General features: G+C 37.8%; 1 protein-coding gene across 5 annotated transcripts; it reads left to right on the top strand.

Annotated features, from left to right (window-relative positions):
• Positions 1 to 2,318: 2,318 nt before the first annotated feature.
• Positions 2,319 to 69,913, top strand: EYA4 (EYA transcriptional coactivator and phosphatase 4). 5 transcript variants are annotated; one of them, XM_044248572.1, is made up of 17 exons: positions 2,319 to 2,445; positions 3,828 to 3,896; positions 12,394 to 12,486; positions 16,926 to 16,992; positions 18,110 to 18,252; positions 18,399 to 18,542; positions 20,582 to 20,661; positions 24,489 to 24,654; positions 33,425 to 33,561; positions 35,041 to 35,124; positions 50,008 to 50,097; positions 56,041 to 56,099; positions 56,207 to 56,367; positions 59,172 to 59,286; positions 63,154 to 63,275; positions 65,284 to 65,384; positions 68,951 to 69,913. In XM_044248572.1, exons 1-17 carry the CDS (start codon positions 2,325 to 2,327, stop codon positions 69,029 to 69,031), a joined length of 1,833 nt encoding a protein of 610 aa, XP_044104507.1. In that variant the 5' UTR covers positions 2,319 to 2,324; the 3' UTR covers positions 69,032 to 69,913. The 5 variants fall into 5 exon arrangements, with proteins under 5 accessions (XP_044104507.1, XP_044104516.1, XP_044104497.1 ...); XM_044248581.1 differs by lacking the exon at positions 65,284 to 65,384 and adding an exon at positions 65,145 to 65,245; XM_044248562.1 differs by having other exon boundaries at positions 24,489 to 24,672.
• The last annotated feature ends 51,983 nt before the right edge of the window (positions 69,914 to 121,896 follow it).

Here is a 121,896-nt window from a genome sequence, read left to right as displayed (position 1 = left end):
TGTCCTTGCTTTCTAATTTAATTAATTATGGCCAGATACTATACTCTGTAGGTTTAATTTAAAATAAAATGATACTTACTTTATCCCCTACCTTACAGTCATCCTGGTAGACATTCCATGTACACTTGAAAATAATGTGTAATCTATAATTATTTGGTGTTAGTATACTCTGTCAACTACAGCATGTTGATCATAGTGTCTCCTTTTGCAATTGGTTATTGTGTAAGGAATGTTATAAAATCTCCAAATATGACCATGGACTGCTTGTCAGTTTTTTCCTTTAATTCTGCTTAGTTTTTCCTTTATATATTTTTAAGCTCAGTTAGTAAGTACATGCACATCTAAGGTTGTGAAGAATTTATTATTTCTTTCATTTTCTTAATTAATCTCTTTGTATCTGGTAATATTCTTCATTTTGAGGACCATTTTGTGATATTATAATAGCCCAGATATTTATCTAACATTTATTATTTACATGTCATATTGTTTTCCATGCTTTACTCTGAACCTAGTTGTGCCTTATCACTGCTCAAGTTCCCAGAAAGCAAACTCTAACATAGGGATTTATGTGCCAGGAGTTTATTGGGTTGTGCTTCCAGTGGTAATATTTTGTGGGGAATGATGGAAGCATGATTAGACTGAGAGATTTTGATCTTCAGTGCAATTGCAACAAAGGTCCTAGCTGATATTATGGTGGCTCTAGGCTCAAGTGACATTCTGGGTGAGGGTAATACATTTATACCCCTTCATGGTCAGTCAGTATGTGAGGGTACGTCCAGAAAGGGTGTGATTTAGGGCAAAATGACTCTCTTTAGTTGAGACATTTCTTGGAAAGGAATTTAGTTGAGAACTGCTAGTTGGTAACACTACCAGCAGCTATAGGAATGAATTTTTCTGAGCAGTATGCCATAGTATCACAGTGTGTCTGTATTTAAAATACTCCTCTTGTAGATCCGTAATAGTTGGGCTGTGTTTTTTAATATAATCTGGCAATCTCTGTCTCTTTATTGAAGTGTTTAGTCCATTGATATTTAGTGTAAACATTGATATGGTTAGGTTTGAGTGTGCTATCTTGCTACATGTTTTCTGTTTTTCACATATGTTCTTCCTTACTTTCTCTATTCCTGGTTTTTGGGGTTAATCAATCCTTTTAAATGTTTTATTTTAATTTTTCTATTGACTTTTTATTATATCTAGTCAATATTTTTTCTTATTAATATTTAAAGTTAGTTATTACTTGAAGAATCCTAAATGTCTTCTCCAAGCATAACATAACATCACATGCCAAATGAAAGAACATTAAAAGAATATAATTTTGTCCCACTATCTTTGTGATATTGATATATATTTTGCTCCTGTGCTATATTATAAATCACATAATGCAGTGTTGTGGGATTTTTGTTTGTTTGCTTGCTTTTTTTTTTTTTTCTTCATTTGGCAGTCTTTCATGAAGAAAAAAAAAGAGAGAGGTAATCTTTGTATTTACCTATATATTTACATTTCTGTCACTCTTCATTCCTCCCCCTAGTTCTGAGTTTTTATCTGGTAACCTTACTTTTAACAGAAGGTCTTCTTTCAGTATTATTTTTATAGGATAGCTTATTGGTGATAAGTTCTCTCTATTTTTATTTATTTCATGTGTTTTCCTCCTTTCATTGAAGCATGTATGGCTTCTTTGGACTACTGTAAAATTCTGCTTTTTTTAGTTTCTGTTTCCAAAGAGGGTCAATCTTTCAAGAGTCTCAGTTTTATTTAGGGTCTCAATTCCAGCACATTCCCTTATGTCAAACTGTCTATTCCTAAGTAGATATTAAAGGTGTAACAACTCTAGCCCTCAGTCCTTAAAGTCAGTTTTCAGCCCTGGATCCACAAGGTCAGCTGGAAGTTTCTGTTCTGACTTTGTTTGTACTTTACTTCTAGCTATTGATTTCTTTGTCACTGGTGGCTGAGGACATCATATTATAGGGGTTAAATATTTTCAGCATTTCTACATGTTTATAATAGAGATGGTCAATGTAGGAGGGAGGGTATCCCTGTCAACTTAAACAGCTAAGATGACAGAATATTTCTTCTGTACTTTATTATACAGAATAGTTATAGGATTACAAATAAATTATGAAGCTCAACTACCATGGAAGCTGTATTTATTTATTAATCTTTAATGGACTGTCGTGTTCATCTAGCTAATGAAGAAGTCTTAGCTTTTGGTCTCCATTCTTATTGTGAGATCACATGTGTGCTCAGTAAAAAAATATATGTCGTTTTTTAAGAAATCATTGCTGAGATTTCAGCTTTTGCTCTGCTATTCCTGCTCTAACAGGTCTATGGAAATGCAGGACCTTGCAAGTCCTCATCCTCTTGTTGGAAGTGGTGATACTCCTGGTAGCTCCAAACTGGAGAAGGCTAATCTCAGCAGCACATCTGTCACCACAAATGGAACAGGAGGTAAGTGTACCACCCCAGAGGCACCCAGAATCACATTTCAATGTTTTCTATAATTTCATATGTTAGGAATCTACTAATAAATAAATCCTTATCAGCAATAACATAATCAGCATTATGTCTGGGGACGATATGGCTAATAGACTGTTATTCTGCTGATTTTCTTGAGACTTTTGCACCTCCTTTGTAGCTGGAAAAAATCAGAAAAAGTAGATATCCCTGAACAATATTTTAAAGACTTTTAGCAAAGCTTCCTTTTTGTATTTGCCCTAAGAAATATTTCAAAACAAAAATGTAGAAAATGTGGCCAAAATGATTTATACTCTGATCTTGTGTGTATGTCTGAGAGAGAGAGAGAGAGAGAGGTTATGCTAGTTTTGGTTTTATTTTGAATTGCAGGAGAAAGGCTACCCCAAATTTTTCTTAAAAACCTTTTTTCTTAAGAGGTTTGAGAATAGAAAAATATTTATGTCTGCTGCACTCTCTTTTCAAGGAGATTAATACCTGATGTATTTAAGGTGGGAATTAAAGTTTTTTCAGATACTTTCTCATTTGATTAGCCTATAATCATGCCATAGCATATGGTAACAACAGTTATTTCAAATATTCTGCCCTACTGATTTTATAATATGTATTCAGCCATCAAAAGATATGGTCTGATTTTTGCATCAGAATATATATATGCATCACATATCTATATATATGATATATATACACACGTGTAAACTACTTTTTAAATTATTCATCATTTTGAAGTTTTATCTATTTTAGTCATTAGAGAAAAAGTATATGCATTTGTTTTAATTTATAAACTAATAATATTACTAGATAACAGCATTTTGCCACATCATATTTTCTTTTAAAATTTCAATAAGTATTTATGAAATTGACACACCTCTTCCCATTTATTTTAAAATAACTGTGCAGTCTAAACTTTTTTCTGTAAAATTGTATGCATTGCAATTTGCCTGTATTTAATAATGTTTTACACCAAACCCTCTGTAGATTAACATTTCCTTGTTTATGATGTTTATTTGTCTCTAAACATGCATCTATAATTTTAGCTGTTTAATTATGGGAGTGCAAATTTGTAAGATTGTTTAGTGATGATTTCTGGTGCAAGGACATTTAGATTTAAACTTTAACTTAGATACATATAATACGATTTTTAAAACCTTTGGAATCAAACCTTGGAGTTTCACTAATCATCATGTATATGTATTTAACAGAACTAAAACAGACCTGATAAAATAAAGGGTAAAAAATCATACAGTGCAGTTATGATTTTAACTAAAAGGTCAGGCACCAGTGCAGGCATTGAAGACTACTCCTGCACACTGAGCAGGCATTCGGACAATGAACCCTTATACTGTTCCTGTTCTCAGGGGACAACATGACTGTTTTAAACACTGCAGACTGGTTGCTGAGTTGCAACACCCCCTCTTCCGCAACAAGTATGAGAGATGATGGTACACTGCATGTGTTTGGGTGTGTTGGTATTGCCCTTCTGGTTTGCTTTCTGTGGCTCTTTCTGTTTGCATTTCCTTTTCTGTGTAAAGTACTTGTAACAAAAAAGGAGAAATAAACATGACTTTTTGCTGCTTATAGATAATAGTTGACTATGTTTTTTTCCTTACCAACTAGCATTCTAATCTTAGATTCCTTAAATCAATGGTATTTTTTCTTACATTGGTTTATAATGTTGCGCCAACAAATGCATCTTTTGTTTTTCTAACTACATATCATCTAAGTGCCTAATAGAGCATAGCAGGCCTGTCTCTAAGATCGGGTGAACCAGATTGCACAGACATACAAACTTGGTCATCCCTGTGACTACAGACTGTCTTTATTGAAATTCTTAACATGGCAAAAAGATACCTGTGGTTTTAAGGACGTCAATAAATAATCCAGTTAAAGTGCCTAAAGTAACATAAACATTTAAAATTTCATCATTTAAAGAATTATCTGTGTGAAAGCTACACATTTAAAATTATAAATCAGTATTAACCCTTAAAATACTTTAACTATAATTACTGCATTCATATACATAAAATATATAGAAGTGTAAACAAACTTTCTTTTTTTTTTTTAAGATTTTTATTTATTTGACAGAGAGAGAGATCACAAGTAGGCAGAGAGGCAGGCACAGAGAGAGAAAGGGAAGCAGGCTCCCCACTGAGCAGAGAGCCAGACGTGGGGCTCAATCACAGGATCCTGAGATCATGACCTGAGCCGAAGGCAGAGGCTTTAACCCACCGAGCCACTCAGGTGACCCCAAACTTTCTTTTTTTAAAAGAGCTATGTATTTATTAGAAAGAGAGTGTGGGGAGGGGCAGGAGAGGGAAAGAGAGATTCTTCAAGAAGACTCCTTGTTAAGCACAGAGCCTGACATGAGGCTCAATCCCAGGACCCTGAAATCAGGACCTGAGCTGAAACCAAGAGGCACTCACTCAATGAATGAGCCACCCAGGTAGCCCATAACATTTTTCTTTTTCTAAATCAAAAGCTAATATACTACCAAAATCAAAAAATAAGAACAAGACTATAACACTAACATGGAATCACCCAATAGTAAAATTAAAAAGAAGACCTCCCTGCCTGTTGGAAATGTGCATTACAATAGAGTAGTTAGGATAGGCAGTTTGGCCAGATCTCGCTGTATCTGAGTAAATTAAAATATATGACCAGTGAGTGAAAAATAATTCCATTATATCCATTATTTTTTTTTTTAAAATAATTTTAACTTGAAATGTTTTCCAGTTCCACCTTGAAATACACATTTTATACTTAAAAATCTGTTGCAAGAATTTAGTTTCTCTTAATTCTAACTCAGGGGTCTTTTTCTATAAAGAGCTGGATAGTAAGTGTTTTAGTCTTTATAGAACATACCATTTCTGTCTCATCTACTCCACCCTGCCACCCTAACTCAAAAGCAGCCATAGTCAATGCATAAATGAATGAGATTCATCAGGTTCCAATAAAACCCAGTATTTAAATTTCATAGTTATCACAACACGAAATATTCTAGCTTTGATCTTTTTTAAAAAAAATATTTCATTTGTGAAAAACATTCTTACCTCACTGGCTATTGTTCTGTTTTCAGATATTCATGTAACATGGGCAGCTTTGCCATAATGAATATGTACAGTGTTTAGTAATTTAGATGAATCTCAACCAGATATATTTTTCTAAGTGTTAAGTATCAGATTTTCCTAGTTCTTAGTGTTAATGTTAAGAGTCGTGTGGCCATGTGGGAGGAACTAAGAATTGTCTGTCAGGAGGAGCACACTTACTAGCTGTGTTACCTTGGACAAGTCACTTAACCTCTCTGAGCGTTAATCTCTTTCTATAAAAGGAGAAAAATAATATTTCCCTGCCAAAGCTTTTGTGTTAAATTGTATACTAGTGTATACAAATTGCTTGCCAGTAAAAACCAGTATGTTTCTCTTTCTTTCTTATTGAATTTACAATTCAGTAATGGCTAGGCAATAGTTTTAAAAGAAAACGAAAACATACATTTCTTATAAAAGAAAATGAAAACAATTTTAACATTGTTAAAAGGTTTTCTAACATTTGGTCATAAAATATATTTTTCTGCATTTAAAATGCATAAACTGGCCAAAGAAGGCAAGCTTTTAGTAATAAAATGGTAGGTATACATTGATTGTTAACGATGTAGTCTTGGTGGCTTACTGACATGAAATTCATGAATTTATGAATTTTAGTGACTTTGGAGAGTTTATTGTATGAGTGTATGTTGGGTATTATATAGCACAAACAAGGATTTGGTGCATATCTCTCCCATTGACAATAAACTGTTTTATCTTTAATCTTGGCTTTTATTGTGGGAATTGGATCCCTTTATAAAATTATTATAATAAAAGAAAAAAAGCAAAAGCTAATTTAGTGGCTTTTGAAAACCTTTCCTTTAACTTTGAGATTTTTAAAAAGGACTTGAATTATATAGTTTTTACTAATATGAATAAGTTGATAGTGTCCCCTTAATATCTTACCATATTACATTGGTACTCTTAAATATATTACATTATTCTTTGAAGTGATTTAAACTGTTTCAACACCTTAGAGCTAATTATATAATTATACCTGCAGATTTATATTGGAAACTAATTTTTCTTTCAAATTTTTATTGCTTGTAAAATTGTTAAAATGTAGAACTGTCAATAAAAGTAGAATATATTCAATCATACCCAAGCATATAGATCAGTGGTTAACAAATTTTTTTCTGCAAAGAGTGAGATAATAAATATTTTAGGCTTTGCAGATTATAAGGTCTCTGTTTTAGGTATTCAGCTCTGCTGTTGTTCCACAAAAGCAACAATAGACAATGAGCTTGGCTGTGTTCAAATAAAACTGGATTTGTGAACACTGAAATTTGAAATTAACAGAATTTTCACATGTCACAAATATCCTTCTTTAGATATTCTTCAACTGTTGAAAAATTTAAAAGTCATTCATAGCTCACAGGCTATCCAGAAACAGGCCATGGGGAAGATTTGGCTTGTGGGATGTAATTTGCTCATATAGATGAGCTATATGTGTGCTTTGTATCCTTCATGTATATGCATACTTACGCATATAAATGCATGCCAATCATATGAAAAGTTGCAGAAATACATAAGCTTTTTATTTGCTTAATGGTGTCAAGATTCACGATTAGCTGTACTTTACAGAAAGACATCTGTTGGAATTGCTTAGGATAGGATCTAAAAGTGGATTTTCACTTTCTCAATTAAAATGTATCAAGTTCCTGTTATATGCCAGGCTCTGTGCTAGGAAATGGGAACCCAGTGACCTATAGAATATGATACTGGCCATCAAGGGACCAAAAGTCTAGCAGAGGGAAACAGACAAGAAAGTAATGAGTGCATAATGTGTTCAAGGTGAGTGCATAGCAGAGGGAGGGAATATTTGATTCTACATGGAGATTAAGAAAATGCTTTAGAGAGAAGGTTTGGGGGAACCTAAATCAGACATTCTGATCAGATTTACAACATCTTCTATATTTAAACTCTATATATCATAGAAAAGAGTCTTCCAGAATTTTTATTATGTTTATTATACACATGATTTTTCTTATGCAAGGGGTTTATTTCTGAATGTTACATGTTCATGAAGTAGAACCATCTACTCTCATGCCTCTATTCTTTTTAGATTCTTTTTTTTTTTTAGATGAAAGCCATAGCTGCTTTATTAAATTATTTTACAAAAATTATTTTATTTCTGGATATTTAGGAGTGAAAGACTCTTGGTGCTCATAGATAGAGTGAACATATTGATTCAGAGAAACTAAATCATAGGCTATACTAATTATTAAAAAGCGGTAGGCCATACTACGTGCTCCCCTGCAGTGTTATAAATTGTGTCCTTCCTGATCTAACTCCTCCTGAAATGCTTTGCAACACCTGTGCTGTCAGAAGGAACTACGGGTGATTTTGTGGTTCAGAAAGAAGTATATTTAGAATTAGCATATGTATGTCTTTTAAGTGTATACCAGTTTAATCACAGATTTTGGAGGATGAAATGTAAAATGGAAATTACTTGGGTCACCTTCTCTTTCAAGGATTAACTCTGCTAGTGCAACTAATGAACATGAACTTTGAATTATTACAATAAACAGACTTTCTTCACAAATCATTAATATCCATTAACTTTGTACTTGAGTTCCAAAGATAATCTGAACAGACAAGATTAAATTTGCTCTGAAAATATGTGTAGGAGGGTATGGATGAAGGTTGAGGCACAGCTGACCCCGGACAATAATCCTGTACAATTTTGATTTAGCCCATAGGTATCAATTATTTTTAAAGGTAAAAAAAAATCCAATTATACCAATATATTATAATCAATATATAAAAAATATTTTTACTTCTTTTTTTATCTTTCTCTGTGAAAAACATCCAAATTACAACTATATAACAAGAATTGCTTATATTTCTTAAATAGTAAGTTCTGTACAAAGTGCTATATATAGTTTCTCTTCTCACTTTTAGAGAAACCCTGAATTACTGAATTAATCCTGAACTCTGAATTACTTATTTTGAATATATAGAGGAGTAAAACCACAATACTCTTTGAATTTTAAAATATGATTGTTACTTTTGAAATCCAAACATTTGCCTGTAAGTTTCATTTTGTTGAAAAATACGATGTTTCTCTTTTATAGAAGATTGTCTTTTCCATTTTATAGCATGTAATGATTCTGGACACTGTCCTAATAGGTTAAAAACCCTGTTGAACCTGTGTTAATTTAAGAAAAGTGAGAAAAAAATACATTTGAATGTGACCATGAATATACACTGATAATCATTTGGAATGAGGATTTTTATAAGTTTTAGAAAATAGTAAGATGTTTCATTGGCAAATATCTTTCCAGCAATGCCCTGCACATATTTAACTAAAAACAAAGTTGCCTGCCACTAGAAAAGTATATGGCATATTTAATTTAAAGTACAGAAGCAAAACCAAGACAAAAGAAATCAGAATACATTTCAAATATATGTGGACCTTTATTGAAAATGACTTAACATTTTTCAAAACTTTATAATTAAAATAGTATTTCCTTTGTCCTAGTAACCTGTTTTATAAATATTAAGATACTCATTTGTATTCTGTCTTTGTAATCAACTAATCATATATGGAATGTCCATTTCACTTCTCTTGGTTTTCTGCCCCTGGAGGATCAAATTATTTACTATTACCTAATGTTATTTTTGTTGTTGTTCACAAAATCAAACCAAATTATTTTGCATTTTACTTGGAGCTCAAGAGATGTTTCTTGATGTTGACCTAATGTGAGAATAATTTACTTTCTGTAGCAATATAATCAAATTTCTCTCTTTTCCTTTTTGTTCTTACCTGCATGTGAAAAATAAATTAGCATTAATGTGCAGTTTTTCCCCAAATCCATTTGTTGAATTACTTTAAAATCCATGCATGTTAGTACACTGAACGCTTCTCGACATCTATGATTCTCTTCATATGCTTTTTACAGATGCTTCTTCTTGGTAAAATGAAACTTCTTTTTCTGTCGTTGACTGAATTCAGACCTTTAAAATTTTAATGAGCAACGTTTCCAGTATAGTGACTGCAACTACAAACTCTTTGTCTCCCTTTTCTTCCTCCTCCTTTTGACCACCTGAAACATGAAAATTGAGGAGATTATAATTAACATCAATACAAAGTTGGGATCCAAAGTAACAAAACTAATCCTCATGTCTGGCTTCTAGACTAGTTTTTTAGACCCAGCTCACATTCTGATCCTTCCTCTTCAATTCACAAGCAAAATATGGAATTTTTTTACAACGATTTTACAAGTATTGTTTATAGATTTAGGCCCATGTACATAAGAATTTAGCCAGCATTAGAATTTGGAAGTTTCAAGAGACTGTACACTGTATTAGTGTTCCCGAAGGTTTTGGGCTGTGCTTTTTTGTCGGAAGTCGAACGTGGACATTATATCAGAGAGAGAGCTTTACATCCGTCCTGGCCACACTGTGGATCATCTTCATATAGATGAAAGGAATTCTTGAATAATTCGTGCTTCCTGAGAGGCATTGTGGTTTAGAATTTGGATTCTGAACCATACCACCTGGTCTCAAATTCTAGTTCTTCCTCGCTATGTGACTACAGGCAAGTTATTTAGCTACTTTGTGCTTCAGCTTAGTCATTTGAAAAGTAAGATGATAATATTATCTACCTCATAAGATCGTCATGAGGAGGAAATGAGTTCATATCTGGAAAGCACAGCAGCAGCCCCTGGCACATATTAAATATCTTTTAAGTGTGTGTTGTTATTATTTGCTTTCACACTTGCTCCTTACTGCCTTTTAAGAAATTTCATGAGAAGACATGGAAAATGTACTGTAGTAACCTGTTCTCATATTTGCAGTTTTCATTTCTGACTTTTTTTTTTTCTTAAATACACTCTCTGGAGGATAAGGCCATTCTTATCCATCTCTGAGCCTTTGTGAGGAGTCCCTGTGGTGAACATAGCCATTTTTATACCCAAAGGCAGGCTATTATGATGGAGAGATTGTGGATGGAGAGCTAAAGACCTGAGTTCTGATCATAGTTTCTTCATCTCCTGCAAAGGAATGAATGCAAACTCCTTAGCCCACCCTTCAGCTTTCTGTTATATAAAATGGAGACAGTGGTTCCTATCCATCAGAGTTGTTTTAACGATCAGTTCCATGTCAGTGGTCTAAGTAAGCTCCTGATAAATAGTTTTGTAGTAGTTAATAATTTTGTAGTGGGAAACGTAATTAGCAGTCAGGTATAACTATAAATGTATCACTATGTAATAGACTATTATATAAATTACTACCGTAAAGTTTTCACCACCAAGTCATTATTTATCATTATACAATAACTAGACCCTATGCCTCAGAGTATTGTTATTGAAAAATAGGGCAAGCTCAAACTTCCCTTTTGCTAGGCTAAGTAATCCAAATTTCTTCACTACTGCTTTCCAACATTTACAGTACTCCTCTGAATCTTTGGGCAAATCTTCACGACATTCTTTTTTTTTTTTAAGATTTTATTTATCTATTTGACAGAAACAGAGATCACAAGTAGGCAGAGAGGCAGGCAGAGAGAGAGGGGAAGCAGGCTCCCTGCTTAGCAGAGAGCCTGATGCGGGGCTTCATCCCAGGACCCTGAGATCATGACCTGAGCCAAAGGCAGAGGCTTAACCCACTGAGCCACCCAGGTGCCCCTCTTCAGGACATTCTTAAGTCATGAATGCTAACTTAACTCTAGGGCTCACTGCGGGGGAGGAGGAGGGTGGGGGGGGAGGTTCTGGTCAATTCTGTTTGTGTGGAAAGAGAGCATAATCATTACTGCATGGTTCTCTATCAGCTAGTTAATTGCCTTTCTAACAGAGTAACATTGCTGACTTGCTTGGTTGATGGGGACACTCTGACCGCATGATTCTTTTTGCCATGTTTGCTCATGGTTGGCTAGTCTTCAGCTTCCTTCTTCATAGTTTTCTGCTTGCTTCTAAGTTATTTAACTGTATCATTCCATTCATAACCAGGAAACACAAGAGGTGTTCAGTAGAAAATAATTTAGTTAATCCCCTTGCTGCTGTGATGTATGTAGCAGAGTTTTGCCCACAAAGGGAAAATATGGTGTGACAAAAACAGGTCGAGGCTTTTCCACGGCCCCCTTCCCCCACTCACTGCATCTAATAATGACAATAATGATGTGTGCCTGCTGACATCATTCCCAAGTGAGAATTTTGGCAAAATATAGAACTTCAGAGTAGAAATAACCTTTTAAAGAGTTTACAGAACTGCTGTAGAAATGATCTTTCTCTCTGCTTATCTCTATAAAGCATTAAAAATTGTTATATCATTAAATACATTAAAATAAATATTTTAAATATACTGTTTAGTATATTTAAAAACAGAAATTTATTGTGTGCCTCATTGTCCATCCATCTCAGGAACAGGCCCATGGTTTCTGTATTTGCATATGCTTCCATTGTACTTTTATGCAATCTATCATGTGTTTTTTAAAAATTGTCTCCTTGGGAAGAATAAAATATAAACTAGTAAATCTCTTTGTTATGATTTGGATTAAATGGGCTAAGGACCAACTGTGATTCCTTTTTTCTGTCTTTTGACTCTAATGTCAGAGGGTGCTTAGGTGAGTTACAAATGCAAACATGTGTACTGCTCTTTCCCTTATAAGGTTGACTGCCTTTAAAACCAGATCTGAGAGAACTAGCTTAGTCAGAGGATTTTTATATTAAATCCTCTAGAAGTGCATGTCCATTTTTTAGAAGCTCAATTAACACAACTTTCCTCATCGATTTCTCACGTGTTCTCTTGCATGCCCATGGTAGTTGGAAAAGCCACTAGTGGAACAGTCAGCATCTTTGATAAACATTTAGAAATAAAACTCACATGTCCTTATTCTTCTACATAGTGTCTCTCCTTGCAGTCAAAACAGAGCCTTTGAACAGCAGTGAAGCGGCAACCACCACTGGAGATGGAGCCCTTGACACTTTTACTGGGTCAGGTAAAGCCTCAAGCTCATGCGTTGCTACCTACGTATCGGGGGACACATCATCTTCCTGACGAATAAGCAGCATAAATACCAAAACGAAGTTTCGAGAATGCGGGTTTTTATCACTTTAGTGTCTGATGTGGGTTTTTTTTTTTTTTTTTTTTTTTGAGAACTAATGGTGACAGAAGAGGATATTTTTAAAAAATTATATTTGGAATCATTTTTACTGGGTTTGCAGTTGACAGCAAAACTGTCCTCTGACCTCCTTGTTAGAAAGAAGTGGGGCTGGCTTCCTTTGTAATGATTTTATACAGTGTTTAATTTAATCATTAGGTCGTAATCGTTGGCTTTGTTCCCTTAACTTGTCCATTTAAATGGCATAAAAAACTCCCTTCTCTCCCAACATTCGAGATGTAAAACTATCCATTTGATTCCTTCTAAATAACCTTGTTTCCTCTCTGGGTTTAAAAAAATCCTCCTGTGTAAGCAGCTGAGTGACAAGTATTAAAGGTTAATGGGCTGCTGGAGGACACATGCTGGTTGCATTAGGACCCAGCCTGAGAGCACTACTTCTACCTAGTGCTTCAAAGAGAACAATAGCGTATCTTTAAACAGCAATCCTTTTAAATATAAGTACCAGATAACTCCCAGGTGGGCACAAAGGACACGCATTAAGTTGACTTCATTAAAGATTTTAAGCTACAATATTTAGTTTATTATCTGGTGAAAGGATTTTTTTTTTTTTTTTTAACCCGAGAAGGAATTTGAATAGCACAAAGATGAACAGTAAACCTAGAGAAATTTTTGTGGTAATTTACATTGTAGTTCTGTTGGTCTACTACGATATTTCTTACGTTTCATCCATATTCTCACACACAAAGGTTTTACGTGTGTATGCCTCCGGTATAAAGAGCGGAAGTGCGTCCTTGAATATAATATTGAAGCATACATTGCATTTTCATAGAGATAGATGATCCCCTCTCGTTAATTCACACTGATTGGGAGCAGTTGTTGTATATTCACATAAATATTGGTATTTCAGACAGAAAGAGGTAATAATTCATACACTCTGCCTTGAAGCTCACATGAGCTAATTCATATCCTTTCTAGCAATTCACTTGCCTCCCGTGAGATAAATAGGTACCAACTTATTCTAGCAGTCTTTACTGCTCGTCTACCATAACTCTTGTAAAGCTTTCTGCAGAGTAAATGCTTAGGGAACACATTTTTAGGGAAAGAAGTAGAAATACTAAGTAATTGCTGGCATACTTAAATACCATACCACAAGTTCACTGAAAACTAAATGACAGCATTGTAGAACGTTAGTCCCACAAGGAATTTCAGTGGTCTCTGATCTGATTTATAGGCAGGAGCACAGAGGTGCAGATAAGTTAAAGGTGGTGAAGGCCAGACGGTCCAGGTCTCACAGCTGGTCACTGGTATGAATGAGTACAGAGTAGTGTTCTGATAAGTCTGGCAGTCTCTCCTATAATAGTCCATTGGAAAATACAAAATTGGAAAAAGAAATAGTTGTGAGCAGTCATCCTCTCTAAAATTCATGCATATTATCTTTATCTTTATAAATAGTTACCCAGTTTTCTTTTACGAATTATCTAAGGCTGTGCTGTCCCATAGTCACTAGACATATGTGGCTATTTAAGTCTAAATTATTTAAAATTGGGTAAAAGTAAAAATGTTGTCTCTCATCACAGCAGTCACATTTCAAGTGTTTAAGAGCTGCCTGTGGTCTTTTTGTGACTATGGTGTTGAACAGCTCAGATATAGAACATTTCTAGTACCATGGACCAGGTTCCTTTAGACAAAGTGTTCAAAGTCAGGAATTCCCAACAGTAGCACTATTAAAAATTTGGCTAACTTTTTTTCTTTTTTTGTTTGTAGTGGAGTATCTGTCTTCTGCATTGGAAGGGGTTTAGCAGCATCCCTATTGTCTATCCTAGCAGGACAGTAATACTCCCCAGTCATGATAACCCAAAATGCCTCCAGACATTTTAAGTGTCCCCATGTAGGTAAAAATCCTACCTACCCAGCTCCCTCACTTCCCATCTCCTGCCCCACTGAGAATCCTTGATCTAAGGTGTCACAGTAATTAGACTAAAACCGCAAAATCGTTTGCATCACCCTCTGAGAATCTTGTAATACTATATAGACATTTGCTTTAATTAACTTTCAGGACATTTTGAAAACAAGCAGTTTGTTTACTTTTATTTGCAGAGATGATGGAATATAATGAGTTGAGCGTGTTGGGTAATAACTCTTGTTTACTGAAATGACAATGGGGAATGAGAGGAACGTCTCTGAAATCTGTACACAGTAGTCCAGAAACCATACCGGAGATTAGGCTGCCCTGTGTAGAAACAGACTTTACTCTGGTCGGCGGAATCTCAACCCACCTTAGTGAAATTTTGTTGTTTCCTCTTACCTAAAGACTCATGAGTTAGAATAAATACATACATTTTAGTGTAGAAGCAAGTTTTGTATGAACATCCTAGTTTTCTGAGCTAGAGGTTTTGCATTCTATTTAGCAAGTGAACATTCAGACATTAATAGAAATTTTAAATGTTGAGCCTTGGTACTGTTATGGGTACATTATTTTAATATTGTCTAGATTCATTCATTAGCGGGAGGAAAATCCTGCATTCAGATTTCCATTCAGGTATATGGGGCTTTTTCTCTGAAGTAATTTTGCTCTTTGGCTTTTTTTTTTTTCTTAAATGAAAGTTGCTCTGGTGAATGGTTCTTTTCATTTTCTGATATCATTTTGGAACAGTTTTGTGATTTGCAATCTTGAGAAGAATTGATTACTATAAAATGACATTTTATAAATAAGTGACAACACATAGAGTTATGCCTCATTTAACTATATTTTTGCTCACTATTGTGAGTTAATGAAACAGACTGAATTTCCTGGGGAATAACACTATTGCTGTTACGTAATATACGCTTAGCGTCTGTGGTGTGGTAGGAAAAGCATATTCTCGTTAAAGTGATTTGAAAGTTTTAAACATTAAGCTTTTAATAAATTAGTAGAAAACTAATGGTTCATTGGTCAATTGATTTGCAAATTTAAATAGCAATTTCACTTCAATTTTGTTTAGTTAAAACATTTAGAACCTGACACCTCTGGTCATATTCAGTGATTCTCAAAACTGATTCATAATATCCTTGAAAACATACTTTCTGCACTATTGCTATGAAAAACCATAATATACTTTCCATACTCAGAGCTTACAGGCCAAATAACATTTTAAATACACTAAATTCTATGTGTTTACAAAATGACAGATCACAAGGGTACTTAATAGCATTTGGATGTAGGAATATATCATGTTTCATAAAATAGTTAGCAACCTAAACCTATTTGTCACTTTTACAATTCTCAAAGTTTAGCTCAAGAATTATTATGAACAACTTAGGAAGGACACAGTACTTTGAAGTATAACTATGATTGATTAGACTAAACTAATTCCAGCACTGCATTGTGTACTACTTTAATCTTTTTGAAAAGTGAATGAACAGCAGATGGCCTAATAAAGACACGCTGTGTGCTTGCCCAGTATGGATTGGCTCTGAAGGGACTGCCTCAACACTATGGAGTCCATGTACTTGCAATACATCTGTCTTAGTCAAGGCAGTTGGTTAAGAGAAACTTCCAGACTTCTGAATGTAGTCCAGTTTGGGGCTGCATGTTAGGACAAAATGTTAACAGGACCTGACTTTCACCTTTGAGTTCTCCTCAAGAAAGCGCTGTCTCTGATAGTTCAGAATATATTTATAAATATGATCGCTGGGGCATTATGCAATGGTGTTTCATAAGACATGGTGTGTTACCACTCCTGCTTTCTATGTATACTCCACTTAGTACTCAGATATCTTGGACTCTGCATTTTTAACTGCTCATCTGATTGGTAAAATTAGAGGCCATAAAGGATAGCATTTTACAATTTCAAAGAGCAGTTGGAAACTCGCATTTTTCTTGATAGTTTATTGTATTTTTAGTAGAATAGATACGGAGGAAGAGCAGTATGTTGCTGTCCTAGTTGGAATTTAAAACATAAAACCTAAAGTCTGAAAATGTTTAAAAATTTACTTTGTCATGAAATCATAATGGTCTGGAATCAAGGATATTTATTCCTACTTAATTGTACGTCAGAATATGCTACTGATGTGAGAACGCGAAAGAACGACAGAGAGAAAGGATTGTGAGGAGATTTCATTTTATGCTCTTAGGCCAAACTTGATGCAGTTCCATTAAAAGAAAATATTTAAGCATCTGTTTCTGTTTAGAAAATGATTTTTTTTCTGTTCAGAAAATGAGTGAATTTGTAGAAACATCTCTTGAATATGATAATTTCTTCAAACTGGCTTTGTCATTCTAGTGAAACATATTCACGAAGCAACTTTTTGTGCACTGGTTTTTTTGTGTCTTACAGTAATAACAAGTAGTGGCTACAGCCCCAGATCAGCACATCAATATTCCCCACAGCTATATCCTTCCAAGTAAGTGCTCCTTAGATTCCTTTGTGTATGTAAGTGTGTCATAGATAGTTGAATAGATGGATGCTTGCACAGAGCGGTTGGGTGGGTTAGATGTATGGACAAATACCCTATACAAATCCAGGAACAGAGATAGACTCCTGTTTGTCCAGACTGTCCCTTTAATTCTGGATCTTTGTATACCTCGAGGAAGGCGTCAAGCTCAAACCAGAAAACACTGATTTCTGAATGGAAATTCAAAAATGCTGACTAGCTTAAGGAAAATCTGAAAAGATTACATCTTATTCAAATGTTAACCCTTCATAATTTGTTCCATATAACATCATTTTCATGGGATTTCAAGTTCTCAGGCACATATTTTAGAATAATGTGCTCCATTGTTTTTATAACAAACAAAGTCAACTTATTAAAGGCAGAGGTAGAAATTTCAAATTTAACAATATTAGGTATATATCTGAATTTGGTTACAAGCAGCCAGATGTGTTAAATGATCCACACACATTTAAATGTTATTCTCTGGAGCAGCTACAGTCTCTGCCCTTAAGTACAGATGGGTTTGGATATCCGTTCGGGAACATTCTGTAAAATGTGGCACAATAAAAGGGGTGGCATTCCATTTCTTTTCAGGAAGCAGCTGCCTACCTTTTTCCTTTCTTTACTTTTTTTTAAATGTCCTGTTCTTGGCAGAGAATTGGTAGGACTTTTCATGACTTGTGTATCTGTGGTATAGCAGCAGGGGAGACTGTAGGTAGAAACTGTAGGTAAGCTCATGATTATGCTAACTGGCCTGGGCTCCACTTCCCTGGTCTGCACATTAATTGCGATACTATGTCAGAGGCCAACAAGTACTGTAGACAGAAGACTTTCTGATCCAGATGTCTCATGATATAGGTGAGATGTAAGTCTTTAAGGAGTTTAAACCATTTGTCCCAAGTTGCTATACTGACTGGTAGCAGAGCCCGGGACGTTTGGACTCTTGTCCTTTCCCTGTTGTTAGAATTGTATTGTGGATGAAGAAGAGGGTTACTTCCTGGCTATGATAAGGTTTCACTGAATCTAAGCTGTCTGAAGTAATGTGCAGTCTTTGTTGCCACAGTAATGCTATTTTTCTGATATTTAGGCCCTATCCACACATTCTTTCTACACCAGCAGCTCAAACGATGTCTGCCTACGCAGGCCAGACTCAGTATTCGGGAATGCAGCAGCCAGCGGTCTACACAGCCTACTCACAGACAGGACAGCCCTACAGCCTGCCCACTTACGGTATTGCTTTTCTTTTTTTCTCTGCTTCTTTGCTTATGAGCGGGTAATCCTGATGCCTAGTGCTTAGATATTCTAGCATAAGTGACAATTCAGGAGCAAGGTCATTCTACTAATGCGAGAGTCTGCGCTCTGCATTTCCCAAACAGATCTGGGCGTGATGTTGCCGGGCATCAAGACGGAGAGTGGACTTTCACAGACCCCATCCCCGTTACAGAGCGGGTGCCTCAGTTACAGCCCAGGGTTTTCCACCCCACAGCCGGGCCAGACGCCGTATTCTTACCAGATGCCAGGTAAGCCACCGCACAGGAAGCATGTTACGCGAGGAGGAATTCTCTGGATGAGACTCTTTGGCTTCAGAATAGGGATATGCCTTCGCGAAAATGGTTTTAATTGTTACTGCTGTTTGCATCTGGAAAGACAAATAGCTAGAGAAGAGGAAAAACAAAAACAAAAACAGAAAAAAACATGGTGGAAAGAATTGAATATACATCAGGAAACGTGACCTATACCAAATTTCAGTACTTAAGTTGAAGTTGTATGAAATTGGCAGGACACTAAGTCCAAGCAGAGTAACCTCCGAGCCATGTCAGTCATACACAGGCATCTGTTTAAGTGAGGTTCAAAGATTCATGTGCGTTTTCTTGTCCATATTCCTTAAGTGTGTAATGCTGCTTTGATATATTTAAAATTAAGTTAATACCTTTCTAAGTCCTGTTTACCATTTAACTATTTTGGATTTTCTGTTCATTCCTCAAATACCTCTCCTCTATTAATACTTTATTTCTTACTAGAAATACTTATATAATTACTAATAAAATTCTATATATTCATATATTCATTATATAATCAATTCAATATATAATTCTAATATATAATTAAAAATATAAATATTTCTAATACTAGAAATATTTATATAATTTGTACTCCCCCCCGCACAACAATCCTCTGCATCTGAGTATTTAATTTTGCTTCTACATTAGGTAGTAGTGGCAGAAAGAATTTTAGTGACATAGTAAATGCATTAAAAGCTTTCTGTCATTGTGTCTGTTCTGTCATACATTTGGGGTTATGTAAATCATACTTCTTTAATCAACCCAGTGTTGAAATTTTAGTCCATCAACTAAAGTGAAATAATTACCTAGACCTTTTTGGCTGAAAGGTCAGGTCTCTTTTTATCTAAACTGTAGATATATAGGGGCACCGGTGTGGCTCAGTGGGTTAAAGCCTCTGCCTTCGGCTCCGGTGGTGATTTCAGGGTCCTGGGATCGAGCCCCACATCGGGCTCTCTGCTCAGCAGGGAGTCTGCTTCCTCTCTCTCTCTCTGCCTGCCTCTCAGCATACTTGTGATCTCTACCTGTCAAGTAAATAAATAAAATCTTTAAAAAAAATAAATAAACTGTAGATATATAATAGTATATATAGAAATATAGTTACATAAATGTTAAAGTCACAGTGGGCCACACATCATCAGTTAGGAGTATGAAAGCAACCATGAGTACATTTTCCTTGATTCCCCCCCAATACATCATGTTGGATATTCTGGGCCAGATCAGTTTGTGTTAACTATATAATATTATTGCAATTCTAAACACATTGATAAAACAAGTAATCAGCTGTGTCAGTAGTCTTTCATTTTACTTCTTCATAAGTCCATTCCATGGAACATATGTTTAAAAATGATCTTTACATTGATATCTCACTTGTTTTTAATTGAAAAAATAATTTAAAAACCGATTAAATTTCTAACTTTGTAGTCAGATCTTTGAAGGCTCTCAAGCCCTAGGTGACCGTACTATACTTAGTCTGAGTCCCACTTCACATCTTTTTTGGCTCCAAGGAAAGGACAGAGGAGGAAAGAAAAGACAGGGTGCTGCAAGCATCAGTTCTAAGTTGGTTCTATGTTTCCTAAGCTAACCCCATCCACGTGTTTAGCTCAAATGGTTTCTGTGTGCATATGCAGCTTGTATGACCATTTGAAAGTTCCAGTAGCTTCCTAGGAGTACTCTGTCTGCATAACATTTTATTCTTTGAGAACCCCTCCTCTTCTAAGAAGGCATTTAACCTTCAAAGGTTAACTGCTGTCCTTAAGACTGTTCCCAAGTGCTCCTGTTTAGTCCAACAGACATCTACAGCAAAGACTTTATCTGTTGTCATAAGAAGGATAGAGCTAAGCACTCATTTCCTTATAAATCTCTCAACTTCAAATTTCATGTTTTGTTGCCTTAACAAAATTAAAAATATACTTCTCTCATTGGATTCTGCAAAGTGAAATGTTTTTATAATTTTTCAAAGAAATACTTTTTAAGTGCAATTTTTTCTTTATTTCTAGGTTCTAGTTTTGCACCATCATCTACTATTTATGCAAATAATTCAGTCTCCAATTCAACAAATTTTAGCGGTTCACAACAGGTATAGTAGCTTTTTTGTATTTAGGCTTTTTGTGTCTATTTCAGATCTTTGAAGAATAGTTTCGGGTTATCATGTAAGCGTATACTCTCCTAGAAAAAGGTTTTTTCAAGGTGGTAAAAAATTAGCTTTCCACAATTCTTGGGATCTGTGTTATTCTGGGCATTTTAGGTTTTTTGGTTGTTTGTCCTTTAAACATTTAAGCCATGATTTTTATTTTAATCATTTGGCACAGAACTACAAAATATATTGTGTACTTTCATATTATTTTAAACTCTTTACTAGATATAATTTCATTTTTGACAAGTTATTATGAAAATTAATTAAGAAATTGAACTACAACCAATAAGTAGGTTATGACATTGATAGTACAGAATATTTGCTACTAAACCAAATGCCTCCTGGATTTTTTTTTTCTTTTAGTTCTGTGGTTCATTTTAATAAATGTTTGATTCCTACTTTCCTGATAGCTGTAATTTTTGCTTTTGTCAGGGTGCTTGCCTCTAGTAGTCCTTAGTCCTCCTCTTAATTATGCTTTCTTACTATTTTTGTGAGTTCTAAAATCTAGTTTGTTAGAATTGTGTGTGGAGCGAGAATGAACATTTGCGATGGGTGAATATACTAACACTTCAGGATCTTTTTTGCTTATTTCCAAGTTCTGTCAAGTTCAGAGTCGTTGAGATAGAAGGGTAGTTGATTTCCTTGCTGGACAATACACTATTTTACTTTAACATAGTTGTTAGACTTTTATATGTTCTAAAATCTAAGTTATTGCACAAGTACGCTCTTTGGATTTATTGAAGGGATTATATTAATTGTCTTCTTTTAATGTTTATTAATGTAACAAAAGGCAAAAAAGAAATTGTGATTATTAGTGTGGAAAAATACCATTTTTCATAGAATTAAATCGTGTAATTTGGTATTAGTTAGAAAAAATGGTTTCTTAAAACATTAAACATCAAAGCTAGTATGTCTATTTTGTATTGAAAAATACTGAGAATTTTTGATAATCTAGGTAGCTTCATTTTACTTACTTTTTTGTTGATACAGGAAACATTTATTGAGCACTTATTATTCATTAGACTTTTGACCAGGCATTGAAATTCAAAAATAATGTCATTATTTTCTGCTATCTGGGAGGAAGCAATTCTAACGAAACAGATGGGAAAATATTATGATCAGAGGGTAGGATATAATGAATATGATAGTAGAAATACACACTAGGCAGAGTGGTGTATAGCATAAAAGAAAGACTACTCTGTTCTATTTGGGAGGATTTATAAAAGATTCATAAAGGAGAAGAAAGATTTATAGCATAAAACAGATCTAATACTATCTAAACATTTAAATACAGTGGCTCCAATATGACTCACAACCTATATCTTGGACCATGGTTGGAATGCCAGTCTATTAGTTTAGCTAACACTTATTGAGTAGTTATTATGTCTTAGGACCTGGTCTGTATGCTGGGGACATGTAAGTGAGGACCGGAGTGGATAGGACCTGGTTCTGGCCTCCTGGATATCACCAACTGCCGAGAGAAGCAGACAATAAATCAGTAAATGCATGAATAAATATAGAATTGGAAAGCATGAAGAGTCAGAACGGAGTCTATTAAAAATATTAATAGACATCTAATTTTGAGTAGGGAAGATTTTGTGGAAGGCTTGTCTGTAGAAGTGACATTTGGGACGTCTCCTAAGACTGGTGAAGAAGGAGGGCCAGGGTGTTTCGGGCATAGAAAGTAGCAGGTACCAAACCTCTGAGAGGTGAAACCGTTGGTGTGCCAGTGAATTCCAAGAAGGGGAGGGGTTAGTTTTTGCAGGAGGCCAGAGGGGGAAGCATATTTATAAAGATAGGCATGGCTCTGTATGTGTATCCCTCTGTGAGGGTCACACAAGCCCAGTGGGAAGCTATTAGGGGATTCCAAGCAGGAGCATGGTATCATACAGTCTCTGTTTTGAAAATATCACTCTGGCTTTAGGCACTTTGGAGAAAACTAAACCTGGAAATGAGACAAATTGGAAAACTGGGCCACTGGTTCCAACAGGAAGTAAAGGTAGCTTGGACTAGGGTGAAAGTAGTGGGAGGAAATGAAGGGGGGGATCTCTGAGATATGTTTGAGTACAAAAAGATGTTTTAGTCACCAGTAGCTAGTAGTGTGGACCTTTCCTCTAAGTCACTTCATCTTCCCGTAAGGACGTTAGTAGCCTCAGGGAGAGCTTCAGCACACAGACATCGGAGTCAGCCTCTCTGGGGACCAGTTCCAGCCTGAAACTTGCTAGCTGTCTGACCTCGAGCACACAGATCACTTCACCACACTGTGCCTTCGTCCCCGTCAGTGAAAAATGGGGTAACAATAGCACATAGGCGGGTGTGAGGATTAAATGGGTGAATCCACTTAACACCTTCGAACACTGCCTGTGTAAGTGTCTTACTCTGACAAAGACAGGTTGCTTGGAGCTTTGTCCAAGTATTGTTGAGAGGTGTTTTCCTTAGCTTACAGGTGATGATGGGGAATATCAGATCTTGAAATTAGCAGACAAACAGAATTTTCATTTCCTGCCATACTAGAGTTGAACTAGACAAGGGGGTTGTCCCATGCAGTCATAATGCCATGTGTAACCTTCGACTCTTCTAAAAGTTAACTGAAATAGCCCACTGTTGACAGGGAGCCTTACTGATGACTTAAACAGCCAATTAACACATACTTTATATGTTATAGGTTTTATATATTGTATTCTTACAATAAAGTTAGCTAGAAAAAAATGTTATTAAGAAAATCATGGGCGCCTGGGTGGCTCAGTGGGTTAAGCCGCTGCCTTCGGCTCAGGTCATGATCTCAGGGTCCTGGGATCGAGTCCCGCATCGGGCTCTCTGCTCAGCAGGGAGCCTGCTTCCTCCTCTCTCTCTCTCTCTCTGCCTGCTTGTGATCTCTCTCTGTCAAATAAATAAATAAAATCTTTAAAAAAAAAAAGAAAATCATAAGGAAAAGAAAATACATTTACCGTACTATATTCTATATTTATTGAAAAAATCTGCATATCAGTGGACCCATGCAATTCAAACCCATGTTAGTCAAGGGTCATCTCTACGTAATCCTTTCTGATAATACACATATTTGCTTATACAGATATTTACTTACATAAAGATTTTCCTTTTTTTGAAAACCACATCAAATGTGTGTCTTTGTTCCCTTAGGAACATGTGTCGGGGAATCTTAATCCTGACCAAGGTTTTATCATCACTGATAACAATTTGGGCTAAAACATGCTAGATACATTAAGCACAAATTATTACAACAAATTCTTATTTGTTATCTTAATATGTAGAGGATTTTGAAGGATTACTTAGATTACTTTAAGGTTCTTAGAATTTTTTAATAAAAGGCAGGACAGAAGAGTTGACTCAATGCTTTCTTCTTTCTCTAGCAAATGAGGCAAACTCAATATTTAAAAACCTCACTAGGCACTTTAAGGCAAGACCTTAGATGACACATAGCCTATTAAAGTGTGGGTAAAAAACTCTATTATTCTATTTTCTTTTATTTACTCTCTCGCCTAAGACCTTAGGACGTACATCCCCAGATAAGTAATTGTGGTTATGTGAGGCATGTGCAGCCTTTAGGCAGTTGGAGAGTTATGTGCTGGACCTGGTTGGTGAAGCCAGCAGGGTAGTTCATAATTGTGCGAACTCGCTAGGATCACCTCAAAACGGAGGACTCTAAAACAAATGGAACCAAATACTAACCTTTCAGTTACCATAGTGATTTCTTTGGACCAGAAGTAATTTCTCCTGCAAGGACACATACGTCTCAATTCTTCTTTCAGGATTACCCATCCTACACAGCCTTTGGCCAAAACCAGTATGCACAGTATTACTCAGCCTCCACATACGGGGCATATATGACATCAAATAACACGGCTGATGGCACATCGTCGTCGACCTCAACTTATCAGTTGCAGGAATCTCTCCCAGGACTGACCAGCCAACCAGGTACAGATCTTCATCCAGGTGAAATACTTTGATGTTTTGCTGGGTCTACTATATGGGGGAAAAGATATTTTGGAGACCAGGCTCAAAGTTCTCATCTAATGATGCTGATATTTCATCTGGGCCAATACCGCTATGTAAGATGAGGCTTTTCTTCCAGCATTTCAAAAAACCCTTCTTTTAGATGTGGATGGTTAAGAGATTTTAATTTCAAGTGATCATATATATATATATATATATATATATATATGCATGCATATGGGTATAAAAAGGTCAGTGGAACTTTTGCCTGACTGATCCTTTCTTTTGTAAAGATCATGACAATATGGAAAGGCTGTAGTAATATTATTTTCTTTGGGTATAACTGATAGTATTTTCTTTAAGCTTGAGAGCCTGTGTAGCTCTTTCATCTTTGTGAATCCTCAGGAGCTCTGGGCAGTGAACATTTCCTACATTCCTAGGATGTGTAGGATCATTGGTAGGCAGTTTAATATCTTTTCTCTGATTAGCACTTACTTAAGATCCGTTGTATTCTTCGTCGTCAGAAGCTTATCTGCAGTGCCACTGGACTTGAATTTGCTGACAAAGCTGAAGTATTTCAAGCTAAAGGCAAATTTAATAAAGATTAATTGTAATCTTATTCAAAATTCCAGCAGGACTTCTTGGAGAAGTCATTAAGATGATTCTAAAATTAAAAGGAGAGGCAAAGGAACTAGATTAGCTGAAATAATTTTGAAAAATAAGAAAAAAGTTTGGTGACTGACATTGCCTGATTTCAAGAGTTATTATGAAGTACAGTTATCAAAAATGTGTGGTATTGACAAAAGGATAGATACATAGAACAATGGAGTAGAATAGAAAGTCCAGAAATAGGGCGCCTGGGTGGCTCAGTGGGTTAAGCCGCTGCCTTCGGCTCAGGTCATGATCTCAGGGTCCTCGGATCGAGTCCCGCATTGGGCTCTCTGCTCGGCAGGGAGCCTGCTTCCCTCTCTCTCTCTCTGCCTGCCTCTCCATCTACTTGTGATTTCTCTCTGTCAAATAAATAAATAAAATCTTTAAAAAAAAAAAAAAAAGAAAGTCCAGAAATAGACCTGTAAGCATACACTCAAAAATGGAACTTTGACAAAGGTGTGAAATCGTTGGAGAATAAAGGGTTTTTTGTTTGTTTGTTTTTTTAATGGTACTGGAACAATTAGACATGCATATGCAAAAATAACAACAATAATAGCACAAACAAAAAACAAATCCTGAGACAGAATCTTGACTTGTAACTCACACCATATACCATATGAATAAAAACTAAAACTATAAACCTTCTAGAAGAAAACATGGTGGAAATTTTTGCAGCTGTGGTTACATAAAGATTTCATAGTATGACATTAAAAACACAGTCTCTAAAAGAAAGGAAATAAGCCTTCATAAAATCAAGAACTTCTGTTCCTTGAAGGACACTGTCACAAGAATAAAAACACAAGCCACAGATTTGGAGGAAATAGTTGGAAAACATATATCTGATAAAGGGTTTGCATCTAGAATATATAAAGTATTACCAAGATTCAATAAGAAAAACGAAGTTAAGAATTTTCATAGTCACCATTAGTATGTTCAAGCTCTTTTTTTTCTGACTTCAGTTATTTGCAAGACCCAAACTTATCTTTTTTTGTCCAGTTGGAAGGACAAGAAGATGAAGAAACATGGTAACAACACTATAAATTCTTTCTAAGTGGACCAGTGATTCCAAGAAGATTTAAGGCCATTTAACAATTATTTATGAGTACCTAATAGGTCACAGCTACTGCCAATATTCCAGTAGTGAATGAGATCTCTGCATACCTTTAGCTTCCATTTGACAAACAAGACGAATCTCAAGCAAATAATTAAAACTGTATGATTGTTGGAAAGGGAAAATGCTAGATAATACAAGAATGTTAGCAAGAAACTAATTTGAACCTAAAGAAGTAAAATGAAGCTAACACTTCAAGTAATAGCCAAAATATGCTCAGATCATGAATTGATGAAATAATGGTATTTCTTTTTGGTTCCCTCTTCAGAATATGGTTTCTAATTGTGGCTCCAAGGAAAAACTGTCTAGTATTCTACTAGACTTTGTCTTTGGTGGTCCTACATTTCAGTTTCTTTCTCCTTATCTTCCCTTTAGAGCCTCCCTTCTGTGACCACACAGACCTCTTGAATTTCCGGTCCTTGTCCCCTTAAGGCTCCTGTTTAGTCTTTTCATCTAGCCCCATCCTCTCTGAGTGCTTGTATCGTATGCAGGGCTGGGACTAAGTAAGGCCAGGGAAGGACAGGGTATAAAATTGAGGGAGGCATTCATTCTCAAGGCCCTTAAATTTCACACCCTTTGTACCTCACTTGCCTTAACCTCATTTCAGCTTAAATCACATGTGGTAAATCTGTCCTGATCCTCTTTGAGCCAGTAGTTACATTTCATCAAAAATATTATCTTAAGTGAAAGAATGTATGGGGTGCCTAGGTGGCTCAGTTGATTAGGGGTCAGGCTCTTGGTTTTGGCTCAAATTATGATCTCAGGGTCATGGGATCAAGCCCCATATTGGTCTCCTAGCTCAGCAGGAAGTCTGCTGTAGATTTTCTCCCTCTCCTGCTGCCGCTCCCCACAACATGCACATGCATGTGTGCAACCCTGTACATGAATCTAGAAGGAGGCAAGGATGGGAGGGAAAGGAAGGAAGGAAAGGAAAGAAGGAGGAGGGAGGGAGAGAGGGGGAGGGAAGGGAAAGAAGGGAAGGAAAGGGGGAAGAGAAGGAAAGGAAAGGAAGGAAGGGAAAGAGAGAAAGAAAGAGAGAAAGAGGTGAGAAAGAAAGAAAGATGAAAGAAGAAAATATGATTTTAGAATACTTGCTTAATGGATACTAGAGATACTTTAGATAAGGGGATGTCTTATCACACTGTGAAAGATTTTTCTCCGTAGTAAATGCAAAGGGAAACAGGGTAGGATGACTGTATTAAAAACAAAATCACACAAGTATTTGATCACCAAGGTACTGGAGACTGAGTAACAGGACCAGGACCAGCAGATAGTATTTGAGTGCACTAGAATAGAACTACCATGAGTGAAAACCACTTGGTTTTCAAATGTAATATTTGTTGGATAACACTTCGAATTTGCTGTTGTGTATTTTGCTCTAATTTCAGTGTGATCACAAAAGTTTCTCTGCAGGAAAGACACAGATGGGCACTTTCTATTAATTAAAGAATAATAAATATTCAGAATAGCTATTTTGCTTACATTAAAAATACTAAATGCAGGCACATAGGTATTCTGAATGTATGACTTTGGATGTGACACATCCATGTGTAACATCCTCATAGTACTATTAGAATGCAATTTCTTTAGCTTTCCATTGATTCCTAATGCCAACAAATAGAGTTTTATAAAATTTTCAGGTCTTATCAGACTTTCTGTTGAATTTTAAAGAAGAAATCATTTTTATTTGTAACTGTTATATATTACTTATAACTGTTATATATTATAACAGTAACATATCTGGATTTTTAGGGAATTCTGTGACCCCAGCGCCTCAGGCAAGGTAGTTTTAAGTTTGATTTTGTTTTTCTAGATCTGGCATGTATCTAAACCAACCAGTTTATAACTGTGGGATTTTTCGTTATTGATGAATTTTGAGGTACTTAGTTCAAGGGTATGAAAAGTATTTCCCATTGACCAGCTCTGCCTTTTGGACTGAACACAGAGACCTAACAATTAAATTCATAGTTCTTCATAAATCATTAACTGTTCATAGCTCTCATTTTTAAAATAGAAACATACTTTATGTTCTATAAGAGACAGCTGGTGGTTCTTCTGACTTAGACTTGGAAATTAAGTTGCATCTAAATAGCCAAAGCTTAGAAGGTATACTTATTCATTACTTGTACTAATTAAAGGAGAATTATTCAATCACGTATAATGTTGGCCCAAGAAAAGCCTAGGGCAAGTGGTAATGACTGATGTTATTTGGAAATTGCAAATAGCATTCAGTTCTTAACTTTACCTTATTAGGCAGTTCGACAGTGTATTTAAAGAAACATTAGCATACTGATTAAGAACAGATATTTGAGTTTATATTACCTTTATAAAGATCTCTTTTTGCCTTTAACAAAGATTATCTCAGGCATATTATATTTTTGATTTGCATTGAAAAAGTTTGATGAACATTACCAATTTTTGTAGCTCCCACTCTTTCAGTATTTTAAACATCTTGAAAATGAAAAATAATCAGTAATTTGTAACAGTATCATCCTCTACTCTGAGACCTTGGCAAGCATTACAATACATTAGCTAATTAAACTTTACAGGTACTTCAGAAATGTAAAGGATATAATAAGATCACTTCACTCTTTGAAAAGAAACCGGTTTCTTCGGCAGAACTCAGTAGAATTTCCGTAGCTTCATGGCATTTCACACAAGGACAGGAAGGCAGGCAAGTGCTCCTTCATTTAAGTGAAGCTAATAAGGGGATTTAGATAGAAAGGACTGACCACATTTAACTTCTCTGCCAATTTACTTTCCTCCTACCTGCAGCATTAATGTCCCCTAGTGAAATTTGGCAGAGACACTGGAATTAACAGCTTTTTCTTAAAAAAAAAAAAAAAAAAAGTCAACAAATATTTAATGACCAGCTGAGTTCAAGTTCCTTGTTTTGCCATTTATCAGAAGAAAGGATAGCACCATCCAAAGATACAGAGGTCAGAGCTGTTCCCCTGGGTGGATGCTCTGGGGACCCAGATGCCACGCGTGCATTCATCAGGACCTACTCTTGTACTGTGGAGATCTTTTGAGAATTCATTGGCCCTCACAAAATTATAAGAGGTCTGTATACTCTTTTGATGGGTAGAAACAGATTTAAGTTTGACCTCTTTGTAACCTGGAAACCTGGAGGATCTATCACTGTTTGGGAGAGAAAGGATAACCTAGTGGTTAAAGCAGGAATTTTGGAATCATACCAGCATTCTGCATACAAGCTATTTCGTCTTGGTAAGTTAATTTAAAATCTCATGTGTCTCTGGTTCTCCCATTATTAAAAGAGGAGAATGAAGGACCAAATTCACTGGGTTAAAGTTTAAGTCAGACATTTATATGTAAAGAATGTTTTACAATAAAGAGCTCTGACAAATCAATAAGAAAAAGATAACGATTTTTTTTTTTTTTTTTTGAGAGAAGAGAGAGAGAGGAGGATTGAGAGAACCAGTGGGAGGAGGGGCAGAGGATGAAGCAAGGAGACAAGCAAGGAGTCTGATGCAGGACTTTTATCCCAGAATCCTGGGATTTTACCTGAGATGGAGGCAGAAGCTTAACCAACTGAGCCACCTAGGGACCAGACCATTTTGTTTTTAATGGGCAAAAGATTTAAACAGTTATGTCATAAAGACACCAAATGGACAAAAAAAGAAAAAAAGTGTTTTACATCATTATTCAACAAGAAGATGCTAATTAAAACTACATAGCCCCACAGTAGCTCATAAAAGGCTAGCAAAGCCAAGTATTGGCAAGGATGCGGAGCAACTAGAAATCTCATTGCTAGTCAGAGAGTGAATTAATACAATCACACTAGAAAAAGGTGGTCAGTGTCTACTGAAGATGAATATACATCTTCCTCTGACCCAGCAGTCCCACTGCTAAAAATCTACCCTGGTGGAATAGGAGCTCATGTCCACAAGAGCTGAACAAGCATGTTTATAGCAGCTTTATTTGTAATTGCCTAAAACTGCAAATAACCTAATGTTCATTCACAAAAGTCAAATAAAGCATCGTATACATATTTAAGGAAGTTCTAGCCACATGAAGGAAAAAGCACGCAACTGCTCCAGGTTACAAAATGCAAGAATCTCACAGATATGAGGAGACTCAGAATGAATGAATGGAGCCAAACACGTATTTCAGTACACTTTTTAAGAAAGAAGGCAGCGCGTAACACATACTAAGGATAAAGTGGAGCTACTCTTCTTCTTTTTCTTAAAAGGATATGCCTTTACTTTCCTCAAAATATGTGGGTCCATTTTTGTCCAGATTCTTAGAGCCCTTTTAAGATCCTTCTGGAACTTGGCAAGAATCAGTGATATCAAATCCTACTTTTACTGAAATGCGGACATTGCCCATGACCAGCCTTTTCCCTTCTTCCTCCTCCCGCGCTTCAGCAGCCGGCTCTCCAGCTCATTTAATAGCTGAGTTGTTCTGCCAAACTCCTTCTTTCTGGATCCAGTTGATAATCAGCCACCCATAACTGATCACAATGACTTTGCAATTTTGCAAGTTTTCAACCTTTCAGCTCTTGCATTTTTGCAAGAGCAAAGGTGTCTCATGATAGTTAACAGCTGAAAATCGATCTATCATGAGTAGAAAGACAAGTTTTTGAGGAAGGTCATCCAAAAAATTATAAGCTTACTTAATAAATGGGGCTTAATTTGAATCAGCATTTTATCAGAATGAGAACATTTGGCTTGGAGGGCATAGTAACCTTATGAAAATTCTGTTTTAAAAAATTACTAAAAATAGAGAATTTTTGCGATTTTTTTTAAGTTGGCATGCATTTAAATACCTAAAGCTCTCATTTAATACTTGTGCAAGCTGAAACATGATTTACTCTAAGATGGGATAATCAATATTCAACTGAAAACTATGGAGCCTTGATTACACTGTCCTCTCTGACACAGTCGCTAGCAGAGACCTATCATAGGAACAACGCTAACAATGTTTTAAGAGCAAATAATAGTTGAAGAACAGACACGTGGTTTCTTTTGATGCTGTCCTGACATGCACAGTGTTTCCCAAAGAAAATGTTATAACCATTGGAAATAATTACAAGTGAGGTATGTAAAAATGACTGTTTATTTAGAACATCTCGGAAGAAATATGACCTAGATACTGTCTAGCCTGTTCAGATTTGTTTATTTAGATTAATAACTACTTGGCTGTCCTCATAATTATTTTTCCTTAATTTTATGACAAAGCATAATTGTTATAATTTATTTATATTTAAATATAAATGTAGTAATTTAAATTTAATTTTAAATGTAGTTTACCCTCAGACTCTCCTAGAAATGTTTACATATATAATTCACATCAAATTAAACATAAATCATTTTTACCTCAGTAATTCAGAAAGCAGCTGTTCTTGCCTGTGCTTTAATATACAAAGGAAGAGATTGAGAGAGATTGAGTGAAATGCTTCAAGTCCTACAGTGCGTCTGACCCTTGTTACTTGTGAGGACCTCACTGTCATTTTGGTTTGTGCAAACCCACTCCCACAGATTTGCCACAGCTCAGTACACTTTCCTTATAAATTACCCCACCCCCAGCTGTAGACACGTCAGGCATTCAGGTACCTAGGGAACATGCAGAGGTCAGTTAGATACAAAGTCTGAAACTTCTGTAGGATGCGGCCTCATTGGAAGTATGGGTTTACGTATGGCTCATCTCAGAGAAGGTGATTAACCCATGAGAGGGTTAGATCATCCAGATGGTGTGGAATAAGGAAGACAGTGATGGAAGGTTGGAACTCTTAAATACTAGCATACAAGGAGTGGGAGGAGGAAAAGGAGTGCGTGTCTTCTAGACAGAGAAGGCCTGGTGAGAGAACTTCCAGAGCTAGGAGACCACAAGCCAAATAATGGCTCTAAGCATGTGGTGTTTAAGAGGATCAAACACAGCTCAGGCATCTAGGATAAGGATAAGGACTGCGTCTGTTTATTACATCTGTTGGTTAGGTGGTTAACAGTAAAAACTACTCTGAGTAAGAGTAGTTTTATTAGGATTTTGGTGAAGCAATCATGACTAATCAGATGTCTGGAAGTGGAGACACATGGGCTGTCCACTGCTGTCCTTGGAGACACATGGGCTGTCCACTGCTGTCGTCATTGGCCACGAGTGGCCGTCGAGCACCTGTAGCAGGGCTAGTACAGTTGGAGGTCTGCTGTAAGTGTAAAATACACATAGGAGTTCAAAGACTTAGAAAGAAAAGGAGATGAAAACATGTTGTTGACAATTTTCACGTTGGTTACATGCTGAAATGATAATATTGTGTTTATATTGGATCAATTAGTATATACACGTAAAATTAATTCTACATGTTTCTTTACATTTTTTTATTGTGGCTTCTAGAAAATTTTAAATTATATATGTGGTTATATTTGTGGCTCACATCATGTTTCTTTTGGACAACGCTGTCATGTAATGTACTACTCTTTTAAGGAATATCCCTTAAAAAAGAGAAGATAGCAAGCAGATAACTTCTAAGTGAAAATGCAAGGTCAAGGGAAGGACATTTAAACTTGTTTGTGGCCCACAGAAAAGCAAGAGGTGGGAAGAAAGTTAAGAAAGGGTTTAAGTAATGGAGCACGATTCCCTTAGAGGGTGAGGTTGGGAGTCAAGTTTATAGGTGGAGGGATGGGATTGATCCAGAAGAAGACATCCCCTCCTTTGAGCTCTGACATAAAAAGAGGGGAACAGAGCTAAATCTGGATAGATATATAGTGGACAGTACAGACAAGGAAGGTGAAGACACATAGAGTATAAAATACATTCAGGTTTAATAGATCACATAGATTGAAACTATGGGGGATTTGTGTGACCTGCAAAATTTTTAATTGAATGGGGATTTTGTGTATTTGGGATGATAAATCTTTTTTGTCAGGAGGAGCTTTCTATTGTATAAAGATTCGTTAAAATAATTCACAACAAAGACTCATACCTGATCGAAAAATGAAGAGCTTTTCTTGACACACGTCATGTTGTTTCTAGGAGAGTTTGATACCGTGCAGAGCCCTTCCACACCTATCAAAGATCTTGATGAGAGAACGTGCAGGAGTTCTGGGTCAAAATCCCGAGGAAGAGGCCGGAAAAATAATCCCTCCCCGCCTCCTGACAGTGACCTGGAGGTATGCTGACTTATCCTTAAGGAGTGGATTCTGATGTTTTATTTTACTGAATGATATTCTACACCTTATGGTTCCATAAGGTTTCAACCTTAAAAAAAAAAGAAGGAAGTATCATGAAATGAGTGGATCTCATCATGTAGGGATTTCGTAACTCTAAAATTTGAGATTTCATCCATTGTAATGGCAAAATTAAAAACTTAAAAACGATGGAACTTTATAAATTCCAGGCCTGGGATAATTGCATCTTTTGGTCCTAATTGACACAAACAGAAATTTACAAAATAAAGTCACTGTTAGTGGGATAATCTTCTGAAAGACACTCTGTTTGGTAGTATTAAGGTAATGAAGAATGTTTATATGGGTGAATAAAATTTGGGGGAGTCAATAAAATTTGAAAAAAAGGTGAAATTAATCTATATGGAAAAGAAAAGTTGTCTTCTGAAAATGGGAAAAATTCCGATCATTTGATAACATGGTAACATTTTCATCTGTATAAAAAGTTCTGTGCATCCCATTCCTCTGGTTGAAAGCTCTTTTGAGATATGTTCATGCCAAGCAGGTTGATTTTTATTCTAAAATATCAGGGAAACTATCTTAACCATACTATGTTACTTCTTACACAACTGCATCCTTCAATTAAGAAAAATACCCAAATTTCCAGACTTGATAAAATCAAATGATCAAATGATCAAATCAAATGATGTGCCTCTTTGTAAAACATCACTCCTTTTACCTGAAGGACAGCAGCACATTCCAGCGCCTTCAGGAACCCAGAAGGTGACAGAAATGAGTGAACAGGGCCAGGGAGCCAGCAGCAGAATGTGGGGAGCAGGAAGGATTGGCCCAGTTGAAGAGGGCCCACAAATCACTGCCACGTGGAATGTCAGTCAGCATTGTTATATTTTCCTGTTTCCCTTCTGTGCTCAGAACCCTGATGTTTGTGTGAAATCTTCTAATCCTGAAATGTTGATCAATAATTTGAAATCTTTCTAAACACTGTGCAAACTAAACAACCCCTCTGAAAACCTAATCTAACCCAAAGTTCTACAGTTTGCAATTTCTGTCTAGGGATTGCTCAATGATTTTTTAAAAATATTTTTAAAAATATTTTTACACAAATTGCAAAACCTCATGAATCCATGAGGTGAGAGATTTTAAAATAAGCTTTTAAGCACACTTATATCCTAAGTTCAGATGTGTCTTTTGGGGTATTAACTGTAAGTAAATATTTAGATGAATTCATTCAAATTAGGACATCTGATATTTAAGCTTATTATGACTTTATTTTTTAATCACTCTTCCCCCTCTGGTTTTATCACAGTGACATCTGGCAAACTTGGAAAAAAATTAATGGAGTAGAGTAGTTTTCTATAAAATGGTATTGAGATTATGCCCAACGACAAAGTCAGATGTTTTCAACTAAGAAATTTCTGTTTCCTTAGAACTTGATAATTCTTTGATACTTGCATTTTTCTTCAGCGTGTGTTTGTCTGGGACTTGGATGAAACCATCATTGTTTTCCACTCACTGCTCACAGGGTCTTATGCCCAGAAGTATGGCAAGGTAAGAAGATCAAGACATTTTACCGCAAGGCACCTTGTTGGAATTTTATTTTGTTCAAAAATCCAGAGCAATTTCAAGTCATGATCCCAGGGTCAAGAGATTGAGCCCTGTGTTGGGCTCTGCGCTCAGCAGGGAGTCTGCTTGAAATTCTCTCTATCCTGCTGCCCCTCCCCCAGCTCACACTCTCATGTGCTCACTCGCTCTCTCTCTTTCAAATAAATAAATCTTTTTTAAAAAATCCAGAGCAATTTAAATACATTTAAGTGTTTTTATTGTAGGCTGTCAATTGTTCGTAATTAATTTTCAGTGGCTCATTGTTCTTTAATGAGAACCAGCAAATTTTACAAAAATAATTTGACATTGAATTCTTTTTTCAGAATGCCTTTGAATTTTCTGTCTCAAAAGCAAGCTTATTACTATGACATAATCACTTTAGAAAAAATTATTTGGTAAATCAAAATGGACTTGCAACATTATAAAATCATATGTTATCCTCTAATAAGGAAATTTTAAGAAATTGTTTGAAATCACTTATTGCATCAAGTGTTGCTATTGAATGCCAGTTGAAATAAGGAGATAATCTTTTTTCTGAGAGATCCTTTGGATTTATGAAACTAAGTATTTTTTTTTATTTTTTTATATAACTTCGAATAAGAATTTGAGCACCAAGTAGGGATAACACCCCCACACACACACACACACAAATTCAGAGACCGATGGTCTGGTGACTCCTCTTCCTTTCTTTCTTCCCATCTTTTTTGTGGTTAGCTAGCTTCTTATGACTGTGTTGGTGTACAGTGTGTAAGTGCCAAACTCCCTGTCAGGGAAAGCAGTTGTCAGGTCCACAGTGTTTAGGCCATTCCTGTCTGAATCTTTGACTCTGTAGGATTCATAATCTGACTAGAGTCAACTCAGAATATGTTTGGTCTGCCTTCAATTACCGTATTCACAGTTACATCTGACTTGGCTCCTTTACATATTACACTGATAGAAGTGCCTTCCCTGTGTTTTTATAGTGTTTCATTATTTACGAGGGTCTCATGACAGCCCAGCATGCCGTGTTTAGCGGTTTTGTTAAGTTTTGTCTTCTAGACCAGAAATGATGAGTTGTGCTCAAGTATTTCCTCCTTGAAATATTCATGGGATGTGCTTTTGGTGAATTTGCCCTGTATTTGACTTTTGGTTTAAGTAATATATGTAACTAAAGAAATATGGAAGGTAACAGATTTGGTTAACAGCCATTTTGGTGTGCCTGGGTGGCTCGGTGGGTTAAAGCCTCTCTGCCTTCAGCTCAGGTCATGATTCCCAGAGTCCTAGGATGGAGCCCCGTATCAGGCTCTCTGCTTAGCAGGGAGCCTGCTTCCCCCCTCTCTCTCTGCCTACTGTTCTGCCTACTTGTGATCTCTGTCTGTTAAATAAATAAATACAATCTTTAAAAAAAAAAAAAGCATAAAAAACAGCTATTTAGAAAAAATGGGCCTTAGCCCCTTTATCACAGTCATTGTCATTTAAGACCACAGTCTCCAAAGTAGGATATATGAATATGTGCAGATATACAAGATGCTCCACAGAGATAAGGAAAAAAGATAATGTGTGTACACACTTGTGCACATACACACATATACACACACATTTTGTCCTACAATTTGTATTTTTTATGTTTTATAATGCACTTACTTTACAAATGCATGCATATTATTATAATTTAAAGAATATGCATATAACATATAAATTAAGTAACCATACATAAATTTGGAGTGCACATTCAAAATTCAATGACTGGTGGAGTATACAGTCTAAAAAGTTTCCAGATAACGATCTAAAGCATTTCTTCTGGAATAGTTTTGGCTGATGAGGAATACACAATAAATCCTGCTTGAGCTGACCGCAGTATTTTTATACAGCTAAGTTTCATATTACTTCACTATTTAAGATAATATAACTTGAACATATGAATTGAAATGAAGTTCCCTTCAAAATAGCCTCCATCAGACGCTATACCTAAATATCCATGTGGTTTCCATTGTGTCAGATCAGTGGTGGAAGTCATCTTTTGGAATTACCTTTAGATTTTTGGAGTGTTTCCTCACTTCAGAACTTCCTCCTTTTGTGGTGGTTTTAATTGTTAGAAATAGTAAGATCATTTGAACCCAAGGTGATAAATAAGGAGCATGGTTGTCATATATATATATATATATATATATATATATATATATATTTTCTTTTTGACAAAAATACCATAAAGTTGCACCCTTCCCAGAACTGAGCATAGACTTTCTTTTGTGATAACAAGGGGCAACAGTAAAGAGTTAAGGAGTCAGGGGGCGTGGGTGGTGAGCTATAAAAAAAACCTGAATAACAAGTCACCTTTCTTGAGTGACTCAGACTAGTTCCAAGAGTGATTTAATAGCAAAGTTCTCATGCTTCCCTCAGCAGTGATGTATCATCCAAAGGGACCTGTCACCTCCCCAGATGGCCACCTGGACATGCAGCATTCATTTCACGGACAAGTCCCATTCTCTTAAAGTACTGTCAGAAAGCTTTTTTGGAATACAAAAGAGCCATTGTCAATGCCTAAAACAGGAGAGCTTATCAAAAGAGTGGGGCAAAGTGAGGGGAAGGAGGGAACTAATGTTGCTGAGTGCCCGCAGCATGCCAGGCGTGAAGTGTCGCAACGGTTGTAAGACAGGATTTTCTCCCCATCTCTAGCGGAGGAAACATACTCAGGGAATAAAATGTGTGCAGAGTCATCAGGCTAGTCCATGGCAGAGATGAGTCATGGGGCCTTGGACTCTTTGACCACAGAGACTGTTTCGTCTCTGCTACAGCTCATCACACAGCATAGACCTTCAATGCGCCATGAGCACAGTATGGGACCTAGCCTAGAAAGAGTAAAGACAGGCAGTGAGGAACTGTGTAGGCCATTATGGCAGTCCTCAGTGGGCTGAAAGGATTTGAATGATCTCTCAGAAGACTGGAACACTTTTCCATCAAGAGATAAACCTTGTGAAATGGATTGTGGCAGACAGATGTCACTGCCTCATGGCGGTCTAGCACGGGAAGAGAACCAGGGGCACCGTTGATAGTCTGGGGAAGGTAAACTGACATCTGTAGAACACCAGCTGGGGGGGCAGATGGAGGTGGTGTTTGGCTTTTCACAAGCAGTAGGGATGATGATTAAGGACAAGAAGCTTTCAGTTAGAAAAACTTCACTTTGAAAACCCAGCCGCTGAGCCAGTGTTTGCTGCTCTGTGACCTCGGGCAAAGTCCTTAATCTCTGGGCTTCAATTTCTGTAAAATGGAAATAATAGTACCTGTAGTGAATAAGAATGAAAGGGATAACATGTTTAAAGGGCTTTTCAGAGGAGTTGGCATGAATTAACATTCAAAAAACTTTCACAAATGTCATCCCCCTTAATTCTCTTAATTACTCTGCTGTAACTTCTTGTGATCCAAGTTCGGTGGATGCAGAAACCCAGGGTTATTATGAGAAGCTGAGAAACGTGACCAAGGTCACAAAAATGCTAAATCCTGGTACATTTGGCCCATCTCATAACAATTCCTTGTACTTGATACGATTCTAACAGGAGGGAAGCCTGTTGGAATTCACCATATTGAATAATGTTTTACTTGGGGCAGTTTAAGGAAATTAAAGTAAAAAGTTGTTTAGGCTCCTTTTTTTCCTAATCAGAATGAAAACACCCTTCTTGAAATCCATGAAAATCAACTAAGATGACAATTTATTGAATTATTACTTACATTTTTCTAAAAGTCATTTGATTCTTGACAAGTTTCTTAATATCCAAAAGGAAGTTGGCATAGTCTTCTCTCCAGTAAGACATTACTATTTGGCATATTGGGAAAGAGCTAAATAAAGGATGTTATGTCCCCATCTTTTGAAGCTGGAGACCACATGCAGCTCAGAGGTCATTCAGTGGGGCCAAGAGGGCGTCGGGCAGCTTTCACTTGACCACAAACCACAAGTGAAAATGGTGAAACAGAGCTCTGTAGACAGACTATATTCATCTAGCAACTATGTTTTAATGCAAGACCCGTTTCCTGCTCTCATGGAGCTTACAAGCAAACAAAATCAGAGCAGATAGTCGTAACCCCTGTGAAGACAGTGAAAGTGCATCCTATAGAGCGTCACAGGGGACTGAGCGTGGAGGTGACATTGATACAGAGACCTGGATTACAGAAGGAGCTACCCGTGCTGATGTGGGGGGAAGGGGAGAGCATGGAGGACTGTTCTGGGCCGAGGGCACAGGAGGGCCCTGGAACAGGAACAGCCTTCCAGTGTTCCAGGAATATAAAGGAGTAGTGTCTCTGGAAGCTTGTAAACAAGGGAGAGAATAATTCAGGGTAAGAATGGAGTGGTGAGTGGGGGGCCACATCCACTAGGGTATCTCCCATAAGGCACTTGGGGTTTATTCAAGCTGCAGTGTGTTGTAGGGGTTTTGGCTAAGTGGGGTCATGATGGTTTATAATCGGGTGCTCTGTGGAGACTCGCAGGCTGCTATGCAGTAAGGAAGAAGCGATAGCAGTTTAGACTGGAACAGTGTTTCTCGAACTCCCACGTGAGTCACCATAAACTGCAGGGCTTATTAAACACAGATGCTGCGTCCCAACTTCAGAGTTTCAGATTCTGTAGGTCTGGGTGGGGCCTGAGATTTTGTATTTGGAATAAACCCCAATAAAGCTGATGAACCATGCTTTAAGAACCACTAGAATAGAGTAGTTCCCCAATGTTTTCTTCTTGAAAAAAGTGAGTTCTGGAACATGTTATTTGATAGTTTTTGTGGAAAGGCTCATGGCCAAAGAGACTTAGAGACTACTTATATTTTATGGCCATTCAGTGCACATTATCATGTTAGAGGTCTTGAGAGGTTTTAACAGCTGAGAATCCTTTGTAACCATGTTTAATTACTCAGTTCCTTAGTGTCTTCAGTAATGACCTTGAGGACTGCTTGAAGTGAGGTGATTCTGGTGTCCAGCTGACAAATTAGAAGGACTTTACTAATAACAAAAGTGACCAGGGCCATTCTATCCAGAGGAAAAGACAACCCTTATGCTACTTAAAGTTCACCTCAGTGTGTAATTGTTAATGTCTTTAGTCGTTTTCATTTGTTCAGTGAGTCTTGGTTGCACCACATGCGTTTTTAAAGCCTAACATTTTTGTGTAACATAGTGATTTTTTCAGTTCTTTCCTTCTAGCCCGAGAACGCTTGTGCACATTTACTCTGTCACGCTGAGGCTCTTTATGTAAAACATCCGAGCGCGGAGGTACTCTGGGTGAAATGGAGATGCTAAGGGACTAGAGATAACACACTTCCCTCCCTCATGTAGCCGATCTCTTCCCACAGTTCTTGGTCACCCTAAGAGGGTTTCTTGAGTCCTGGGTGCTGCTCAGAGCACCGTTTTTAAAAGCAGTTACCCAGCTGAAGGAGCACCGAGCTAGAAGGTAGAGCGAAATCCTGTGCCTGGATGTGCCTCAGGCAACTCTTAATCTCTGAGCCTGTCTCATCTCAAAATGGGTATAATCAGTTTCCTACATGGGGTTACTGGATGGATTAAATGAGGTAATGTAGATGTATAAAAAATAGCACTCTGCTCTGAAAACTATCATCCACATCCCAGGCCAGAGAGATTTACAAAAATACACATTATTTCCCCTAAATGAGAAATGGCTAATGGCAGTCATTTCTGGACCCATAGAAGGTCAGTGTTTGTATGAAGTGGTATCATAGTGGCCTGATATTTAATGAGCTGGGAGACAGAAATATAAGCGCCAGAGATACAAAGTCATGTCCTGACAGAACCATGCCCACTTACCTCTCTATTTATCTTCCTTTCTCTCACTGAGAAAAAATAAGCACCATTTGGAGTTCTTGCTATGGGCCTGACATTTTGCCCAGTGTCCTGTTCAAGGCATTATCTCCATAACTTTCATCACCGCCCTGTGTGGTTGGAAGTCTCTCACACAGCTCGTAAGTGCTATGGTCAGTCAGAACCCACATTTCTTTGACATGTTCTTAATCTCTGCATTCTTTTGGTCTCATGGTTTCTATAAAAATAAAATGCATGGAACATAATAATTTAGGGATGCCACATCAGTCATAAATAGCCCTGTGTAACAAACTTTTTCATTTCATTTATTTATTTATTTATTTATTTGAGAGAGAGACAGTGAGAGAGAGCATGAGAAGGGAGAAGATCAGAGGGAGAAGCAGACTCCCCACAGAGCAGGGAGCCTGATGCGGGACTCGATCCCAGGACTCTGGGATCATGACCTGAGCTGAAGGCAGTCGCTCTACCAACTGAGCCACCCAGGTGCCCAACTTTTTCATTTTAATTTAGAAAAGAAACTTCTGGAAAACCCTAGCTCCACTTACAAGTAAATGATACTGTGAATATTCCAAGAATCTTCCTATAAGCTTAAAACTCTTGCACTCAGTTCTATTGTCCACACAACATGCTCTTTTCCAAGCAGAACAGTTTCTGAATGTTTACCATAATGGCAAGTGAGCTCTGTGGGTGTTTGAGCCTTGAGGCTTATGAAGCTGATGATGGGCTTTACAGCAGAGCTCCTGTGGGCACGTATAGTTTTCAGCCATGTAGAACTCCAGAATAGGAGTTTGTAAATTGGGCAGGACATAGATGAGGAATCACCTCAACCATCATCAGTAAGAGTTTGTAAAGACTCTTCCTATCCCCTGATTATGTATATGTATTATTTTATTTGATAAGTTGTAGTAATTCCTCTTTTTTGAAGGAGGGATAAAAGGAACTAAATAAATTGTGCTTTAGGGATTTGATCCATTTGGGAGCATTAATATGCCATGTGCTGTGAAGCCGTGATTCTCTAAAGTTATTCCATAGTATGGGTGAGGAAGCTAAGGAGATAGCCCGAGTCAGGGAAAAGATTGAAGGAAAAGTGAACAGCAGGTTAGTTACTTTGTACTGAGAAATTGAACTTCAAGCTCCCCAAACTACTTGCTCATTGTAGACAAGATCTTCTGTTAAGAGCGGCGTTGGAGAAATAGATGTCCATCAGCATAAGCCCATTGATTACTTTTATATTAAAACTGTATACACACTTACACAGAAAGATTTCTGAAATGGCACCAGCTAGATTTTAAGTTTTTGGGTTAGTTATGAAGATAAGTACTGACTTAGGGGCTGGCCAACTAAGGAAAAGCAATATGGTTTAAAAGGAAGTGATTAGAATTAATAAAGGGTTAGAACCATGGTTAGGCCACCCCAGTGGCAACGTTAACACCAGTGCAGGTCACCTCCCCTCTAAGCATAATGAATAAGGCATTCTGGCATTGAAGGGAAAATAGACCTGAGTTTAAATTCTAGCTCTACCTCTGACCTCGGTAGTGTATTTAAACTTTGTGAGCCTCAGTTACCTTCTGTATAAAAAAAAGGAGGGATGATAAACTTAATCACATGATTAGGAGGGTTAAATGAGCTAAGGCATTAAAATTCGACACATTACCTACCACAGAATAAACATTCAGTAAGTTTAACATACTTTATGTGGTTTCCGGGAAATCTGAATGTTGGGAAACTGAATTTTGGGAACACCGAATGTTTCCTAAAGAAATGTGCATCTGTTTATATCTGCTGTTTTATCTCAGATGTCAGATACTCGGCTCACTGTTGTAGGGAATTAGAGGGTGACAAGACAGTGTGTGGTCCATACAAACGAGTGAGAGCAGAATTTGTAGGCTTCACAAATGTTGTGGTGTTAATTGTTGTTCATAATATATGTGTTTGTGTGCACATATGTGTACGTGAATGGTGTGTACATAATTACAGTGCGTAGGTATGTATGAGTAAAGCTAAGTCAAAGACAGTAACATTTTTCAAACTCTGTCATAGGGACTCCTCTTGCAGAGCTCTGTGTTCCTTTTCTGTTGAGTATCTGTTCCTTTCAGAGATTGAGTGGCTCTAGGTGATACCATAAATAGCCAAACATCATGCTCACTTTTATTGAAGCCCAGCCTTACCAAATTATTGCTGGGAGTAAATGAGAAAAGGGAAAGATCTTGAAGGGATCTCAACATTTATTAGCTTGAAGCTAATATACCACAAAGGTGAGTGGTAATCCATTTCTTAAAAACATGAACTTCTAGAGGAGACCTCTATAACCTCCCTTGAAATTTCAGTCCCTGTTTATGATCTCAGTTTATAAACTTGTTCCATCTCCCATCTTGAGCAGGCAGACAGGACAGATTTGATTATCAATGTCCCTTAAATTTCCTTAAATCATCAACTGTCCATTTTCTAGGTAATGTCTCACCTCTCTTTTCCACAGCCTTCCTCTCATGTACCACTCATCTCATGCTCCCCCCCTCCACCAAGTCCCATGGCCAACCCAGCTGGTGTGTTCAGTGGTCTCTGCTCCGTCTCTCCTCTCTCAGTCTTGGGCTTTCCAGCTCATTAGTCCATGACTGTTCTCCCCAAACTGTCCTTCACACCCAGTTGCAAAGCTATAGTATAAACATAATGTTATTTTGTTTTTTAAGTTTAAAAATATATATGGCATATGATAGGTTAAAAGGGCCAAAAAATAATAAAAATTGAACAAGTCTCATGGATCTGGAGTCTCCACACTAGCAGTGGTACAGCATAGCAACTGTAGGTCTAGCTTATTACTACTACTGTAATTTTCCTTGAATTATATATGTTCTGTCCTTAGTTTAATAAATTTGGACGAGTTGTATTCATTGGACTCTCTTCTGATTGAAACAGAAGTTGGTGTGGTAAGTTGTATGATGCCTCCATCAGGGTTTCTGATTACTTAATACTGACTACTATTTAATTGCAAATATGTTGCTTACACTGAACACTTAGATTTGGGATGAATGCTCTTAATCCTGAGCAAAAATTAGCTCGTTTTCCACCTTTGCCATCTCTCCAGCAGGTATCTGTGTGGGTCATTTGGTCACTGAAGTTAAGTCCACAGGTAGTCTTTATGGAGGTGAAGATGGGGCAGTGCACGCTTACTCACAACTTTAAACTATTAGTAGGGAATCCTAGTTCCTAAGAAATTCTACTGAACTAGCATTCTGCTCAGTGATCAGATGGATCAAGTCTTAGAGTCCTTCGGAAGCAACCTAGAGGCTTACCTCTTGGGAAACCAGAAGAATACCAGCTCCGCTGTTCCCTACTGTCCCAGAACTTCATGAGAGCTCTTCACTAGTACTTTGCAAATACCAACATGCCTATGAATCACGTGATGATCTTATTAACCTGCATATTCTGCTTGGGTAGATCTGGGGTAGGGTCTGCCATTCCGTCTTTCTTACAAGCTCCCAGGTGATGTCAAGGCTGCTGGTCTGTGAACCAGACTTTGAGTAGCAAGGCACTGATCTGTCGATTTTGTCTTACTTATACATTGGAATCACTGGAGAGCTTTGAAATTACTGATGCATAGCTCCCACCTTAGAAAATCTGAGATCACTGGTGTGGGGTGGGGGGTAAGCAGTGGGATTTTTAAACACTCTCCAGGTGTTTCTCATGTGTGGTCAAGTTTGACGGGCTCTGCATTAGACATCATCCCTGAAGCCCCGGATGTCCCTGCAGCCCCACTTTCCCATAAAGCCTCACTGTCCTTATCCTGCTCTTTGGGCATCAGACTCATGTTGCAGAAAACCCCACCTGACTCTCTACCTGTTTCTCAACAGCTGATTGGGCCCAGTGAGTACAGCATGTTTGAGTTCATTCATTCTTCAGCTGACTATTTCAAACCTTCTGTCCCCTCAGACCTTCATAGCCCCTTCTCAATTTTGCACAAAACTCCTCTTCACTAGAAGAAAAAACAAACACAAACAAACAAAAACCCAAACTGAAAAACTGAAGAAAATCCTTTATCTTCACAACATAACCATGTTCTCTGCCTTCACTTTGCACCTCCATCCATGTCCTGGATCTAGGCCCTTGTACTTACCCAATAAACTGACTCTGGAAATGACCTTTTTCTTGCCTACATCCCTGGCTCCCCACTCTCCTGGATTATTCTTTATGCCATATTTCATGTTATAATGGTCCAATCACCAGAAAAGCCTCTGGAGCCCGTTTTCCCGTTGTAGCTCTCATTCTCTGCCTGTGCCTTCAAGTCTGAGGAATGACCTGCTTGCCAAATGCCTGCCTTATTTTGCTGGGGCCTCTCACGTGTGTCTGAATCAGCTGTGCACTCCATCTTTCTCTAAGTTCTTTCTCCGCTCCCCTTCTCTGACGGGGGTCATGCGTGCCTCAAACCAGTCCACACACATGGACTCCCTCTTGCCTCTACACGTGCTCTCTGCCCCCTCTTCTCTGCATGGCTAGGTCCTTACCCTGTTCAGGCTCTTCGCTCAACTGTCACCTCCTGAGAAAGGCCTTCTCTGAACTTTGTTTAAATGAGCCATCACCACCTATTCCCATGGTCTTCTGTATCTGTCAACTCTGATTTTTTTTCTCTCCCTGACATATTATATATTTACATGGATTTTTGTCCACTTATGTATCAGGTATCTCATCTGGTAATAATATTAACCCCATAGGGGAAAGGACTTTGCTTATTGGATTCTCTGCTCTCTGCCTAGAATCTGAACATGTCTAACACATCATAGATACTCACTGATGACACACTAATGGAATGGGTATTCCTGAGACCTTCTCCAGTTCCCCCAAGAAGCCTGAAGCCCTTTGCCTGTCCATCACAAAGAAACACATCAGTTGTAAAATTGCCCCTCTGATTCCTGACTGAGTTTCGCTTCACCCCCCATCACTGATGAGAACAGTTCATGTACTCTCACAAACCCGCTAGCTCTTCCTACCCGAGTTCATAATGCTGTTGTCTTCCTCCTTCTGTAATAAATTTGCACATCTTCTGACTCTGTGCCCGCAAGTCAACAAATGTGCTTCCGGTCCCAAAGGAGTAACTGTTCCAAGAGAGTTAGTTCTTTTTCTGTGGAAAAAAAAAAGTTCCTTCTTTCTTTTAAAATCTGTAACTGCTGCCTCTCCTGAGATATTTTTACATTGTGTCTCTAGAGGAGGAATTCCAGCTGATGGCCCAGTGCAGGCCAGAGGCCCATAGACAGACAGTCTGGCTCCAATTTATGTTCTGTGCTAACATGGCTAATAGGCGTTAGTATTTTGATATAGAGAAGTGCCGTACTTGATTCTGACTTGGTTAAAAACTGGTAACATCTGGCTTAGAATCACACATTTAATGGCCAAGACTTATTCATTTTCTTCATCCTCCCTCTCTCTCTCCCTCGCTCTCTCTCTCTCCTTTCCCTTCTCTCTCTCTCTCCCCCTCCCTCCCTTAAAATGTCTTGGGAATAGTTGAAGTATTTTAATAGAGCGGTACACAGAGCAAATTGGCAGAAGTTCAGTTTGCGCCATGTTAAACTCTGCTGTAGACACTTGGAACCTACTGGTACTGTTATATATGTATAATATGTATCAGAGCTTCCACAAAACCCTGCTGGTGCCCTTAGTATCCCACTCCCCTCCATCCAAGATTTCACTGTCACTTCATTTCAGACCCTAAACTCAACACGCACTACAGTTAAACTTAAAAGGGGCAGTTACTCTTGATTCATAAGGTGCCCATAATTCTACAAACATCTCATGAAAATGAGCAAACATCTCTGTATAAAACTTGGGTTCAATCCAGAAGTATGTTTAACTCTCGGATGCCTGATAAAACCATGGGGTTGCTGGCTCTGGTAGCTCCTTCGTAGGAGTCTGGCCAAGCAAGGGTACCCACCATTACAGATCCTCACAAAGGCCACCTCCACCAATTTGCTGGTCACCTTTCTTGGAGTCTTAACATCTGTGGGTTCTTCAGCTAGAAAAATGTGGTATCATAACCCGCTTAGATTTAGCTGTCCCAGTGACTTAGTAAGCTGCTGGGGGAGAAGGGGGAACTCAGTATTTGAAAGTAAGCCCTCACTAAACATTCTCTTAGAAACAGGATCACCACTTCTTACAGACATGGTTTTCCTTGGCTTGGACATGACTATCCCTAGCCCATCTGTGCCAAGCCTTTGGCATGGCTGATGCAACCCCTCCCTTTCAACAGGCCTTGTTCTCTGGAAACCTCAGTAAAATACAGCTAGTTCACACTCTGACAAACCTCAAACCTAAACTTTCCCGGTTAACAAATGATATTTTGCCAGAATGCTTACTAAGTCCTGGCTCTGAGGAGAGGGTGATGTGGAATCGCCATTGCCTGAAAAACCAACAAATGACCCCTTCTAGTGCCATGGGTTTGCATTCCTGTGGAGCACTTGAATACAGTTTTCATCATACCATACGTTGTACTTACTTGTTAGAGAATTCATGTTAAAAAAATACATTTTTTTAAATTGTATTTGCATGCTTATCAGATACACAAAATGCATTCTTCATGGATTTGCCTATCATGGTTGGCATAGAGAGTTATGGACTTCAGAAGCGTGGAATCAATGAAAGTAACAATCAAAGAGGAACAGTATGTTTTCTCCCAGCCTCGTAAATCTGATCTATAAATGCAAAGAATGTGAGACATGAATATAAGAGATTCAGTAATTTTATTTAAAACTTAAAAAAGAAAATTTGGCACATTATAGGAGAATTCAACCAACTGAGTCTCCAGAAGGAAAACCTTTTAAATAGGACGTTTCTGAATCCCCATCTGAAATATATATCTTTAGGGCAGTAATCATCAGAAACATAACGGAGTAGTGTAGAGCTCGGTTTTATTGTCTTGCATCAGTGAACATTCCTCAAAAGCAGAGAGCGTCACTAATGGAATTATATGTTTTCATGCTATAATTACATTTGATTTTTCCTGATATTTCTATAGACTTTTTGTTCATGGCCCCATGACTAGACAGAATATTTACAAGTTTTCCATCCTCAGCCTCAGCACCCCACCCCAAAAAAGAGAGACAGAGACTAGAAATAGGAATTCCTGAACAGAAAAAGACAAATGTAGAGTTTGAGACAAAATTATTCAGCCTTCAGGGATTTTCTTTCAACAGCAATGAAAACATGAACAACAACAAAAGAAGTAAGGAAAAAGAATTTCATACTTGAAGGTAACAGCATGAGATCCCTCTGAGACACAAATGAGACACTCCCTGTCTCTGTTTGGTTCTTGAATATTTGTTGGAGAAAATGGAATTTATGTGGTCTTTGCGTGTGTTGCTCCAAGTGATTCTGTCAGTGCAAGACAAATGAATCCAGCAGATATGTCTGAGCGACTGCAGGACAGGATACCAGGATGCCATCAAGTATGTGAACAGTGGACATCTGTTTTTGGAAAGAGAGTCTCTGACTATGAAATCCACAGAAATCTCTAAGGAAGTGATGCAAACAATTAGAAAACCGTGTCGACATCCAGCGTGTTGTTACTGCCCTGTCTTCATCTTCTCCCACATCAAGTCTTCACTTGGCTCAGCACACCTCAGTGACCTCTTTCTTTCTTAGCACTCAATTCCTACTCTCTAGGTTTTAATCACTATGGACTATGAAACTGACACTCACTGCAAATATGTTTACTCTAGGGTTTCCTCCTTAAAGCATTATGGAAGGGAGTATAGGCAGAAAATCCGTTGTTGCTGTGTAGGAATGAGAAAAGGAAGGGCTTCTCCTGCTAAGTGGAATGAGGTCAGGGTTATATACTGACATAGATTGGCCTGTTGGGTTGCATATCCTTATCATAAACTGAAGTAAAATTAACATTAATTTCTCCAAGTTTAAATACATTTTTTTGAAATGCCATTTATTAGAACATTGAAAACACAAGTTTGGTTCTCTCTCCTCAAATCCCTACAGTCTGGCTCCTGGCCCAGCCACTCAACCCAAATCACCCTCTAAAGTCTTCCAAAATAACTTCTCAGCCAAAACCAACAGTATCCTTCTAGACTTGTCAGCTTTATTCAAAACCATATTCTTCTCCCTGCTAATACCCATTCTGGTCTCAAATTATGAGGCTTTGTCCCTTCCAGGTTTTCTAGTTTCTGTATCTCCAGAGGTATACCTATTGCAATTCTTCTTTCAAGATCATTTCAATCTCCCATCATTTCAAGCACAATATTTGTGCCTGAATTACTTCCCCAGCCCTATCCCTAAACTCTCCCTACTTGTCAAAGTCTTACACCTCTGTTGTCAGGTTTTCAGCTCTGGTTAATCATGGTCAAGTACCAGCTTTGGTCTTGGTTCTCAGCTCATTGCTGCTAGATAATATCTTGGTTTCTGTAGACAAGAATCAATCACTTGCCTCCTCACTAATTCCCTTACATTCATTAAACTTCAAACGTATATATTTTCTACTCAGATTACTTTTACTGAACTAATGTTCCTTTAGTTATCCTCAACCCTACCCTCTCTAGTCAAAGCTCTAGTCAAACGCAGGTTAGACCAACTTATATGCATATTCAAATAAATGCTCCCTGTTGATCAAAATGCAATTAATAATTGAGTGGTGGTTTTACTGTGTTCCGTCATCTCTTAAGTCTGCTCCATTCTTCAGTAGCCTAACCAAATATATTTCTCCAAAGGACTTTCCATGGCGTATGTATAAACGGGGTTCTGTGAACTAGCTTGTTTCCTTCTTCCTCCTCACGAGCATACAGATGTATGTGGAAATGTGTTCTAAGTTGTCTTGATGTGTGTATAAATTCCCATACATTCAAAGATGTAGCTCTATATTTAGTATGGTTTAGATTACTTTTTGGAAAGGCAGCTTTTTAGATGATTGGGAAATCTTTTGGATCCTAGGTAAAAATCCATACAGTCTACCCACCCCCACTGCCCATAACAATAGGCACTTAAAATATTCTTAATAATAAGTGGTTACTGAAATTTTACCTCATTCCTTGTATATTTTCATTTCAGGATCCCCCCATGGCTGTAACCCTGGGACTCCGAATGGAAGAAATGATTTTTAATCTTGCTGATACACATTTATTTTTTAATGATTTAGAGGTAAGAATTGAAAAAGAAAGGAATAGTTGTATCCCAACTATTACAATGTTTAGATGGTTTCTAACTAGACAGATAGCCTCAAGAATCTGAAAAATATTTTGCTCAAGAGGATAGGAAAGTTTCTGTCAAGGGGAAAAGTGTGTATGCAAATACAAACAAAAGCTAACTTGAGATAATAAAGTCTGCCTATGTACAGGCACCTGTTTGAAACAAAAGTATCTCAGAAGAGGAGAAGGTCTGCTTTGCTCTCCCATACTGATTAACCCCTTTGGCACCTTTGGAATCAACATTAGCTTTTCCAGGTTACTAACCAGGGTATTATTTAGGTTAAATCACTGGGTACTATTCATGGTGCTGGCATGGTTCCTTAAGGTTTGTAAATAATCTGAAGCCTCATTTTAAACAACATTATCATTCCTTATTTCCTCTGCATCTGGGTAAAACCTTGTTAGAGCCATTTACATAGCACATCTGACTGGTTGCATTGCATTTATTTTCTTTTGTTCTCATTTATCATTTCATTTCTAACCTCAAAGGGAAAGTTAAAAACAGTAACAAAATGAAAGAACTCCCCCTCCCCCAATAGTCTCAAGACCGCTGAATAAATACTGTAATAAGGTATATATGATCTGGCTTCTAATGATCTGGGTGATCAGGCATTCAGATGGTAAAGTTTGAGGTAATTGAGTAGCTAGGCACTGAGCCATCGTACTTCTCAATCCAGTGCCGCTGCAGTGAAATACTTCTTAAGTGATACGTTTACATTTATCTTTTACCCAGTGGTTTCACAATGAAATAAAAGTGTTTGTCTGTAATCATATTATAAATGGAGAGGGAGATTATTATTGCAGAAATCCCACCTTGTGCAGAACATTTTATATTGGATTTCCCATTAATTGAATAATAACCTTTGAAATAAATTTATTTATCACATTATTTTTGTAGAGGAGAAACTGTAGAGTCCACAAGCATAAAAATCGTGTCTAAGGTTACCTGGTAGCTAAGTGGCAACACTGGGATTTGAAACTCTGGAGTCTCTCTGGCTCCAGAGCTCATACTTCGCCCCCAGACCATGCTGAAATTAACAGAAAGGTGTGAGAAAGAAAAGCCAAATTAGTCAGTGTCTTGAATAAGTTTTAAAAATTGGCAAGGTCTTAAAACCAGTTTCAGCTGCACTTGAGACATGAGTAAAAATTCTGTTTTTTAGTATATCCCATAAATGTATGTGCTGGAAATCTGGGTAATGTCTTTTTTTTTCTTTTTTCTTTCTTTCTTTTTTTTTTTTTGGTGGTGGTGTTTTCTCTGCAGTGAGTCACAGTTTTTACTGGATAATAAAATTACTGTCTGTTTAAAGAGGTTTTATTTGTTTTCTTTAATGGCCAATATGAAAGATCAGTATTCCTCAGCAAGTTTTCCAGTTTCAGATAATAAGAAAAAATAATCACCTCTCTAAAACCCGATTTAAATTAATCCTGCTACTTATTAGTAGTATAGCATACAGAATGACTTTGTATATACATTATAATAGAAAACACATTTTAATCTTTTTTGGAACTTGAATTTTTATATATGGCAATAACTTTTAGGTTGGTTTTTCTGTTGGTTAAAATGGATGAGTCTCATTTTTCTAAAGAAAATAATAAGATCACTCATCCTTTTAAACCTGTAAAGGACCAAAAAAAAAAAAATTATGTGGTTTTATTTAGATTTTAGAGGTTTTATTTCATTTCATTAATTATTTTTTACTAGAAATAAATGGAATAAATGAACTTTTATCTTTATAGTGGCACATTAGAAGCCAGATGGAATAAATTTACCACCCAACTTTTTACAGAATAGTAAAGTGAGGAAGCGAAAGTAGCGTATGGTGAATTTGCAAATACATTTAGCAAGTTTGGCATGAATATTGGCATATCAGAAGCACGTGGTCAGTTATGAGGCTTTAAGAATTTTTATTTTGGATTATGTACTATATAAAATATATTTTTTAAATGCCCGACAGGGCCTCTGGTAAAAATAGTAACTGAGAAAATACTGGTATTGACTTTCTCTTCTGATTATAGCTTTTTAGTTATGTTTTAAAATGTGATTAAAAATTCCATTTGAGGGGCGCCTGGGTGGCTCAGTGGGTTAAAGCCTCTGCCTTCGGCTCAGGTCATGATCCCAGGGTTCTGGGATCGAGCCCCGCGTCGGACTCTCTGCTCCGCAGGGAACCTACTTTCTCCCCTCTCTCTCTCTGCCTGCCTCTCTGCCTACTTGTGATTTCTCTCTGTCAAATAAATAAAAATCTTAAAAAAAAAAAATTCCATTTGACTCAAGCACTACAACTTAGTATCCAACAGTATCTTATCAATGAAATGATTGAGTATCTGCTTATAAATTGACTGAATGCTCGTCTGTGCGGCACACGCATGCGCACGTTAAGTCCATAGGCGTTAAGACATAGGCGCACGTTAAGTCCAGATGAAGTGCTCAAGGAAACTCAAAGTCTTATTATTGCCTTCAGTGAGATAAACAGGCATGAAAATAAAATCTAAATAGTAGCTTCCAGGGTCATTCAGTGCTGTTACGTATATATCCACGATCCTGCTACATCTGATTTTGAAAGTCAACTTGACTTTCTCCCCATTTTTTATTTCAGTAAACCTCTGGTAAGCAGATTTTCATGGGCTGCAGAACTGGTATTGAGCTATTTCTGCTTCTGCAAACAAAGAGGCAAATTCCTCAAGAGAGAAACTCCAGCGTTAGCCCATTACTATTTTTTTCTTCTGTATTTAATCACTCAGGGTTCCTTTTCTTAACCCAGAAATCTAATTTGAGACTCAAATCCTTCAATAGATACTGTAACATATGTAGTAGCAGCTGCTCTCACATAATTCCTTAAAAGATACAAATTTAAATCCTAATAGACACTTCCCCGCATCCTGCCCAACTGCAGAGAAAGCAAATGCTGACACTACTCCTCTGAAGAAGAGAATGCTCTCTGTTGAAATAAAATGTTGTTTCAGTTAGAATAACTTCCAGAAAAGGAGGCACTGGGGAGAGCAGGTTCACGAAAGTGAGAGAAGACTGCTGTGTGGATTATAACTGATAAAGATCAGTGACAACTTTATGGTCACCTTGCAAGACAAAATTAAAGAATTTAAGATTAGTAACAGAATTAGTCCAAATATCTGAGTCCTTATACTGAAATTTGTTGAAGCCAAGCATCGCACTGTTTTTAGTAGTTCAGGTTTTGGTCAAAAATAATACTTGCAGAATTCCTCTGAGTGAAAACTAATTGAAGAACAATTATTTTGAATCTTCTAAAAATGTAAGTGATTGAAGTTCAGGTTTCTTTCACTGGACTGTAATCCTCAGGCCAGAGTCCAGAGTCAACAAGCATAGTTAACTAGGCATAAATTTAAAGAGAAGTTCCATTTGGAAAAATCTCAAACATAACTTCAAATATGGAGCTCATGCTCCAGTAAGTTTGATATACTGATGTCCTCAGGAGTAAAAAATAAATTTAGGGGCAAAACGTACAAATTAATCATGTGAGTTAATACTTGAACTGTCAGAGGAATTTCTCTACAAATTAGAATGAGAAGGTATGAAATCTAGAAATAACTTCTAATTACCAGAGTCGTTCGTAGGAATTTCCCCCCACTTTTTTTTTGGATATTTCTTTATTTATTGTAGCTTATAATGAAAGAGAGAGATGGAAACTATTTATATAATGAAAGATTTCAGAACTTCAGTGGAATAAACAACTTCACATGATGCCATTTTTTTTTCCTTTATTATTTGAGAGAGAGAAAGAGAGAGTGAGAGCATGTGAGGAGAGAAGTCAGCAGGAGAAGCGGACTCACTGACAAGCAGGGAGCGGATGTGGGATTCGATCCCAGTACTCCAGGATCATGACCTGAGCTGAAGGCAGACACTTAATGACTGAGCCACCCAGGTGCCCCCACATGATGCCATTTTGATAGTGATTTACTTCCATCTTCATGCTTACCGAGAAGGTCACCATCTCTAAATAAGATATAAGTCTTTTTGTCTAGAACCCCTTTGCTGCCTCCCTATTCTGGGAGAAGTTTATTTCCAGTTTTCATGCTAATGATTAAATCTCTCCACCCTTTCCTTTAGAGCCCAATCCAGTAGCCACTACCGTTGCTTGCCATACTTTTCCCTGAGATTTTTCTGGAAGCCTAGTGCCTCCTTTGGTTAAAGTTTGGGCTGGACTCCATTCTACCCATGCTTAGTCAAAAATGGGGTAAACCCTTTCCAAATGCATGCCCCGCCCGGACTCCTGTAGCCTTGGCCAATACCCCATTCTCCCCCAACTCCCCTCCACTCTTGATGAAAATAACTTCTTACGGTCCTTACCATGTAGAGTACTATTTTTAATATAATTGCAACTTTTATTAGAAAATTTAAATGATTGTGGTAATTTTGTTGAGAACTGTCGTTTGTCTAGATAGCTGCCATTTAGTCAACAAAGAATTGATGAGAGATTACCATGTGCCAGACTGTGCCTTGGCTGGGAGTGGGGAGGTAATATGGAGGTGGCCCAAACACCCCCCTCAGGGAGCTTTCAGTCAAATTAACTTTTTGGAGCCCTTCCTTACCTATGAGTATTGGTAGACATTATGTTAAAGTCACTAATTTATGTGTAATTTATGTAAATCATTTGAACCTTTAATTTACTTGGATTTTCAAGTTTCAAAATTATATTGATTGGGCTACTTTTTTATTTTACATTTTGAAAGAAGCCCAAGTCAGCTAGTTCACCCTCAGACTATTAGAGGGTGTAATATACTCGATGCAGAAAGCTGGAGATGAGATATGAAATACTTCACCACCAGATACTTTCCAGGTCCTATAATGAATATAAACAGTAGCTGAAGAGCCCTTGTTTAGTAAGGCACCTTCTTGTCAAAGTTAATAATTTTTTAAAAAGTGATTTTGAAGAGTAAGCATTATGTTACACAGTCAGGATCTGTGAGTATCTGAAATAATTTGAGGAGAGAAAACGAGGCCCAAAAGGCTAAAACATACTTATCCTGAAGTTATTAAGTACTAGGTATTTTAAATGCCCTAGCCAAATTCCCGCTTCAGATCACATATGATTTCCTAGAACTTTACAGATTATTTGAAGATGTAACAAGATCCTTAGAACAACAAAGAAGAGTTTACTTTTTATCTAGAAAAGTGACCATTTGAGAACACTGTGACTTCCCTCAGGGCAAGTGTATGCGTATATGTACCTAAAGTTTGTTCTTCTCTGAGTTTGTAGCACATTGGAGACAGTAAACCTTCATTATTTCCCTTTTATTCATAAGTATCATTCCCAGCGTCAGGATTCCAAAACTTGAACAAAAGGAATAAAAGATACCAACTCCCATGGTTATCTAGCTTTTTTCTCTGTTAAAAGAACAGGACTTTTAGAATAACATCAGCATGGTCTTTTCATGGTACCCCTGGCCCAGCAAAATGCAGGAAGTCCAGAGATCTCAAGGGACACCATAATCATCGGGCCCATCCATAGTTGCTCAACAAATAGCAAATAATAGTAATCACCTGAGGTTCAACCACACAGTTCTGTATGTCTTCAGATTAGCTTTGTTTCCATACTGTATACACAACAGAAAGGGCTGAAAGTGAACACCAGTCATTATTATAAAAATTCAGAAAATCATTTATTATTATCCGTCATTTTCAGAATAAACAATTTTAAGCTGCTCTAAAGAAATCCACATGCCGTATGTTTTCAGACCCCTTTTTATGGTACTCTCCTGGATTTAAAACAGAAATGCTGTTTTGTCCCCCGCTTGGCAATAGGATAGATGGGCAAATGCTGCCACCTTCTGGCCAGGACCTGATCAGATTGAAAGACGGAAAACCCAAACACCACACAGGCATCATTTGAAACACAAATAACTTTTCCAATGTTTTTAACAGGAATGTGATCAAGTTCATATAGATGATGTTTCGTCTGATGATAATGGGCAGGACTTAAGGTAAGCCAGGCCTTTCGGTATGCTCTTTCCTACAGAAATTCAGCTATGGAGTTTTGCACCTGTAATTATTTCTTTTATTTCTTTTTAATGTATTTTGGGTGTTGCAGTACCTACAGTTTTGCAACTGATGGCTTCCATGCAGCTGCAAGTAGTGCAAACCTTTGTTTGCCAACAGGTGTAAGAGGAGGGGTTGACTGGATGAGGAAGCTGGCTTTTCGTTACAGAAGAGTGAAAGAATTATATAACACCTACAAGAACAATGTTGGAGGTATGTGTGGCTCGTTAAATCTAATAGAGATACTGCAGAGAGAGGCAGACACGGAACTGTAGTTCCGTGTTCCAGGTTAGAGACTACTCTACTAGAAGAGAAATTAGCAAGAGCCCCTGCTGAACTACACTGAGTCAGAATTTTAAGTGTCTTCGTTGGTGGGGGGGAAAACACGTAATCGCAAAATAAAACAGGTGGCTCTGGCCAAAGGAGTTGGGAGTTTTTTGTACCCAAATGTTTGGTCAAGATTCACAGCAGGACATGGAAATTGTACCCCTCTTGTACAGACACTATTCCTGTAAACCCGACAGGGGAACTCCTTGAGGCAGCGGGGAAACCTGTCTGAAAGCAAAGATCCCAGTCATTAAAGCGAAGTGGTTAGTCCTCATTACCTTTCTGGAATACTTTCCAAAATAAACATAAGCATTGATTTATGTTATTTCAATGACTTAAGTCTATTTTATTTTTTTAAAAATTGCAGGTTATCTGGCAATATGTCTTTGCCATGTAGAGTATTAACTGTGATTATCATGGTTTTCAAATGTTTGGATACTCTCTAGGTTTTATCTAAGCTGTTTTACCTTCATCCATTTGTTACAGGTGGTATCATAACCTGTGACATCAAAACTAAAATCCTGGATACGTTTCTTGATAAAATAAACCTTGGCTGTTTCTATTATTAGGATCAGGTTTAGGTCAGCAAGATCCTAAAATTAGCTATGAAGTCACATAACATTTTTCTCTCAGGGTTTTCTGTTTGTTTCTCTCTCTCTCTTTTTAAAGGAGGAATGAGGAGCTTAAAATCAGAATCTAAAATTGAATAATAAGTTAAATATACTTATGCATACAATATATATGTACATAAATATACATAGAACATAGTATAGTAAGTAATTTTTCATCTATGGTATATATATTACATATGGGGGGTGCTGTGTGTCTGTTCATCTTGTATTCTCAGTGTCTAATAACCCTTAAGGTACATCAAAGATACTCAGTAGACACTCTGTAGCTCAAAAGAACAAAAAACATAAAGGGGTGCATGGGTGGCTCAGTCAGTTAAGTGTCTGCCTTCCGCTCAGGTCATGATCCCAGGGTCCTGGGATCAAGCCCCGAGATGCACTCACTGCTCAGTGGGAAGTCTCCTTCTTCTTCTCCCTCTTCTTGTGTGCGCACTCTCTCTCTCTCTCTCAAATGAATAAATAAAATCGTTGAAAAAGGGACGCCTGGGTGGCTCAGTTGGTTAAGCAGCTGCCTTCGGCTCAGGTCATGATCCTAGCATCCTGGGATCGAGTCCCACATGGGGCTCCTTGCTCGGCAGGGAGCCTGCTTCTCCCTCTGCCTCTTCCTGCCTCTCTGTCTGCCTGTGCTCGCTCTCTCTCCCTCTCTCTCTGGCAAATAAATAAATAAAATCTTTAAAAAAAAAAAAAGAAGAGTATGCTTTAAAAAAAAAAAAATCGTTGAAAAAAATGTAGAACCATAAGCAATAGCGATGTTATTACTATGGTTGTTAGAACCAAAAAGGGATCTGAGAAATCTTCATTTCCAAAGGAGATCTTCATTTCAAAGGAGAAATAGGCTCCTGCAGGACAGACAACTCCAGTTTCCAAATACACTCTAGTGCTGTAGATGAGACATTCACAAAATCAGACAAACAGATATTCTGTTTAAATTCCATTGTGGGTAACATGTTTAATTTTACAATAAATGTGCCCTTGAGAAATCTGAAGTCATTTTTATTTAGATAGGCATTGTTTCCCTCATGAAGGGTATTAAAGTTATGTAAAAACTAAGATTACTAATAAATAATATTATAGCTTTAAAAGTTTAAGTACTGACCTGCAAGTCCATTTTCTATGCTCTGTTAGCATCCCTTTTTTGAAGTAAAGACAAATGAGAGTTGCCAGAAATTATACATTATGATAAATCATCCATCTGTATATGTGCTCCTAATTTTCTAAAATACGACTTAAATCAGAAACTTCTTTTTAGCAGATTTGCATGATCTTGTTCTATCATAAAACAAGGGTTATTTATTTATTTACTTATTATTCACTAAGCTCCATGTCAAGTGTGGAGCCTGACATGGGGTTCAATCTCACAACCCTGAGATAAGGATCTGAGCTGGGTTCAAGAGTCGGACGCTCAACCGACTAAGCCACCCAGACGCACCATAAGCAAGGGCTTTTAAAATAAAACAATTAGTATGCCTTCTTGTTTTCTTAGCCCAACATCAGTGCAGTTTTAACCATTGTTTATAACTTGTATCAAATGCTTCAGAATTTTAAACACAATTCTTTTTCAAACCCACAGTATTAGTGATAGCTTTGGTGCTCGTAGCTACATATGATAACGTCCGTGGAAAGTGGTAACAATCGTGGTTGTTAAGAAGTAAAACAGCCAGAGTGTTTGAGGTTCTTATCCCTCGGCAGGTCGACCCCAGTTTCCTCCCCAGACCTATCTATATCCCATCTTTTGGGGTGGGACCCCGGCACAGGTGTGGTCGAAGCCCCTCAGGTGATCGTGTCCACGGTGCCACATTCTGGGTTCAGTGAGAGCAGAGGCTGGGACCCATTCTTTCATTGTTACATCCCCACTGTTTGGCCCAGGACCTGAAATCTAGAAGCTGTTCAGTGAATGTTTGAATGAATGAATGGATCACCAGTTCCTAAGTGAAAGATCACTATTGATATGAATCAGTCTCTCCCTGTTTCTGATATGATCTCTACTAGACAGAAGGGGGACCAAACTAGGTATTCCTGAAATTTTTCATCTCTTGATTCTGCCTTGGTTTTCGGTTGCAGGACTCCTTGGCCCTGCCAAGAGAGATGCATGGTTACAGTTAAGGGCAGAGATCGAAGGTCTCACAGACTCCTGGCTAACAAACGCACTTAAATCTTTATCAATTATTAGTACTAGGTAAGTGGTATTATTTCAGTTTCTGTATTTATTGTATTGAAGATGTGGTTGTAATAGTACAACACATATACAGATTCATTAATTGCTAGAGTATTCTGGAATTTCTAGGGACCTAACAATTCACTGAAGCAAGTGATTTTCAATGTGTGTCGGGGGAGGTGTTTGGGGGCAGAAGATGGGAGTTGCTGCTTCCCAGAATAACCAGGAGATCCCTTGTCTTTCCCTCCTTTCTACATAACTACTGATAATCTCCACAGGAAGGTCATGGGACTAGTAATAAAAAAAAGAAAAGAAAAACAACAAAAAAGACAGCACCCTGTTGGTGGCAAAGTACAGGAGATGATGAAAAAAAAAAAAATAAAACAGTAGTTTACACACAGACTGCATGTTTAAAGTGTTTGGGCCCACTATAGATAATATGCATAATTTAAATGCAAAAAAGTTGCTAGCGGAGGCTCTTTGAAAAAGTTGTAATCTTTGCACCATTTGAACTAAATAGTGAAATACTGCCTTAGTAGCATAGATAATAGAACTGAATAGACTTATAATTAGTTGAACGCCATGTGCCATAAATGCTAGTTCATGAAGTAATATAAATCCGGAAAGCGACCGCTAGTTAGGGCAGATAAAGCATGCATAGCCAAGCTGTGGTAGCACAAATTCAGAAGAAGAGGTCATATTTGGACTGATTGAACTGGGCTACAGAAATCTTGGCGGGGTAAAAGGAGAATCCAGGAATAGAATACGGAAGTTAGCATGTATATGTCCCATCCTGCATGTGACGTCCAGCTGCCACATGACCAGCAACTACACTGATGTCAAAAACTATGAGTGGGTGGATGGAGGTGGGTAGGAAGTGGCAGGTTTCCTGGGTCAGGATGGGGAAGCCAGACCAGAATACTTGGCTTGTTCTGGGCACCACATTCCAATAGGGGCTGTGGCATATTTGACACATCTTTTGTCCAATAAAGTGGCCAGAAGGGTTTCAGGCTGAGGATACCACATTAAGGGGGCAGTTGGAGGGAGGAACCAAGGAGTTTCATCTGAAGGAGTGTCCCATGTGGGACAAGATGATCAATTTCAGTTGTTTGAGATGTTAGGCTGAAAATAAATTACATTTCCCTCTGATCTGTAAAGGAGAAAATTAGGATGGATGAGTGGGAAGCCTAGGAAGGAATGTTCTGCTCTATGGGAGGAAGAACTGTCTCACAACTGAAGCTGTTTTAAAATGGGACTTGCTGGCTTGTGATCTGTAACTAGGGATATGGAGACAAAAGGTCAAGGAAGCTAGGATGAGGGGACTCCTGAGTGTCTGAAATTGTGCATAAAATGTAGTAGAATGTGCATTTCTCTGAGGAGGAAGTCAGCAGCTTTCACTCTTTTTAAAAGAGTTCTCTTAGATGCTTAAAAACCAAAGGTTCTTACAGTGTTATGTAGATCATATATGTGTTACCCATAATAGAAAGAGATTATTATTATTATACACATGGCTTTAAAGCAACTACATGGGTATGTGACTTTTAAGAAATAAAAATATAACAAAGAGAAGAAGGGGAAAAATAAGTCATTACACATTAGAGACTTAAGTGCTGTGAAATTTGCTAAGTCATCCACATGTAGGACCCTACTGGTCCTTATAAAATGTCCAAGATGTCAGGAGAACGGAAGCTTATACAAAACATGGCTGAATTACATTTCTGAGCCTTTAGCTAAGTTTGCACCTTCCAGCTCTAATTCTTCTCCTGTGAATATAGTCAAAGGTCATAACCAAATGTGTAGGAAATTTTTCTATGTAAGACATTATTTATATAATGTTTAGAAACCAAACCATCTTAAGTGAGCTAACTTTTAAAAAAAATGACCCCGCAACCACAAGTGGTTTTCACACATTATATTTTGTTGGGAAAGGAGGACTAATAGAGAGTATGACATAAATAAATAGGCTCATGATACAAACAAGCAAAAAATGTAGAAGAAATTATATATATATATATATATAGTATGGTACTAATGAGAAAATCTATATGCAAACAAATCCTGAAAGTAAACACACAAAATGGTGAGAGCAGTTACCCTCTGCTCTCTGGATAGCTAAATAATTGATGCTTTTCATGTTCTTGATGTTTTCCCATATTTCACAAATGTATATACATGCAACCTATAAGTATATGCAATGTTTGTAATTAAAAGTTACAATTGCATTATAAATTGAATAGTAGATAAATGCAATGTTTGCAATTTTAAATTCTATAATTTACAAGTCTATATGAGGTTTGTAACTTAGAAAAGAAATGGTATAACTCCAAATATCACTGTCTCAGTGGCAAAGCTAGATTCCAAAACATTACTTCAGTACAGTTATGTGTTTATGTATTATGCTAAATAATCTGCCATTATTTGGAGAGTTTCTGTCCGATAACAGGCAAATCACTTTCTAGGTCTCTAATGCCTTATCGGCAGCATTAAAGTTTCCATTGGTGATACTTATTAAACTTCTACCTCTAGAAGGCTTTGTTTCTTCATCCCATATAAGTAAGCACCTCATCACATGTTTCTAGAAGTCAGAGCTCCCATTATAAAATCAGGTTATCTATGGAAATAATTTAGAAATGAAAATGTTTTAAAAACCTGTAATTATACAGGTTTTATAATTGTTCTTGGGACAAATTGCAGTTTTTCTTTACACAGGATATGTCTAAAGAATATAAACATAATATTAAGTGTATTGGGGAATAAGCATATACATACCATGAAAAGTTGGCACCCAACTTGGTCTTCTATCTTCTAAATTCTAACCAAGCTTCTGAAAATCAATCTAGAGACTTCTCGAGAATATTTTGGGGGCTCTCACTAATCTGTATTAAAGACTTGTGCTACAAAATACCAGTAGAGAAAGCCCCATCCCTGTATGCCTCCGGAGTCCCAATTTGATGTGTGTGGTTTGAGCCCCTCAAGACAGGAAGGCTCAGTTTCTACATAATCCAGAAGGAAGGACCACAATCCATTCTTTCCAGATCTCTGCCTCACAGTTCCTACTCTCTTAGTGTTTCCTTTATCTCCCTGAAAGATTACCATGAAAGAAACAGCTGTAAGTTACAAATTGGGACACTGTCACTCTCAGAGAATAGAGCCTTTGTAGATGGATTAAACCTGGGCCCATTAAATGCAGTTTGCTCTTTGTTGTTGTTAAGAAGAAGATTGAGGGATTCACCTTTTCTGGATTAAATAAGGGTCCTCTCCATTCTTACTTATTCAGGATCCCCATCTCTCAGCCCCTTGATTTACAACGCTGGACTGTTTCTCGCACAAAATCCAAAAACACCTTTTACCCCTCTTATCCCCTTTTTTCTGACCATGTCTACTACTTTTCTTCTAAACCCGGGACATAGACTCTTACCCTAAAAAACACTTCGACTGGATACCAGTGAAGCTTAGAGCTACACTCTCCCTCTGTTGACCTTCCCGTAATTGCCACTGGCTGAGGCAGGTGTACTTCTCTGAAGTCCCACAGAAGCCGGAGGAGATCTTTATTATAGAACACATTTCATATTGCAGGTGTCTTATTTCCTTCCATCTCTCCTATCTCTCTTGTGATCTGGAGGGGGCGCGGGGACAAAATGTCATCCACGCGTGACCTCTTTTTGCCTGTCTTCCTCCACGTCCTCCATTTTGGGATGTATTCCTAGCCCCTGTCATGGTGCCTGCCGGGTAGCAGACAGTCCATAAATAACTGTTGACATTTAAAGGTTAGGTTATCAGGGCCCATTTATTATGGAATCGAAAGACCACAGTGACCATTTACAACCTGCACCATTAGAAATTATTTAGAATTAGAAAACAACTCTGCCTATTTCCTCCCTGTCTTAGGAGTAACTGCGTAAATGTCTTGGTCACGACAACCCAACTGATCCCAGCACTTGCGAAGGTTCTCCTCTATAGTTTAGGAGGTGCTTTCCCCATTGAGAATATTTACAGTGCAACTAAAATAGGTAAGAAAATCCTTTCTAACTCTGTATGAAATGTGTTCACTTCTGTGTCATGGAGGCTGTTCTCGGTATGTCTCTCTGCATGATTCCCTCTTTTATCGGTTTTGCTACAAAAATATCAAGCAAATTTGAACAGAGCTCAGATAATAAAGCAGCCTGTGACCCATTGTACACATGCAAATTTTATGAAAACTGTTCCCTAGTGAAATTCTGAAGTCAATATTAGGACAGTTCTGTATACTTATTTATGTCTTTATATTTATCTTTCATTGCAGCCCCTGTTTTCTAAATAACAGAGTGTCTTTGGCCATGGTACCGAATATCTTAATTAGGATGGTATATGGTATTTCATCTTTGCAGATGCAGTAATCTAGATCTAAGATAAAAATACGATGCTGGAATTACAGGGAAGTGCCAGGTGGATGGAAATAATATCTTTAATTCCAGAAAAAAAAATCTCACAAATTATAACTCACGAATGGCTGGAAATCCACATTTTCAACAATGTTCCACAGTAATCAGAGAACTACGGCCTTGTTTATTTGCTTATTATCTGTCTTTGGAGCCATCTTTGATTTAAAGAGACTATGTCTCTAATCATCTTTCAAAAGCTGAGCTTCCTAACCTCCGCCGTCCTGAAAGAGTTAAAAGAAAACAGTGTCCGTTTGGCACTGTCTTGTCAAGGAAATGCCTGGGGAAGTAGGTTGTATAATGTACCCCGCAGGTCAGCAAACTTAGGTGCTGGCACCTTGACAAGAGCTCAGAATCCCAAAATCCCCAACCAAAAATAACCTGCGCTGGGTCTCGCAGAGTTTCTGTATTGGCACCAGCTAAAAAGAGCCCCCGGTTGCAGCTGTTTGAGGGGTAGAGTTAAAGAGAGCCTTTATAAGCTTTCGTAATGTAAATTCCACATTGTCATATGCACTGCAGCTCAGAGCCCTGATGCCAGGCCCACTCATTCGTTACAGAAATGTATGTATTCATGCTAGCAGGATTAACCTAGCTCACTTTATTTTGCATTTTGACACGTCAAATCATTTCACACCAGCATAAATGTTTCTTCTAGCTGAGACAAGATTATTATTTTTTTTTTTTTTACTGGCCAAATTGTTCCTTATATTTAATCTGAAAAAACAATCATTTTTATTTTTCCTTTTAAGCTAGTATTTTTTTTTTTTTTGGAGTTCTGAACTATCAGATTAGAAAAAAAAATGCAAAAATAGCCATGACTGCATGAACATTGTGGGAGTGAAATTCAGAGAATTATGCCAGTATTCTAAAACGAAGAACATGTAGAAATTCCACCATGTTATTCCCGTAGTGCAGTCAGAGGAGACAGGTGCCAGCAGTTCTGTGATCCAAACAACTCCCTTAGTACAATTAATCTGAGCAGACTAGCTCCCAGCCACTTGAAGAAAGGAGTTGTTTATCAAGGTAAATTCACATCTTAGTAATTCCTCTTTCCTTAGAGACGAACCTTCAGTTTTTTTACAATAATATTGCTAGCTGACTTGTCTATACTACTTCAACTAGATAAAATGGATACACAGAATTAAACAAAAAAAAATGTTAAAACTCATGGTTGCTTGTAAAGTTGTTCCAGCATTCTTTTGGTGGTGTAAAAGATGCTAACATTTTCTCTGGGTCAATGTTTAACCCTACTGACTTTTTTGGAGTGTGAAGCACATTTGCCTAATACTCTGTCTCAAGTAAAGACTTATATTTTTCAAACATATTTGTTGATTTCATAAAGCCAGAGGTTGCAAGCTAGTCTAAGTGATGGATGTTCAAGAAAAATTAACCGAACATTTTATGAATCTTTAGGTTAATGAATGCAATGGCTGGAAGAATAAGCAGTGCATTGTTTTTCAGGCAAGGAAAGCTGTTTTGAGCGTATAGTGTCCAGATTTGGCACTAACATAACTTATGTTGTGATTGGAGATGGCCGAGATGAGGAGCATGCCGCTAACCAGGTAACTTCACTCTGAACTTTATCTCGTTTATCTTCCAGGAAAAGAAAGTTGCTTTGAACGAATAATGCAAAGGTTTGGCAGAAAAGTAGTATATGTTGTAATTGGGGATGGTGTAGAAGAAGAACAGGCAGCAAAAAAGGTAACCTGTCTCAAACAATGTTGGTGTGATACTTCTGATGCAAGCTTTTGTGTTTGCATTCCTATAGTTTGGCCCAGTGGCAGCTTGACAAATGACTTAAATGTGTAGCTGCAAAGCTGTAAGAGCATGAGAAGGTTAATACTTACATTCAAAGAAACCATTTGGAGTCTAGCACTTTTTGCCTGAAATTTGAAAGGAAATGTACAAAAATTTAGTCAGATTTATTTGTGCGTGTGTTGTGTGTGTAAATATAATGCACACAGATATGGTGATTTTTGAGAAAGGTGGGGGAAAATAACCATTTTTAAACACATGAAGCTAGACCTAATAGCTTTAATGAGCTCCATAGAAATCATATAAGTGGCTCTGTTCTTACCCTCTTGCTCACCCATCTTTATGCCAATGGTCCTTGGGTGAGTGCCTTGTAGTAAGTGTGTTCCATGGTGATAAACGATAAGGAAAGACTTAGTAGCTGAAGGAAAACACTGTTGCTAGAGAATTTAGTAAATGCTATCGGAATGACATGTATTATCCAGGTCCTTTGGTGCCAACTTGTCATAGAGACTTAGAGGCAGTACGCCTTATGTCTTCTAGAAGGTTGTTGTCTGTTTCAGCTAGCTGCTAGCATTTGACTGAAGCCAAGCAGCTGGCATTGAACCTATTCAGAAAATCTTGTAGGCCCTAGGTATTTAAATAAGCCTTTTCATCTGATCCATATTTCTGAAGAAGAAATTAAGGTAGTTAAAAACCGTGAAATGGTTGGCCCAAGATCAAAAGAGGAATGATACCGGGGATTGGTCCTAGGAACCAAACTATCAGTTGACACAACACTGAGATCGAATGCTTCCTTTACTGAATGGTCCCAAAATATCATCCAGCCAGGATAAAAAAATCATATAATTTGTAAAATAAAACAAAACAATGATTGTTATTTTTTTTTAAGATTTTATTTATTTATTTGACAGACAGAGATCACAAGTAGGCAGAGAGGCAGGCAGAGAGAGGGGGAAGCAGGCTCCCTGCTGAGCAGAGAGCCCAATGCAGGGCTCGATCCCAGGACCCCGAGATCATGACCTGAGCCGAAGGCAGAGGCTTAACCCACTGAGCCACCCAGGCGCCCTGATGCTTGCTATTTTTAAACAGAGACATATCAGCTTATATTGTTGTACATAGAAAGAATGTTGTCCTTATCCTAAGGAGATGTCAGATCATCCAGTGAAGCCTTCACTAACCACTTGCAGTGTGCTCAGGGGTTTACCTGATTTCTGTTTTCCTAAATAAATAAATAAAAGAAATTTTAAGAAAAGTTTAGCTATACTAGAAAGCTGAAAGAAATGACTTTGGTTTGTAGATCATTCAAATCAAGCCAAGTGAAGAAAGAGAATGAGCTTCTGTTTTAGAAGGTTTAGTGAAGTATTGGAAGCCATAATTGAAAAATTCCATGCTTTTCCATTAACACTAAAAGAACTGGCATAGGCTTTGACTCCCATAGAGCTCTTGGTTGTAATTGTTGGCAGCATCAGTGACACAAGACAGCACACTGACCCCTAGGACATTCTGTATAAGGCCAAAGATGCAGCCTCAAGAAACCCAACTTTCATTGCCAACTGCTTCTAAAAAGCCTTCCAGTGGCACACAGTCGAAGTATCTTTTGGAGTTTGTCCATGTCTAGAGTCCTGCTGTTTTTCATATTGGCACCATCATGACCCACAACAAGTAGTCAATGCACAAACGCAGCAAAACATTTTGCATGTCTTGTAGACTATGTGAAATTCACACATACCTAGGTCAGGGCAATATAAATTCACTTTTCCAAACCAGAAACATTATATGCCTGAAACTGAAAATCTATAAAGTCTACACCACTTATCCACCATGTGAAAACAGGACTTGGCTCTTCAGTTGTTACACCCCCTGCTTTATACCTGAAACTTCAGGAGAAAAAGTCGTGACTCCAATTGGAAGAGAACATTGTTAGAATGCTATTTCCAAATGGTTGTTTATGTAGGTACAGTTTTGGTGATGGTGAAAGCTTATGGGTTCTGTTTGGAAACACAGGTGGCTGGTTCCTCTAGTATCCAGAATGCATGCTTTTCTTTGGATGTGGCTATAATCGCATGCGCAGAAATACAACGTACTATTTTGTTATTATAAATAGATCTGAGCTGAATGAGAAAAAAAAAAAAGGTTACTTCTAGGTGAATTTCTGTGCTTTAAATGGACCTAGAAACATGTTTTCTCTTGCAAATTTAAGAAGAGATTTCAAAGGTTAAGAACTAATGTATAACCACAGCCCCCTATAGAAATATATAATGTGAGCCATTATTATAATTGCAAGTTTTCTGGAAGTTGCATTAAAAAAAATAAGAGGGAGAATTAATTTTAGTAATATACTTTAACCCAGTATGTTAAAATATTACTTTCTCAACACCTAATAAATGCACTAGTTACTAATGTGATGTTTACATTCTAAGTCTCTGAAATTCAGTATGCATTTAGAACAGGACTTGTCACAGTTCAAGTACTCAACAGATATATGGGGCTATGGGCTACCATATTGGACAGCAAAGAATCATAACAATAGTGATTATTATTTTAATGTTTAACCTTTATAATACATTTTCCATGTTATACATACATATATTTATCTCTCCATTATATATATGTATAATATATTTATATGTATATGTATTCTATACATATATATTCTATAAAATACCATCAGCAAAAATTACAAATAATGCTTTGGTTTTAATTGCTACCATGCATTATTTCTTTTTTTCATTATTGTCCGTAATGGAGTATTTTTAGACAGTTTTTTGGAATCAAAATTTTTCACGAAACTTACACACAAATACTATATCCTGGTATATCTTTGGAGGGGCTCAAACCATTGTAATGTCTAAGAATATTTCCCCACAAGAGGTCGTTTCTGTCCCCTTTAATATAGATCATCCCTATTGTGAATGGATGCTGGAGGGCTCTCTTTCAGTCCCATACCAGTGAAATAAGTCAATGCTACTGGCTTATTACTTAGGCCAGACAAGGAAAAAGGTCGATCATCCCCACATTGTTTTCTACCTTCTACAGTCCAGCTTCAAATTATTTTTTACATAGAAATTCACCTTCTTCCTCTCATATAGACAAAAAGCCTTAGACATAGGAAGTTTATCATTTTTAAAAAATATTGTTTCTAACTCTAAGGAGTATTGTGGTTTAAAATTGCTTTCTATCAGTCATGGAGGCTTTTCATGCTCAACTTGCTTCCCCAGATGCTGATGTTAGTCATGCTTTTCCAGAATAAATACTAAACTACCTAAGAAATCTCAGTATTTGCTTTTATAAACACTAAAATCCAGTTCAGATCTATTTCTCTAGTATTTTGATACTATAATATGGTTGCTACCAAGGCTTCAAATACGATCCTGCCTCCTTTGAGTCCCCTCCCTTGAACATGGGTGAACCACACGTCTTGGTGTTTATTGCTACTTTATTGAGATGATAGTTATGATTTCTCTCCATTCCTTCCCCTTCTCTCCTCTGTCCCTCCCTCTGTCAATACACAGCACAACATGCCCTTTTGGAGGATATCAAGTCACTCAGACCTCTTGGCTCTTCATCAAGCACTGGAATTAGAGTATTTGTAACTGTGTTCTCTAGCTGGAGATCCATTTTTTTTTTAAATTTCAAAATACACTGAATTTTTATGTGTGATTCAATGCCTCTGGCTTTACACATATAAATTGTCTTAAAGGATGAAATCATATTTGGAAAGAAAATTCCAGAATGAAGAATTCAGATTGCTGAATGGAATTAAACTTTAGCGCTACAGAAAGGAAGCTCTATGGTCTTATATTTACAACACTTTAATGGTTTAAAAAAAAAAAATCTGTGGAGGTTGCTGGTACACACCAAGTGAGTCCTCACTGGAATTAACAGCTTTAGCAAAGAACGCTGACCCTGGCAGAACGCCAACACAGGCTCCGTCCGACAAGGTGGTGTTCAACAACATTCCTCAAAATGGGAGATATTCTCAGCCCTGAGGTTTGAATCTGACTTTAGCCTACCTAGCCCAGAAAATCTGAATTGGAATGCACTCAGACTGTATAAGGACAATCCTATCTAGACCTGTAATTTGTGTAAATTATTGATGAAAATAATTTACTGTGACTTTATTAGCAGCTGACTTTGCAAGTGGATGCAATTTTTCTTTCATTTTTTGGGGAGGGAAGGGGGTGGGCAATGGGAGTCTAATAATGTCTCTTTTTTAAGTTTGGCAAACAGAATGTTCATACTGATGTGTTGTGCCTTAAAGACAAGACAGCGTTTGTGTGTTACGGTGTAACTTTGGTTAAAATCTCTGTAGATAATGAAAAACAAAAACAACAACAACAAAAAAACCTTTGTGATTATTCTTAAGATGACCAAATTTAAAATTCAAGCTATCAAAGTTTAATACTGCATCACCAAGAAACTGAGTATTTGTTGCAATAAGAAAACAATGATAATAAAGGAAAGCTTGTATTTTATTTGGGTTCTTAATAATTCCAATAATTATATGAGGCAACTATTTATGCATCCAACCATAAGCAGAAGGTTTGGGAAAGACTGTGGGACCTTTACTTAGAAAGTGAAATGTATGTTGAAGTCGCGAGTACCCCTTTTTACAGTTCTTCTGGAGAAAACTAAGAGCCATATTCAAGACTACTTACACTATTTTGAGTTTGACTTTTTGATATGTGTAAGTTGTGTAGAGGAAAATAGTCTCATTAAATTCATGAACAAATATCACCCAAGCTTTTTTAGGCTATGCCATGAACATGGCTTGAAATTCACATTGAGTGAACATGGCTTAAAATAAAAGCTAAGTGCGTTCATTCCCAATGCCGTTGCAAAAACGAAATGTCATCAGTGTTGGAAGGCGAATGCCCAAATGCCCTCTGAAGAAAGGGTGAGTCAATGAAAATTTCACCTAGAATGTATCATCCTAAAATAAATTGGCAAGCGAGCCAGATCTTGGCAGCAATACTAAAATTACAACGGCGAAATAGTATCTGGTTCTCTGTCTGAATGCGTCAATCCAGTTTCTTTCCCTTAGAGACCCATGCACCTTCATTTCTGCCTGCCCTGTTCCTGCACAATGGCTTGCATTCATCTCAAGGAGAACCTGTCATCGGTGTGTGTGCATGTGTGTTTTTTTTTTTTCTTGGTGTGTAGCCCATGTTAAGAACACGATACAAGTTCTCCTGTCATTTTGCATGACATGATTTCCCTTGTGGAAATTTAAGACCTCAAGATCTAGGAGTGTTTTAATGGTGTCTGAACCTGCAGCTCTGTGTTTAAACTGTCCTAATGTGGAAGGGGGAGTCCAGCTAATAGGCAGCCCCCCTAACCAGAGGGTGGTCTGTGATAGCTCATCATGTGAGGCTTCGGTGGCTCCTGTGAGATCAGTGCTTTTGGACACTGATCCCAACATTCACTATGGAAGTGAGGTTTAATTTCCTAGGTTGTAAAACCTATATTTCTTTACTGAATGCTAAGGCCATATTTACACCGGGCAGAAACAGCTTGAGATCCAAGTTTGCAGATTTTAAGACTCCGATTTCATCACACAAACTTTAAACTTATTCTTTAAATTTTGTAACTTTTGGCTCTTTCTGCCCCCAAGCACTGCTGTAGACAAATTAAGCTTGCAATAATTTTAATAATAATGATCATCATCATCATCATCTCACACTTCTATTGGCACATAACTTGAAAACGGCAGTTTAAAAAAATCAAAGAGCTGCGCTGATTATCAATTCTGTTTTGTGAACTAAAACCTTAAATATTTATTACTGTGAATGAAACAATATTCTCTTTCTAGCCAGTTTCTTTAAATGACAGAATTGTGGCATTGCATCTAGACTCTTAATTATTTTTCATATCAAACAAGCAAGGATTTTAATGCTGCTAACCCTGCAGGGCCAGAAAGGAACAGTGGTTCACAGGCAAAGGAAGGTCACCGATGACATCACCCAGTGCTGTTTCTCACATACATTTTCTCCCCTGCTTGTGTGTTCAGAAGGGGTTGCTGGCATAAAGCCCAAGCTGTTCACAAAGAGCTCGTCCAAACAACGGCTCAATATGGCTCACCTCGCAGTCTGTCATGCAACTTGGAGCATGCTCAGACTAGAACTCTGCCCTTCCTGTGCTAGGAACAGAGGTCCTCTTCCTTTCTGATCTAAAACAAAACAAAAACGAAAAAACAAAAAACAAACAAACAAAAATAAGCCAACAAGCAAAAGGAACAACCTCTTTGGCAACTCCCACTTGCTTTTGACATCGACTGTTGTGCCTTGTTATTAACCAGTTCAGAAAACGTTCTGTCACTGAGTTTTCGGCTAGTACGTGTACGAACGTGGTCCATCACTAGGAAAGGTAACCACCTCGTGTCACACTTGAGAAATATCGAAGCAGGTGGCCTGGCTACAATATGATAGCTTACAAGATAAAGTCACTCTATCCCTACAAAAGTTTGTAAGTCAAATTCAGAGACCAAAAAAAAAAAAATTAGAATAATGCAGTTGGTGCACAAAAAAATGAATAACTCTAAAAATGTTTTTTCCTTAGTCTCGTGAGTAAAGATTCAAGATATGTCAACAGCACGCTCCAGTTTGAAGGTTTTTTTCTTTTAAGTGGATTTGTTTATGACGAGCCTATGTTCTCAGTGAATATGGCATTTAGTATTTCTTTCAAAAACAAATTAAAGCATCATGAGCCAAAGTGGCATTTTGACTCCCAACTATGGTAGCATTTTGGAAATCTCACAGTCAAAGTCAAGGGTTTCTGTTATGTATTAGTAAAGTATAGATTATCGGGGCCGACATAATTTAAAGAAATGTAAATTAATATTAAAAGCTTGTAAAAATATGTACATCTTTACTATTTCTCAATAAATACCTTTGGAAATGTTTTCATTTTCTTCACCCTCCTATGTTGTAGAGTTTTTGTTGTGTGGACTTAGCTCAATTCTAAATAATGTGAAATGTGTATTTAGGCTTTCTGATGTATTTTTATCTTCCCTTGCTTATGTCTCTGTGATGTCTTTTGCAGTTAAGGCAAGCTGAGAGGTAACCTGACAGAATGTCACTCATCAAGACTAAAAAGCAGGCTGGTGTGCCAAAAGGATGCAAGTTGCTTTTTTTGTTTGTTTGTTTGTTTTTTGCTTGTTTGTTTTACATAGGAGCAGTCACATTCAAGTGTAATGCAGAAGGGAGTTGCAGTTCATTAATGACAACATAACACCTTTTAGAATATTGAAAGCAGGGTTTTTTAAATGAATATGGGACCCAGTTTCTAAGTAGCTCCAAGAATGATAAAAGCAGAGTTGTTCTTTTTTTTTTTTTAAGATTTTATTTATTTGAGAGAGAGAGCGTGAACATGAAAGGGGTGGGGGGCAGAGGGAGAAGTCGGCTCCCTGATGAGCAGAGGGCCTGATGTGGGACTTGATCCTGGGACTCCAGGATCCTGGGACTCCAACTGAGCCGAAGGCATTTGCTTAACCAACTGAGCCACCCAGGTGCCCAGCAGAGTTGTCCTTTTTTTTTTTTTTTAAAGATTTTATTTATTCATTTGACAGACAAAGTTCACAAGTAGGCAGAGAAGCAGACAGAGAGAGAGAGGAGGAAGCAGGCCCTCCGCAGAGCAGAGAGCCTGATGTGGGGCTCTATCCCAGGACCCTGGGATCATGACCCGAGCTGAAGGCAGAGGCTTTAACCCACTGAGCCACTCAGGTGCCCCTAGAGTTGTTCTTAAATAGCTTTTTTACTTACCGAAATTCAAGTTAGTTAACACATAGTGTATTATTCACTTTAGGGTAGAATTTAGTCATTCCCCCGTTGCACATAACACCCAGTGCTCATTCCATCATGTGCCCTTCTTCATGCCCATCACAGTTACCCCATCTCCCCACGCCCCTCCCCTCCAGCCGCCCCCAGTTTGTTTCTAGAGTTCAGGGTCTCTTATGGTTTGTCTCCCTCTCTATTTTCATCTTATTTTTTCCTTCCCTTCCCTTATGTTCATCTGTTTTGTTTCTTAAATTGCACATAGAGTGAAATCCTCTGGTATGTGTGTTTCTCTGACTGACTTATTTTACTTAGCATAAAACTCTCTAGTTCCATCCATGTTGTTGCAAATGGCAAGATTTCGTTGTTTTTGATGGCTGAGTAATAGTCCATTGTCTTAAATAGCTTTTAACAGCTTTATCACCTTGTGTATGGAATTGATTTATTTGCAAATCTGCTCTTCAAATGCAAACCAAAAGGAGATTTCAGACATCCTCATTCACAACTTTTTAAAAGGTTCACCTCTAAATCAAGTATGTCCCACAAGTTCGCCCAGCACTTCTATCATTTCCCTGCTTTACTTAAATAATACTCCCTCAACTTACCCAACATGGCACAAAATTTTGTTTATCCTTTGTATTGGATGACTCCCCACTAGAATGTGTGCTCTGTGAGGGCAGGGATTTTTGTCTTATTTTGTTCTGTTCACTTCTATTTAACTACTGTCTAGGAAAATATCTGTCATGTAATGGACACCCCAAAAAATATTTGCTGAAGGGATGTATAAACCATAGGAAAACACTTGTATGATTATGGTCTGGAATTAAAGAGATTTTAAAAGGTTGCACTAGATTTTTTTTTAAAAAGAGAAAATGTGAGAGTAAGTTGGATGGAATTAATGTAAATTTTTACAACTTAGCTGGAGTGTCTGCTTGCCTAAAAATGTATAAAAAGAAAGAGCAAGGCTGGCCGTAAGTAAAGACATATTTGAGAAAAGAGTTACATGTGAACTGAGAATAATCTGAAAAGAAAAAATAAGTTTGCGATAAATTAGTAATTGCTTCCTTGGCCCCCATCACTTTTATTAAATAATAATAAAATGCAACATCAGTAGCTTTCTTTTATTTAAATTACATAAAGCCACAAAATATCACGTAAAAATTATATCTATCTGCAAAGTCTGTGGTTTGTGATTCTGAGATCCAGGGACAAAAAAAAGAAAGGGGAATGTGTGATTTCCCTTAGCTATCAAAAAATAACTGCTGTTTCCATCTGTTCATAATATTCATTTAAAAAAAATTAGTTATTGAATATTGCAGTATAAAAGAACATATATTCTCACTCATGGGTCACTACTCAAAAACCTCTCAAATCTGATTGGGCCAAAATCAATTCTGGGGATCTACTCTAGTAAACTAGATGCTTTCTCACAGCACCAAGGGGAAAACTTTCCAAGTTTTGACTTTAAATGCCTGTCCCTCATCCAGAGAACCTTCCAAATTGTGTTAGCCACAATTTGAAAAATGTCCAAACACACTTAATATCTGACAAAGGAGGTAACTCTATACAAGCCAGAATATTATCTTCTCCCCCCATAAAATGCTTTTTTTGAGAGAGAGAGAGAATGCCAAGGGGAGGGGCAGATGGAGAGGGAGAGGAAGAAAGAAAAAGCCTTAGGCAGGTTCTATGCCTGACACAAGGCTCCATCTCATGACCCTGAGATCATAACCTGAGCTGAAATCAAGTATTGGATGCTGAACTGACTGAGCTACCCAGGTTCCCCACCCCAATTAAATACTTTTTGATTGGGGCTTGTCAGAACACTGTCTCAGTGCCTAAAGGGTACCGTGTTGTTTTGTATTCATAAAATCTTAGATTTCTGTGTCCATTGGCTGCAGTGATGATGTCAGTCTAGTTCTCTGTGAAGCCTTCAGTGAAAATACACAGAATTGAATGAAAGTGTGTGTTGGAGGGTGTCAAGGAGCCATCAAGTAAATCAGTCTCCATAGAACCACTGTTACCGCTGATTCTGAACTCATCACACTCTTGAACTTCAAGCTCTTGGGCATTAGATAGGGTGACTCTGAAGAGAGTATGTGAAGGGGGCTACCATGGGCATCACATGGGGCATGGTGAATAGTTTGCACAGGCACTTAACCCACCCTCAAAGGAAAGATTCCTGGAGAAAATGATTCCCAAGCTAGAAATTCAAGGACTAAATGGAGAAGGCCAGGGATTGGAACCATCTAGATAAAGTAGAAAGTATGTAAGAGAGTAAAGACATGTAAAAAAAAAAGTATGTAAGACATGTAAAAAAAAAAGTATGTAAGAGAGTAAAGGTAAGAGAGAAAAATGACCAGGGAACCACTGAAAATAATTACTATATCTGGAACACAGGGTCAAGAGAAGGAATAGTAAGAAGTGAAACTGGAAAATACGCAAGGGTCAGACCATGAGGATTTCAATATACCATTTGATTTTATTTGCAATACAAGTTTTGATTTTATCATGGGATCAGTAGGTGTCAAATGAAAGGCTAGTAAACAGAGGATGCAGGTGTTCAGATTTGCACGGGGTAACAGTTACTCCACCCCCACAGTGGAGAATGGGAGATCTGTGAGGCTGGTACAGTGTCCCAGAGAGTTGCTGATAGATTCCTCAGTTAGGTGATGGTCATGAATGTGGAGACAAGGACACAGATTTAAAGAGATTAAGACGCTAAGAATAATTAGCTTTTAGCGATTGTTCCTGCTTCTCCTCATGCCCTCAAGCAAATCCAGCCTTACCTTTGGGTTTCTGGTTTGGGAAATTTGGTAGATCCAGTGCCCAAGATGTAGATGTAGGGCCATTCACAGAGATCAGAAACATAAAACAAAAAAGGATTCTCGTAGCCATTTCCATTGCTGTTGGTGGTGTTAGTTATTAGAGAAAGATACTGAGTGCAGTGATTGGAAGTGTTACTTGGGGGATGGTCATGGACCTCAAAGTAGAGTTGTCCAGTGGGATGGTGAACTTGTAGTGACTTCCTGGTTGGTCATTAAACACCTTGTTGCATCATAACGGAATTTGCAAGCATTCAGTGAAATCCTAAATCATTTCATCATATCAAATCAATTCGTTATTTAAACAAGATTTGTCATTTGTGCTACCTTGAGATAGCATTAGTGAAAACTAGAAATGATGGCAGAAATATAGAATGTGTATGTACGGTGTACACCATGGAAAATTATTTGGGGTTACCACTTGACTTATCATCCTGCTTTCCTATCTCTTGCTTTACCCCACTTTCCTACAAAGATAAAGTAATACTGTATCTGGATTTACAACCCTGAAGTAATTCAAATGCCTCTGTGAACTTTTCATCAGTCTCTTGTACAAGTCATCACCAGCTAATGTCTACTTGGAAACAAACATGACATTTTAATTTATTTGCCAAACAATGAAGACCTGATAGAGAAGGAGCTCTACACCAGAAAGACAAGTGATTGAGTCCTTCTTCGACAGATTCATGTACTCCAACTAAATACGGCTTTCATTAAATTATATGTTATGGTGGGATAAACTATTTGCATGGAAGTGGCCAGTAATTATGTGTATGTGAATAGAAATTAAAATTAATGCCAAACACACAGCTATAAAACCATCTTATTTAGCTTGTGAAATTACATCTACATCAATTACGGAAACGGCAGGTGGGTGAGGTGGAGAAAACATTAGAGAGGGCTCTGGAAAAAAGGTGGTATAACACATCATTTTTTAAACTTGCATTTAAAGTTTTACAAATGACCAGTGTATTTTCCAAATGTTGAGGACAGGCTGCTTTCCTAAATAAAATCTACTATCACAGATTATGATCACTTCTAGCAGTATACGTTGTCACCATGCTTGGCTCAAGAACTAAACTGGTTCTTAAGAAAACAAAACATTGTTCTGTCTATCCAAAACAGGGATATTCATTCATGCACCTCTTTCTATCTCTTTGAAGCCTGTATTATTGTTGTTGTAGTTTTACTCTTCTGACTTCAGCAGGGACAGACCCACATGGAGACAGCTGGTACCATTGAAGGAAGGTGAGGAGTGGGATTATGCTGGGGTGGGGAGGCAGGCTTTGATTTAATGAGTAGTTTTGAAGGCAGCTCTGAAGTGAGCATGCAGAAGGAGAAAAAGGAAGGAAACTAACATTTGAAAAGACTTAATGAACCAGGAACTTATGGTATCTTACCTCATTTAGTTATCACATCCCTGAGAAATGGTATCATTAGTTCCATTATATAATTCAAGTGACCCCCTAAAGTCCTGTGATGTGGGGTGGCACAAATAGAATTTGAACTTGGGTCCAGCAAGTGGACTGTCTGGACTACAATGTTAGGTTTGTTCCATTGTACCTGGCTGTCCACTTACTGCAGTCGAGTTGCTCAGAACTTACAGAATTATGATCTGAGGAAAAGTGCAACCCAGAGCATGTGAGATTGCAAGCAATGGAATTACCATAATTCTTTTCTCTTCCTGGGGCCATAAATGCCATTGCACATACCATCCTGTGTTGCCTATGTGACAAATGATCCTTGTGCGGTAAAAATATTACTTGTGCAGAGAAGAGGTACAAAGGGCCCTCAGCAGATCTGGCTTAAGGATCACAATTATATCCAGTTCTGTATGGAAACCCAAGAGATAACTACCCAATGGAAGCTGCTGAATTGGTTTACATTTAAGCAAAAACACATTCTCTAGATGCTCCCTCTTCAAAACACCTTTCCTGGAGATAACGCATATATCAACAGCTTTTGGCACAACTGACTTACACACATCATGAACTAAAGCATGGGCCTGAGGAGGCTTCTGACAAGAGTGGGGAATTAGGGAGTTTCTAGAGCTACTAAGTATCAGGAAAACAAATCGGGGGAGCAGGAAGGATTCAGCAGGATTTCAGGAGTATCTGCATAACAAATGTCCAGAAGAAAGTCTCTAAGGGATAAATGGAGAAAAGTTTTTAGAAACAACTGGGCCAACTTTGCTTCTTATAAAAATTCTATAGTGGACATGCCTTTTTTTAAATTGCAGTAAAACACATTCAAGATTTACTATCTTAACCATGTTTTTTTTTTTTCAAAGATTTTATTTATTTACTTGTCAGAGACAGAGGGAGAGGGAGAGCGAGTGAGCACAGGCAGACAGAGAGGCAGGAAGAGGCAGAGGGAGAAACAGGCTCCCCGCCGAGCAAGAAGCCCGATGTGGGACTCGATCCCAGGACCCCAGGATCATGACCCGAGCCGAAGGCAGCTGCTTAACCAACTGAGCCACCCAGGCATCCCTTAACCATGTTTTTAAGGATAGAGTCAATGGTACGAAGTACATCCACTCTATTGTGCTACTGTCTACCCACCCACCACAGAGCTGCATGCTTTGCAAAACTGTTCCCACTGAACAATTATCCCCTCTTCCCTGTCCCTCCAGTCCCTGGAAACCACTGTTCCACTTTCTGTCAATGAATTTGACTACTTTATGTACCTCCTATAAGCATATAGACTAACTACACAGTAATCATCCTTTAATGGCAGGCGTATTTCATGTAGTTTCTGGTCCTCAAGATTCATCCATGTCATAGCGTGTTTCAGAATTTCCTGCCTTTCTGAGGCTGAACCAGGAACTTATGGTATCTTACCTCATTTAGTTATCACATCCCTGAGAAATGGTATCATGAGTTCCATTATATAATTCAAGTGACCCCCTAAAGTCCTGTGATGTGGGGTGGCCCAAATAGAATTTGAACTTGGGTCCAGCAAGTGGACTGTCTGGACTACAATTTAGGTTTGTTCCATTGTATGGAGACACCACATTTCGTTTATCAGTTCATCTTCAGATAAACACTTGGTTTGGGTCCACCTTTTAGCTCCTGCAACTAACAGTGTGATGAACATGGATCTACAAATACCTCCTTGAGTCCCTGCTTTCAATTCTTTGGAATATATGCCCAGAAGTGAAATAGCTAGCTCATGTAGTAATTTTATTTTTAAATATTTGAGGAACTGACACACTTTTCCATAACAGTGACACCATTTTACTTTCCCACTAATAACGCACAGGGCTTCCAGTTTCTCCACATCTCCATTATTGTCATCATGATGTGTTTGGACTGTTGCCATTCTAATGTTTTGAGGGGATACCTCACTGTGGTTTTGCTTTGCATTTCCTTAATGATTAGTGATGTCAAACATCTTATCCTGTGCTTCTTGTTACTTTCAATTATTACTGTCTCTAAATTACAGTGCTCTAGATAAACCCTATACTTTATGTCGCCCTACAAATTGCCCATACACCCTGGGGACCCTCAATTTCTAGGCCTAGACTCTCAGTGTTCCATCTGCTTTGCCCTCCTCTCCCCACAACTAGGAACACATCACCTAATCATCTATAAAATGGCATTTAGAACTAACTTAGCCCATCGGATGCTAGATTTTGTGACTCTAACTTTTTTTCCTTGGGAAGAAAATTTGGCCTATCAGCCTCATTACTATACCATAGTCATACAATAGGGTCAGTGGAAAGAGCACTGCTGAGTCACATAATGGCTCCAAGCTTCAACACTCTGTATGACCAAAATTAGCATGGCAGTTAGGAGGTAGTTAGGTTTCTTCTTTTTTCTTATTTCTCATATAGCTCCAAAGCACACTTACTTAATTTTTTGGCCAACCAGACCTTTTTTTTTTTTTTTTTTAACAGTTGGATGCTAAACCCTAGACATAGGAGTTTCTATTACACCTACTGACAGAATCCCAGTGCCACAAAACACATCATGCTAGTGAAACAGCAAATCATTGGCTTGACAGTAATGAGGCCGTTGTTTTACTGGGCAGTGATTTAAGTTTGTAGGTACTTACTCCCTTAACATGAAGGAAAGGGATAAGATGCCTTCATAGCCTGAAATCTCCTTCTTTTTTATTTGTTTGTTTATTTTTAAGATTTTATTTATTTATTTGACAGAGAAGAAAGAGAACACAAGTAGGCAGAGAGGCAGGCAGAAAGAGAGAGGGAAGCAGGCTCCCTGCAAGCAGAAAGCCCAATGCAGGGCTCAATCCCAGGACCCTGAAATCATGAACTGAACCAAAGGCAGAGACTTTAACTAACTGAGCCACCCAGGCGCCCCTGAAATCTCCCTCTTTAGCAATGACAGAATTGTATGTAATTAATGAATGTACTTTTTGCATTTTTTTAAAAAAATGGTCTAGCAGAGTTTCTTTCTAATCATTTAATTCTAATTGTGTTTATTAACTATAAAACGTGAACTATTTCCCAACTCTGACCATAAGGTGTTCTATCCTGAGGCTGCCTCTCTGTTCACAGGAGAATAAGAAGAGAAATGTCTTAAAAAAAAAAAAAAAATCCTATTCTGAGAAAACTTCCCAGTTGCTTTCTCTCCTTGGGATTTTTATTTTAATTAAAACTAACCAAAGTGAAATAAAATAAATAAATGTAAAATGGTCTGTAATAGTGGAGGCAAGTGGAATTAAAGTACATTTTCCACTCAAAACAATGTCTAAATAAACGTCTAAATTCATCAGCCTTTCACTGCCTAATAATGTGACATGTTTACAATGTTGAAGGAAATCAGGTGTTTTCATGCTAAATGAAAATAAAATTTATGTGCTGTTATTACCATATTCTTTGCCTGGTGTTTCTCACTCTATTCATCATTAAAGGCTGCTCAATAAATACTGTGCAAACTGTTATGCAGCAATAACTCAGAATCGGCTATAAATAACCACCCACCAGAATCTTGGGAAGAGTCAAGAGCTTAAGCGGGATTGTTTGCTCCCCAGTTGCTAAATTATGAAAAAGAGACCTGTTGGTCTACTTTCTCTTCATATTTGATATCCTAGAAGCTTGGACACTTGCACTCTTGCCTAAAAGAAGGTCTTTATCTTCCGTTGTGTAAACTGAGGCAGGCAGTAGATTAAATGGTGTGATATTGGGCACCAAGCCTTCCTTTACTCAACTCTAACAGAAAAGCTGATAAAGAAAGAAGGATTCATCTACCCTGTGTATTAGCTCGGTGTTGCTCTGTAATAAATTACTCTAAAACTCAGCAGATTAAAACATTCAGGATTTATTACCTCACATAATGTTGGAGTATCAGTAATCTAGGAGCAGCAGAGCTGAGTGGTTCTGGCTCAGGGTCTCTCACAAGACTACAGTGAAGTTGTCAGCCAGGACTAGTCATCTCAAAGCTTGACTGGTTGGAGAATCTTCTTTCAAGTTCACTTAAATGATCATTAGCCAGAATCAGTTCTTTCCTGAGTGTTGGCTTCAGGCTTTGGTTCCTTGCCACATGGACCTCACCGTAAGACTAGTCACAATATGGCAGCTTGCTTGCCTCATAATGAGAGATCCAAGAGGAAGAGATTGATTGAGCTAGCAAGACTGTGCCCCAAGTGGAAGCTGCAGTATTTTATACTGATCTCAGAAGTGGCATACCATGTGCTATTAGACACACAGATCAACCATGAGAAAATGTGAGAAGACACTAGATATGGTATAAACACCAGCAAGTGGGGAATCACTGGGTAGCCATCTTGAATCCTGGCTACCTCACTCGTGGATGAGATGTCAATGATAGTTAAGAACAAGCTACAAAGTGAAGTAAATCAGCATAGGCAATTCAAAAGAGAACAGTTAAGAGTAAGACATACCTGGTTACAGATCCTAGAGTGCTTCTTGCTTCTTTATAGTAATTACATACCTCACTGAGCCTTCAACTTCCCATCTCTAATCCTTAAACAACCCATATCATACAGTTTTTGTGACAGTTAAATGATACAGATATTTAAAGAGCTTCCCTGTGGAGCTTCCTCTAAAGGAAATTAACAACGAAAAACAAAAACAAAAAAAATTTTTTTTTTCCATAAGGTAGAGAAAGAAACTCAAAGAAGGCATGCCACAGTATCTGGAAGGTTCAGTGTCCTCAGGCATGGTATACCACAGGTGATTTGAGAATGCTGATAATGTTCCAGAAAGAGTAAAGCTTATAGTATTCAAAACTAAGGTAGAGCTTCTTTTCACTATATTGGCCAGGGTTTCCCAGGAGTGCTGTTCAGTCATTTTCCAAACATTTACTAAGCACCCATGCTCTAGGCACAGCTTGGAGCTAGGCTTACAAAAACAATTAAGACTCAGTTCCTGACATCAAATTGGAGACAGGAAACAAGACGATTCTAACCTTAGGTGGAAGTTCAAAGAAAGCATTGTGTTCAGAGGAAGAGGACCTGACTGCCTGGAAAAGAACAGGCAGATCCTCAATCCGCTCTTGGCAGTCAAGCAAACGAGTGCCAGCTGGAGAAGACCAGAGCAGTATGCACAACCAGGGCAGAGAAGGGGGTGATACAGTTCCCCAGGATTCCTCCTGGAGTGAGTTACCAGACTTCGCAAATACAAATGCAGGAGAACACTCAGCTAATTTTGAATTTCAGAGAAAAAAAATAATGTTTTAATATAAACGTATTCCAAATATTTCATTATTTATTGTTTCTCTAAAATTTCAGTTTAGCTGAATGTCCTATATTCTTTATCTAGCAGCCATATCCTGAAAAGAACAATGAATTTGCATGGAGCAGTAGAAGAAGGCAACAGTAAGAATAGGGAAGATATTGGAGCCCAAGTTGAGGAGTTTGAACTTCACCAATATTAGACATGTGCTGGAGAGCTAGTGGGTTTTTGGAATAACATGATCAGATTTAATTGTAGGTAAGATCATGCTAGTGGCTGTGCTGAAATAGAAGGGCATGATATGGACCAGAGACTGAGACAAAAGCAAGAGAGGCAGTGTCATCATTTCTGAGGGCAGGAGTTGGTGGTGGAGCATCTAGTCTTTAGGACACATGTTTTAAAGGGTGTAAGAAATTTTTGAAACCCTTAGCTGTACATTTGAACTACACAGGTTTTTAAAAAAAGACTAAATTCCCTCTCCCATTGATTCTAATTTAAATGATTTGATGCAGGACCTAGACAATTGTTTTTTTGTTTGTTTGTTTGTTTGTTTGTTTTTTACTTCTCCAGGTATTTCTATATAGTCAGGATCAACAAATCCTATCAAATCCTATCTTTTATATTTCCAAGGAATGCCTGATTTTCTGTAAGAGGTCCACCTGAGGAAGAGCACATTATCAACTTCAGGTAGCTTGCCACACCCTCCTTCATAGAACCAATGTCTGTCACTTCTACATGCTTCCAGGGTGAAAAACTGGCTGTTCCTGCCCAGGAATATTAAGGGACTATTGTAATCAATCATTTTTCTAGATAGATTATCTCATTCTGTGGTTGAAAAGCAGGAAAGAACATTGTCAAAGGATACACTTGGGCCCCCTTTAAACACCCACATGTATGAACACCTCCTTTACCCTCCTTGGGCTATTGCCATTTGACCCAGAAATCTCAGACATCTGACTATAGGAAACATGCTAAGTTTCTGCCTAGAGATTGTTCTCTGGAGAACACATGATGAAATGTTTGCATTTACACAGTTCATTAAATATCTTTCAGAAGACCTCCCTAATTTTCACTAAAAGCATCTTGGTTTTTTTCTAGTGTCTACACATAAGTACTACCACCAACTTTCAGTTATTTGGATTTTTTTTTAGATCAATGGAATATGGATGTCCTATAGATCTTCCCAATCAGGTGGATGTCCCATTTCAAGAGAAAAATGGAGGTCATGAGCCTGTTGTTTGGTTTTATATTGGCAGTCAAGTGTTTGCCTTTGACAGAGACATTGTGGGCATTTTGTATTTGTACTTGAAATGTTTTGGGTTTTTTTTTTTTCCACTTACAGAAGACTTTTCCCAAGATTCCTTATAGCAGAAACTTCAGTTTCTTTCTTTCTTTTTTAAGATTTTATTTATTTATTTGACAGAGAGAGAGAAATCATGAGTAGGCAGAGAGGCAGGCAGAGTGGGAGGGGGAAGCAGGCTCCCCACCGAGTAGAGAGCCCTACGCAGGGCTCCATCCCAGCACTCTGGGACCATGACCTGAGCTGAAGGCAGAGGCTTAGCCCACTGAGCCACCCGGGTGCCCCAGAAACTTCAGTTTCTATAAAGTGTGGTTCAGTTCACAAATGACCTCACAAAAGCCATGTATGTCAGTGTATTCTAGCTTATTTCCTTCTCACTCAAGGTATGCTTCCTTTCTTTGCCCCTGAAGACGTGAGTTCCCTAAGATCAAGAATAAGAAAGGCCTGAATAAGAAAGGAATGAATGATTTGAACACACAAGATTGTAATTAGTCGAGCGCCTGGGTTGCTCAGTGGGTTAAAGCCTCTGCCTTCGGCTCGGGTCGTGATCCCAGGGTCCTGGAATCGAGCCCCACATCGGGCTCTCTGCTCAGCAGGGAGCCTGCTTCCTCCTCTCTCTCTCTCTGCCTGCCTCTCTGTGTACTTGTGATCTGTCTGTCAAATAAATAAATAAAATCTTAAAAAAAAAAAAAAAAAGATTGTAACTAGTCAAGGAAAACCAGAAGGTTGCATATCAGACCAAGGGTTGACCAGATGTTTTGATATTTAATCAAGCCTGAAATCTAATTTAAATTAGATTTATCTTTTGTCTTCTTCTTCCCTTTGTCTTTCTTTGCAGACATTTTTTTCCTGTGATATCCACATAAGAAGAAGGCTGAGGGTAGTAGCTTGAAAATGAAGTGAAAATCATTGTGAAAATATCTTAGTGGTTTAGTATTGGCAAAGAACTGTTTACAAGAACTCTGCTCTCTCAATCTGATTTAGTGAAAATAAGAAAGTAAAATAGTCTAATGAAGTCAATAAAAATGATGTTTAGAAACTGTTTTGCACTGATAAGAAAAATTTTAAAATATATGTTTAGAAAAACCAGTATTGGATGATAGGAAAGGCACTGGATTATGAATCAAGAAACCTATTTCCTAATCTTGGTTTTTGAAGGAACTACGGGAAGGGGCAGAGGGAGAGAATCTTAAGCAGGCTCCATGCCCAGTGCGGAGCCCAATACTTGTTGTCACGACCCGGAGATCATGACCTGAGCCAAAATCAAGAGTCAGGAGCTTGACCGACTGAGCCACCCAGGCCCCTGGTTCTTTTAGGTGTCACTGACATATAGTATTATGTTAGTTTCAGGTGCACAGGGTAATGATTTGTGATTTGTATATATCGTGAAATAATCATGACAATAATTCTAGTTAACGTTCAGCACCACAGAGTTACAATTTTTTTTTTCCCTGTGATAAGAACTTTTAAGACCTACTCTCTTAGCAACTTCCAAATTTTCAAGACAGTATTGTTAACTATAGTCATTATGCTATACATTACATCCCCAGGACTTGTAATTTCATACCTGGAAATTTGTATCTTTTGACCACTTTCACCTGTTTTGCACCCCCCCCACTCCTTGCCTCAGGCAACCACCAATTAATTGTTCTCTGTAACTGTGATTTCAGGTTTTTGTTGGTTTTACTTTAGATTTCACATATAAGTGAAGTTATAGTGTTTGTCTTTCTCTGTCTGACTTATTTCACTTGCCATAATCCCCTCAAGTTTCACCAAAAAGTATTTTCAGGAACCCTTATAAAGTAAAATAAGGGGATTGGAAATTATTGGTTCCAACATTTCTTCCTATTTGGGGATTCAGAGTATTTATAGTTGAATGGAACTTAGAAATGAGCATAATAAAATGAATATGTTACTTCTGTTCGTGTTTAAGAAATATTTTGGCATTTGACATTAAAATCTTACTGATTTATTTATTCAGTGAAAATTTACTGAGTACCTATTATGTGTCAAGCCCTCCAGTAGGCACTGGGCCAAAATAGCAAAGGAAGGAGGCCTGATCCCCCAGGGTGTTCAGAGACTGGGGAAGGACATGGTTAGCCACATTGCCTGAGATAAGTACTATAATGAGGGTTCTATGGCATGGTATTTGGAGGTGAATGCTATTTTCATTTTAATAATTTTTGAAGCAGAACCCCTTTTCAGATGCTTTAAACAAAAAAATTAAAACAGCTTCTGAATCTTACATCACAATATAAACAATGTAGTGGATTCCAAAAAATGCAGGCCTTCTGTTGATTTGGTGCAGAGAAGGCATATGTACTAAGACATCTGTTTAGACAACCACTTAGCAAGCATTCTGTCAGCCTGTCAGGACCAGCACCACAGCTGAAGCACATATAGCCCCAGACATCAGCTGTAAGGGAACCAAATGGTGCCTTACCAAAAATTACCTTAGAATTCAAAGTATCTAAACAGTTTGACAGGCGCAACCAATAATTTACAAAAGAAACGCCACAGCACACATTCATAGCTCCTAAGTTCAGTAAGGAACCATTCTGGATTTCAGCTATCTCAATTCAGTACTGGGTTTGAAATCTTCATAGAATGAGAGACAATGCGTCACACCATGAAAATAAGCAAGATGAAAAGATCCATTAGGCATTAGCCAAATTGGGGAAGATTCATTGTTAGGATCACACAAATTCAAAATACTTGGCAATATTGAAAATGTTTGGTTGTCGTATTCTTCTATTGTTATGAGAAGTTCGAAAATGGAGATGCTTTTTACTTTTAGGTTTCCAGAATAGCAATGCAGTGAAATGGATGATTTGGCCCTTACTGCATAGGTTTCCTACCTATTGAGAATAATTAAAGAAAAATGAAAAGAAGAGCTTGAAAGTTCTAGAGCTTTGCTAACCAGTAAAGCAGAGAAACTCGTTTTTAACCCGTTTAATCAATAAATTTCAGTTAAAAGGCAAACGCAAGCAAACACCAAAGCTGATTTTCAACTTGCCTAATTAGTTAAAGCTGATTTTTCCAGGAACATATGACTGAAAACCAACTGATCAGTAGCAGCCTTACATTTTCAAGGCCAGTCATGGGGTGTCATACACACACTAGTAAACAAGCTTGTAAGGCTGAAATCCACCCACTCCTGCCTCTGTCACCAAGGCAAAACCCTGCTTCCAAGACTGTGGCCATGTCCTCTTGCCTTGGTGACCACCACCACCCAAACCATGTTCTTCCCCAAACCCTTTGTAAGATCTTGTCAGTAAAACTAGATAAATTCTCCCTTACTTAAGCAAACAATTAATTCAACTTTGTGTCTTGGGGATCTAATGTTTTGGCCACTTTCATTTTCTACACTATATACACATTATTTGAGATTATAAGATGAATCTTTAAATTTCTGTATCAGTTCATGCAGACTTATTTTCCTACATACTGACTCATTATGTTAGAACCTCTTCTTTATGAAACATTCTTTATTAAGTATTGATTCAGACCCCTATGTAAATTCTCTCTGCTTCTTTACAAGTTTGTCTTTTACTTACAAATTCTGCATTTAATCTTCCCATAACTCAGCTTGGATTCTCCATCTTTGGAGAATGGCATCTTAGATGCCACAACTAACTACCTTGTTCCCCAAACTATAAACCTTGGGCTTTGTATTGACCCCCTGCTCTGCCTTCCCTCTCTGGTCTTATCCATACCATTTCTGAAATGTTCTTTAAATCTCTGTCCTCACCCCATCCCTTTGGCCCCATCACTAACCGAAGATTTCAACTCCTTTTTGCCAAGATGATTAACAGCGTTTATCATCTGGCTGCTTCCCACCATTCTAATACATCCCGTGTGAGCCAGCTCACGGGGGGTAATAAAGAGGAGAACTCAGCTTGTCTCTCTGCTCTTTCAAAGAGCAGACTCTTTGCTAGACTCTAGGATCTCTTGAGAGACCAAGGGGAGACTCCATATCCTGAAGCTGGGGCATCAACACTACTCCATTGCCTCTCCTCTCAGCCCGTTCTCGTCCTGGGTTTCACATGGATCTCATTCACTCTTCTTACACACCTTGAACTCTCATTGCTCATACTAATTAATTCCTCTTTTTAAAACCCCTTTTTGTCTTCTGAACATGATTATATCCTGTATCTCAGGTTGACAAATTCTGCTCAGACTGAGACCACTTCTCTGTGTTACAATCCATTCATTCACACTCATGGTATAGTACTTCACTCCCCTTCCAGAAGCAGCTTAAGACAATGGCAAAATTGTATTGCTCTTTGGGTTCTATTAGTCAGAACAAAAGGTAGTATCGAGTAAGATTCCAGGAAATGTTAGTTAAAAAGGATTTCATTGCTATATGGGCTAGTTTCTACTGCAAACTTTAATGTGTTTATGGGACTTGCAGAATTTTCCTACTGAAAACTCTGCATCCTGTTAGTGCATTTGACCTTGACCTCTCAACACTGCCTATGTTAAGGTCTATAAGTTTCTGTGAGCAAATGTTATTCTCTGGTTTCATTTTTCTCTCTGCTGGACTCTCCCTGAGCTATTCTTATGAGAGAATGCCAAGGCATTCCAGAATGAATGTTTGCATGTGTTTCCGGAGGAATGTTTCTTGGACTTTCCTGTCTTCGCTGGCATTTTAAAGGAATGACTTCTTAGATGGCAACAGAACAGCATGATTGCAGACTGTTTGCCTTGGCAATTGCTACCAATGTTTTGGCAGATAGATTCCACACCTCCTCGTTTGGGAGGTGGGAGTTTAAAGAAACATTTATGGAGCTCTTACTACAGCCGAGGTACAAGGCTAGATGATAAGGGTACAAAGTCAACGAAAACACAACCTCCCCTGAAAAGAAGTTTGCGCTATACTAATGAATGTGTACTCACATAGAGTATAAAGTCACTTTCAAAGAAGAGCTGGTGTGCAGGCCTGAAGAATGTGTTGAGGAAGCACAGAGAAGAACTGAGAGGGACTTCCTTAAGAGGTGACGTCTGAGCCTATAAGCATGTGCATATGAGCCTGTGTCCACATACGTGCTGTCTGGAAAACACACCCAGAGAAGGGCCCTGGAGAATCTAATGACGCTCCCCTGCTAGGAAATCTTAGAAAGCTCTTTCAAGTTAATAATCTTAATTTATTTAAAAAATGTGTTTACACGGGCCCTTCAGACGCGTACTTTTTCGTTTGCTTATTGGTGGCTTGGCTTTGCCAGTCTCATACCTACAAAGTACTACGCTAGCATACCCCCCTTGGTTTCTTCCAATGAGGGCTTATGTAATTAATCTAAGCACATTGCAGAGGCCAACGTCAGGAACCAGGCCAAGGCCACGCTTCTGAGAACCTCCAGGTTCTTAGCCTGGATGAGGGGTGGGGTCCGGACAACAGGCGGTAAACATGGTGAGACTGAATGAGTCCCACCGCCTTGGGTAAACATGCTGGGCACGTTCTCCCGTGGTGGCAGCCCTTTGAGCTGATGTCGCTCGCTGACAGTGCCTTTGTGTCCACTTGACTTTTACACGCTGGACTCACAGTATCAGTGCAGAGAGCTCTAATCCCTCCTGCTGAGCTCAGGCCATTAAATACTCGCCCTACATTTTACAGCCTCAACCCTGTGACAGGGGAGCTGAACCCAGCTCTGTGCCAGGCACCCAGCAAAACGGGGATTAATAGACTCCGCCCCACGGCAGCCCAGGGCTCTACAGCTGCTCCTTGCAATTAGACTTGTCATCATTCTCTCAAGAAGCCCCTGTTGATTTTTAAAGCCTAATTGGCAGGAGACACCTGTTTCCCAATGGGAAGGATGGGAGGGGGTCATTCACTGGCAGCAGGCACAGTGGAGAGGCTAAGAGGCTAGATGAACATGTGCAAATACTTTTACCTCAAGTTTGTTTGCTTCCATGTCGAATTTTGCCTTTTTTTTTTCTTCTTCTTCTTCTTTCTTTCTTTCTCTTTCCTCTTCCCTCCTGGCTCCCCAACCAACAACAGCATGTCCAGAGTCAGGCTAGTCTTTGAGAGTAAGTAAGCATTTGGCTTGGAATCTCTTTTTTGAGCAAGAACTTACCATTGGTTTCTCCCTCAGGCATCCCCCTTACCACCCAGCAGCCCCTTCTTGGCTTGAGTCCTTTTTTGTGACTCCTTGTTTTTGCCAGGATCCTGGTGGCCATTCATTCTGCTATGACAGTATTTATGAACTGCCAGCAAGCTGCTGAAACTCTGGAACCTCTTTGTGCCTATAAGGAGTGTTAAGTATATTTTTAGTTCCTGTCTTCTCTAAGCTTTCATTCTAGAGGGAGGCATTAGACCTGCGTGTAATAACACGTGTGAAACATTCTTTTCCAAGTAACATGTTTAAGGCAGTTTTCACGAGTAGAAAAATGACGAAGACACTCAGGACACACTTCCTAGAAACTAGGGCATTTTGACTGCTGCCAAACCTGAATCACCTTAAGAGTTTCTGCTTGGATCTAATGCTTGAAGTTATCCAAATGGTAGTAAATAATCTCTGATGGAATGTCCGAGACCACTCCTCTTCACTGAGACCACTGGATGCTTTCAAATTAAGTATTATTACTATTTAGTAGCCTCTGCTCGATAGGGCAGATATGTAGGGAAGGGAGAATAAAATCACGGGACAGGAAGTAGAGGAGGCTGTGAATCAGAGCAATGGGAGAAGCGCTGGAATCACAATGTTCATTTCCATGCCACAAATATTTATTGACCACCCACCCACTGTATGCCAGGAAATTATCGAGCACTAGGATCTCTTTGGGGTCACCCCAGGTTTCAACTCAGTTCGTAAGCACCATCCTCTTAACATAATTTTGCCAATGACCAGTGAAGCCTTCTCCCCAACCTTGCCATGTCCTGTGGGCTTCATGGAATTAGACAGTCAGGGAAGACTTATCTTGACTGAATCCCAGTGGGATGTTCCTTTAAATATAATACAATAAATGTAAATACTTTCTCTGCCTTTTTTAATTTTGCATCTTATCTAGTCATTCGTGACCATCTTGTCTACTTAGAGCACCAGGGTCATTGTCACTGCTGAAAATGGAGGCATGCAAGGCCTGATTATTGCCCTTGAGAGATCTGCATGGTGGGGGATGACACGTACATAGTAAGAACAAGCACCTAGCTTTGGGCAGTTCTGCAAGGGAGGTTAGTAGAAGGCACCACAGGAGCCCACAGCAGGCTTTAGAGGATTCTATTGTTATTAGAAATCTGAGAGTCTCCTAAGATGCTGGATAAATGGTTCTCAAATTTCAGTGTCCAAAAGAGGTATCCGGAAATCTCATTAAAATACAGATTCCCTGATTCCCCAAACTCAGTGATTCTGATCTTTGGTGGGGCTGGGAATACATATGTAGCAAGCACTCCAGACATCATTGGTAGAGATGGTCTGTCCCCTACGCCTTAAGAAACGAGGAGATTCTCTCCCACCCTTTATATAAGAGAGATTATAAATGGAAGAATATAATTACAAAAGAACTACTTCTACCTCCTTTATTTTTCACTTATAACCCAGTGGTTTTCCATCACAAATGTTGAAATGCTTCTAGGCTAATGACTTCCTCCTTGGGGGTCCAGACATGTAACTCCATTAAAAAAGTGGTTGACTTAAATATGTTTTTAATTTAATTTTATTTTTTAAAATTATTTTACTTATTTGAGAGAAAGACAGACAGAAACAGGGCATGAGCAGTGGGGAAGGAGACAGATGAAAAAAAGAGAAGCAGATTCTCTTCTGAGCAGAGAGCTGAACATAGGACTTGATCCCAGGAGCCTGGGATCATGACTTGAGCCAAAGGCAGATGCTTAACCAAATGAGCCACCCAGGTATCCCAACTTAAATATGTTTTTATCAGGTACATAAAAAAAGCAACTCGACGTCTTCAATTATTGATACTGCCTTTGACTTCCAAGTTCCTTTCAAAGATAGGGCCCTGCTCTGTCCGTGATTCAGAGCTCAGCTGTTACCATATAAGGAGCGAGACAAGCAGAGGCTAAAAACCTGCTTTTAGGTGCTTGAACCAAAGTGAGGCTTTGCAGCCTGGGTGCATTTATGATGCAGTCACATGCTCTACCACTGAGCTATATACCCACTGCGATGCAAGCAACAGTGAAACACGAAGAACCCAGAGAATCAGCGATTCATTCAGGAAGAAACAGCTTGCACCCGGGAGGGTGCCAAAGGAGCCTCTTGGCATTATTGGGGTGCTGCCTCAGCTGGAAGGCAGCCTCTGTCCCCACACGAACTGACAGCTTGTAGATCTTGAGCCGGACTGGGCCTCTCTCACTGTTATGTTTTGCTTTTGGAGTGAAAGCAAACCTGTGACTCGCGTGGGAGCGGAGGGAGGGATGAGCTTAGTGGCGCTCCGGCTTGGCAGGAGGGCCGCCGCCACAGACACGGGATGCAATCTGATAAGCACATGTGTTCTTACAGTATGCCTCATGGCCAGGCCACTTTATCTTCAGTAATCCCGATCTATGTCCCAGAATCACATTATCTGGCCGGGGATCAGACCCCATGCGTTCTTGGCTTGGGGAACAATGAAACGTGATCTCAAGACAAGATGGGATCCTGACCTGGAGAGGCACTGATGTATTTCTCCCCCGACCCCCACCCGTGCAGCACAGTGGTCAATGTAATACGGCATCAGGAAGATCTAGCTAACTGGTCGCTGGTAGAGGAGATCAAGCCTCATCTTCTGTGCATGGAATCTCACCGCCATAGCTTATGATTGCTGACAGGAACAAATGTGTGTTCCAGATTAAAGAACAACAGAAAACAAAGCTTCAGTAGCACGCAGCAAGCAGTAGCTCTGACCATGCTTACCATCATTGGCCGCAGCCATTTGGAGAAGGCACTGTGTGCTCTTACACACACCATTCAAAGGCTATTTATCAAGCAAAGCCCTTCAGGGTACAATAGTGTTAAAACTAAAAACCGTTTGTGCTTCCAGGGTGTGGTGAATGGGACTAGGCTACAGCTAGACCTCAACACCTTCTCTGTGCTCCTTCTCGTGAGCAAGCCCCGTGCTGTGGGCCAGAATTGCTGTGATCTAGGAAGGGTCACTGAGAGGGCAGGCTTCTAGAAGGCTCCAAGCAAATCAGGGCTGAATTCCTGTAGCCACTGGTGATCAGAAAGCGGCCAGTGTTGGATCCTTTAATGGGAAAACAAATCATTTCCCTTGGCAAAGCCTGACTCTCTCGCCATGAAATCACATATATGTCGCACCATCTTTTAGGGCAGTGATAACTCTTTTCCAACTTCATCCCATTTGCTATGATTAAAACTCGGACTTGTACTGCAGTGAACCCTTTTCAAAATATAAACTAGCCTAAAGCTTACTGTTCACACCAGAGACACATATGTAGTTTGGACAGTCCAAAGTCATGGCTGCATAGAATAGAAAACAAAACAAAACAAAAGAAAACAGTACAGGGTTGCTGAGAAGCAGGAATGAACATTCTGTGACTTATGAGAATATACTTAATAGCTTCCAGCACAGCCACATTTGTATCTTGATGTAATACAATTTAAAAGCTTCCTCCAAGTTAAATCTCCCTAAGTTCCTAAAAGGAAAAAAAAACAAAACACAACAACAAAAACAATAATAAAGAAAAAAAGCCCACCTATTTTATTTTTAGATGTTGGTTCTGTATTTCCAAGGATTTGTCTTCTTTTTGGAAAGAAAAATAACCATGAAATTTATTTTTTACTAAGTGAGCTAAAAATATTCAGGCTAGGCAACTTGGTTGTCTATGGTGAGTACAAGTTAATGAAAAAGGCAGAAACAGTCAAACACTGCCCCCTGCTGTCACGTTTCCCACATTTGCTCTGAAATGGAGCAGATTTGGCCTGGTCACATTGAAGTAGACAATCTGGAGCAGTGGCTCCCAAATTTTAGCTGGCATCAGAATCACCCAGAGGGTTTTGAAACCCATCCCCAGGGGGTTTTGATTCAGTAGGTCTGGGTGGGGCTAGAGAATCTGCATTTCTGACAAGTTTCCAGGGGCCGCTGCTGCCGCTGCCCTTCCAGCTGCAGGTCTATTTAAAAATGTCAAGGTTGTCCTTGGTTGCTTGCCTAAAGGTTTCCTGACAAAAGAAGTCCACTTCTAGGGCTCTGCAAAGATTTGCATTTTACTGCTTGTTTGACCTTATTCTATACCCCACATAGGAAGGCTAATTTGGGTGTGAAAGCTGGATCTGAAGGAGTGTGATCAGAGGTGCAATTAACCAGGTGTGTGGATAGCTGTCCTTGAAGTTGAATGATTATAACAGAAGATCATGGGATGAACTGGACTACAGGCGATTGTTTATATAAAGAAATAGCTTGGCGGGGAATGCAAAGGACCTGCCCATATGTAAGAAAACTGCTTTCAAACCAAATGGATAGTGCTGGTCTTTGAAGGTCTGGGCAGAGTCCCAACTTCTCTGCCTTTCTTTCATATGCCACATGCTAATTTGTCTTCAAGATTCCCTCACTCCGAAGAGCAGATGGCCAGGAGTGTGAAATTTTGGTGGTATTAAGTGCTCTCATTTTTGTCATCACCAATGTTTTCAGTAAAACCGGAGATTTCATTGATTAAATAACTCACTGAGCAAAGCTCTGCTTTTGAACTTTGGAAACTGATGAGAAGAGGAGGAATGTGTCTTAACAACTATTTTTTTTTAAACTGTGGTTAAAAAAAACAAAAAAAAGTCACATTAAATTTACCATCTTAACCATTTTTACTTGTATGGCTCAGCTGGGCTTAGCATAGTCATACTGTTGTATAACAGCTCTCGAACTTTTTCATTTTGTAAAACTGAAAATGTGACCCATCGAATGCTAATTCCCCCTCCATCATCCCTTCGACTTTTGGCAACCACTTTTCTAATTTCTTTTTCTATGATTTTGACTACTTTTGTTATTTCCTATGAGTACATCATATGTCTTTCTGTGACTGGCTTATTTCACTTAGTATAATTTCCTTGAGGTTTACCCATGTACCTCTACCTATCACATGTCATAGCATTGGACATTTCCTTCTTTGTTAAGGCTGCATAACATTCATTATAGGTAAATCCATATTTTCTTTATTTCTTCATCTGGTGATAGACAGATTTGTTGCTTCAACCTCTTCGTTATTGTGAATAATTTCACAATGGATATGGATGTACAAATATCTCTTTAGGACTATGCTTTAAATTCTTCTGGGTATGTACCCAGAAGTGGGATTGGTGAACCATAAGATAATTTAAACAATTTTTAGAGGAGACTCCATACTGTTTTTCATATGGTTATACCCTTTTACATTTCCACTAACAATGTAGAGGGATTTCAATTTCTCTACATCATCACTGATACCATTTGTTGCCAATAACTTTTGTTTTGTTTTGTTTTCTGGTTACTTTGTAGCAGTCATGCTAATGCACGTGAGGTGATATTCATTGAGGCTTTTATTTGATTTCCTCTTACGATAAGTGATTGACAAGCTTCTTGTATGCTTGTTGGCCATTTGGAGAAATGTTTACTCAAGTTCTTTAGCCTTTTTAAAATTGAGTTATTTGATTTTTTTGTTGTTGACATGTAGTTCTTTATATATTCTGGATGTTAACCCTTATCAGATATATAATTTGCAAATATTTTCTCCCCATCTATAGGTTGCACTTTCACTTAGTTGATTGTATCCTTTGATGCAAGTTTTTAAGTTTGATGTAGTGTCATTTGTATATTTTTCTTCCATAGTTTGTGTCATATTCAAGAAATCATTGCCAGATCCAATGCCATGAATTGTTTCCCCTATATTTTCTTCTGAGTATTCCATCATTTGAGGTCTTTCTTCTATGTCCTTAATCCATTTCAATTTAATTCTTATAGAAAGTGAGATAAGGGTCCAGCTTCATTTTTTACATGCGGATACTTAATTTCCTCAATACCATTTGTTAAAGAGACTGTCTTCTCCCCATTGAATGGTCTCAGCACTTTTGTTAAAAATCATTTGATCAGGGTGCCTGGGTCGCTCAGTCAGTTATGCACCCAACTCTTGGTTTCTGTGCAGGTCATGATCTTGGGGTCCTGGGATGGGGCTGCACACCGAGCAGGGAGTCTGCTTGAGATTTTCTCCCTCTCCTCGTGCCCCTCCCCCATTCTTTCTCTCCTTTTCTCTCTCAAATAAATAATATATTTTAAGAAATCATTTTATCATATATGTGAAAGTTTATTTATGGACTTCCTATTCTATCTCTGTTCTCTATTCTTATTCTTTTCTTTTCCAGTGTTTGTCTTTATACCAGTACCACAATGTTTTGATTATTGTAGCTTTACAATATATTTTGAAATCAGAAAATGTGAGCCCTCCCACTTTAATCTTTTTCAAAGTTGTTTTAGCTATTCTGGGTCCCTTAAGATTCTATACGAACTTTTGGACAGATTTTTCTTTCTTTCATCTCTTGGTTTAGGTGAGAATCATACAACTTTTCTAACTTTATTAGTTTTTAACAGTATTTTTTTTTTTACGTAATCTTTGGAGTTTTCTACACTTATGTAGATGTTATCTGTGGGCTTTTCATATATGATATGTATTATGTTGAGGTGTATGCTTTTTATTCCTAATTTGTTATGAGTTTTTATCATAAAACAGTGTTAAATTTGTCAAATGCTTTCTCTGAATTAATTGAGATGTTGTGTGGTTTTGTGCTTCATTCTGTTAATGTGAGGTATTACCTTGAGTAATTTCAATTATGGTGAAAATTCTTTGACTCCAGGGCTTTAATAATTTTTTAAATGAAATGCTTTAGTTACTTTTTTCCCTTCAAAATGAACTGACAAAATATAATGATTGGGGAAACTGGGTAAAGAATAATTGGACTTTTCTGTATTATTCCTAACAACTGCATCTGAGTCTGTAGTGATCTCAAAATAAAACATTGTTTTAACAAATGACCCAAATACATACTATTAAATCAGAGCACATTCAATGAGATCCCATTGTATCTGGGAAAAACAAAATAATTGCCATTCTTCTAAGTCAGCAAAAATATTGCCCTAGCTGACCCTTGAACGACATAGGTTTGAACTGTGTGGGTCCATTTATTTGAGGATATTTTTTTTTCAATAAATATATATATAGTACTGTAAGTGCGTTTTTGTCTTTCTTAAGGTTTTCTTTTCTTTTTTTAAAAGATTTTATTTATTTGTTTGACAGAGAGAGAGAGAGCACAAGCAGGAGGAGTGGGAGAGGGAGAAGCAGGCACCCCCTGAGCAGGGAGCCTGGTGAGGGGTTTGATCCCAGAACCCTGAGACCATGATCTGAGCCAAAGGAAGACACTTAACTGAGCTACCCAGGCATCCCTCTTTCTTAGGATTTTTCTAATGACATTTTCTTTCCTTGAGTTACTTTAAGAATACAGTATATGGAAGGGTGCCTGCGTGGCTCAGTTGGTTAAACATCTAACTCTTGTTTTTGGCCTGTCCAGCTCTGCACTCAATGTGGAGACTCCTTGAGATTCTTTCCCCTCCCTCTCCCTCCTCTTCTGTTCCTCCCCGCCTCACCGTGCTCACACTTGCATATCTCTTAAATAAATAAATAAATAAATAAATAAAATATTTTTAAAGAAGAAATAATATACAATAACATAACATACAAAATATGTGCTAATCAGATGTTTATGTTATTGGTAAGGTTTCTAGTCAACAGTAGGGTATTAGTAAAGCTTTGGGGAAGTCAGAAGTTACACTTGGATTTTCAACTATGCGGGAGGTCAGCGCTCCAAACCCTTCCATCATTCAAGGGTCAACTATACTTTCTAACAGTTTAAGCAACTGTGCCTCCCACTGCAGGTGTATGAATCTCTTGCTTCCCCTGGTTCTTGTTCCCCATGATTTTCCTTTTCACTTTTCCTCTAGTTCTCGCCTTTCTCCATTTCTTGCTGTCTTATACAGTTGCTTGCATACTCTCACGCTGTTCTTTTGAGGAAAAGGAAATGCAAAGTTTGTTGGTTCTAATTCTGCTCTGATTGTTGCAGGAATCATCTACGTTTATAGTTATAAGTGAACCAGTGTGGAATCTCATCTGACTTTGGGACAGATTCAAGTCATTATAATATTTGAAGTTTTAACTACATTTTATTCTACAGCACTATATTCCCCAATTTGAAATCCTCATTGTGTATGGATTGAAAAAAATAAATAAATAAAAGGGGTACCTGGGTGGCTCAGTGGTTTAAGCCTCTGCCTTTGGCTCAGGTCATGATCTCAGGGTCCTGGGATCGAGCCCCACATTGGGCTCTCTGCTCAGAGGGGAGTCTGCTTCTCCCTCACTCTCTGCCTGCCTCTCTGCCTACTTGTGATCTCTCTCTCTGTCAAATAAATAAATAAAATTTTTTAAAAAAAGAATTTTTTAAAAATTGTGTATGGATTTACTCTGAGACTACAGAAACCTGTTGCAAATAATCCAAAGCCTTAGAGGAAAAACTGCTAAAAATGTCACACACATACACATATACACCTACACACCTCTTCAATAATAAAGGCAAACTTCTGACTCTGTTGTATACTGTTATTTCTTATGGATTTTTGTAATCTAATGCAAATGTGTTAGTCCTCCAGGGCCCTTGGGTAATCAGCATGGTCTAATGGTAGGACCAGCAATAGTCAGGTTGAAAGGGTTCAAATTTTCATGCCATTATTTGTCATCTTTTGAGAACTTGGACACTTTAATTTTTTTTGAAAATTAGGTCTTCATTTATAAAATGGGAATATGTAGCAAATAAATTAGGCAGTCTATAAATCTATAGTAGATTCATCTCTGTGGTAAAATTTTTAAATGGCCACAAATTCTTTCCTGCCCCAGATCCATTGTAACTTTGAAACTCCTCCAGTCAAAATTTTTCTTCAGCTCTTTTGTTTGAACTGATCCTACGACTTGCTTTGACAAAATAGACAGTCATCAGTGTAACTCAAGCAAAAACCTGGAAAGTACTGAGGCGTTGGGACCTGCTGGCTTGATACTCTTGGAATGACGCTGCCATGTGAACAAGCCCAAGACTGCCTGTGAGGAATGAGCATTCGTGTGTGAAGAAGCTCCAGGCACACCAGCCAGAGCTGGCCCGGACCAGAGAGATTGCCCAGCTTAGACCAGCCGAGATGGCCAATCTGAGGACGTGTGCGATACATCAGAGGTCATTGTTTAAAGTCACTAACTTTTAGGGTGGTTGTTAATTTAGTAAAAGGGAACTTACATCATGTCCAACCAGGAAGATGAAGCTGCTGAAACGGTCTGTGGTAAAGCAATTTCTACTTAACTTCAGATTTGAGAGAAAGAGTGATATCCGGTATCTTAGGTGAACTTGAGCAAATTCTTATAGGTTTGTTATAGACTTTAAAATGAAGGCAGAAGTCTCTCCCGTCAAATTACATTTTACATATATCACTCTACTAAAATGCAGAGTGTCCCAGGGCACAATTACCATCTTTTACTTGCTGGAACATTCTTAGGCTATCCCTCTTCTGAGATTTAAATGACACAGGTTTTAACTAATTTTGCTTTTATGTAGATCATTGAATACTAAGGAGCACCCCTATAAATAAACAATGTTTTAGGATTTTTGTCATGTAGACACCATAGATTCATGCCTTCAGATCCTATTGTATTCAAAGAGATGCAAAAAATGAGAATGCTGAAGAAAGAATATACGTTGTTAACCTCTCTTGAGATTATTCTGCATAGCTCTTAGGCATTTCTCAAATCCTTCCCCAATAGATGTAATTATATAGCCTTGTTTCAGCCCATAAACTTTATGTCAAAACCTTTAGTTGCTTTGAAAGCTGCTCAGTTGTCATTCTGAGAAAGAACTGGCTTTATCTTGTCATACTTTTTTTTCCTGTTCCTGCTTTGTCTTTTATTTTATTTCCCCTCTTTAAAAAATGTTAATCATTCAGTTCCTGGTTGTTGTTGTTGTTGTTGTTTTTCCAAATTATCCACAGTGGGAGAGATTTATGTATCCTAGACTCAAGATTTGCAGGTGGAGAAAAGGAATACAAATATAATACTACCAACAATTAGTAGTAGTAATGTTAGTAGTAGAATTATCGCTATCACCCACAGTGCTTTCTCATTGGAATGTATTTTTTCAAATTTCATTTCTTCAACCCAAAAGCTTTTCCAAAATGTGTTAAACATATATTAACACCTTATATAGAATACCATTCTGTGTACCATTGGCCAATGAAAATGACAGTTTCACAAGGTGTAAACAAATGTATTCATAAAGAGATGTATCCATTATCTTTATCATCAACAATTAACTTTTATTAAACATTTCCCAGGTGCCAAGCCTTGTGCTAAGTACTTGACACGTATTTCCTGGCCTTACCTCTTAGCTACTGCCCCAACTATTCCTAGAAAAATTTCAAAGCAAAAGATTGGTTCCTTAATGGAAGAAAATTTGCCTCCATAACCCTAACTACTCTTGAAGTTTAGATTGTCGTCATTGAAGGCCCATTGTGTTTTGCTCAGAGCTTTGCTGTGTTCAAGATACACCAATGGTGGGCCTGCATTTCTGTTAGAGACTAAGATTTGGAAATCTTTTTGTGACTGAATGAGAGGAATTTAGGGCTTCTTTGAGTAATATGGCAGGAAGTAATCAACAGGATGGAAGGGGTGGTGCCAAGGAGCCAGCAGATGCCAAGTGTTGGGGAACTTGAGAAACACAAAGCACAACCTAGCGATTTGAGGATCAAGCAAACAAGGACATTGTCTCCGGTGTTTCATGGAACAATTAGTTTAAAGGGTCTATCACTAATTAATAACTAAATAGTTTTAAATTACTTTAAAAAGAAATCATCAGAAGAAATATAGAACAATGTTTTGTGTATATGTATATGTGTATGTACATGTATATTCATCTATATTTCTAGGCTCAGCAAGCAAACAATGTTTAAGTGAGTTATGGTATATCCATATAGTGATATATTATGGAAACTTGTAAAAACCACATTTATAAGCATGATGAAAAACGGAAATATTCACAACACAAAGTGGAGAAGTAGAATACTAAATTATACATGCAGAAAGAGCCAACTTTTTATAGAAAAATTGGAAAACTATCTGTCAAAATATTACCAGAGGTTCTCTCTAGGTCACAGATTATGAATTATTTTTTTCCTTTCATTTTTTTATAGCTCTATAATTTCGTACAATCAATATGTTTCACTTCTCTGACATGATCATTTTTAGAAATTAATTCATATCGTTTTAATTAAAAATAACTTTAAATAGTACAGAATTCATATTGGGAAATATATGAATAAATGATAAATAGTAATAAAATGGAGTACACCAGAATCAAGTAAGGAATCAAATAAGGAAGCTCATATTTTAGCAAATCAAAAGGATCTAAAATTATCTCACTTATTAAGTACTCCCTGGTATAAAGGCCTAGAAAACCATTAGAATAATAATCCAGGGTTACAAGAAAAATTCCTACAATGGAGATTAGGTCATATTTTTTTGATATAACAACAACAAAAAACAAAACAAATTAAATTAAATAAACATATTAATTACAAAAATAAAATAAAAACTTTGGTCTAAGTTAAAATTATCTTTTACCATTTAACGAATGTAGTCTAGACCAAGGATTCAGAGCCTGAGGAGGAATTACAAATTATTACAAATGCTACAAATATTTGTGATCATCAAACATTTTCTGTAGCCTGAAAATGTCTCACACATATGCACTATCATTTTCCAAGAATATGTAGACAATATGGAGACTAATAAAATACAGTCCCGTTCAAAAGTGTTTCCAAGTGCATGTAGGTGATTTGTCATTATGTTCTTAATAATGGGTCTCATGTGGGGATTCAAGTACATTTTAAACATTGAATGTTGCATCCTCAAGGAAACAACAGTAAAAACATGCTTTGATACAATCTGGGAAATTAATTATGAGCTGAATATCATTTGATACCAAGAAACATTTTTAATTTTGTTAGATCTGATAATGGCATTTTGGTTAAAATATTTTTTTAATTTAAATTCATTAGCTTTTTAAAAAAAGGTTCTTTTTGAGATACACACATCTATTGCTAAAATGTAGGATTTGCTTTAGAATATTTCAGCAAAGAAAAAAGGAAAGGAAAAGGAATACTCAAGCAAAAGTAGCAAAATATTGATAATTGTCAAATCTGAGTGAGGTTATATAGCAGTTCCCTTGTACTATTATCCACTCTACTTCAGTGAATATTTGCAATTTTTCATTGATATTAAAAAAATTAACTGAGTCATACTCAAATCCTAGTAACTATTGAACTAGATAACAATAGCACAAATACTTTTTTAAGAAAATCATAAAAGGAGAAAAACATTTAATTTTATGTTTTTTAAAAGCCTTATCTCAGGTCTCAGGATGCCTTTTTCACCTGTTGGTGACTTCCAGAGTAATACCAGGTCCACCGCCCAGTAGTCAACGTACCAAGAATGTGTATTTCACTCCTATACCTTGCCCACAGTCCATGTCCAAGCATAGAGTCAAACATTGCAAAAAAGTGACCTTCTCCCTAAAGAAGATCATGGATGATTAAAACCATCATTGTGGAAGAGCTGAATGGGAATCTCTTTTATTCCTCAGGTAGAATATTAATCTCAGAAACCCAGGATTATAATTTTTTAAAGAAGAAAACCAGCTTCAAATGATAACAAATTGGCAATAAGCAGATGGTCTAAAATCTCTGGAAGTTACATATTGCCCATTTGACAAACTGACATTGACGCTTAAATTATCAGAGCCACTGATCAGCAGGATCCACAGATTTGCCAAGATGGGAGGCCATCTCGTGGTCAAGCAATTAAAAATGTTTAAACGACTTTGCTGGAGGTCAAAAAGGAAAAGAAAAAAGAAAACAGCAGCTTTTTAAAATTGAACTTGACTAGATTACAATTATTACTTGTGCTCACTCAGAATGATATCCTGAGGTCTACAAATTTCAGGACAATTAGTATTTTAATAAAGATGAGAAAGATGGGTCTCTCAGAAAGAAATAAAGTAGAGTTTTTGATTTTCCATTTCATTTACCCCATTATTAACGCAGGTAACCCACCACTAGAAATCAGCCATCATCCTCAGTGCTGACCACCAAACACAAATCCTCTCACAAAATGGGCCACATTTGAGATTTATGGAGAAAATAGATTTATAGTATGATTGAAATTTTATAAGATGCCGCGGGGCCTCTTTTGAATTCCACTTTATATAATAAACAATATGGAACATTCTATTATGCTTTTTCTTTTTTATTTCTTATTTTCATTTATTCAAGCTTCTGACAGCCCAATATAAAACAGAAACTTAAAGGCGTGATAGATGACTATCCAAATATAAATGGCTGACCTGGTCTCAGTTTCTTTATATTCCATTTATTAGAATGTACCTCTACAATTCCTTCCTTCCTTCCTTCATTCATTTCTTCAGAAAAGTGCTTACAAATCACATCCCTTTTTCTTTTTCAACAAGCCCTTCTTGCGCTAGATGCTAAAAATACAAAGGGGAATAAGTTATAGTCTCTGCTTTTCAGGCGTTCTAATACAAACGGTATATGTAGACATGAAAACAATAAACACAACTCCAACGGCCAAGTGCTACAGCAGAGATAGAAAAAGATGTGGTTTCAGAGAACATGATGAGAATGCTTTGTGACCTCACTTCATCTCCAATTAATTAAAACAACAATTTCAGGACTGAAATTGTATGGTCCTGCTTATCAATAAGCAGGGTACAAAGAGGGAGAGGATATATAAGTGGAAAAAAGCAAACTAATTTTCAAAGGACTTTACTCCATCATCCAACCCAAAATCCTGGGCATTTTCAGGCTTTGAACTTGAATTAGTGATACGATTATGGTTTGCAGCACATCCGTTCCCAAAGACTCTGGCATAGGATTCTGAGAAGACAAAACATAAACAAACATAAAACTTGGGAGATGTAGAACCCTGGCCCCACAAATTCCTTCCATATCTGCATTTCTCAGCTTCTCTTTCAGTCCCCGACCCTACTTTGTTTTTCTGTTTTTGGATTTTATAATCGAGTCCAGTCCTGGACTACCTTCTTTAGTGCTAGCTAAACCCCCAGGATGCCGCATCTGATAATTACCTCTAGGATCTCTACTCCAACTGTTAGCCAAGAGCAGGCCTGGGGAAGCTGCTCGCCAGATTCCACTGGTCTTCTATCACTGTGGAAGAACAGGGACACACTAAGGTATGGCAGTGTCACTGTCTCCTCTCTCTAGGCCACAGACTGAATTATAGTCAGAGTTTACCTTTGGCCTTAATACACCTTTTCCAGTGCATTTCTCTGTCTACATTTTGCATGGGCTCATTCCTGTTACAAGCGTCCACTGTCCTCAGGATGCTTCCTTGCTCCCTGCCTCACCCAATTAATCATCCTTTAAAACCAACATTTTCTTAGCAGTGCCCAATGTTCCACAGCTTTTCAGCTTCCTTCCCTATTTTTAAAGCTTTATTTATTTAAGTAATCCCTACATCCAACATGGAGCTTGAACCCACGATCCTGATATCAAGTGTCACATGCTCCCCAGACTGAGCCAGCCAGGAGCTCACAATTTTTTATCCCCATACAAATGAATGACTCATCCTCCCAAAAGTCAATTTCTTCTGAGAAAGTTCAGTCATCTCTAAGAGAATAATTCTCAAGTACGTTCGAGACAACTTCGAAGATTCCCAGAAATTTGGGAGAAGAATTTGAGAGTGACTGGAATCCCCAAGGAGAAAGAGGAAACTGATCCTATGTTTATCTGCAAGCCTAAGGAGTGAGATAAAAATAAAGAGGTTCCTTGATGGGTTCACAAGAATAACTTACCAGGTACTTCCCCAGACGTACCCCAATTATTATGAAAATTGATTCAGTCAAAGGAGAAAACTGAATAACTTTACTTTTCCTCCTCTTTAGTAATATTGACGCTTAAAACAAAACAACAAACTTCCAACTGGCAATACTTCTAATGAACACCAGAGGGCGCTCCATTTCAACTGTTTGGATTCTCTTTAAAATCCCATCTCTCAAGAGTACCAAATCTCACAGATGGGTTCATCTAAGACCTAGTCCAAGGAAACAAAGTTAGGAGCATACCTTGAAGGGTAATGAATTACACCCTTCAACGTGATTATATCTTTTTACAATGAATTTGTTAAAGTGCACAAATACGAGGATTATTCCAAATCGAAGAGGGGCAGTACAAACACAGCATCCTGAAGAGCGTTTAAAGCTGTAGAAAACAGTGGTTTGCTTCACGCTGTGGTAGCTCCCTGCTGGGGATAGGCTTCTTTTCTACAACTTCTGTCCTGACAAGCGTGGTATCCTTACAGAGATCTAGCAGAAGTGATAAGTCTCGGGGAAAGAAATTACAGGAAGCATGTATGTTGCCACATAAAAACAAGTGTACAGGGCGCCTGGGTGGCTCAGTGGGTTAAGCCTCTGCCTTCCGCTCAGGTCATGATCTCAGGGTCCTGGGATAGAGTCCCGCATCAGGCTGTCTGCTTGGCAGGGAGCCTGCTTCCTCCTTTCTCTCTCTGCCTGCCTCTCTACCTACTTGTGATCTCTGTCAAATAAATAAATAAAATCTTAAAAAAAAAACACACAAAACAAGTGTACATATGTATATATCTGCCCGCATACGTATGTATATATGGGTATGTGTACACGTGTGTCTATTTGTACACGTTTTGAGCCCCTCAAAAACTCGAATATTGATGTTATAGGTACTATTTCATCATTCCTTGACTACTGATTTATAGCAGTTGTGCTGAGAAGTGAGGATGAGAGTTTTGGCGACTGAAAGCTTAGCCTCTTCTCGCTGCACCTGCAGCGTGTGTCACGTGCGTCGTGGGGCGCTGGCTGTCCAAGCAAAGTACCTCAGACCCACCCTTTTCAAGTGGCAATCTCAGCTTTCCCTTCAGCTGTAAAACCTGGCCGGATGGGCCTAAGTCCAGCACATCTGATTTACGGATGCCTCATATAAATGAAATTTTGTCCAAAAGTACCAGGAATAGAGTCAATGAAGGCAAACACCCAGTTAGTTACTGAGAGTATGTATTTCCCTCTAATATCTCAACAGTGATCTATTTAAAAAAAAAAAAAGACTGATTAGATTAATGGAGTATTAATTTACTTATTTATTTATTTTCAAACCTAGACCTCTTTAATCTCCTTACAGAAGGTAACACCCTGAATTCCTTAAAACCTCTCTGAAAGATAAGCTAAGACTGTTATTTTCCTCACCAGATGCCAAAGTTCTATTTTCTGTGAAGTCACATTTAATATTCAGAAATTATTCTGTGGCTTGTCATATAATAATGTCAAGGGAATGTGCAAAATAAGATGGACTCAATATACACAAGTAGTTGAAGGGATTTTTAACGTGTGATTAAAGTCCTGTTAATCCCCAAAACATTTTAAGTAATTTTAAAACATTTTAAAAATTCAGAAAATAACTTATTAAATTCAAATAGCCAGTGATTCGGTTATTAGGAATATTAGCAAAATCATTGGAAGTTCAACTAAACCAAATCTACAAAAATCTGGGGCTGGGAATACTGTATTCTTTCTACAGATGCCAAGACACAGGTGTGATACCTAGAGATAATCAAATCAATATTCAGGTATCCATCAGATGCACTGTGAATTTGGTTCCAGATCACTTCAATAAAGTAATGCAATAATAATTTTTTTTTGGTTTCCCAGTGCATACAAAAGTTATGTTTATGCTATACCATAGTCTATTAAATGCAATAAAAATATGTCTAAAAATGTGCACACTTATGTAAAAAATACTTTATTGCTAAGGAAAATGTTGGCATAATACGAGCTATCAGTGAGTTACAATCTTTTTGCTGGTGGAGGGTTTTGCCCCCATGCCTGTGGTTGCTGGAGGGTGGGTGGCTGTGGTAACTTTTTAAAATAAGACAACAATAAAGTTGGTCATATTGTTTGACTCATGCTTTCATAGACAAATTCATGTGGTGCGTGATCCTTTTCGATAGCATCATACCCACAGTAGAACTTCATTCAAAATTGGAGTCGATCTTCTCAAATCCTACTGCTGCTTTATCAACTAAGTGTATGTCATATTCCAAATCCTTTGTTGTCATTTCAACAATCTTTATATCTTCACCATGGGTAGCTACCATCTCAAAAAATCACTTCCTTTGCTCATCCATAAGAAGCGACTCCTCACCCATTCAGGTTTGATTAGGAGGTTGCAGCAATTCCGTCCCACCTTTGGGCTCCATGGCAAATTCAAGTTCCCGGGATATTCCCACCACGTCTGCAATTACTTCCTTCAATGAAATCCTGAACCCTCACCGTCATCCATGAAGGTTGGAATCAACATCTTCCCAACTCCTGTTCAAATGTGGATATTTTGACCTTTTCCCACCAATCACGGATGTTCTTAATGGCATCACTGTTCTTCCAATAAATTCTTTCTGGAAGACTTTTGATGTATTTTTCCCAGATCCATTAGAGGAATCACTATCTATGGCAGCTCTAGCCTTATGAAACGTATTTCTTTTCTTTTTTTTTTAAATTAATTTATTTTCAGAAAAACAGTATTCATTATTTTTTCACCACACCCAGTGCTCCATGCAAGCTGTGCCCTCTATAATACCCACCACCTGGTACCCCAACCTCCCACTCCCCCGCCACTTCAAACCCCTCAGATTGTTTTTCAGAGTCCATAGTCTTTCATGATTCACCTCCCCTTCCAATTTACCCCAACTCCCTTCTCCTCTCTAACACCCCTTGTCCTCCATGATATTTGTTATGCTCCACAAATAAGTGAAACCATATGGTAATTGACTCTCTTTGCTTGACTTATTTCACTCAGCATAATCTCTTCCAGTCCCGTCCATGTTGCTACAAAAGTTGGGTATTCATCCTTTCTGATGGAGGCATAATACTCCATAGTGTATATGGACCACATCTCCCTTATCCATTCGTCGGTTGAAGGGCACCTTGGTTCTTTCCATAGTTTGGCGACTGTGGCCATTGCTGCTATAAACATTGGGGTACAGATGGCCTTTCTTTTCACAACATCTGTATCTTTGGGGCAAATACCCAGGAGTGCAATTGCAGGGTCATAGGGAAGTTCTATTTTTAATTTCTTGAGGAATCTCCACACTGTTCTCCAAAGAGGCTGCACCAACTTGCATTCCCACCAACAGTGTAAGAAGGTTCCCCTTTCTCCACATCCTCTCCAACACATGTTGTTTCCCGTTTTGTTAATTTTGGCCATTCTAACTGGTGTAAGGTGATATCTCAATGTGGTTTTAATTTGAATCTCCCTGAGGGCTAGTGATGATGAACATTTTTTCATGTGTCTGATAGCCATTTGTATGTCTTGATTGGAGAAGTGTCTGTTCATATCTTCTGCCCATTTTCTGATATGATTGTCTGTTTCATGTGTATTGAGTTTGAGGAGTTCATTATAGATCCTGGATATCAACCTTTTGTCTGTACTGTCGTTTGCAAATATCTTCTCCCTTTCCATGGGTTGCCTCTTTGTTTTTTTGACTGTTTCCTTTGCTGTGCAGAAGCTTTTGATTTTGATGAAGTCCCAAAAGTTTATTTTCGCTTTTGTTTTCTTTGCCTTTGGATACATATCTTGAAAGAAGTTTCTGTGGCTGATATCGAAGAGATTACTGCCTATGTTCTCCTCTAGGATTCTGATGGAATCCATGAAACATATTTCTTAAATAAATAATAAGACATGAAACTTGAAATGACTCCTTGATCCATGGGCTGCAGAAGGGCTGTTGTGTTAGCAGGCAGGAAAACGTTAGTCTCATCGGACGTCTCCATCAGAGCTCTTCGTCAAGTGAGGGACATCGTCAAGTGAGCAGTAATACTTTGAAAGGAATCTTTTTTCTGATTTTCTTTTTCTGAGCAGTAGGTGTCAATGGTGGGCCTTACATGCTCAGTGAATCATGTCGACAACAGCTGTGCTGTCACCCAGACTGTAGTTCCATGGACAGAGTAGATTTAACATCATTCTTAAGGGCCTGATGATTTTCCAAATGTAAACGGACATTGGCTTCAAATGTATGTCACCAGCTGCACTGGCCCTTAACTAGAGAGCCAGCCTGCCCCTTGAAGCTTTGGAGCCAGCCATGGACTTCTCTCTAGCTAAGAAAGCCTTAGATGGCATTTTCTTCAATCTAAAGCTGTTTTATCTGTATTTAAAATCTGTTGTCCAGTGCGGCCAGCCTCATGAGTGAGGTCAGCCAGATCTTCCAGGGAGCACGTTGAGCTTCTCCACCAGCACCTGCTGCTTCACCCTGCACTTCTCTGTCACGGAGACGGTGTCTTCCCTTAGACCTCATGCACTGACCTCTACAAGCTTCAGACTTCCTTCTGCAGCTTCCTCACCTCTTTCAGCCTTTGTAGAATTGAAGAGACTTAGGGCCTTGCTCTGGATTTGGCTTTGGCTGAAGGGACTCTTGTGGCTGCTTTGATCTTCTAACCAGACCACTCAGACTTTCTCTGTATGAGCATTAAGGCTGTTTCACTTTCTCATCACCAGTGTGTTCACTGGTATAACACTTTCAATTTCATTCAAGAACTTTCCCTTTGTGGGGCGCCTGGGTGGCTCAGTCGGTTAAGCATCTGCCTTTGGTTCCGGTCTTGATCCCAGAGTCCTAGAATTGGATCCCATATCTGGCTCCCTGCCCAGTGGGACGCCTGCTTCTCCCTTTCCTTCTGCCTGCTGCTCCCCCTGCTTGTTTTCTTTCTTTCTCTCTGTCACATAAATAAATAAAATTAAAAAAAAAATACTTTCCCTTTGCATTCACAACTTGGCTGTTTGATGCAAGAAGTAGCTGTCAGACTATTTTGGCTTTTGACACACCTTCCTCACTAATCTTAATCACTTCTAGCTTTTGAGTTAAAGTGAGACGTGTGAACACTTAGAGGCTCTTGCAGGGCTATTAATTGACTTAATTTCAATATTGTTGTGTCTCAGGGAATAGGGTGGCATGAGGAGAGAGATTGGGGTGAAGCAGTCAGACACACATAAGGTCTATTGATCAAGTTTGTTTCTCTATGTAGGCACAGTTCGTGGTGCCCCACAACTATAGTAACATCAAAGATCATTGATTACAGATTACCATAAAAATATAATAATAATAATGACTGAAAAATTGTGAGAATCACCAGAATGTGATACAGAGACACAAACTGACCAAAAGCTCTTGGAAAAATGGCTTCAATAGACTTAGTTGATAATGGGATTGCTACAAACCTTCAACTTGAAAAAAAAAAGAAAAAAAGGAATATAAAGACCTCAATAAAGCGAAGCATAATAAAATGAGGTATGCCTATATAATACTCTGCAAGCTAAATAAATCAAAATTTCAGCTTCAAAAATTAACTGCATTTGGGGTGTTATGGTAGAGACATATTTTAATGTAACAGAAAGTTTTGATCAGAAAGTTTTGATAAGCATACACAATGAATTTTGGAACACTGAAAAAAATTAAATAAAAAAAGAAAGTTTAGGGGCGCCTGGGTGGTTCAGTGGTTTAAGCCTCTGCCTTCGGCTCAGGTCACGATCTCAGGGTACTGGGATCGAGCCCCACATCGGGCTCTCTGCTCAGCGGGAAGCCTGCTTCTCCCCCTCTCTCTCTGCCTGCCTTCTGCCTACTTGTGATCTCTGTCTATCAAATAAATAAATAAAAATCTTTTAAAAAAAAAAAAGAAAGTTTAGATAAGAAATATTTGATACTTGCCTAATTTCTATTCCAGGGGATATTTCTTGCTTATTTTTTTTAAAGATTTTTATTTATTTATGTATTTATTTATTTGACAGAAAGAGAGTCATGACAAGTAGGCAGAGAGGCAGGCAGAGAGAGAGGGGGAAGCAGGCTCCCCGCTGAGCAGAGAGCCCAATGTGAGGTTTGATTCCAGGATCCTGAGATCATGACTTGAGCCAAAGGCAGAGGCTTAACCCACTGAACCACCCAGGAGCCCCCATATTTCTTGCTTATTGTTCTGTTTCCCTGAACCTCATTTTCAAAATCTGAACCAACAATTAGAAAAAGCAAATATTATTAAATAACCAACATGAAGATATATTCAACTTCAACCAGAGAAATGTAAATGACTACATAATCATGTAGAAAACATTCAAAATATTGGAGTATTTTAAAATCAATGAAATACCCAGTTTTAATTAGAACGTGATGAAACCAGTGTATTCACGTATTGCTACTTTAGTAAATGTTAAGGTGGTAATTTTGAAAAGATATTTGGCAATATGGTTCAAAAGTCAATTTGTTCATTCAAAAAATTAAAAATGTAAATACTAAGTACTTCCAATACCCTGGTCCAGGAGCTGGCTGGAAGTCAATGGCCAACCTACAGTTACACACTAGACTTGTCCTCATGTTACTTGCTGTCTGATATTATTTTAAATTGAAGGAAACACTGTATGCACATGCATATTCTCTAAACATAATCTAAATGTCCAAAAAATAAAAAGTGGATGATAAATTTTAGCTTACCAATATCTTGTAAAACTATATCACCACTAAAATGAGAATTATTGATAAAGCAATTACATAAACACTTGACATAATATTGTGAATAAAAAATAGGAATTGGGGGTGCGTGGGTGGCTCAGTGGATTAAAGCCTCTGCTTTCAGCTCAGGTCATGATCTCAGGGTCCTGGGATCGAGTCTCGCATCAGGCTCTCTGCTCAGCGGGGAGCCTGCTTCCTCCTCTCTCTCTGCCTGCCTCTCTGCCTACTTGTGATCTCTGTCTGTCAAATAAATAAATAAAAATCTTTTTAAAAATAATATAAAAATAGGAATTGATAATATGCCATGAGTATAAAAATAAGTATTTCTGGATAAAGTCTAGAAAGAAACATTAGAAAGAGAGAATTAGATGAATTCAATGTTTTATATTGTATTCCCCATTATTTTTATTACAATGCTTTTATATAGTAATTTGAAAGCATTAATAACTGAGATAAATAATATCTTGAAATCATGGAACTTTCTATACCTGTCTCACATGACTCTTCTAAAAATCTCATGTTTCCCAAACTATATTTCATAAGAGTTCTGTATAGTTTTTAAAAATTTATATTTTAATTATTTTTTGGAAATGATTAAAGCTATGAGATCTTTTTTATTTGCTACTTATATTAATTGAAGCATACTTTATATCTCATATTTTTCTATTATACCTGTACTTAATATTCTGGGGTAAAATGAATTTCAAAATCCAAGTTAATAGATGTAAAAATACTTTGACACCTGTAATATACTTTGTAAATACAGGATTTTATTTTTATAATGCACAGTTCCTTGAATTACCTTTTTTTCCCCCTTATTTACACTGAGCAGATTGGTTGAATAAGATTTTTAACTTGGGAAACTCTTCCTTCTGTTCTTTCTCTTTATGAGTAAAAAAGATTGACTTCAACCATAAAACACTCTAATCTCAGGAAACAAACTGAGGGTTTCTAGCGGGTGGAGGGGGAGGGCCAGCGTGGCTGGGTTATGGACATTGGGGAGGGTATGTGCTATGGTGAGTGCTGTGAATTCTGTAAGACTGATGAATCCCAGACCCGTGCCCCTGAAACAAACAATACATTATATGTTAATAAAAAAAGAAAAAAAAAGATTGACTTCCCCAAAAGAATGTGTAGATGCCATTGGTTTATTGTTTTCAAAACAGACTTAAGGAGTAACTGATAAAGCAAGCCCTTACATCATGGGAAGGGTAAGCAGTGGGAGATGGTGGCCCAGGATGATCCACACACATAACATACAATACAACATGCCTGAACCGAGACACACAAGGAAGCCATTTGCAGATAGTGCTCCTGCCAAGACAGAACATCTGAAATTAGAAGGGCGTATGCAAGGGGGGGGCATGTTGGAGCTGCATACCCCAATTGCCATCATTTGAGAAAGGGAGATGGGCATTTTTTTTTTTCCTCCGAATTTATTTATTTTCAGAAAAACAGTATTCATTATTTTTTCACCACACCCAGTGCTCCATGCAAGCTGTGCCCTCTATAATACCCACCACCTGGTACCCCAACCTCCCACCCCCCCCCCGCCACTTTTAATTCAAGAGATGATAAAAGTTTTTTTTTTCCCCCTATATTTTGTTTGTTTTGTTACTTCTTTTTTTCTGTGAAAATGGCAGTAACCAGTTTAGGCTGCAAATTACCAAGGAAATGCAGAGTTGTGTCCCACTAGGTAGCTGGGCTGGTAGGGAGAGGAACCCCCAGCACAGCACTGAAAAGGAGAGATAGGCAGGCTGAGACATACACCTGGAAGAGGGAAAAGGAGAACCAAGAATGCAGGAAGCAGTTGGATTCCCCCTTTCCGATCATACTTTTTATGTCTTGCCCTTGACTTGTTGGATCCACCACATAACTTGAAGAGAAATAGGCAATTTTGCCTTGATGTAAATTTAAAGTGGACACTTTAAATATTTTACCAAGTTGTGTGCTGTTTGCTGAGCTTTCTGTTATGATAAGATCATATGGAAGTTACCTTTCACTCCTTTTTAATGAGATGTTTGGTAATGGATGAAGTTTGTGTTATAGCAAGAGTTTTTCTAGCTTCTGAAATCATTGTGTGATACTTTGTCTTTTTAATCTGTTAATATGTATTTATTTTCAATTTCAAAGAATTTCTGTAATATTTCAGGCATATAAACAAATATAAAAATATATGGCTACCACCTAGCATAAGGATACAAATTTGACATTAGAAATGAAGCCCTCATATACCTCTACTTGATTGAATTCTTCTGGTTCTCAATGATAATTGCTACACTTAATTTGAGGTTTATCATTTCCAACCATTTCCTAAAACTTTTACTAACTAGAATATATACATCTACATGATACAGGTTTTGTGTGTTTTTACACTTTATAGTAGTACCAAGTTAGATGTATTCCTCTGCAACTCATGATTTTCACTTAACACTATATTTTTGAAGTTCATTCATTCATTCATTCATTCATTTTCACTGCTATATGGTAAAGCATGAAATGTATATCTCAATTTTTATTCATTCTTATGTTGTTCATAAGGTGTTCATAATATGTTTCCCATTTCCTTTTAATACAAACATCACTGTCTTGAAATTTGTATTTTCTATATGTACATGAATCAGAGTTTTTCTGAGATCATAGGTACACATGTGGCTTCTGAGTCCTAAGGTACATGTATTTTGCCAAATTTCTACCAAAAAGTTTTATCTGTTGTTCTGGATATTTCATGACAATAAGTATTCAGGTGTTTTTCCCAATCTAATGACTATGCAATTGTATATCCTGTTGATTTTTTTTTTAATGTATCCTGGTTTCCCAGTGAATATCTTTTCATTGGTTTATTAGCTATTTACTGCCCTCTTCCTTCAATGTTCCAGGTCATATTTATGTTGTCTATCATAAATAGATGTATTTCACTTGTCTATCAGATTGTCCTTTGTTGGTCAATTTTTAAGAGTTACTTATGTGTTTTGTTTACAAATCCCTTGTTGTATAAATGCACTAAAAATATCTTTTTAACAGACATGTAGATCAATGGAACAGAATAGAGAGCCCAGAAATAGACCCTCAACTCTATGGTCAACTAATCTTTGACAAAGCAAGAAAGAGTGTCCAATGGAAAAGACAGTCTATTCAAAAAATGGTGTTGGGAAAACTGGACAGTCACCTGCAGAATAATGAAATTGGACCATTTCCTAACATCACACAAGAAAATAGACTCAAAATGGATGAAAGACCTCAATAGGAGATAGGAATCCCTCAAAATCCTTGAGGAGAACACAGGCAGCAACCTTTCAACTTCAGCCACAACAACTTCTTCCTAGAAACATCATCAAAGGCAAGAAAAGCAAGGGCAAAAATGAACTATTGGGACTTCATCAAGATCAAAAGCTTTTGCACAGCAAAGGAAACAGTCGACAAAACCAAAAGACAACTGACAGAATAGGAGAAGATATTCACAAATGACATATCTGATAAAGGGCTAGTATCCAAAATCTATAAAGAACTTATCAAACGCAACACCCAAAGAACAAATAATCCAATCAAGAAATGGACAGAGGACATGAACAGAAGACATCTAGATAGCCAACAGACACATGAAAAAAAGTGCTCCATATCACTTAGCATCAGGGAATTACAAATCAAACCCACAACGAGATATTACCTAACACCAGTCAGAATGGCTAAAATTAACAAGTCAGGAAAGGACAGATGTTGGTGAGGATGCAGAGAAAGGGGAACCCTCCTACACTGTTGGTAGGAATGCAGCTGGTACAACCACTCTGGAAAACAATATGGAGGTTCCTCAAAAAGTTAAAAATAGAGCTGCCCTATGATCCAGCAATCACACTGCTAGGTATTTACCTTAAAGATACGAATGTAGTGGGATGCCTGGGTGGCTCAGTGATTTAAAGCCTTTGCCTTCAGCTTAGGTCATGAGCTCAGGGTCCTGGGATCAAGCCCCGCATCTGGCTCTCTGCTCGGTGGCGAGACTTCTTCCTCCTCTCTCTCTCTCCACCTGCCTCTCTGTCTACTTGTAATATCTGTCTGTCAAATAAATAAATAAATAAATTTTTTAAAAAAAGAAGATACAAATGTGGTGCTCTGAAGGAGCATGTGCACCCAAATGTTTATAGCAACAATATCCACAATAGCCAAACTATGGAAAGAACCTAGATGTCCATCAACAGATGAATGGATAGAGAAGATGCAGAGTACACACACACACACACACACACACACAAAATGGAATACTATGCAACCATCAAAAGAAATGAAATCTTGCCATTTGCAATAATGTGGATAGAACTAGAGTTATGTTAAGTGAAATAAGTCAATCAGAGAAAGACAATTATCACATGATCTATCTGGTATGAGAGGCAGGGTGGAGGGTTGTGGGGGGTTGGGAGGGAAAAATGAAGTAAGATGGGATCAGGAGGGAGACAAATCATAAGAATCTTAATCTTTTGAAACAAACTGAGGGTTGCTGGGAGGTGGGGAGTAGGGATAGGTTTGCTGGGTTATGGACATTAGGAAGGGTATGTGTTATGGTGAGTGTTGTGAACTGTGTAAGCCTGATGATTCACAGACCTGTACCCCTGGGACAAATACTACATTATATGTTAATTAAAAGCAAATCATTTTTCTTCTTGTGGTTTCTTTTTTCTCTATTTATAGGCTCTGGTATAAAACAAAAAATTAAATTTTGATACAATTAATTTTACCTTTTTGTTATAATTTGTGTTTATTGTGTTTTATCTAGAAAAACATTTACATCCGATAATTGTGAACACATTCTCATCTATCTCTCGTGTATTTGCTTTGAAAGTTTCATTTTTTTTCTTTTTCTATTAGATCTTTAATACGCCTGCAATTGTGTGTGAAAGAGAGAGAGAGAAAGAGAAAGAGAGAGATGATTTTAGTTTATTTCCCTTCTACAACATTTCTACATTTCCCTTCTACACTTCTGGGATGATCATCGTTTGTTCACTCATATGCAAGGCTAACTCACCAGAGCTTGATAGTGTCCATATTTCTTATTTTAGTCATTCTAATAGATGTGTAATGTTATTTCATTGTGTTTTAATTTGTATTTCCCTAATGGTTAATGATGTATATAACATATTTTCATAAGCCCACTGCCATTTTAATTGCCTCTTTTTAAAAAGATTTTATTTATTTATTTGACAGAGAGAGAGAGAGAGAGATCACAAGTAGACAGAGAGGCAGGCAGAAAGAGAGGGGGAATCATGTTCTCTGCTGAGAAGAGAGCAGGACTCTGAGATCATGACCTGAGCCAAAGGCAGAGGCTTAACCCACTGAACCACCCAGAGGCCCCTTTAATTGCTTCTTTTTACAAAGTATCATTCATGTCTTTGCTGACTATTCAGTTGGTTTGTTTCTTTTTTTTTTTTAATTTTGAAAATTTTTTAATACACTGGTTAAGTCATTTGTAGATATGTGATTTTCAAATAATAAAATACTAGATATAAATCCAAATAATTAAATGATAGATATAAATCCAAATATATTAATATTGCATGAAATACGAATAGATGTTATCCCTATATACGCTCTCTATTCAGTAGATATGACAAGAAATCAATTAAGAAAATCAATGAAGTAAAAATCTTTTCCTTCAAAAAAATCAACAAGATTGATAAACATCTCACTAAACTGACAAGGGGAAAAAATAGAAAACACATTATAGAGGGCACGGCTTGCATGGAGCACTGGGTGTGGTGAAAAAATAATGAATAATGTTTTTCTGAAAATAAATAAATTGAAAAAAAAAATAGAAAACACAAATTTCCCACATCCACAGTGAAAAAGGATGTGTCCCTACAGACACTGTGGTTAACAAAGGGATAAAAAGATATTTTACCAACAACCCTATGTACCATTAAAATAAAATAAAATGGAAACCAGGTTTGAAAATCCCTGGAGCAGACAAAACCATTTAAGCCATATAAGCAAAACTGAATCTAACGTATTTCATGAACATAAGAGCAATTTACTTTAGATTATTTCTTGTACTGTCTCTGATAATTATAAAAGAAACTTAAGTTATGATACTAAAATGATATAAAATAATGACTATTAAGCAATCCCCTGACATCTGGAAACCCCCATCATAATAACCAATCACTGTAAAGTTTAAACACCTTCCTCATTTTTCACTTTATAAGCCACCGCATATAATCAAGCTTCTAAGCTTTATGACAGTTTTGGATTTGAAGTATCTCTGTTCACAAATGATTTCTTTCTATTTATTTATCTTTTTTTTAAGATTTTATTTATTTATTTGACAGGGGAAGAGAGACCACAAGCAGGGGGAACAGCAGGCTCCCCACTGAGCGGGGAGCCCAATGGCGGACTTGATCCCAGGACCCTGGGATCATGAACTGAGCTGAAGGAAGACATTTAACCATCTGAGCCACCCAGGTGTCTATAAATAATTTACTTTTTGCTTAATAAATTATTAATAACAAAAACAAAACTCTCTAAATCTTCTTTTAACAATATGCAAATTCAACAACTTAGAGAAAGGACACTAATTTCATAGTAACTACCAAAACTCAACCCACTTATCACTTGGATAACCCTACTACTATTAAATTGAACTAATAGTCAAAACCTTTCTGAAAAAGACATCTTCTGACCTGGATGGTTTGATTGGTAGTTTCTTTCATTTATGAAAAAAAAATACATCAATTTTTCATAATCCCTTCCAGGATTTGTAACTTAGCTTCACATTTATACACAAAATAATGCATAATGACTCAAACATCAATATTTATCTTTCTTTTTTTAAAGTAGTCTGCACACCCAGCATAGAGCCCCATGTAGGGCTGGAACTCACAACCATGAGATCAAGAGAGCTGAGCTGAGATCAAGCTGAGCTTAACTGACTGAGCCACACAGGTGCCCCAATGAATCATAGATCTAAATATAAAACAAGAAATGATAAAAGTTTAGTTTTAGTCCTCACTTGGCCATTACTGGAAGTTCTTTCCTGAAAGTCACTTCTCTTTGAACCCATCGCTTTGTAAATTAGAAGACTAGTATCTTTTTAATCAATACCTAGAAAATCATTGCAAATATTATTATCATTCTTCAAACTATTATTATTATTTTACAATATTATTCCCTAATCTTTAATCAGATAATATCCATCAATCAGATATAGTGGTGAGTTCTCAAGAAATATCACAATTCGGAGAAAGCAAGCTGCCAGATCTAGATTATTAAATTAAGTTTAATAAATAACTCTATGTGTTCAGAGCAAATTGTTCTGAGCTTGTGTTTAATAAAATCAAATTTATTTTCTTCTATATTTTATTATGGTTATGTATGCCCTGGTTAGTGTGCTCTCATAAAGGGATTTTTATTGTTGTGTGCCAGATTTAATACTATGATCTATGTTTTTAGAACTTGTTCTTTTGTAGATTTAAAGAAGGAGTCATAGTAGTACAGAAATTTATTCCTAAGAGTCTAGAAAGCTGTAGTTTGTTGAGGTAACAAGAGAATCTAGTTTAAAGGATATAGTGAAGAAATGTGAAGTAAATTTGATAAATCAGATGAAATATACAAGTCTAAGTCATGAGTATAGGTTGTTATTGTTAAAACAATAACCTTAGAGTATTTAGAATACCTCTCCTTTGGTTATGAATAGAACCACAGAGCAAATCATCAGAAAACTAGGTCAGTAACCAGACAATGCAGTGTGAGTGGGAAAGCGGTGGGAATGATGGGGAATGGGGCACGAGAGTTTTGTCAAAGCCAGACTTCATCACTACTTCATTCCTAAAAGGAAATTTCTGAGAACTCTGAAAATGATGCTTTGAGTCACACTTTCAAGACCACAGGTTAGGGATGAAAAGGTTCTCTGTGAGTGAACAGGAGGGAAGAGTGAACCATTTGCCAGCAAAGCAACACCCTTCTAAAATAACTTGAGGGGAAAAAAATTACAGAACAATTAGGAAATATTTTATATTAAATAAGAAAAGGATAATGTATGAAAATTTGTAATATATACATAATGCAATGTTTATGTTACATGCTTACATTAGAGGGAAAAAAAGTCTAAAATCAATTATCTAAGCTTTTACCTTAAGAACCTAGAAAAAAGAAGAACAAATGAAACCCAAAGTTAGTAGAGGAAGGGAATAATAAAGAGCAGAAATCAATGAAATAGAAAAGAAGCAACAGAGAAAATTAATGAAACCAAAAGTATGTTTTTGAAAAATGAGTAAAATTAATTAAGTCCTAGCAAGAAAATGACTTCTATTAGGAAGGAAAGAACAGACATCTGTGTGGACCCACTAAAAATTGAGAGGTTAAGACTTTCCCTTCCAGGAAGGTGGAGTAGTTGTACATTTCCCGATTTCTCCCACTAACTAGAACTAAAAACCCTGAAAGTTATATATAAAGTAAACATTAGAATATTCTGAAAGAAGAAGGTATAGATCAGTTACAGACCTCAGGACTTTGAAGAATGACCTGTGGGTGCTTTTGCTAACCTTCTTTTTGCCTGTTAGTCCCCAGACTGGGTGCTGGAGAAGCTGGAGATGCCAATGGATGCAAATTCAAATAAAGCTCTAATGTAGCCAACTCTCCTTAGTCCAAGGTCCAGGTAAGGGACTGCCTAGCAAGACAAAAGTATTTTAGAAAGTAACTGTCCTACTTTATCTAAACACATATATGTGACAGCCATGGCTGAGGGGTGAATCCGCATTTCCCACTCTTGCCAGCTGCAACAACGCATCCCAACTCCCCACTGATGTGGCATCAGAGACTGAGTAGGGAGCTGGGATTTTTATCCTTGCTGGGCAGTAATAAAGCCTCCCCTCACTGCCATGTCACTGGAGACTGCTTGAGGAGCAGGAACTTCCATCTCTCAAAGGCAGTCATAAAGAGCCCATCCTATGTCCCACTATGGTGGTGACAGAGGAGACCTAATGGAGAAGTGACTGCATCCAGATGAAACCCTCCACATCCTGGTGTGTCAGCCTTGTGAGGAGCAGTGACAACGCACTCAAGATCGAAGGGATCATAGAATCCTAGAGGGGAGCAGGAACTCCCATCCCACTTAGCAGTAACAAGAACCCCTTCCCCCCAACACACACATGTTGAGTGTCAAGAGAGGCTGAGTAGGGAACCTGAAAGTCTATCCCAGCTGGCAGTAATTAGGGGATATCCACTGCCCTATCCCCTGTCTGAGAGGTGTCAGAGGAGATTTAAATAAGGTTCAGTCTCGTAATATAATAACTAAAATCTCCCTTAGAGATTTTCAATAAAAAGCTCCTTGTTATACCAAGAACTAGCTCTTGGTATGACAAGGAAAATCTCAAGTCGAATGAAAAATACAATCTGTATATGCCAACTAAAGTTATCCGGCAAAGACTAAAACAGCCATCATAAAAATGCTCCAGTGAGCAATTATAAACATGCTTGAAACAAGTCAAAAAAACAGAAAGTATCGGCAAAGAAATCAAAGGTGTAAGCAGAGAAATAGAAGATATAAGGAAGACCCCTATGGAAATTTTAAAAATAAAAAATACAGTGGAAAAATCAATCCCAAAAGATTACATAGGTATAACTCCATTTATCTAACATCCTTGAAATGACAAAACTATTGAAATGGAGAACAGTTTAGTGCTTGACAGAGGGAGAGTGTTTGGGAAGAGCTAGGTAGGTGTGTGTACTAAAGAGCAACATGAGCAATCCTTGAGGCGATGGAAATGCTCTGTGTCTTGACTCTATCAATATCAATATCCTGGTTGTGATATTATCCAAGATTCTACCATTGGGGGAAATTAGATAGAGCATTCTGGGGCTCTCTGTATAATTTCTTATAATAACATGTGAGTTTAATATCTGAAAATAAACACATTAATTGAAAAAACAAGGTATTGGATCTAATAAAATGTTAATTTTAAATGCAATAAAATAATATTATGAGCAATTTTACATCTATCAGTTTAATTAGATATAATGAACAAATTCCTAGAAAGACAAAATTTCCAGACCTGTATATACAGAAAATCTAAATAGGTCTCTATTTCTTAAAAACTTTAATTATAATCAAAAACTTTTCCACAAAGAAAATTCTACACTCAGCTGGATTTTCTGGTTAGTACATTGAAACATTTGAGAAATCCTCATGTTACACAAAACCTTTTCAAAAGCTAGAGTAGGAAAAAACCCTTCATAACTCAGTTTATGATGTCAGCATCATTCTAATATCAAAACCCAATAAGAACCTCGTAAGAAACAAAAATTAACAAGTTAAATCCAATAATATCT

The sequence above is a fragment of the Neovison vison genome, chromosome 1 (assembly GCF_020171115.1).
Source record: "Neovison vison isolate M4711 chromosome 1, ASM_NN_V1, whole genome shotgun sequence".
NCBI lineage: Eukaryota > Metazoa > Chordata > Mammalia > Carnivora > Mustelidae > Neogale > Neogale vison.
This window is presented reverse-complemented; position numbering and strand designations above follow the sequence as displayed.

Coding starts and splice junctions, on each gene's coding strand:
- EYA4 (XM_044248562.1), top strand. CDS start 2,325: ATGGAAATGCAGGACCTTGCAAGTCCTCATCCTCTTGTTGGAAGTGGT. Junction 12,487..16,925: donor TGACACTTTTACTGGGTCAG/GTAAAGCCTCAA, acceptor TGTGTCTTACAG/TAATAACAAGTAGTGGCTAC. Junction 18,253..18,398: donor CTACAGCCTGCCCACTTACG/GTATTGCTTTTC, acceptor TTTCCCAAACAG/ATCTGGGCGTGATGTTGCCG.